Genomic DNA, 128,538 nt, shown 5'->3' with positions numbered 1-128,538 from the left:
AAAGTTTCAGCTTAGAGGACTAAGTTTATATTTTGGTTCTGGGATGGGGTCCAGGAATTCTCAAAGTTCTGTTTTTCTCCTACACTAATTCTAGCTCCTGTAGGCCTCTCCCTCATGGTACTAGTCAATGAATCTTGCCTTCATGGGAAGGCTTAACATGAAATTCTTTTAACTAGGTGAAGAAGGCTGAGTTTCAAACCTGATGGAGACGTATCTTGAGATGATAAATTCTTTATTTGTAAATAATAGGATTTATGATAAAAGAACTGATATTACCAGGACACTATGGAATACAAATAAACAAAGCAAAACCAAATAACAACAACAACATAAAAATAAAGAGCAAAACCTACAAACAAAAAACCCTGCCAAAATAGAAAATAGGAAAAGTGTTCTTATGTATAAGATGTTTCCTTATATTTGTATGGGGTTGATACAGATAACACTTTATAAAACAAAACATTTCAGAAGTGTTTTTTAAAGTCATTATTGTTGAATTATTGACAGATGCACTGTACGCTAGTGTGTGATCAGTGATGCTTCATGATTATGTGCATATTCATCAAAATTTGAAGTCCACTGAAGCCAAGGTTAGGGTTATAAAATGATTTAAAAAAGATAATCTACATATTTGAATGAAACCCTCTTTCTGTGAAAGAATGAAATGTTAACATGAAAGAATTATGGAAATCCATGAATTTAACTGGCAAATAAAAGTGTGATTATGAACTTTGAACTTTATTTGAATTCCAATAACATGGTCTTAGCTCTCACAGAGTTTTTATAAATATTCTGCATCCAGGAAATTCATATCATTATCTTAGAATAAAATAATCTGTTTGTTTTTCAATTACCTTTAATTAGAATGATTTTTTTTTTCTCAATGAAGGAAGGGTATTTTTGTTTCCCATTTTTATTTATTTATTTATTTATTTATGTATTTATTTTTATTGGTTCTTTTTAGTTATAACAGTAGAATCCATTATGATATAATTATTTAAAGATGGATGGAATATAGCTTATTCTAATTAGGACCCCCTTCTTGTGGGTATACGTGATGGTGGATTCACTTAGGTATTTTCATATGTATACTATAGGAAAATTATGTTAGATTGATTGCACTGTCTTTCCTATTCCTGTCCCTCCTCCTTTCCCTTCATTCCTATTTGTCTAATCTATTAAACTTCTCTTCTTCTCCCCGACTTTATTGTGGTTTAGCTTCCACATATCAGCAAAAACATTCGACCTTTGGTTTTTGGGATTGGCTTATTTCACTTACATGATAGTTCCCAGATCTACCCATTTACTGGCAAATGTCATAAAGTCCTTCTCCTTATGGCTGAGTAATTTCTTTATCCATTCATCTGTTGAAGGGTACCTAGATTGGCTCCATATCTTAGCTATTGTGAACTGTGCTGCTGTAAACATCTTTTTTTTTTTTAATCTGAAAAGAGTTGGTTGTATTTTATGTAAAAATGAAGTGTTTGTGGAGTGGTGTACTCCTGTAATCCCAGTGACTTGGAGTCTGAAGCAGGAGAATTGTGAGTTCAAACCCAGCCTCAGCAACTTAGTGAGGCCCTACGCAACTCAGAGAGACCCTCTCTGTAATAAAAATAAAAATAAAAACCCCCAAAACAGCTGGGGATGTGACTCAGCGGTTAAACTTCTCTGGGTTCAATCCCTGGTATCACACACACACACACACACACACACACACACACACACACACACACCAAAAAACCCCCAGGATATGGGATTTATGGTCAAATGTGTATGGTCAAATGTGAGGTCTGTATAAGAGGTATAAGGTCTGTATATTGTATATTGCTTTGTCCAAAATATAGACACAATACTAGATGACATATTTGTTTAATTTTCTCTAACTTTTCATTTTCAAAAGCTGTCCAAACAACATAGAACTACAAAATCTAACACATGTCTCAGAATTTCATCTCATGGGCCTCTCAGATTATCTTGGACTGCAGCCCATTCTCCTTGGACTGTTCCTATCCATGTACTTAGTCACAGTACTTGGGAACCTGCTCATTATCCTGGCCATCAGCTCTGACTCCCACCTCCACACCCCCATGTACTTCTTCCTCTCCAACCTGTCCTTGGCTGACATCAGTTTCGTCTCCACCAGGGTCCCAAAGATGACTGTGAACATCCTAACTCACAGCAGAGCCATCTCTTATGTGGGCTGCCTGACTCTCAGATGTCTTTTGTGAACCTTTTTCGATGTATGGATGTTATGCTGCTGACTGTGATGGCCTATGATAGGTTTGTGGCCATCTGTCACCCCCTGCGCTATTCAGTCATTATGAACCCTCGCCTCTGTGCCCTCTTAGTTTTGGTGTCTTTTTTATTTAGCCTTTTAGTCTCCCAACTGCATAATTGATTGCCTTGTGATCTACCCACTTCAAAGTTGTAGAAATTTCCAATTTCTTCTGTGATCCTTCTCAAGTTCTTAATCTGGCCTGTTCTGACACTTTCACATAGTCATGTATTTTGTTGGTGCCATGTCTGTTTTTTCCTATCTCTGGAATTTTCTTCTCTTACTGTAAAATTATTTCTTCTATTATGAGAATCCCATCAACAGGTGGGAAGTACAGAGCCTTCTCCACCTGTGCATCTCACCTGTCAGTTGTTTGCTTATTTTATGGGACAGGCATTGGAGTGACCTTGGATCAGCTGTGTCACAGTCACCCAAAACAATACAATGGCCTCAATGATGTACACTCTTGTCAGCCCTATGCCGAACCCCTTCATCTGTAGCCTGAGGAACAAGGACATCAAAAGCTCACTGAGGAGGATCTGCAGCAGATCAGTCTAATCTCAGGACCTCTGACATCCATTTGGAATCTTATTTGGAAAATGCAACAAAGCCAAATATCTAGATCTGTAGATTCTACCTCCTTGGATATATAAATTTTTATAGTTTAATCACTAATTATCAAGTAGTTGCTACAATTGGTGGGAAACAGGAAGGGGAGATTTTAAAATGGGTACATTTTCAGTTTGTGAAGATGAAAAATTTCTGGAGATGGATGGTAGTGATGGTTGCATAACCATATGAGTGTAATTCATGCCACTGAACTGGATAGTTAACAGTGACTTAAATGATCATTTTTTTGTTCTGTATATTTGACAGTTTCAAACAATGACAATAAAAGGCATACTGGTATTTGAAAAAAAGAAATGAAAGAAATGAATAAATATTATGCATGAGCTTACTCATTAGTAGAGGAGTCCAAATTCTTTCATGGTCATTGATTCTCCTCCTCCTCCTCCTCCTCCTCCTCCTCCTCCTCCTCCTCTTCTTCTTCTTCTTCTTCTTCTTTTTCCTTCACTAATATTAGCAAGTGCTTAGTTATTAGGATAAATTAGTCCAAACTGGGTAAAGATGAACTCTGTGCATTGAGCCTCTAGGGGTATATAATATTCAATAATGAGTCTATGCTTTGGACTTTTGGTCTGATGGCTCCATTCCCATGAATTCCATGCCTGTGTCTTCTCCTCTCTTAGTTTTCTGCATTATGAAAGTCTTTTGTGACATTGATAATATCAATCCTGAGGATGGAGCCTGAACCTTCATTGGGCATCATACAGCCAAGGGACATGGTACCTGCAGTCCTTGAAACACAGAGTCACTGCTTAACCCAGTAAGTGCTGAGAGAGAGATTGAATAGAGGAGACAGCCAGGGGCAGATTGTTTATTAATCATCATCAGGACAAAAATGGCAGTTTGTGTGGTCAGGTGGCAGGATACAAATACATAAAATTTCAACTGTGAGGACTGCAACATTTATGTTGTGGTTGTCATGGAGTCCCAGAAATCTCATTCAAACTGTTTCTTTCCTTCCATACTGGTTCTTTCATTTCTGATTTTCAAGAACTGACACTTCACTTGCCACAGAGAAGGCATCAAACATAAAAATCTCTGTTAAACATTGAATATACCCTTCCTTGGTTCAAACAGTAGCCATAATCACTGTGGCTTCTGTGCACTGAGCACTTTCCTGACGGTCTATACTTTCCTCCCTTTCAGGAATATCCCATAGAGTTTGAGACACAGTGCCTGTGATCTCACTTAATTGTATTGGTAACATTCAGTTATTCAAGAACCATTGCAGAAATCTACATGGGATATAAAAAAATCAAGCAGAAAGTGAAGGTGTCAGGTACATTTTATTTCTTGAACTGAGAGACATATTAGAGTTTCACATAATTCTGGCTCCAGTTCCTTTTTTGTGTGTGTGCTTTAAGCCTATTTATTTTATATATTTTTAAATTTATTTGTTCTAATTAGTTATACATAACAGTAGAATTTTGATACATCATACTTAAATGGAGTATAACTTCTAATTTGTCTGGTTGTACATGATATAGAGTTACACAGGTCATGTAATCATATATGCAGTGAGGGTAATAATGTCCAATTCATTCAACTATCATTACTACCCCCATGTCTCCTCCCTCCCTTCACTTCCCTTTGTTTAGTGCAAAATACCACTATTGTGCCCCCTGCACCTTATTGTGAATTAGCATTTTCATATCAGAGAAAACATTCAGCCTTTGGTTCTTTGGGATTGGCTTATTTTGCTTATCATGATATTCTCCAGTTCCATCCATTTACCTGCAAATGCCATAATTTCATTCTTCTTTAAGGCTCAGTAATATTCCATTGTATATATATACCACTTTTTCTTTATCAAGTCATCTGTTGAAGGGCATCTAGGTTGATTCATAGTTTAGATACTGTAGATGGAGCTGCTGTAAATGTTGATGTGGCTGCATTACTGTAGTATGCTGATTTTCAGTCCTTTGGGTATAAACTGAGGAGTGGGATAGCTGGGTCAAATGGTGGTTCCATTGCAAGTTTTCTGAGGAATCTCCATACTGCTTTCCAGAGTGGTTGGACCAATTTTCAGTCCCACCAACAATGTGGGAGTGTACATTTTTCCCCACGTTTTTCGCCAACATTTATTGTTTCTTGTATTCCTGATGATTGCCCTTCAGACTGGAGTGAGATGGAATCTCAGTGTAGTTTGATTTGCATTTCTCTAATTGCTAGAGATGTTGAACATTTTTCCATATATTTACTGATTGTATTTATTCTGTGAAGTGTCTGTTTATTTGTTCCAGTCCCTTTTTGACAATTGTATTCATCAATAAATTTGTTCTTTTCATAATGAATGTTTTATTATTTTATTTTATTAGTGTATTAGATATATATGTAATATTGGAGTTCATTTTGACATAATCATATAAACATGGATTATAATGTGCTCTACTTCAGTCCCCATTACTTCCCTTTATCTTTCCTCCTCCCTCCCCCATTCCCCTTCTCTACTCTACTGGTCTTTCTTGTATTTATGTATAGTTTCTTTTTTAAATTAATATTTTATAGATATACATAAAGATGAAATTCACTGTAGAACATTTCTAAATGTACATAGCATAGTTTGATCAATTTTATTCCACCATTCCTCTCTTTTCCCATCCTCCCTCTTTTCCCTGAATCCTAACTATCTGTCTATCTATCTATATATCTATCATCTATCTATTTGCTTTTGAGGTACAGAGAATTGAACCTAGAGGCACTCTCTACTGAGTACCTATCCCTTTTTATTTTATTTTTTTTAATTTTGAGACATAGTCTTTCCAAGTTGCTAAGGCTGGACTTGAACTTGTGATTCTCCTGCCTAGACCTCCCAAGTGACTGAGACTATAGGTGTGCATCCCTGTGCCTAGGTGAATGCTTTATTTAAGAAAAATCTATATTGACCAACATTAACTAAGCTCCAACCTTCCCTTATGTGCCATGCATGTTGTAGAGATGGATGTTTTTCTATTTCCAATAATCAGAGAGGTGGTGAGATTTACACACATTCTGTGTAGTAGCAGGTCAATAATAGAGGACTTTAATATAGATGTCCTAATTCTCATTCCAGGGCATTGTCTCTTCTACTGGAAGCATGTGGTAATATTCCCCACAGAAGATGCAATTTCTTCATGGTTTATCATGAAAGGATTATTAATATACTCTATAAATATTTTTATGGTATACAACAAGGATGTAGTTGAGAACAAGTGATCATTTATTATGACAATATAGGTGATCAGAAATAAAATTGAGCATGCATTAACTGATGTAATTCAAACAACTATCCTTTACCCACACTGTATTTGAAAATTTTCCCTTGTTTGATATGAACAGAGGCACAAGAATTTTGAAATGATTATTGTATTAATAAACTGACAAATATTGTGTATCCCTCAGGTAATGCCATGTACCTGTTAAAGCATTTGAAGTTGATGTATGTGCTTACATCACCACATGTTGATGTAAACTAGTATATTTCAGGGGCAAAAGATTTTGTGTTGTAGACTACTTAGATGAGTTTTAGGTACTTCTTAGGTAAGTTTTTAAGAAACAAATTTTAATTATCGCATAATAATTGTACACATTAATGGGATTCAGTATGATATTTCCTTATAGGCATACAGTGTGCACTAATCAACTAATCAATTCTAATCACCCTTACCCCAACCCTCTCAATTTTCTCAATGTCTAGTAACCACTATTATAATTTCAGGTTGACTTTTTTAAGCTTCCACATAAGATGGAGAACATGTGGTATTTTGTCTTTCTCTGTCTGGCTTCTTTCACTTACCATAATGTCCTCCATTCCATCCACTCTGCTTTAAATGACTGGATTTTTATTCTTTTTTATGGTAGAATAATATTCCACTGTGGATATATGTACCATGTTTTCTTTATCTATTCATCTGTTAATGGACACCTAGGGTAATTCTGTATCTTAGCTATTGAGAGTTGTGTTGCAATAAACATGGGCATGAGGGTATATATTTGGTATGATGATTTCTTCTTTTTTGGGTTTATTTTCTTTCCTTTGAATAAAGATGTGAAACAGCTAGGTCAACTAAATCATATGGTAGACTATTTTTACTGTACCCATTAATACATAAATCAATAGTGACATGGAAACACTGATGGGAAAATCTACCTATCAATGCCATGACAGTGGTTGCCTTTGGGGGACAGGTGTATAGAAGAATGTAATCATGCAGAGATGCCCAGAATTCAAATTTTGCACCCTGTTATCAAAACAGTATAAAATATTAGGTATGAAACAAATGTTGCTAAATTTTTGAACTTTAATAAAGAGGTATGTATTATTCACAGAAATAAGTAATATTTTTCATTTTTTTTGTCTTGAAACTTGTATTGGACCTGGGGAAAGAGAAGGGTGAATTAATAGTAATATTAGGGGCTGGGGATGCGGCTCAAGCGGTAGCACACTCGCCTAGCATGCATGGGGCGCTGGCTTTGATCCTCAGCACCACATGAAAATAAAATAATGATGTTGTGTCCACCAAAAACAAACAAAAATATTTTAAAAATTAAATATTCTCTTTTTTAGGCTTACATTCTTTTCTCTTTTTATTAGTACTTTTAACTATGTAGAATAAATGGCTTCATTGTGGCATATACACATAATCTTTTTTGGTTTATTTATGCAAATAACATACTTTGATCATACCCACCTCCTCATTAACCTCCCTTACACTCCTCCCTCTCCCTTTTCTCTAGTGATCCCTCTGTTACTTTCATATGTCCCCCACCCTTTGTTCCACATAGGAGGGAAAACATGTACCCCTTGCCTTTCTGAGTCTGGCTTATTTCACTTAACATTATGATCTACATTTTTATTCATTTTCCTGAAAATAACATGATTTTATTCATTTTTTATGGCTGAATAATACTTTATTCTGTATATATGTCACATTTTCTTAATCCAGTCATCTGTTGATAGGCCCTAGGCTCATCCCATAAATTGGATATTATGAGTTGTACCATGATATATATGGGTTTGCAGGTGTCTTTATATTATGCTGACTTTAATTTCTTTGGTTATATGCTCCAAATCTTATAGATGGATTACATGGTATTTCTATTTTTAGTTTTTTGAGGATATTACAAACTGATTTCTATAGTAGCTGAACTAATTTACATTCCCAAAACTGTGCATAGTGGTTACTTTTATCCTCATGTGCTAGTCAGCATTTTTTTTGGTATTTTTGGTGATAACTATTCTGACTAGGATGAGATGAAATCTTAGTGTGGTTGTAATTTATATTTCCCTCACGTCTAAAGGTGTTGAACATTTTTTTTTCATGTAATTGTTGGCTATACATATTGTTTTCCATTGAGAAGTATGTGTACATTTCATTTGCCAATTTATTTATTGGGTTGTTTCTGTTTTTGATATTAAGCTTTTTGAGTTCTTTATATACTATATATGTTAATATCTTTTGGAAAAGTAGCCCATAGAATGTTTCTCCCATTCTATAGGCTATCTCTTCACTCTATTGGTTCCTTTGGTATGTAGAAACTTTTAAATTTGAAACAGTCCCATTTGTTGATTTTTCTTATTATTTTCTGAATTATCAGGAACTCATTGCTTATGCCAACATCTTGACATTTACCCTGTGTTTCTTTTTTCTAACATTTGCACTTTGGGTCCATAGTTAGGTCTTTTATTAATTCTAAGTTAATTTTTTTATAGTATGAGAGATAGGGATTCAAGTTTTATCATTCTACATGTGAATATCCAGTTTTCCCAGCATCTTGTTGAAGAGTCTGCCTTTCTTCAAGGTATGTTTTTAGTGCCATTGTCAAGGATCAGATGACTATATTGTTAGGGGTTTGTCTCTGGGTCCACTATTCTATTCCATTGATTTATGTGTCTGTATTTATGTCAGTACCATGCAGTTTTTGTTGCTATGTGTATCTTGAAATTGAGTATTGTGATGCTTTTAGCATTGCTCTTTTTGCTCAGGATTACCCTGGCTATTTGGGATCTTTCTATATTTCCATATGAATTTTAGAATTGTTTTTTCTAGTTCTGAGAAAATGTCATTTGTATTTTTATGGAGATTGTATTGAATCTGTATATCACTTTTGGTTAATATGGCAATTTTAACAATATTAATTTCTACCTATCCATGAACATGGGAGGACTTACCATCATCTAGTGTCTTCTTTAATCTCTTTCTTCAGTGTTATGTAATTTTCACAGTACAGGTCTTTTCACTTCTTTGATTTGATTTATTCTTATGTATTTTATTTTTTTGAAGTCATTGCAAATAGAGTCATTTTGCTGATTTCTTTCTCAGCAGATTTGTTATTGGTGTATAGAAAAACTATAAATTTTTGATGTTAGTTTTGTATCCTGTTATTTTGATGAATTTGTTTATAAGCTCTAAAAGTCTTCTAGTATTGTCTTTAGGATATCGTAAATATAAGATCATATCATCTAAAAAGAGGTATAGTGTGATTTTTCCCTTTCCTACTTGTATCCATTTTATTTCTCTATCTTGCCTATTTGCTCTGGCTAAAGTTCAAGTACTATATTGAATAGTGTTTCAGTTATCTTTTCACTACTGTGACCAAGATCTCACAAGAACATTTTTAGAGGAGGAGAAGTTTATTTGGCACTCATGGGTTCAGAGGTCTTAGTCCATACATGGCCAACTCCATTGCTTTGGGCTTGAGGTGAGGTAGAACATCATGGTGGAAGGGTGTGGCAGAATAAGGCAGTTCTGGGCATGGCCCCAGGAAACAGAGAGAATTCAGCTCACCAGGGACAAAATATGTACCCCAGAGGTACACCCCAATGACCTACCTCCTTCAGCCACACCCTTCCTGTCTACAGTTACTATCCTTAGGTTAAGGCTCTAATAACCCAATAATTTGGCCTCTAAACTTTCTTGTATTTTCTCACACTTGATCTTTTTTTTTGGGGGGGGACACCTCATGTCTTAACCATATCAAATAGGAAGTAGTAAGAGTGGACATCCTTATCTCATTCCTAATTTTAGAGGAAATGTTTTCAGATTTTTTTCCCATTTAGTATGCTGTTGGCTATAGGTTTTTCACATGTTTGTTTTATAATAATATGGTAAAATACTTCTATATAATTTCTTCAGAACTTTTACCATAAAGGGATATTGAATTTTGTCAATAGATTTCCCCATATATATTGAAATTCTGGTGGGAGCTCAGAAGACCAGAATGCTGGTATAACTATGAATAGTAGGGACAGTTTCCAAAGGTTTCAGAGCAAAAAGAGGATTCTTCTGGAAATTGGACTAGAGGCCATTCATGTTGTGTTCTGATTTGCTTGTGTCCTGAGAATTTCTTCGAGGCTGATTTTAAAAGTGATGGACATCTTAATGTGGCAGAAGAAATTTCTAGTCAGCATAGTATTTAGGCAGTAGAATGGGTATTTCTGGCAGATTTTAGCCAAATTTATTATGGTATTCAGGAGCAGAAAGCAGAAAGATTTGAAAACTTTGGACTTGAAAGGTGGGAGTAAAACTAGGGCTAAAGAAACTGCAGTTGTTAAAGACATTACTGCCAGTCAAGGAATGCTAAAGACTTTGCGAAGAGACAATAATAAAGATGTCTTGAGGGCACCCCAGGAATTGGCAATATCACACTCATCTCTGGCTCTAGGGATTAAAAGTAAATATTCCTTTGAGAAGAGACCAGTGGGGCACCCTGTTTGCACAGGGAAGCCTACGAAGTTGTTTCACCATGCTCAGGTGCTCAGGCACTCAGAGGCTGGTGCAGCTTTGGACCCTAGAGGCTTGGCTACTACTCAAGATGACAGCAGATCTTGGCATCAATCACATGGTGCTGGTTCTGTAGAAATGTGGGATCCTGGAGTTTGGGGAATTTTCAAAGGAAAAGGTTTTCAAGGGAAGGCCTTGGAAATCAGGCAAAGTACAGCAGGATTAGAGTCCCTGTGGGCTGCCCCTGAGAGGGCATTGTGTGGAGATGTGAGGAGAAAGCCAGAGTTACAGTGGAGACCCCCAAGATTAAAAAATGCCATTATCATGGCACATCTGCAGAGGAAAGCTACAGGATTTGAGAAGAGACAAGAGAACAGAGAGACTATGTGGGCTGCAACCAGCAAAAACACAGGGGCAGATGTACACACTCCTTCAGAGAGAACCCCAGATGCTGGACGTAGAACTACAGGGCTTGTTTGCCCCATTGATGTTCAGTCTTGTTTTGGTCCCATCCCTTCTTTCTATGCCCCTATTTCTCCATTGTGGAATGCAAGTTCTTACCCTGTGCCTTTATATATTGGATACTTGTAACTTGCTTTTGAGTTTTGCAGGAGTTCATGATGAGAGTTTACCATGAGTCTCAGGGGAGACTTTGGACTGGGACTTATGGGCAATCCTGGAACTGTTGAGACAATGGGGACTCTTGAATGTGGACTAAATGTATTTTGCACCATGAGATAAGCATGAGCTTTCGGGGTCCAGGGGCAGAATATTATGGTTTGAATGTTAGATATCCCTCAAATCTCTTGTGTGACACAATGGTAGAAGATTTAGAAGTGAAATGATTGGGTTATAAGAGCCTTAACCTAACAGTGCATTAATCCTCTTATAGGGATTAACAGATGGTTACTGAAAGCAAGTGGGGTGTGGTAGATCTAAGGTGGGTCACTGGGGGTGTACCTTTGGGGTTTATATTTTGTTGTGGTGAAGACAGTTCTCTCTCTGCCTCCTGGGGCTATTTATTTGTTTATTTATTTAAGGTACCAGGGATTGAATCTAGGGTGCTTAACCACTTAGCTTCATCCCCAGTCCTTTTTATTTTTTTGAGACAGGGTCTCACTAAATTGTTTAGGGCCTTGTTAAGATGCTGAGGCTGACTTTAAATTTGTGATCCTCCTGCCTCAGCCTCCTGAGTCAATGGGATTATAGGCATGTGCCATTGTACCCAGCTACTGCCATGTTTTGAGCTACTTTCCCCCACCGTGATGTTCTGCCTCTTTTAAGTTATGAGGAATGGAGTTGGCCATCTATGGACTAAGATCTCTGAAATTTTGAGCCTCGAATAAACTTTTTCTCCTTAAAACTGTTCTTGTCAGGTTTGTTGGTTACAGCAGTGAGAAAGCTGACTGAACAGCAGTGGTCCTCAAAACCAGTGTAAATAAGGATCACCAAGAATGCCATATGCAGATATTCTGATTACATAGGTTTGGTTTGAGACCAAGGCACCTGAATACTTTAAAATATCCATAGGCAAGTGTGTTGATCAGTGGGACTTAGAGCACTAGTTTATGCAATTTAATAGATTTATAAAGGCTTTTCTTACAACTGATAATCTTGATAATTATCATTCTCATTTTCAGATGAAAATATTGTACATATGCTATAATATTTCCTGTACTATTTGAATTTTTCCCTAGTTAAATCATTAATTAAGGCAGCAGAATAATGAACCCAAGTTGTTCATAGGTAGGTAAAGTAAGAGAATTGCAATCCGTGAATTCGAAAGTTTTGATGTGAACAATTATTTAGGCATAAGAAGTTTGGGACTGACAACTGGGTTTTGGGGGCTTTCCTTGAATCTAAAGGTCTCAACAATTTATTAGAGGGTTTACGATCAGAAAAGAATAAAACTATACTGTTGGGCAGGGGATGTGGCTCAAGCGGTAGCGCGCTCGCCGGGCATGCGTGTGGCCTGGGTTCGATCCCCAGCACCACGTACCAACAAAGATGTTGTGTCCGCCGAGAACTAAAAAAAAATAAATAAATATTAAAAATTCTCTCTCTCTCTCTCTCTCCCCTCTCTCTCACTCTCTCTTAAAAAAAGATAAATGTAGTTAACCAATATATTTTTTAAAAAAACCATACTGTCAGGACACTACATAAAGTAGATTAAAAGAAAGAGTCAAAGAGGTGCTTTCTACCTCACATATTTTACTGAGATTGTATGGGGTTAATACAAATCTGTATAACAGAACTGAGAAGTACTGGTAGTCTCTGGACCTCAAGTGTGAATAAATTACATGTGAATATTTGAATTTTAAATATATGGAGAGTCATATGCAAAAACTAGAGCAAAGTTAGGGAAAAACGTGTGGTTTGCCTATTATAAATTTTTAGTGTTAGCATTTAATTTTGGAAATAATTGGTAGGTGGAATGTACACTACTACTACACTTGTGTTCTATGATGTCATCACTTATGTGCATTTATATAGTACAATGAATTAATTTCTCGTCATGTTTCATAGTTGATAATGGTAATCATTGTTGGGAGTGGGAGGAATGTGGAGTTATTAATTGATATGATGTTTCAATTTGACAAGATAAAAAGTTCCTAGAGGTGAATGTTGGTGATGGATGTACCACAATGTGGGTTTAATGAATGTTGTTGATTTCTGAACTTAACAATGGTGAGAATTGTAATGTATCTTTGGAATTTAAATTTTATCTAACAGAAATAGAAATTATTTTTTTAAAAAGTCAATATTTTTTTTTCATTTGTTTGTAGTTGTAGTTGGAAACAAAATCTTTATTTCACTTATTTACTTTTATGTGGTGCTGAGGACCGAACCCAGGCTCTCACATAGGTGATATGAGCACTCTACCGCTGAGCCACAATCCCAACCCAAAAGTCAATGAATTTTTTAAAAAAGAAGTGACAGCATAGGGCTGTAGCTCAGAGGCAGAGCACTTGCCTAGCATTTGCGAGACACTGAGGTGGATCCTTAGCACCACATAAAAATAAACAAATAAAATAAAGGCATGCTGTCCATATTCAACTACAAAAAAATTTAATAAAAGAACCGACAGAAATGAATAGTACACATGATCTTCCTCCTTTGTCAATATTCATTTCTCTCTTCTTTTTCTTCCTGTATTAATAGTAAGAAGTCCTTGGAGTTTGTGATAACCTGGACCAATGTGGCTAATTATAAGTTCTGTTCATTGAGCCTCAAAGGTCATATAGTAGTAAATTATCAGCTATGCCTTTAGCCCTTCAGTTTGATGTTTCTGGTACAGTTGGCTCCATTTGTGGCTCCTCCTCCCACAATTAACTGCATCAGGAGCCTCCTGTCTGAGACTGCATTGATGCCAGTCCTGTAGACAGAGAAGTACTCAGTGGGCAACAGGCAGGGTAGGGGCCTTAAATCTGCAGTCTTTTGCCATGACCCACAGAAAAGCATCATCGCCCAGTAAGTACTGAAGGAGATGAAGGATGGATTAAGGAGTGTCAGAAGCATTGTTTCCTATTATTTTGATGATGAAGCAATCCATGAGTTACTTAAGGGAGGATGCCTATGTGAAAAATTTTAGCTATGAGGACTGTGACATATACATATGGGATTGTAGTAGGTATCCTAGAAATCTCCTAAATTTTACTTCCCGTATACAATGAATCTATTTCCCAAAGATATCTCATCTACTATGGCAGAAAATTAGTCCCTCTAAACTATTTCTTAAACACCTCCAAAAGATTATGATGGACATAATGAGGATGACAGTGACCACATCACAAACCATTATTGAGATACTCCTGTGGGCCAGGTGTTGAGCTATGTGTTCTATGTAGATTGTTTGAATTCATCTGTGTAGTCTTCCCTAAGCTGTAAGTGCCACATTTTCTTATTTTACAGAAACTAAAGGAGCTCAACATTTTTAAGTAACTTGTGATGGGTGTTTGGGTTGAATGCACTGAAACTGTTAGAATTGAGCTGTGTGACTAGAGACACAGAGCACCTGGGCACAAGAGTCTTGGCAGGTTGTCCCCTGGACCTCTTAACAACTTTTCACTTCCCTGTCACTCCAGGAAGAAACTCCTTGCTCTTAGAACTCTTCTGTCTGCATCATGAGGACAAGCATGTCAGTTTTGGTAATCGGGTGACAGGATATGCAAAGTTTCAGCTATGAGGATTGAGAAGTTTACATTCCTGTTTATGGTGCAAATAGCAGAAATCTTAATAAAAATTTTAGTTTCCAACCACACAGGTCTTGCATCTCACAGAAATATTACTCACAATAGTAAAAAATTGATGTTTCTGAATTGTTTTTTAAGCACTCCAAAATGATTATAAAGGTTATGTAAGGACATTGAGGAGAATGGAAATAACCATCACATCATAGGCTGATGTCAGGTCCTGAGCAACATGCTTGGAGTCACTTGTTTAATTTCATGCGCACAGTCTTTCTCTAGTTACATATGCTCACATTATTATTACCTTACAGAAAATGAAAGAATACCTTATATTTTTGTAACTTATACTAATTTTTTTATGTAGAAAAAAGAGGCCATGGTTGGATAGGGCCATTTGAGTTGAGCCATGTTTGATACAGGGCTTCACACCAGGAAGATCCTGGCAGATTGTCCCTTTGATGACCCACCAGTTATTTCATGTTCTTTCAATCCAGGAAGAGACCTCTTGTTTATTGTTGCCATTATTTTTTGGGGTTTTCTGGTAGATCAGAGAGCAGGGTAGCATCCATTATAAGAAAGGTAACCATAGATCAAAGGCAAAGTTTACAAAAAGTATAGGCAAACCATAATTTATCACAGATCTCTCTCTTTTGCTCCCCCTTGCAGGACTTTTATATAACAGATCACATCCTCCTCCATGTATGTCCTTATCCCACTCAATCTAAAGGAGACACAAAGTCAGGTCTTGATTAATTCCTATGCTGGAAACTTGAGGGAATTAAAAAACATACTTGCAGTTAAGACCACTGGCCCTCTTCTCAGTAGTTTCTGTTGGCTGGGAAAATAAAGACATTTAATGGGTTGGACCCAAAACCTGACAATTTAATTTGAATCCTCTCTGTGTCTTAGTTGGCACAACCTCATCCAGTATTGAATGGACAGAAAATGGGTGCTCCCTGTGGAATTAATTTGTGAAGTGTGTATAAAAAAGGTCAAAAGTAAATTTGTAATTATTATTTATTTATTTAGAAGTCTCTCATCAAAGAGATTATAGATTTATTCAAGGACAAGATTAAATGACCTTCACAGAGAGACTTAAAAATACATGTTAATGTGAACTAGTATATTTCACATGCAATAGGTATTGTGTTTAGATTACTTAGATGAACACTAGGTACTTTTTTCATAAATTTTAAAAATAAATCAATTTATTAATATATAAATCAATATTGACATGAAAACACTGATAAGAAATTATACCCACCCAACTTTTGACTGTAGCTGTGTTTGGGGACATATGTACAAAGAATGAATTCCTGTAGAGATACCAAGAACTTAAATTTCTTAGATAATTATATATGACTATATCAAATGTTAGTCCTGATGTGAATATTATCAAATGTTTGTACTTTTATGTAGACAGTGTGTATTATTCATAAGAATTGTTGATACTCATAGGGAATGTTCTAAGTGCCAGGAAATATTCTAAGGCATTGGTTCTCAATGCTTGTTAAGAAGAAACTGCTCCAAATTTCAAATGCAATTCTGATAAAATTGATTTTAGTGTGAGGCTAGGGTATCTGGATATTCTAAAATATCCACAGGTAAATGAATTAATGAGACTGAGAACCACAAGTTATGTTATTTAAATGATTTTAAAATATTTTTATTTACTCTAATTAGTTATACATGTCAGTAGAGTGCATTTTGACACATCATACATAAATGCAGTATAACTTCTCATTAGTCTGGTTGCACAGGATGTAGAGTTACATGGGTCATGTAATCATATATGCACCTAGGGTGATAATGTCTGATTGATTCTCCCATCCTTCTTACCAACAAGCCCCCTTCCCTCCCTTCATTCCCTAATTTTATCTGGTCCAAAATTAGCATTCACATGTCAGAGTATTTAAAGTTTTTTAACTACTTTCTTACAACACCATATAAAGTAGTTATATATTATACCCACTTTACAGATGTGGAAATTGCCTGTGTGAGTTTTCATTATACCTGTTTTTTTTTCTCTTTTGCATTTCCCCCAAATTCAAGCATAGCAAGACCTGACAAAGTATTGAAGCAGGTTATCTTCATGTAACTAAAGTAAGAGGATTTCAATCCATGTATCAGTGAAGACTGATAATGCTCCTAAATTTCTAACATTGTTCCAGTCAATGCCTCTAAAATGGGTGTGGATAGAAGAGCCTGCAATGGAGAAAGAGACTAAGAAGATTAAAATTTCCACAATTGAGTACTTTTTGTGTATAGACCTCAAGTGTGAATACTTCACTAAAGTTTAAATATATACAGGGTCCTGGGTGCCCATTTATATTTTTGCTTTTTTCCTATCCTTTTTCCTATCTAAAGGTGTTCTAGCACTATGGCAACACAAAATCTAACACACATTTTAGAATTTTATTTTATGGAATTCTCAGGTGATCCAGAATTGCAGCCCTTCCTCTTTGGACTGTTCCTGTCCATGTACCTGGTCACAGTGCTTATGATCCTGCTCATCATCCTGGCCATCAGCTCTGACTCCCACCTCCACACACCCATGTACTTCTTCCTCTCCAGCCTGTCGTTGGCTGACATATTCTTTATCTCCACCACGGTCTCAAAGATGATTGTGAACATCCAAACTCACAACAGAGTCATCTCCTATGTGGGCTGCCTGACACAAATGTCTCTTTTTGCCATTTTTGCATGTATGGATGATATGCTTCTGACTGTGATGGCCTTTGATCATTTTATGGCTATCTGTCACCCCCTGCATTACTCAGTCATTATGAACCCTCCATTCTGTGGCTTATTAGTTTTGACATCTTTTTTGGTTAGCCTTTTGGACTCCCAGCTGCATAATTTGACTATCTTACAATTTACCAACTTCAAGGATGTAGAAGTTTCTAACTGTTTCTGTGACCCTTCTGAACTCCTTAATCTATTATGTTCTGATAACTTCTCTAAAAATATTGTCAAATATTTTGTTGGCACCATGTTTGGTATTTTTTCCATTTCAGGTATTTTTTTCTCTTATTATAAAATTATTTCCTTTATTCTGAAAATTCCTTCCTCAGGTGGGAAATTTAAAGCTTTCTCTACCTGTGGTTCTCACCTGTCAGTTTGCTTATTTTATGGAACAGGCTTTGGAGTGTACCTTGGATCAGCTGTATCACATTCTCCCAGGAAGGGTGCAGTGGCCTCAGTGATGTACACTGTGGTCACCCCCTGCTGAATCCCATCATCTACAGCCTGAGGAACAGGGACATTAAAAGCGCCCTGAAGAGAGTTTATAGCAGAACAGTCTAATGTCAGAAACTACTGCATCTGGCTGGGACCTATTCAAGCATAGAAAGAATTGACAAAATAATGAATCAGGTTATCTTCATGTAACTAAAGTAAGAGGATTTCAATCCATGATAAATTATATTTATCAGTAGACCTATGTTTAAAATACAGCAAAGCTAAACATCTAGTCTGCATCAATATAGGAAGAATGGCTGAGGTCAGAAGAAAAGATAAAACAAAAAGTGGGTGCAAAATAATTCAGCACAGATCTCCCTCTTTCTCCTGTTCTAGGATATCCTAGAGACTGTCCACATCTCCTTCATTCTTGTAATTGGCCCACTTGATTTGATTAATGTGATCAGATCTCGATTTTATTTCTACTTAGGAAACTGAGAAAAGTTTACAATTAAGATCTATGAACCTCTGTTTAAAATATTCTGGTGTCTGGGAAGCAATGAAAAAGATTATTGCATCTTAACTCTGAGACCAACAACTTACTTTTTTTCCCGTTAAGCAGGGTTTGAAACTAGGTGCGTTGATTCTATTGCTTGGTGCTTTAGATATTAAATTTCAATTCAGCAACTTACCTTTGACTGCTGTTGGCTCAACTTATTATTTTGTGGACATAGAGCAGGTTGAGACTCAGCTTTATCATCTGAGTTGGATTCCAGTTGACACAACTACATTGAGTATGGATTAAAAAGATAATGGGTGATGTGTAATAAATATGTGATCAAAGTATAAAATAAGGACAAATGTAAGTGAGATAGTTATTATTAATAATAAGTGATATCATATCATTTAACTAAAATGTCTTGCAATCTGAACTTATTGCATTCCTATTTCTATAATGTTGCTCTTTAATTTGGTCCTTAAATAAGTATATGCTGTGTATTTGCAGAGAAATGATTAATTCTCTTGAATTTCTGATTTCCCAGAGACTATACCATTTGTGGGACCATGGACAACAAAAATTAAAATGTGTGTTGAGCATCAAATAGGCCATTGCATTGTACACAAATCCTGAACATAATTGGCATGGATGCAACATATGTGGTGCATTTCTGAGTGTGCTTTCCTCCTATTCAGGAATGTGCCATAGAATAAGGGGCAAGATTGAACGTGACTGTGCCTGTGTCATAGACACAAATCTCCTGTTCTTTCACTTAACAACATCTACAGCATTCAATTATTCCAACCTTGCCAGAGATTTTTTATAAGCTCTAAAAATATCAAAAGAGATACAAAGAGAATGGATAGGAAAACGTTGTTGCTTGGGATGAGACACATTGTAGACTTTCAATATCATTCTAAGTTTCCAGTGTCCCTTGACAATTATATTTACCAGTAGACTTACTATTTCCTTAGTGATTAAATTCTACATTCTTAAAAAAATAATGTCAAAATATTTATTTGGCTCTAAACATTGCTTATGTGCCACATATTGTGTGTTGATGAGGAAGACACTAAAGAACAGCTGACCAGAGAAGTGGATGATAGAGTACAGACTTCAGAACTCAATATTGGACAGTTGGAGACCAGAGAGACTTGGAGTTTGATTATCAGAGTCAGAAACAAGGACATTATTCCTTGATCCTAAACCTTGACTAATGATGGGGTCAGACGGGAGGAGTAACACAGACAGAAAGAGAGGAAAAGCACATGGCTTACCTCCTTTACAGCAACTGTAAAGAAAAGCAGACCAAGTTAAAATAGGACAAGAACAACAAAGACAGTGCAGGAGATTAAGCAGTTTAACCCACGTGGTGGACTGAAGCTGCACCAGGCATGGCATCCACAACCAGCCAGGTTCCCTAGGAGAAATTAAATTAACACAGCTTCTCCCCACCTGCAGATAGCAACAGATGAGACCAAAGGGCATATCTCTGAATTGGTTGTCTCAGTCATCCATCTAGAGGGATCTTGAGGATGACTGTTAGCTGAAAGTTACTGAACCCCACTCCCTCTCTCTGTAGATAAGAGAGTTGGGATGGAGCTGATTCCCAGGGAGATCCAGCCCTAACCTAGATGCTCCACACAGCCTCCGCAGGAGCTCAGGTAATGATGGGCCAAATGATATGCTATCCCCATTATGGTGACAGCTAAAACCCTAGTGAGTGGCACCATTTATAATGGAGGCCATGGATAGTTCACAAAAAGTCTCAACCTATAGGCACCTGCAAGGTGTTTCAACTGCATCGCCCTGAGTCAGTGCCAATTGAGGGAGCAGGTGTCAATGATTAACAACCATAGGTAGAAAGAGCTCAGTTGCAGGCTGGCTACCCACTGTCTATCCCAGTCACAGGGACAGTACTTCAGTCATCTCTATCAGCCTCATTGGAGGATTCTGTGCTGCAGACAGCCTTCACCCACAGGCCCCACAGGTGCAGGTGGCCACCAAGTGCTTTGATATGACTGCTCCAAAAAGTCCCAACAGAGGGCAGCAGGCACCAGCGATTCACTGCCATGGGCACCAGGAACTCAGATGCAGGTGGGTCAACTAACTCTGCACCTGAATCAGAGATGGTACCCTAGGGATCCACATCAGCCAAGGAGAAGGCTTCTGCACCACAAACCAAGCACAGACAGCCCCAGATAACAGGTCTCACACTTTCAGACAGCCACCTGCCTCTGATTTTTAAAAGAAACCCCTTTGGAGGTGAATAGGTACACAGTGTCCCATAGCAATCAGTGTGACAGCCTTGAGCACTGCACTGGATCCAGTAGAAACAGCCAGCAGATACAGTACAGCCTCCTTCAAGCATGCAGGTTCATGCTTGCTTTCTTGAAGGGCTAATGAACAAGAACTGGTTGGTGATAAATATATAGCAACCAGGGAAGTAGCTCTTGTACCCCAGCACTTCTAGCAGCATTCAAAGCTGAAGAGTGGTGGACATTTTCTTTTCTTTTTTTTTATTACGGTTTTTTTCCTTTTTTTATTGGTTGTTCAAAACATTACAAAGCTCTTGACATATCATATTTCATACATTAGATTCAAGTGGGTTATGAACTCCCATTTTTACCCCAAATACAGATTGCAGCATCATATTGGTTTCATCCACATTTTTACATAATGCTCTATTAGTAACTGTTGTATTCTGCTACCTTTCCTAACCTCTACTATCCTCTCTCCCCTCCCCTCCCATCTTCTCTCTCTACCCCATCTACTGTAATTCATTTCTCTCCTTGTTTTTTTCCCATTCCCCTCACAACCTCTTATATGTAATTTTGTATAACAATGAGGGTCTCCCTCCATTTTCATGCAATTTCCATTTTCCTTCCCACCTCATGTCTCTGTTTAATGTTTATCTTTTCTTCCTGCTCTTCCTCCCTGCTCTGTTCTTAGTTGCTCTGATTGGTGGACATTTTCTAAAGGTCCCAAATCCTGATGAAATCCAAACGAGGAAAACTCAAAAAGAAATTTCTCCACTTTGGCCTGGATTATTATAATTAGCTCTAAAGTCAAATTTGACCTTGCATATGTTATTCTTCATTCTGGATTGATAAATGTACTAGTAGTTGACATTGTGTCCTTAACCCATTTGATTGTATTTCTTCTAATGTTTTATCTGTATTTAAAGTATTAACTGTATTTAAAATATTAACTGGAATCACTTTATCTTCATTTTCTTGGAGTAGTTTATTTACACTTGTTCTTCTTAGATTCTCTTTTCCCTCCTAAATTACTTGTAGCTGCCTCAAATCCATTCTCCATCCATCATTTTCTTCTTTTTACCTCGGTGTGTATTATTCTTCCCTTTCTTTTTTTGCTTATTTTTCTTCTCCCCTTTTCAACCCCTATGTATATATATATATATATATATATATATATATATATATATATATATATATAGTAATTTCACTGTCTTTAATAGCTTATTTATCAATCTATTCCAGAGTGTTACAATAATTGTATACCTGGATTAAGGAAGTATGGAGACTATTTTCAGCAAGTTTTTGTTTTCCCTAAGGTTGATCAGCAGATGACTTTGAACTTAAGTATTTAGTAAATAGGATTTAGTGCCTTCTCTCAAAGTGGTGCTGATACTGGGAAGAGCAGAGAAAACCTGTTGAATAAAGTACCAATACCTGGATATTCAACAAGCCCAGGGCACATTATACAAAGAATCTCATGCTGTGAAAATGGAAGTCATATAGGGATTTATCCAGGCATGCCTCCACCCCCAAAACACATTTTAAAAATTAATGAATTATATATAATATTGGGGTTCATTTTAATGTACATACATGAAATATTTGCTCCATTTCTGTCCTCAGTACCTCCCTTTTGCCTTCCTGTCTCCCTCCCCCATTCCTCTCCTCTCTACTGTACTGATTTTCTGTATATTTATTCCTACTTTTAAAAAAATTAGTACTTTACAGATGTACATTAAGTTGGAATTCACTGTGGTATATTCATATATGTACATAGCATAATTAGTAACTGTTAATTTACATAATTAGTAATTGTTAATTTCATTTCCTCCTCTTTTTTTTTAAATTTTGGTCTAGCTTCTGCATATGAGAGAAAACATTTGATCCTTAATTTTCTGGGTCTGGTTTATTTCACTTAGCATGTTCTCCAGGTCATTCATTTACCAGTAAATACCATAATTTTATTCTTCTTTATGGCTGTGTGAAACTCAATATGTAAATCAATTGCTTTCTTATGTGCCAATAATGAATCTGCTGACAAAAAAACAGCAAAATTTTTCAATTTACAATAATCTCAAGGAAAAATCATTTGGTAATAAGTCCAGGGAGGTAAGAGATCTCCATAATGAAAATTTTAGAATACCAAAGAAAGAAATTGAAAATGTTAGAAGCTGGAAAGAACTCCCATGTTCTTGGAGAGACAGAATTAATATTGTCAAAATGGGCATACTAACAAAAGTGCTATACAGATTCTGTGCAATGCAATCCCCAATATCAATAACATTTTTTTCACAGAACTAAAAAAATACTTTTAAAATTCAATCCTTTAGAATAGGAGACCCAGAACAACCAAAGCAATCTGGAGAAAAAGGTTGATGTTCGGGGCATCATGATACTGGACTTTAAATTATACTACAGAGCTATAGTAACAATGCCACCATGGCATCAACACTAATGCATACATGAAGACCAATGGATTAGAATAGAAGACACAGAGACAAACCCACATAAGTTCCTGATACTTGACAATGGTGCCCCTTATAACTCTGTAACAAATTGTGTAGGGAAAGTTGGATATACACATGCAGAAGAATGGAACTAGATCCCAGTGTTTCACCCTACACAAAGGCAAACTCACAAAAGTTGGTGAAAGACCTAGGAATTAGACCAAAAACTCTGCAATGGCTAGAAGAATACATAGAATTTATATTCCAACATATTTATACAGGCACTGACTGCATTTACAAGACTTCTAAAGTGCAAGAAATAAAATAAAAAATCAATAATTGGATAGTATTAAATTAAAAACTTATTCACAGGGCCTAGGGATGTGGCTCAGCAGTAGAACACTTGCCTAGCACATGCGAGGCCCTGGGTATGATACTCAGCACCACTTAAAAATAAATAAATAAAGTAAAATTATTGTGTCCAACTACAACTAAAAAATAAATATTACACAAACAAACAAAAACTTATTCACAGCAAAGGAAGGAAGAATGTGAAGAAAGAGCCTATAGAATGGGAGAAGATATTTGCCAGCTGCTCCTCTGACAGGGAATTAATATCCAGAATATATTACAAACTCAAAAATCTTAATAGCAAACACTAAATAACCAAATTTATAAATGGGCAAAAGAGCTATATAAGTACTTCTAAAAAGAAGAAATACAAATGACCCAAAAAATATTTTTGAAACAGGTTAAATATCCCTAGCCACAAGGGAAATGTGAATCAAAATTACATTGACATTTCCTCTCACTTGAATCAGAATGACAATTATCAAGAATAAAAATAGTAATAAGTGTCGGTGAGGATTTGTGGCAAAGGGTATACTCATACATTGTTGGTGGGATTGAAAATTAGTATAATCACTCTGTAAAGCAGTATGGAGATTCTTCAAAAAACTAGGAATGGAATTACCAAATGACCTAGTTATCCACTCCTTAGTTTTATCCAAAAGAACTAAAATCAGTATTTTACTGTGATACAGACATATCAATATTTATAGAAGTTCAGTCTATAATGGTGAAGTTATGAAATGAGCACAGGTGCCTGTGTTTAGAGGAAAGGATAAAAACGTGGTTGGTGTATGCATATACATATGTGCATATGTATATATGTATATGCATATATATGACAATAAATGTAGGTGATTAATAGTAAATTGAATATTTATAAATTGTTATTGAAATACTGTTCTCTAGGTACATATTACACAGTTCCCACTTGGGAAAATGAGAGGTATAAAAATTTTGAAAAGATTTTTATTAAACGTACAAGTTAAATGATGCCCCTCTCTCAGGTTTTTGCTGTGTATCAGTTAAATTGCTGGAAAGAATAAATTTATATTGTAAAAACAAAACCAAAAACAACCCCCACACCAAACTACACTGAGGTTTCATCTTACTCTAGTCAGAGTGATGATAATCAGGAATATAAATAATAATAAATGCTGGTGAGGAATTGGGGAAAATGGAATTCATATGCACTGTTGGTGGGACTGTAAATAAGTACACCAATGGTGGAAATGGAGTTTCCTGAAAAGAACCATCTTATGACCCAAGCATACCACCCCTCAGTATTTATCCAAAAGAATTAAGATGAACATACTATAGAGATGCATGCATACTCTTGTTTATAGTAGCAAAATTAATATGTATGTGGAACCATACATATGTACTGAATTTACATGTGTATTGTGAATGATACACAATTTATGTATGTGAAACAAGCCTAAGAATCTGTCAACAGATAGATGGATAAAGAAAATGTGATATATTGTATACAATGAAGTTTTATTTAACTGTAAATAAGAACAAAATTATGCCACTTTTAGGAAAATGGATGGAACTCAAGAACATCAGGTTAAGTGAATCAAGACAGACTCTTAATGTCCAGGGTGGTTTTGTCTTATATGTGAAATCTATAGATAAAAAAGGGAAAAGGAGGGGAAAAGGGGATCTCATGAAAATAGAAGAGATACAAGTGTGGGAGAGGAAGTTGGTCAAGGGGAAGGAGGAGGAGAGGACTAGAGAGGTACGAGGAATTGAAACTGACCAAATCAAAATGTACATGGATGAGCATGCCACTGTGAAACCAACTACTATGTATAATTATGCACCAATGAAATAGTAATTTGAGAATTTATCATAGTAAGAGTGGAACTGAAAAGTGTATGAGATTTTAAAAAAGAGAAATGAAAGAAATGAGGAGTACATATGAACTTTTCATTAGTAAAAGATGAAGAACATTTACTGATATTCATTTTGTCCTCCTCTTCTTCCACCATTAATATTAGCAAGTCCTTAGAGTTTGTAAAAAGTTGTAATAATTTGGCTAATTATGAGCTCTGTGCATTGAGCCTCCAAGACATATAATAGTCAATAATCAGCCAGTGCCTGCAGGTCTTCAGTTTGATGGCTCCAGTACAGTGAGCTCCACAGCTGTGTCTCCTCCTTCCAAGGTTGTTTGCATCAGAAAGCTGCTGTCTGAGGTTGTGTTGATATTAATCCTGAAGGTGAAGCAGGAAGTCATTGCACACCTGGCAGGGTGTGCAACTGCTCTGCTGGGTCATGACCTCCCAGATGCACAGCATGAGTCAGTAAGTGCTGCTGGAGAAGAAGAAGGGAAGAGAGAATGTCCAAAGCATTGCTTCCTCTTTGTCAGAAGAAGCATGCAGTTTGGGTAGCCAGGTGGGAGAATAATAGAATACAAAATTGCAGTTATAAGGACTGTGAGTTTATATAATTGGTTGTAATGAGAACAGCAGAAATCTCATTCAGTTTTGCTTTCCTTCACACTAATTCTAATTCCCCTAGATTCTCTCCAGGAGGGGAGAAAATCCATCCTTTTAAACTGTGTTCTAAGGAATACAGAAGGTTTATGAAGGTGTTGAGGGGGATGAGGATGAGTGTTAGGATAGTATCCCTACATAATGAGCCGTTACTGAGAGATTCCCAAGTTCAACAAGGTGCTTAGCTATGTGTTCTACATAGATTCTTTCATCTGCCAAGTCTTCTACAAAGTTTAAATTCCACATTATCATATTTATAGACTAGAAAGGAGCACAGCTGTTTATGTAACTTGTATTAGGTGTTCCCATTGAACACACTGAACCCATGTTTGATTGAGCTTCTGGTTACTGACTCAGAACATTGGGCAGGAGAAGCTGGACAGGTTGTCTCCTAAATAATCCAGTTATTTTACTTCCCTGTCACCCCAGATGAGACTTCTTTCTCACTAGGCACTACTGACTGGGGGTGTATGGTATATTATAGTATAGATTAGTATGTGGCACCTGGTGCCACAATTTAGGAAGAATGGCTGAGACCATAGGAAAAGTCTACAGAAAGAGAAGACACACAACCATTCAGCACAGATCTCTTTTTTGGTACTTCAGCTGCTTTCATCCTCCTGCATTCATGTAACCAGCCCACTCAGTCTCAAAAGGAGGTATTAGCCAGATGTAGTGGCACACACCTATAATCCCTGAGGCTTGAGAAGTTGAGGCAAGAAGATCACAAGTTCAAAACCAGCCTCAGCCTTAGCAAGACCCTGTTTCAAAATAAAAAATGAAAAAGTTTGGAGATGTGGCTTGGTGGTAGAGTGCCCCTGGGTTCAATCCTCAATTCCAGGGTTGGAGTAGAGCGAAGGAGGCATGAAATCAGGTTGGGATTTCATTATTACTACTCAGGAAACTTATAAGTTAACAGTATACCTGAGATGTGCTTGCAGTTAAAACCTCTAGACCTTTGCTTAAAATATTCAGGTGGTTGGGAAATAATAAAAAAGATTAGCAGATCTTACTGAGATCTTGGCAATTTAATTTACTGCTGTCAGTTCCATTTATTATTTTTTGAACATAGGACAGGTTGTGAGTATCTCTGAGATTCAGCATTGTCATCTGAATTGATTTCAACTTGAACCAGTTGTTGAGTATGGATTAAACAAAATACGGGTACTATATGATTAATATGTGATCATATAGAAAATAAGGCAAGTACAATTAATATTTATTATTGGTTATGGTAAGTATTTATATCATTCAACTAAAATATCTTGTGGTTAAAATACTGTCCCCTAACTACATATTATATAACAGTTCCCACTTGTGTAAGTTGAGAGGTACAAGAATTTTGAAAGGATTGTCATTAACAATAAGCTTACAAGTTAAATGATGTCTCTCAGGTCTTGCTAGGTATCAGCTAAAGTGCCAGAAATGTGTGTACTACAGGGAGAGACTTAAAAGCACATATTGATGTCAAGTAGGCCATTCAGGGGCAGTAGATGTTGCATTATATACTACTTAGATTGAGTCTTAGGGCTTCTTTGGTAAGTTTTTAAGAAAAATATATGGATTTTTAAATCAATATTGTCATGGAAACATTAACAATGACATCTACCTATCAAATGACTGTGACTGCCATTGAGGAAGAGCTGTGAAGGAGAATGAAATCATGCAGAGATAACAAGGACTCAGATTTCATCAGTGGTAATTCAAATCTCAATATGCTTTTAGTTATGAAGCAAAGATTCCTCAGTGTTTATATTTTCAAATTGGTATTTTATTTATGATAATTATAGGTAATATTATTGCACCATTTTTAAGTGCCAGAAATTATTCTTAGGCAGTGATTCTCTATCAAGGTTCAACCCATTTTGTCTCATCATTTCAAGTTGTGGAACATGTAGAAAAGTTGAATATGGTATATGAAGTAAAAGTGTAAGTATATCATATTAATAATATAATTTAGTATAATATCATATTACATTAATAATAATTTATACAATAACCTATAAGTCCTGGATTATTATTTTTAACCTATTTTAATTCACCTGTGTCAATGTCTTTGGAAGATTTGCATAACTGAGAACTTCGGTCTTTCAAAAACTGTATATACATATAAATATATTCTGATGAAGTTGATTTTGGCCTAATCCAAGGGTATCTAAATATTTTAAAATTTGCATGAGTAAATACACAGATATATGAGATGCAAAAAACACTATTTATGCAATTTCAAAAATTTAAAAATTTCTTATAACAACATTATAAGTAATGTATTTATTTTCCCCATTTTTTCATATGGGAAATCCGTTCCCATGTGTTTATAAATTTGTCCCCAGACTTTTCTTGTTTGACTTTTATTCCTATTAAATCCCAATGATGCCTGACAAAGTAATGAGTCTGAGTTTCCCTCACATAGCTAAAGTAAAAGAATTGATGTAACTGCCCGCACCTTGAAGGTAGGCAGACCTGTGACCGACCAGCAGAACAGGCCCAGGGGTCCATGGCCGTGGTAGACACGTCACACCAATTGGATGAGGGGCAGAGCAGAGCCGCTGCCTGCACCTGCAAAGTAGGCAGACCTGCGACTGACCGGCAGAACAGACCCAGCGGCCAGCCAGCATGGTAGACAGATCACCCCAATTGGAGGAGGAGCACAGCCACCGTCTGCCCCTGCAAGGGAGACTTTTCAACTATACAAGAGCAATATAAATATATAGGGGGAAAATTTCAAAAACAACAGTTTCACCAAGCAGAAACAAACGTGAGCAGTATGAAAAGACAAGGAAAGAAAGGACCACAAGCAATGCAGGTCAACTCAACTTTAGAAGAGGTAATAGCTGCAGCAGATGGAATGTCATATAAAGAATTCAGGATATATATGCTTCAGATGATCTGGAGTCTCAAGGAAGACATTAGACAGCAAAATCAGACAATGAAAGATCACTTCGACAATGAATTACATAAACAAATCCAAGAAGCAAAAGGTCAACTAAAGAGGGAGATAGAGGTTATAAAAACAAATAGAAATCCTAGAAATGCAGGAAGCAATAAACCAACATAAAAACTCAATTGAGAATACTACCAGCAGAGTAGAACACTTAGAAGATAGAAGAACATCAGACAATGAAGACAAAGTATTTCAACTTGAAAAGAACATAGACAGCTCAGCAAGACTGTTCAGAAACCATGAGCAGAACATCCAAGAAATATGGGATAACATAAAGAGATCAAACTTAAGACTCATTGGGATATAGGAAGGTATAGAGGTCCAAACCAAAGGAATGAGAAATCTATTCAATGAAATAATACGAGAAAACTTCCCAGACTTGAAGAATGACACAGAATCCCAAATCCTAGAAGCCTACAGGACGCCAAATGTGCAAAATCATAAGAGATCCACACCTAGACACATTATAATGAAGATGCCCAACATACAGAATAAGGAGAGAATTTTAAAAGCTACAAGAGAAAGGAAGCAGATTACATTTAGGGGTAAACCAATCAGGATAACAGCTGGTCTTTCAACACAGACTCTGAAAGCTAGAAGATCCTTGAATAACATATTTCAAACACTCAAAGAAAATGGGTTCCAACCAAGAATCGTGTATCCAGTGAAATTAAGCTTCAGGATGGAAGATGAAATTAAAACCTTCCACGATAAACAAAAGTTAAAAGAATTTGCAGCTAGAAAACCACCTCTTCAAAACATCCTTGGCAAAACATTACAGGAAGAGGAAATGGAAAATAACAATGAAAACCAACAGTGGGAGGTAGGACAGTAAAGGGGGGAAAATAATCAAAGAAGAAAACAAACCATGTTTAGTAACATAAATAACCAAATATGGCTGGAAGAACAACCCATATCTCAATAATAAACCCTAAATGTTAATGGCTTAAACTCACCAATTAAGAGACACAGGCTAGTAGAATGGATCACAAAACAAGACCTAACCATATGCTGCATACAGGAGACGCATTTGATAGGAAAAGATATACATAGACTGAAGGTGAAAGGTTGGGAAAAATCATATCACTCATATGGACTTCGGAAACAAGCAGGAGTGTTCATACTCATTTCAAATAAAATAGATTTCAAGCCAAAGTTAATCAAAAGCGATAAAGAGGGACACTACATACTGCTCAAGGGAACCATATACCAACAAGTCATAACAATCATAAATATATATGCCCCAAACAATGGTGCAGCTATGTTCATCAAGCAAACTCTTCTCAAGTTCAAGAGTCTAATAGACCACCATACAATAATTATGGGAGACTTCAACACACCTCTCTCACCACTGGACAGATCTTCCAAACAAAAGTTGAATAAGGAAACTATAGAACTCAATAACACAATTAATAACCTAGACTTAATTGACATATATAGAATATACCACCCAACATCAAGCAGTTACACTTTTATCTCAGCAGCACATGGATCCTTCTCAAAAATAGATCATATATTATGTCACAGGGCAACTCTTAGACAATATAAAGGAGTAGAGATAATACCATGCATCTTATTTGATCATAATGGAATGAATCTGAAAATCAACGATAAAAGAAGGAAGGAAAAATCATGCATCACTTGGAGAATGAACAATAGGTTACTGAATGATCAATGGGTTATAGAAGACATCAAGGAGGAAATTAAGAATTGACGTGAAAATGTATATGTAAAAAGGTTGGCATTACTATAATGACACAGCCACATCAATGTTTATAACAGCCCAATTCACAATAGCTAGTCTATGGAACCAAACTAGGTGTCCCTTAATAGATGAATGGAAAAAGATAATGTGATATATATATATATATATATATATATATATATATATATATATATACATACACACACACACACACACACACAGACACACACACACACATACACTCACTTATATACATACACGCAGACATACATACACTCAATGTAGTATAACTCAGCTTTATTTATTTATTTATTTATTTTTCTCATAAAAAATCCCAGAACCAAATTACTTTATTGCAAAATTGTACAAAACAAAAGGAAATAGCATCAATTATTTTCAAACTATTCTTTTTTAAATATTTATTATTTTATTTTATTTTATTATTTTATTTATTATTGTTGGTTGTTCAAAACATTACATAGTTCTTGATATATCATATTTCACATTTTGATTCAAGTGGGTTATGAACTCCCATTTTACCCCGTATACAGCTTGCAGAATCACATCAGTTACACTTCCATTGATTTACATATTGATATACTCATGTCCCTCCCCTCCCCTCCCCTCCCCTCTTCTCTCTCTACCTACTCAGCTTTAAATAATAGTGAAATTATGGCATTTTACAGTAAATTGTTGGAGTTGGAAAATATCATGCTAAGTGAAATAAGCCAATCCCACAAAACCAAAGACCAAATGTTTTCTCTAATATGCAGCTGCTAATTCACAATAAGTTGGGGGGCACTAAGGAAGAACAGTGTTACCTTAGATTAGGTAGAGGGAAGCGAAGGGAGGGGAGGAGATATGAGGATAGGAAAGATAGTAGAATTTAGCATAAATTGTTACTGTATGTATATATGTGAGTGCATGACCAATGTGATTCTGCAACATGTAAACTCAGAACAATGAAATTATGTTCCATCTATGTATCATATATCAAAGTGCATAAATGCATTCTACTGTCATGTATAACTAATTAAAATAAATAAAAAGAATTTTTAAAAAAGTTGGGACTGAGTCTTGGCTTTGGGGTATCCCTGGTGCTTAAGTTCTCAACTGTGAGAGGATTTATGATTAGAGAAACAGTGAACCACAGCATCAGGTCATTGTAAATTATAATATGAAAAGTGGGAAGAACTGTTTTCCTCACTAGATGTTTATGGGTTGATTCCAGTGTTATGGTATAAAATAAAAAAAACATCCAAAGTATTATAAATTCTTCATTATTTAATCAGTGTCAGGTGAAGGGTACACTAGTGCCACATATCTGGTCTATGATGGCATTGACTATGTGCAGTTGCCTAAAACATATTTTTAAAAAATTCAAGTTAGTCTAAACCAAAAATAATAGTAATATAATAAATTATTCTTTTTTTCCTTTTACTGAATAATTTCATGTTTTGAAAAATCTATCTTTAACAATATTATTTTTATTTATGTCATTGTGTGTATTTCTTTTTTTAAATTTTTTGGTCCTAATTAGTTATACATGTCAGTAGAATGCATTTTGACAAACCACATTAAATGGAGTATAGCTTCTCATTCTTCTGATTGCACATGATGTGGAATCACACTGGTTTTGTAGTCATATATGCACATAGGGTAATAAAGTCCAATTTATTCTCCTATCTTTCCTACCCCTGTATGCCCTCCCCTCCCTTCACTGCCCTCTGCCTTATCCAAAGTACTTCTATTCTTCCCTAGCACCCCTCCCTATTGTGACTTAGTGTTGCATATCAGAGAAAACATTTGGTCTTTGGTTCTTTGGTACTGGCTTATTTTGCTTAGCATTATATTGTTCAGTTCTATTCATTTACCTTCAAATGCCATAATAGCATTCTTATTTAAGGCTCAGTAATATTCTATTGTGTATGTATACCAAATTTTCTTTATTCACTCATCTGTTGAAGGGCACCTTGGTTGGTTCCATAGTTTAGCTATTGTGAATTGAGCTGCTATAAATATTGAAGGGCTGCATTACTGTAATATGCTGATTTTCATCCTTTGGGTATAAACTGAGGAGTGGGATCCCTGGGTCAAATAATGTTTCCATTGCAAGTTTTCTGAGGAATCTCAATACTGCTTTCCAGATTGATTACATCAATTTGCAGTCCCACCAGCAATGTATTAGTGTACCTTTCCCCCCATATCTTTGCCAACATTTATTATTGCTTGTTCTCTTGATAATTGCTACTGAATGATTCATAAAAGACAAATAGTATTAGACTGAGAACTTAGATCCACAATAAAGGTAATTTAGAATATCTAGAAGGACAGAATCCTGGAAGAATTCTGCATTATATGCATTATATGAATTTGTACCATTGTCTTAGAATGTGATAAGGTATATTAGACTGCTTTTTACTTTACTTTAATTAAAATGAACTTCATTTCTAAAAGGAGAAAAAGTATTTCTCACACTTTTTTTCCCCCAGAGTTAATCTGTATGCTACTGTGACTGTGAACTTGCTATACCTGGAGTTAGGGGCCTTCTAACATTGTTCACTTGAGCATGTTTAGGAGGGTAGGTTAGGTGTTGCCCACTCATTCCTAGATCCTCAGGGGCCTGAGGCAAGTTAGAGACCAACCTCAGTAACTTAGCAGGATCCTGTATCAAAATGAATCAAAAAGGGACCGGGGAGGTAGTTCAGGGGTAGATGGTTTGCTAGTATGGGTGAGGCTGTGAGTGGAATAATAATAAAAAGTAGGTATGTACAAGAGGAAGTGAAGGATAGAAAAACAATAATGAGAGAGTTCCAAGATGTCACAATGTGAAATATTGTTTAATGTGTATTGACCTCAATGTGGATAACTACTTGTGAAGGCTTGAATTAAATGCATATATGGAGTGCTCAACACTTGCTAATTTATTTCCTTTTCCCCATCCTCTTTTCTATGTTAAAGGTGTCCAAACATTATAGAAGCACTAAATGTAACAGACATCTTAGAATTCCGTCTCCTGGGTCTCTCAGCTGATCCAGAATTGCAACCTGTCCTCTTTGGACTGTTCCTGTCCATGTACCTGATCACAGTGTTTGGGAACCTACTCATAGTTCTGGCCGTCAGCTTTGACTCCAACCTCCACACCCCTATGTACTTCTTCCTCTCCAATCTGTCCTTGGCTGACATCTGTTTTACCTCTACTACTGATCTGAAGATGATTGTAAACCTCTAACCTCACAGTAGAACCATCTCCTATGTGGGCTGCCTGACACAGATGTCTCTTTTTCTCATTTTTGGATGCATGGATGATCTGCTTCTGACTGTGATGGCCTATGGCTGTTTTGTGGCCCTCTGTCACCCCCTGCATTATCCAACCATTATGAGCCCTCAACTTTGTGGCTTGTTAGATTTGGTGTCTTTTTTGGTTAGCCTTTTGGAATCCCAGCTTCACAATTTGATTGCATTACAGTTTATTACCTTCAAGGATGTCAAGATTGCTAATTTTTTCTGTGACCCTTCTCAGGTCCTCAGTCTCTCCTGTTCTGGCACCTTCATCAATATCATGGTAATGTATTTTGTTGGTGCTCTATTTGGTGTTTTTCCCATCTCAGGAATCCTTTTTTCTAAGTATAAAATAGTTTCCACTATTCCGAGAATCCCATCCTCAGGTGGGAAATATAAAGCCTTTTCTACCTGTGGGTCTCAGCTATCAATTGTTTGTTTATTTTATGGAACAGGCTTTGGAGTGAACCTTGGTTCAGCTGTGTCACATTCTTTTTTTTTTTTTTAAATTTTAATATTTATTTTTTAGTTTTCGGCAGACACAACATCTTTGTTTGTATGTGGTGCTGAGGATCGAACCCGGGCCGCACGCATGCCAGGCAAGCGCACTACTGCTTGAGCCACATCCCCAGCCCTGTGTCACATTCTTCTAGATAATCTTCAGTGGCCTCGGTGGTGTACACAGTTGTCACCCCCATGCTGAACCCCTTCATCTACAGCCTGTGGAACAGGGACATTAAGAGTGCCCTAAAGAGGTTCCACAGTAGAATCATCTAAGCTCAGGATCTTTGATGTCCATTTGATGGATAGTTTGGAAAAAGTAACAGAAGCTAGCACTTAGACCTGTAAATCCCACCCCTTTGGTTACATTATTTTGTAGTTGATAACTTTAATTTCTCATGTTTCATTGTGGAATGGTAGTTGTTGGGATCTTTGGATGAGATTAAAGGGAATTTGAAAAATGTTTTCATTAGTGCATTATAGTTATACATTTGTTCCATTTCAATCTATGTACTTCTACCTTCCCTCCCATTTTCCCTTCACCTGCTCCCCTTCCTCACTTTGGTACTCTGTTATTTATTTATTTTTAAGTTGGTGGTTTACAAATATACATAAAGATATGTTCATGGCATGGTTTGGTCAATTTTATTCCACTATTTCTTTTTTTTCCCCATCTGTCCTCCCTCTGTCTCAACCCCCTACCTCAATCCACTGATCTGCTTTCTGTTTTCAAGATCTTCCACCCTCATTGTTTTCCATATTTCCTTCTAGCTTTTACACATTAGAGAAAATATTTGGCCTTTGACTTTCTGAGTCTGGCTTATTTCACTTAGCATGATATCTCCAGTTCTATCCACTTAACTAGGAAATGCCACAATTTTATTCTTCTTTATGGCTCAGTAAAACTCCATTTTGAATATATACCACATATTATTTATCAGTTTTTCTGTTACATATGTTTTCTGGTCCCATAACTTAAAAAAGGGAATAAAGTTTCATTTTAGAAAGGTGAAGAATTTCTGTGAATGGATCTTGGTGATAGTTTCCCATCAATACGAATGCAATTAATACCATCAAACTGTGAATTAAACCATGGTTGAAATGGTAAATTTTTATTTATGTGCATTTTGCCACAACAGAAAGTATAAATAATAATCAGATGGCTCATAAATTTTAAAACGTTATTTCTATGGATATGCTAAAGAAAAAGAAGAAAGAGAAGGGTATAGTTAATATGATTCATCCTGAGACACATTTTTGAATTCACATCACTCCAGACTCCAGGGAATTTGAAAATTTTATTCATTATTAAGCTCATTTTTTCCCTTTGTAATGAAATTCTTTCCGTTAGGTGGCCAACATGGCCTGGAGATGAGTGCTATTCTCTCCACTTTGAGTAATGAGTATAAGCAGAGAGGTGGAGAGATTTATATACTTACTGCATATAGAAGCAGGTGATCGATATGGGACTAAAATGTTCATTTTCTCATTTCCATTATAGGTCATTCTCTCTTTTAGTGGTATAAAATAGAATAGTATTATTTAGTGGTATAAAATATAAAATATAAAATACTTCAAAGACAGGATCAAATCCAGCTGTGGATGTAAACAAGACATTTCAGTGCCATATGTATTGTATCATAAACTACTTAGGTGAGCTTACTCTTTTGTGTAAGGGACTATTAGTGACATTCCCATCAAAGCCCTAGGTTGGGTGAATGTCCATGTATTGACACTTCCACTCAGTGTTTGTCCTCTGCAGTCCCAGGATCACACCACTTTGAGAGATGACACCAAACCCTTAAGTACAATCACTTCAGAGAAAAGCCACATACTAGTCAACCTTCAGAAAAACAAAAACTTGTTGATAGTGTTCTCCACAGTTCCTCTAATCCAGGTATAAACTTGTAGTAGTACTCTGGAATAGGTTGAAAAGTTAATTATTAAAGATAATAAAATTGCTATCACATTATATAAAGTGTTAAAGGGGAAGAGGGAAAAATTGGGCAGAAGAAGAGAAAAGACAGAAAAGGATAGTATAAACCAAGGTAAGAAACGAAGAAAAAGATGAATGGGGGGCAAAATTTGAGGTAGTAGCTGGTAATGTAAGAGGAAAAGAGAGGCTAAGAGGAGTGGGTGTATGGAATGATTCCACTCAATGCTTTAAAACATAGAAAAATACAATCAAATAGGTCAGGGACACAATATTGATTATGAAGGTAACAACTATCAAATAAAAATGAATAATATAGGTATGGTCAAAGTTGATGTTAGAGTATAGTAAACTGTGTGAAGGAGAAGATAATTCATATTGAGGTTTATTGTTCTGGACTTCATCAGGATTTGGGCAATTAGAAGATGTCCATTACTCTTCAGCTTTTTATCCCCCAAAGTGCCAGGGCACAGGAGCCACTCTCATGGTTGCTATGGACCCCTCTTTAGGCAGTTCACAGTTTTCCTTTGTCAGTCCAGGGGCCTGAGGCTTGATGCTCAGAGGGTGCTGTGCTGCCACTGCTTGCTCTTTCTACTGGGTGCAGGAGTATAGGATAGAGGAATCAGGGCTGTTGCCCTCCTCAGGGCCCTCTTCAAATTGGTATAGAACCTGGTGATTAATTCACTGATTGGGTTAAGACTCTGGTAACCCAATCATTTGTTCTCTAAACCTTCTTGTATTGTCTCATACTTGAGCTTTTGAGGGACACATTACATCCAAACCAGAATATATGATTTTTGGAATCTAAGTGTATTTATCAAAATTTAACATCTATCAAGATTAATAATCGGAGTCATATATTAAATGATTTTTAAAAGATAAATCATATTTGACTGAACACTTTTATTCACAAAGAAGGGAAAATGGAAAACCCAAGAATGATGAAAAACCCTGGGACAAATGGCACACGACAAGCTACCAACTTTAACCTAGAGTTCAGATAGGGCAGTCCTAGCTCTTACAGAGAGTTCACAAGAATTCTAAATGCAGTTTTGTACCACTGTTGTGGAATAAAGGAGGTATATTTGACTCTTCTTATTTTATCTTAATGAGAATGATTTTCCTTAAAGGGTATGGAGAAGTAGCAGTCCCTATAGTAGGAAATATTGACCAGAAAGTCCATTAAGTAAGTGTATGAAAGTTAGCACCCAAACTCTGGGGCTTAGCACATTCCCGGGTGTCAAAGTCTCCAACTACAAAATGGAGGGTTTATGGGGAGAAAAATAAACTAACAACAACAACAAAAACAACCAAAAAAATAAAGAACAAAGGAAAAGTATTACCAGACTACTGTAAAATGGAGAGTCAATGGGAAAAATGCCAAGAATTGTCTTACACAACAGATATTTTACTAAGATTTAATGGGCTGATAAATAGAAACCTATATTGGATGGCAGCTGTGAAGAATTCAAATAATAGTAAATGTTGGAGAGGATGTGGAGAAAAAGGAACACTTTTACACTGGGTGGGACTGTAAATTAGTACAACTATGGGACACAGTATGGACATTGCTCAAAAGACTAGGCATGGAACAACCATAACACTCAGCTGTACCACTCTTTGGTATTTATCCTAAAGAATTAAAGTCATCATGATACTACAGTGATGCATGCATTCTCATGTGTACAGCAGCACAATTCATAATATCCAAACTATGGAACCAGCCTAGGTGTTTAACAACACATGAATGGATAAAGACAATCTTTCTCTCTCTCTCTCTCTCTCTCTCTCTCTCTCTCTCTCTCTCTCTCTCTCTCACACACACACACACACACACACACACACACATACACAAAACATACACATTTTATTCATCCATAAAGAAAAACAAAATCATGTTATTTGCAGGAAAATGGATGGAATTTGAGATCTTTAGTTAAGTAAAACAAGCCAAATTCAGAAGGTCAAGGGTCACATGTTTTCTCTCATATGTGAAAACTAAAGAGAAAAAAGGAAAAGAAATGTGGGGTAGGGGTTTCATGAAGATCAAAGGGAGATCATTAGAGTGGAGGAAAGGGACCGGGGGAGTGGGGGGAGGGAAAGTGAAAATGCTGAGGAGTGATGTTGGTCAAATTATGTTGTTATATTGTGTGCATATATGAATATGTAATAACAAATCCCACCATTATGTACAACCACAATGCACCAATAAAAATATGGAAAAACCATGTTAAATAAAAATTTCAAAAATGTTACTTCAAACTTCATTATGTTTTAATTATTGAGAGGCATAGTGTATGGTAATACTACATTTGTGGTCAGTGATGTATGATTATGTAGATTTAACTAAACTATATTAAAATTTTTAGTTTACCATGGCAAGTGAGTCATATATTTAATGATTTTTAAAAGATAAATGTTATTTGACTGAGTGCTTCATGTAGAAAGAAGAGAAATGAGAAGTCTCAAAAATGTTGAAAAACTGCTGGAATAACTGGCACACAATGTTTTCTAGTCATTAACTATTGATCATAAATTAAGGTCTGGATAAGGCAGTCCTAGTTCTTATAGAGTGTTCACAAGCATTCTTTGTTTTTTTCCTCTTCTTTGTGCTGGAGATTAAACCCCGGGGTGCTTAACTACTGAGCCACATCCCAAGCCATTTTTCTAATATTTTATCTAGAGATAGGGTCTTGCTGAGTTGCTCAGTGCCTTGCTAAGTTGCTGAGGCTGACTTTGAACTCATGATTCTCCTGCCTCAGCTAACTGAGCCACTAGGATTAAGTTCACAAGCATTGTAAATACAGATGGTAAGTGCCACTTTTATAGAATAAAGTTAGCAATAATATTGAATTGTTTCTTAATTTTCTTTTATAAGTGAATTTTCTTTTTTTGGTGGTAATGAGGATAAAAATCGAGGGCCTTGTGCATGAAAGGCAAACACTTTACCATTGAGCAACATCTCCATTCTAAAAGTGATTTTTATTAAAAGGGGAAGTATATTTATTATTCTCTATATGTTTATTCAAAGAGTTGTATTTATTTTAGTTACCATGAATTTATCTCTAATGGTCTTGGCTTTTTATGATATCATGCTCAACTGAGTGTCTCTAAAGTAGGTGTCAATAGACAATAGCACAGAATACGTAACTTAAGTGTTGTAAAAATTGCTTTGTCACTGAGAAGTATTGCAGAAGGTGTGTGTACCTCAAGAGTGAATATCTTACTTTGAATACCTGAATTCAAAATATATACTGAGTGGTGGGTGTTTTAATTGTTCTTTTATTTCTTTATTTTTTCATTATAATTCTTAATACACTATTGTACCATAATTTATCATATCTCTGATTATATATAAGGTATGTTGACACCAAATTCACAGCTTCATACATATATTTTGTATAATGATGAAGGTCTCCTTTCACTAAGCATAGAATTCCCCTTCTCCCTCCCTTTCCCTCCCACCCCTATTCACTATCTAGAGGTAATCTTCCTCCCTTGCTTATTTGTTCTTTTATCCAACACTCTTTATTTTCCCAGAATGTTTCCAAACAATATATTAGAAAACCTTATATATGTCATGAAATGCTTATTCCTGGGTACCTCCCATGGTCCAGTTTAATCATTCCTCTTTGGACTGTTCCTGTGCATGTACCTGGCCACTGTTCTTGGAAACATGCTCATCATTCTGGCTGTCAGCTCTGACCTCCACTTCCACACTCAAATGTACTCCTCTCCAACCTGTTATTGGCTGACTCTGTTTCACCTCATCAGGGTCCCAAGAATGACTGTGAACATCCAAAATCACAATAGAATCATTTCCCATGTGGACTGCATTACACAGATGGCTCTTTTTTTTTCTTGTTTTTTTTTGAAGTAGAGATGGTATGTTGCTGTCATTGCCTAGGACATGTTGTGGCCATGAATTTCTCCCTGCATTACCCCATCATCAAGAACCCTTGACTCCGGGTTTCTTAGTTTGGTGTCTTTTGGTTAGCCTTGGGACACTTAGGTGCATAATTTGATTGTATCATAATATTTTTAGTATATGGATGTAGAAATTTTCAATTCTTCAGTGATCCTTCTCATCTCTTTAATGTCACCTGTCCTGATACCTTCTCTAATATAATTGTTAAGTATTGTGGAATATTTGTGTTTTTCCCATCAGGAATTCTTTTATCTTTCTAAAATATGGTCTCCACCAATCTGAGAATCCCATCACCATGTGGGATGTATAAATGCTTCTGTAACTCTGGTTCTCTTCTGTCAGTTGTTGGCTTATAATGTGAAATCATCATTGGAATGTGCCTTGGTTCAGTTATGTCAATATCCCAGAAAGTGTTTGGTGACCTTTGTCATTTACACCGTGTTCATCCTTACCCTGAATCCCTTCAACTACAACCTGAAAAGTTTCCTAAGGAGACTCCACAGCAGAATTGTCAAGACCTGAGCAATCAGAGGACAGAGGAGCTAGAAGTCCAGGTGGCAGGACATGCCTGGATAGCAAAGAGAGAGAGAGTCTGCAATGCCCATACAAGGGACAGCAGTCCAAACCCTATCTTGCATAAGCAGATGGAGTCTGACAAAGACTTGCCCTAAACTGTCTCCCCTGTGGGACTGACCTAGTCCTAGTCCTAGTAAGCCCTTTGTGGGCAGCCTGGGAGAGCAGGGGTCAGGGTAGCCCAGTGTTGGATAGATCACCATGGGAGACAGACCCCCATGTGTTTTCTGGCTCATCTCCATCTCTCAAAGCTTTTGGACATGCACACAGCTGGAGGAGATCTCCCTGGAGGAGAACTTTGGAAAGCTCCCTCTAGTGAGACTGGGCAGGAGTGGCAGGGTTGGGATGGGAACTGCCTTGAGAAAGCAGCTGAGGAAAGGTTTCTTGAGCTTATAAACATATTGAGCAATTCTGTAGTATACAACATCAGCACACAAAAACCAGGTGCTTTCTTACATGTCAATAATGAATATGTGGAGAAAGAAATCAGGAAAACAGTTCCATTCACACTAGCCTCAAAAGATCTTCAGACTTAATTTAACCAAAGAGATGAAAGACCTCCTCCAAGAAAAGTATGGAAGGCTGGAAAAAGAGAGAAGACACCAGAAAATGGATGCTGCAGTCTGGCTGGGCACAAAATAACCGAGCCACCACAAAAGCCTTGTAGATTCCAACAGTAACTCTTTTTTCCTGAACTCTCACCGGCACTCTACAGGCATGTTCTGGGGAAATACACTCCCTCCACCGGGCTCTGGGTACCAATACTCTCAGAACCCCGTGAGAACTCCAGGGGAACTCAAGGAGTGGGCGCCTGAGGCAGCAGGATATGCCCTATTCCAAGAAGGATCTACCCTAAACGTGGAGCCACCCTAATCCAGCAGGATCCACCCTAAACCTGGAGCCACCCTAATCCCTGAGCAGGGTCACCTTTTGTGGTGAGCCTCCTCTGCCATTTATGCAGACTATGGTCGCCATTACAAGATGGTGCTGACTCCGCTGTGGTATGTGACAAACAACTCCTTATTTGGGAGAGTTGGCGCATGGTTTTTCAGCACCCTATGAGAAAGCTCCACGTGGCGGCTTCGCATTGGGGCTTGAGATGCTTTATTAAGGCTGGGAGGGGCATCCTAGGGATTAGTAGAAGAAATATCAAGGGCCTGAATAAACCGCTGAAAGAAGATTCCCGAGTTTCGTCTTCCTTGCGGGCAAGGGGTCGCGACAACCTTTCAACCAAAAATGCCATGCATCATTCTTACTTGGCTATGGCTCTCAGCAAATGGAAAGCCCTCCTATGTTCAGAGTTAGAAAAAATCAATATTGTTAAAATGGCCACGTTACCAAGCAATCTACAAGAGTCAATGCAATACTCATCAAAATATAGTTCTGAGAAGAACTGAAAATAACAGTTCTACAATCTGTGTGGAAGTACAAGAGACTCAGAATAGCCAATGCAACTCAGATGCAGAATAACCAAAGCAGAGTAGAGCTGGAGGCATCACAATACTCAATATTGAAATACTGAAATCCTTCAGGATTTAGATAACACGGATCAATTTGTCTAATTATGAGATTTTTGCATTGAACCTCCAAGGTCATATGAATGTCAATTATCAGCCTGTAGCCCTTCAGCTTGATCTATTTGATCCACTGGCCTCCATGATCATGTTTCTTCCTTCCAAGGTTCTGCATCAGGAAGCTCCTGTGTGAGACTGAATTGATAGCAATCTTAGGGACTGAGCAGGCACTCAATGGGCTCCAAGCAGGAGAGGGGCGTTCGATCTGTGTTTTTTTAGTTATAACCCAGCAGAGATGCACCATACACTAGTGAATTCTGAAGTAGACATTGGATGGAGGAAAGTCCAGTAGAAATATTTCCCCTCCTCAGGTCAAACATCACACTTTGACTAGCTAAACTGGACAGTCAGGAAACTAGCTGTGCAGGTTAAAAATCTAAGTCAGAAAAACAGTTGTAAAAGCTTGAAACTCTTTGTTACTGGGATAATAATCCAGAGCCCAGAGCCCATTTGTTTGCCTTCCCCTCCAGGATACTGGGAAAGGAGGAAAGACCAGAGAGGGCACAAGGCACTTTGTTTGCCTTTTCTCTCCCAGGACCCATTGTCCTCTCTCAGTCCTGGGGGTTGTCATTTCCCTTTTCTAAGGAGATGTTGTTTTCCATATTCTTCACTTATACAGAGAATTAACCCTTTAAAGATCCTGTTCCCAAAGCTCATGTCTACCTAGAACCACCACCATGTTCCTTGGCATATAAATTTCCACTTATCTGTGCTGTATTCAGAATTGAGTCCAGTTCTATACTGAAGTCTCTACTCCCCTACTGCAATTGTCCTAAATAAAATTTGTTCTGGGGTAGGGGTGTAGCTTAGTGGTAGAACCCTTGCCTAGCATGTGCAACACACTGGTCCGATCCCTAGCATTGAAAAAAAAATTTCTTTACCACTTTGTAAGGGTGAAGCAGACCAGTTACCCCCATCCAAAAGACCTTGCCACAATTAAGCTTTTTTCCTTGTCAGAGAGAATTTTTCAAAGGGTATCAATAGGATATCAGCAAAAATTTCTGTGGGTTGTAGCTTCCTCTTTCTTATAAATGCCAGGTTTGCAGACAAAATTTGTGAAACCTCTGTCTAGCCTAAAAATGTGGGACAAAGAGTAACTGTTTTGTACCCACCCAGTGACATGTAACCACCCCACTGAGTATAAGTCTAAAAGAATTTTCAGATTCAGGGTCCAAAGCGTTTTAGGCATTAGCATCCTCTGGACTTCTGAAGCTAAAATAAACCTGATTTCTGGTGTCCAGCCACATCTGTCCTATATCAAGGGGACAGACAGATTTAGATGTAAGGTGTAAGGGGACAAATAGATGGAGATGGTGGGAACACTAGGTTAAGAGAATAATTCTATAAATGAGTTCACTGTACTGATTCTCCACATGCTTTCTTTGCTAAAAAGCAATCTGCCTTCAGCCCTACCTGGCCTTGGGGGAAAGGAAAATCATATTTTTTGCTTTTTTTGGCTATACCTTTTGTTTCTTAATCTATTCTTTAGGTTTGGACGGGAGTGTCTGCTTCTTACAGACATGACATCATAAATTAAGTTGGAGTAAACTATTATGAACTTAATAGTTTCATACACATTGGATAATATTTATCAAAACTACTGATAAAATGTCTTCACAAAGCAGATTCAAAACAGGAGTTAATAAAAGCCACAAACTGCAGCTAACATGGGAACCTTGGTGATTATTATTAACCAAGACATGAATACCTTATTTCTTAATCTGACTTATAGTTAGGAGGCCCTTCACAAACAAGAAGAAAAATAAACGACTTATGAATATTATAATAACAAAAATGCACAGGAAATATTATTTATATTTAAGTCCAAAATAAGGAACTTACAGATATTAAAGTTCAGCAAGGTTTCCAGATAGAAGGACCTAATTAAATACTTTTCAATAGCTTTCCTCTAGCAGAGCAATAGTCAATAAAACAATGAAAGGGAAAAGTAAAGACCTAAAGGACTGAATCAATGGAAAAGAGTTTATCGCACAGGTTGGTAGACTCAGAGTTTTAAGCATGATGGCCTGTGGACAGCGCTCTAGCTAGGGTATTAATGCATTTGATGAGCATCCTACTCCTGGGCCTCAGGGAACCTGTGTGACAGGCTCTAACCTTAGCCCCGCCTCTAGGAATTTCCAGGGGTCTCCCTTGGCAACCACATCCCATCTTAGACCCAACCTCTGGAATATTAAAAGCCACGACCCTTGACCTGGTCTCACCTGAGTCCACTCGGCGGGCTAGCCTGGTCCCTCCCCAGCTTCGTCCATGGTTCTGGTTCTTTTCTTACCTACAACCCCAGGGAAAATTAGCACGTTCTGTGTGGCGACGGACTGAGTGGGCCGCCCCGCGCCACGCCCAGCTCCTGAAGCCCCGCCCCTTACGCAGAGCGTTTCTCAGAAAGGGGAGGGGGGTAGCCGGAGGCAGAAGAGCGAGTCTGCGCAGGCGCGAGGTACCTCATTGCGTGCTTGAAGCCGCCATGACACTTTGCGCTGCAGCCCGCGCGTGAGATATATTCTTGCCTCAGTGGGCATCCTATCCGTCTCTGCCCGGCGCCATCCAGGTATGGGCCGTGGGAGGTGGAAGGCTGACTTTCTCTCTTCCGCCGCCGCATCCTATTTGTCCAGGCCCCGCGGGAGGCGGAAGGCTGGCTTCCGCTCGTCCGCCGTCCCCGGGCCCCCTTCACCCGCGCGGCCCAGAGTCCCTTCGGCTCCGCCGGAGCCGCGATCGTCGGGGTGACCGCAGCGGGGACTCCGGGCTGCGCCAGCGGCGGGCGCGTCTCCTGCAGGCCTGAGCTGGGGAGTCCCGAGACCTCTCCCTGCGGAGAGCAGAGGCCTCGCCTGCGTCGGGGTCCGGGTCCGGAGCCTGTGCGGGTCCGCTGGTCTGCACACACCCGGCGTGGGGTGAGCTCGGCCCGCTGCCCCTGGGCCTCGCGCACTGCCCAGCGCGGGTCTGAGAGTTCCCCGGGACCTGGGGCCTGTTTGACGCATTGCATTCAGATACACAAGAGGAAGCTGATTTTAAAATACTGTTAACCCGCCTCCTGGGCAAGTGCATTTCATCCTTAATAAAGTGATGCATTTTAGCCTGGCGCGGTGGTGTACGCCTGTAATCCCAGCTACTCGGGGCTGAGGTAGAACTTGATCCCAAGTTCAAGGGCAGCCTGAGCAATATAGGCAGGCCCTATCTCTACACAAAAAATCAGAAGGACCAGGGGTGTACTTCAGTGGTAGAGTGCCCCTGGCTTCAATCCCTAGTACTGCAAAATGCAGGGAGAGAAAGGAAAAAAAAAAAAAAAAAAGCAAGCTTGGTCACTTATTTATAGATTCTTTTAATTTTGCACAGAAAATGTGCCAGTTTGAATTTTTTTCTCCTCAATCTTTGTGTTTTCCATTTTTTTTGTTTCTAATTACTGCACTTGCCAGGACTCCCAGGTGAATGGAGATTAGCATATAATTTTCATTCTTGCCTTGTTCCTGATTTCAGAGAAAATTAATCAGTATTTCACTATTAAATAGAATGTTTGCATTTTTTAACGTATAAAATCTAATCCTTTCTAATGGCCTTAGCAATGTACACTGAAATAGATTAGTCATTTCTTTGTGTCTAAGGGAATATGTCAAATAACCTTTCTATGAATACTGTGAATTTCATTAATCAGTGATTTAATTTTTGTTTATTTTATTCTTGTGGTGCTGGGATTGAATCCAGCAATCAATCAACGCAAGTAAGACACCGTACCACTGAGTCTCAGTGATTCAGTTTTATTCTTTTTTTTAATGATTCAGTTTTTAAGTATTCGTCATTGTTGGATGAAATGAACTTAAATTGTGATTTATACTTATTGTTCATTTTTCAACTGTTACCAATACTTTTGTATTATTTGTACTTTGTATGTAATCTGGCATATTTTTTAGTTGTACCCTTCTGGTGTTGGAAGTAGATAATTATCTTCCCTCTCTACTCTGGAATTATGAATTTCCTACTTATTTTGTGAAACTTTCTGTAAAACAATTTGCAACTTCTGTTTCCTTGTGCATGTTTTAAATATGATTCTTTTAATGACTAGATAAAATGAAATTTTCTTCTTCCTCCTCCTCTTCTGCCACTACCATCACCACTTACCACCTCCACTACTTCTTCCTTTTCCTCTTTCTCATCTCTTCTAGATTCTACCTCTTGTAGTTCCTGTTACCTCCCAGCAGTCCATTCAAACTCTTAATCCATAAAATGGATTAATCCACTGATGAAGTCAGACCTCTTATAATCCAATCGCTTCCCCCAAGCCCAAACTCTGAACACTGCAGCACTGGAGACCAAGCCTTCCACACACGAGGCTTTGAAAGACATCCCAGATTCAAACCATAACAAATAGGTTGATTCTCTTTCTCAGAAATTAGGTTTTGTGGAGCCCATTGGGTGGATTTGGGATGACAGCAGTGTTCAGGGCTTTGTAGTAATGCCTATTATCCTGTAAAATGGTAAACAAGTAAAAATGTTGGTCAAGGAGCCCCAAGAAGCCTAGTGTTTAAGTAAATTAGTGCTTTCTTAGATATGAGTCAGGGAATATATATTTTTAGGGTTGAAGGCACTACTTGATACATTTTATGCTTTTTGTTATGGGGAAATGGACAGCCAGATGTTCTTAAGACTTGAGTTAATTTACTAATAAAATGTTACTATTAACCTCTTTTGTATCATTGACAAGGGTAAGAGTGTTTTTTGTATCTCTAGGGGAGAAAGGATTGTGCCAGTTTCACACAAGTTCAAGTTTGTATTTACTTGGGAGTCATGGTATGTGTTTTGAGTTGTCACTGGTAATGGATGTGCTACAATATCCAGGCTCATGAGTATGGGAATTCTCTGGAGGGTTGGATTCCCATGTCAGCTTCAGTCTTAACTATAACTTCTCAATGTCTTTTATTTTTCTTTATGAAGGTGACATGGAGGAAGAAAGAATAAGTGTTGGGTTACAGAAAAGTATGATGCAGGTAAGAAAATGGTATAATGCTCTAAAAGAATACTTCTATTTTATTTGATATCCTGCTGCTATTTTAGAGCACAGGTTAGCAATCCGCTTTTTTTTTTTTTTTTTTGGATCACATGGTAAGTATTTTAGGTTTTGAAGGTCATAGAATTTCTATTACATGGAAATTGTCATTTTAATACCAAAAATATTCATAGAGGAACATAAACAAATGTTTTATTGTATTGCAATAAAACTTTACTTACATAAGTAGGTGATAGGCTAGAGTAAGTGCATGTGCTATAGTTTGGTGAGCCCAGGCCACAATACTATGAAACTGAGCCAGCTGTGGGCCTGACTTGAAAGATGTGCAGGCTCTTGGGCCTCTCAGGATTGTGAGGGGTGAAAAAGGAAAAGTTCCCATTTACTCTCTGTTTGTTCATTCATTAAAACCTCATCAAGATTTAAACCTGAGTTTGATGTTGTGCTCAATCCCTAATAGGAATAAAGTAGCAGGTGAAGTTATTCTTGAATAAGGAAGGATTTCTGTATAAGGAATAATATGATATTGTCCAATATGTGGTCTTGGTCCCATATCCTGGCATAGAGTTCCTAAAACCCTTCAAATGTTTCTGGAGTGATAAGAGTAGCTTTGTATGATGACTGGTGACCAGGACAGAGCCTTAGGATGACTGCTGGTCCAGAAGAACTAAGGTATGCTTGACTCCTCAGCCCTATCCACTAACCTTGAAGTTGAGAGGTACTGAAGGTTAAATTGATTATTTAAATTGCTAATTTGAATAGCCATGCTTTTAGTAATTCCTCTGTGAGAACCAAAAAGAATGAATTTAGGGAGCTTCTGTATAGCTGAATATGTAGAGGTTCCTGATACGAGGCACCCCAGTAGGCATGGAAGTTCTGCAGCTTTTCCTACCCTGCTATGCCATATATATTTCTTTATCTGTATAGTTCTCTGTATTTATAACAAAGTATAAGCCCAAGGAAGTGTTTGCTTAGATTCTGTAAGCCATCCCAGCATATTATCCAACTCAAGGAGGGTACAGTGGGGACCCTGAGATGTAGCCATTTGGTCAGAAGTATAAATGACAATGTACTAGTTGTTATGTTGATTGAAGTATAGGCAAGTTTTGTGGGACTGAGCCCTCAACCTGTGGGATGAAGCTGTCCATGTAGATAGTGTAAGAATGTTATTGAATAACAGGAAACCTAGCTCATGTCTGTTGGAGAACTGCTTGATGTGTGTGGAAAATTACCCACATACCTAATATCCAGTGTTCTGTGCAGGTTCGAAGGAAAGTAACTTTGATTTTTTTTTTTTCTTATTTCATTACTATCAACTGCAAAGAGACTAATGTAGTAGTTTAGAAGTATTTTGGCTTTTAGACAGGATTTGTTTAGTCACTAAGTATGTGTGAGTAGAAAGGGAAAGAGATCTGCTGATGGAGTCCTGATATAGACTTGGGGAGACCACAGAATCTTCTGAACCTCCCCTGAATTGATTCTCAGGTCCCCAGTGCTGTCAGCCTCACGCATCATCTCGCACACAGTGGAGGAATTGTACCTTTCTAAACAGAGTTTGTGGCATCTTTTAGGACTCGGTGACCTTTGAGGATGTGGCTGTGGACTTTACCCAGCAGGAGTGGGCTTTGCTGGATCTTGCTCAGAGGAGCCTCTACAGAGATGTGATGCTGGAAACCTTCCAGAACCTGGTCTCACTAGGTAAGATTAGCAATGTTGGTTCATGTAGTGGTTTAGAAAACAATTTTATCTGCTAGTTGACCTTGTTCCAGGATCTGTGCTGAGGAGTGGGAATACTTGGTAAATAAGACAAACGTGGTCACTGACCACAGGGTGCTTACGATCTGGAAGGTTCTTCATGAAAATGAACAGGGGCATATTAAACTTGTTTTTTCTTTTTCTTTTTGTGGCTGAAAGCCTTGAGGCTTATTAAGTGTTGAATGTGTGGGGATTGAGGGGCTTCTCTGGGGCACAGGGAGAGTTTGTGATTTGAGACCTTTGAAGAGTCTACTGCTATGAATGCCCTTTACCCAGAGACCACCAGGAGCACACCTGTAAGTTAAACAAGCGGGGTTTATTTTGCAGTCATGGGAGAACATACCCATGGGGTGTTAAGGGGTGTCTTAGTAAGAGGGTGTTAGAAAGTACCTACTAGAGAATTTGCGCTGCTTTTTGGATGATTTAGAGATGAGTCTATGGGGTAGATTATATTGGTTTCTTAGGCTCTCTATGAACAAGTATCATAAACTGTTGGGTAAAAAGTATAGAAATTTTTCTTTCATGTTTCTGGCATCTGGGAGTGTGAAACCAGGTGTCAGCAGAGCTATATTCTTTCTAAAGGCTCTAAGGAAAAAGTCCCTCCCTGTCTCTTTCTAGCTTCTGGTGGTTGCTGGCAGTCCTTTTTGGTTATAGATGTATCACTCCAGTCTCTGCCTCCACCATTACCTTCCCTGTGTACCTGTTTCTAATCTTTGTCCATATAGGGACATCAGTCATTGGATTTAGGGTCCATCTTAATCCAGAATAACCTCATCTTAACTTTACTATATTGACAAAGACCTTGTTTCCTTATAAGGCAACATTCTGAATATGGGTGAACATTTTCAAAATAGTCTTTAAAAAAATGTATGTGTGTATGTATATTTGTACGTATGCACATATGTATGTATGTATGTATGTGCGTGTTTATGTGGTACTGAGAATTTAACCAAGGGGCTTTCTACCACTGAGCGAAATCCCCAGCTCTTTTATATTTTGTGAAAAGGTCTTGCTAAGTTGCCCAAGTTGGTTTGAAATTTGGGATCTTCCTGCCTCAGCCTCCTGAATAGCTGGTGTTATAGGTGTGCACCACCATGCCCCAGAGTAACAGGCTTTAATTTTTAGAGCAGTTTCAGTTTCTAAGCAAAATTAAGTGCAAGGTAGAGAGATTTCTAACAACTACTGTCCTCACAACACAGACAGCCCCTTTCACTATGATCATCTTACACCAGAATGGTCCATGTTTAATTTACAAATGATGAACGTACATTGACACATCTTCATCATTAACTAGAGTCCATAGCCTATATTAAGGTTCATTTGTGGTGTTGTACATTGTATGGCTTTGGGCAAATGTACAATGATATGTACCATCATAGTAATACATAGAGTAGTTTTATTCCCCTAAAAATTTTCTGTGCTCTCACTTTTTAAACCCTTACTCTGTCTTAACTCTTTGGCAGCCACTGGTCTTTATATTATCTGTATATTTTTTATCTTTTATGGAATGTCATAAAGTTGGAATTTATATAGTATGTAGCTTGTTCACATTGGCCTATTTCACTCGGTAATGTTTTGTTCATGTCTTTTTATGATTTTTCTTTTACTGTTGAATAATATTTTGTAGTATAAATGTGCCACAGTTTATTTATCATCCCGTTTACTAAAGGGCATCTTGGATGCTTTCAGGTTTTGAAAAGTATGAATTATGCTCTCATAAACGTGTAGCCTTTTGTGTGCAGTTTTGACTCCTTGGATGAATGCCAAGGGACACAATTTAATTGCTGGATCATATGGTAAGAAGAGTTTTTTAATATTTATTTTTTAGATGGACACAATATCTTTATTTCTTTATTTTTATGTGGTGCCAAGTATTGAAGCCAGTGTCTCACATGTGCTAGGCGAGCGCTAGCCCCAGCCCCATGGTAAGCGTATTTTTAATTTTATAAGAAACCACCAGATTGTCTTCGAAAGTAGCTGTACCATTTTGCATTCAAATGAATGAGAGTTCCTGTTTCTCTACATTTTTGCCAATATTTGGTATTGTCAATTTTCTGGATTTTGGCTGTTCAATAAGGCATGTAGAGGTGTGTCACTGTTTTGTTTTTCCTGGGTGATTTTTGGATGTGGAGCATACTTTTACTTTTTTACTTGCCATTTGTCTGTATTTGTTTAAGTGTTTGTTTAGGTATTTGGCTATATTTTTATGGTATTTTTTTGTTCTCATTATTGATCTTTAAGATTTCTTTGTATAACGCAGTGAAAGAATGATTATGTGCGAAGAGACAGCCTTGAGGATGAGAGAAAATCTTTTCCACCTACTCCTCTGACAGGGAATTAACATCCAGAATATACAAGGAACAAAAAAATTCAACAGCAGAACAAAACAAACAAACAAACAAACAAAAAACCCAAAGCAAACAAAAACCAAATAATCCAGTCAAGAAATGGGCAAAAGGGACTAAACAGATTTTTCAAAAGAAGAAATGTGGGCTGGGATTGTGGTTCAGCGGTAGAGAGCTTGCCTATCATGTGCGAGGCCCTGGTTTGGATACTCAGCACCACATAAAAATAAATAAATAAAATAAATATATTAAAAAAACGATTATTTTTTTTAAAAAAAGAAGAAATGCAAATTGTTGATTGATTGTATTTCTTCTTCTGTGAAGTGTCTATTTAGTTCCTTAGCCCATTTATTGATTGGGTTATTTGTTTTTTTGCTGTCAAGTTTTTTAGTTCTTTATATATTGTAGAGATTAATGCTTTATTGGAGTTGCATGTGGTTAAGATTTTCTTCCAATTTGTAGGCTCTCTTTCACATTATTGTTTCCTTTGAGAGAAGAAGCTTTTAAATTTGAATCCATCCCATTTATTGACTATTTTGACTTTGCTTCTTGCATTTTAGGAGTCTTGTTAAGGAAGTTAGATCCTAATCCAATGTGGGTGAATATTTGGGCCTATTTTTTTCTTCTATTAGGCATAGGGTTTCTCTTCTAGTGCCTAAGTTTTTTATCTACTTTGAGTTGATTTTTTGCGCAGGGTGAGAGATACAGGTTTAATTTCATTTTGCTACATATGGATTTCCAGTGTTTGCCATACCATTTGTTGAATAGGCTATCTTTTCTCAGTGATTGTTTTTTGGCATTCTTGTCTAGCAGGAGATAACTGTATTTATGTGGGTTTGTCTCTGTGTCCTCTATTCTGTATCATTGGTTGATACAAGTCTATTTTGGTGCCAAAATAGACTTGTATCAATCTGCTGTTTTTTGTTACTATAGCTGTGTAGTATAGTTTAAGATCTGGTATTGTGATGCCACCTGCTTCACTTTTCTTGCTAATGATTGCTTTAGCTATTCTGGGTCTCTTATTTTTCCAAATAAATTTCATGATTGCTTTTTCTATTTCTATGAAGAATGTCATTGGGATTTTAATAGGTATTGCATTGAATCTGAATAATGCTTTTGGATTAATTCTGTCTGTCTAGGAGCATGGGAGATCTTTTCATCTGCTGGAATTTTCTCCAATTTTTTTCTTTAGTGTTCTCTGGTTTTCATGGTAGAGGTCTTTTTGTTAGATTGATCCCCAGTTTTTTTGGGGGGCTATTGTGAATAGGTTAGTTTTCCTAATTTCTCTTTCAGTGGATTCATTGATGATGTATAGGAATGTGTGTGACTTATGGGTGTTGATTTTATATCCTGCTGCTTTGCTGAATTCACATATTCTAGAATTTTTCTGGTAAATTTCTTTGATCTTCTAGATATAGAATCATGTCATCAACAATAGTGATAGTTCTTCTTTATCGATTTTTATTTCTTTAATTTCTTTCTTTTATCCAATTGCTCTGGCTAGAGTTTCAAAGATGATGTTGAATAGAAGTGGTGAAAGAGGACATCCTTGTCTTGCTCCAGTTTTTAGTGGGAATGCTTTCAATTTTTCTGCATTTAGAATGATCCTGGCCTCGGGTTTAGCATATATAGCTTTTACAATGTTGACATATGTTCCTACTACCTCTAGTTTTTCTAGTATTTTGAGCATGAAAGTGTGTGTATTTTGTCTAGTATATTATATTAATATATTAAGTATATTATATTAATATATTAAGTATATTAATATAATGAATTACATTTATTGATTTCTGTATATGGAACAAACCTTTCATCTCTCAGATGAATCTCACTTGATCGTGGTGCACTATCTTTTAAATATATTTTTGTATGTGATTTGCCAGAATTTTATTGAGAACTTTTGCATCTATGTTCATCAGGGATATTGGTCTGAAGTTTTCTTTGCTTGATGTGTCTTTGTCTGGTTTTGGTATCAGGGTGATATTGGCCTCATAGAATGAATTTGGAAGGGTTCCTTCCTTATCTAGTTCATGGAATACTTTGAAGAGTATTAGTATTTATTCTTCCTTGAAAGTCTTATAGAACTCAGCTGAGAGTCCATCTGGTCTGGGCTTTTCTTGGTTAGTAGGCTTTTAATGGTGTTTTCTATTTTATTACTTGAAAATTGATCTATTTAAAGCATGTATGACCTCATCATTCAGTTTGGGTAGGTCACATATCGTTAGAAGTTTGTTGATATCTTTAATATTTTCTATTTTATTAGATTATCAATTCTCAAAATAGTTTGTAATTATCTTCTGTATTTCAGAAGTGTCCATTGTGATATTTCCTTCTTCATCTTGTATTTTAGTAATTGGGAGTTTTCTCTTTGTTAGCATGGCCAGGGGTTTATCTATTTTATTTATTTTTTCAAAGAACCAACTTTATGTTTTGTCAGTTTTTCCAATTGTTTCAATTTCATTAATTTCAGCTCTGATTTTAATTATTTCCTTTCTTCTACTGCTTTTTGTTTTGATTTGTTTTTCTTTTCCTAGGGCTTTGAGATGTAGTGTTACGTGACTTATTTGTTGACTTTTTATTCTTTTAATGAATGTGCTCAATGCAATAAACTTTCCTCTGAGTACTGACTTCATAGTGTTACAGAGATTTTGATATGATTATCAGTGTTCTCATTTACCTCTAAGAATTTTTTTATTTAATTCTTGAAATCATCATTCAATTGTGTATTACTTAGTCTCCATTTGTTACTTCTATTTTTATTTTATTGTTAATTTCTAGTTTCATTCCATGTGGTCTCATAGAATGCAAGACATTATCTCTGTTTTTTTGTATTTACTAAGATTTGTTTTGTGGCATAAGCTATAGTCTGTTTTAGAGAAGGAGCCATATGCTGCTGAGAAGAAAGTATATTTGCTTGTTGATGGATGAAATATTCTATATATGTCTGTTAAGTCTAAATTATTGATTGTATTATTTAGTTCTATAGTTTCCTTATTTAGTTTTTGTTTTGGAAGATCTGTCCCATAGTGAGAGAGGTATGTTAAGGTCACCCAGTATTACTGTATTGTGGTCTATTTGACTCTTGAAATTGAGAAGCATTTGTATGATGTATATAGATGCTCCATTGTTTGGGGCATGAATATTTGTAATTGTTATATCCTTTTTATATATACTTTCCTTAAGAGGTATGAAATGTCCTCTTAAGGGAAGTATATATGGGCTGGGGATGTGGCTCAAGCGGTAGCGCGCTTGCCTGGCATGTGTGCGGCCCGGGTTCGATCCTCAGCACCACATACAAACAAAGATGTTGTGTCCGCCGAGAACTAAAAAATAAATATTAAAAAAAAAAAAGGGAAGTATATATAATCTCTTCTGATTAACTTTGGTTTGAAGTCTACTTATCTGAGATGAGAATGGAAACCTCTGCTTGTTTATACAATCCATTTGAGTGATAAGGTTTTCCCCATCCTTTTACCTTCAGCCTGTGGATGTCTTTGCTCATGAGGTGAGTCTCTTCAAGACAGCATATTGCTGGGTCTTGCTTTTTAATAAAATCTGCCAGGCTATGTCTTTTGATAGATGAGTGTAAGCCATTAACATTCAAGGTTATTATTGTGATCTGATTTTGTATTCCCTATCATTTTGATTTTTTTTTCTGGTTTTTGATTTCTCTTAGATTCTCATTTGGTTGAGTGTTGTTTTAGTGTACATCCTCCCTTTGCTGATTTTCACTTTTTTCCCCCACTTCATCCTCATGGAATATTTTGTTGAGAATGCGCTGTAATATAGACTTTCTAATTGTGAATTCTTTTAATTTTTGTTTATTATGGAATGTGTTAATTTCGTCTTCAAATCTGAAAATTAATTTTGTTGGTTATAAAATTATTGGTTGGCATCCATTTTCTTTCAGAGCTTGAAATATATTATTCCAGGACCTCCTAGCTTTGAGTTTCTGGGCTGAAAAATCAGTTGAGATCTTAATTGGTTTCCCTGTATATGTAATTTGATTTTTTTCTCTCATGCCTTTAAGATTTTCTCTTTATTCTCTGTGTTAGTCATTCTAGTATAATGTGTCTTGGTGTGGGTCTGCTGTAATTTTGTACATTTGGGGGTCCTACAAGCCTCTTGTATTTGACTTTTTCATTCCATTGTTTAGATTGGGCAAGTGTTTACTATTATATCATTTAAAAATTATGCATTCGTTTGGTTTGTATCTCTGCTCCTTCATCTATTCCAATAACTCTTAAATCTGGTCTTTTCATGTTATCCATAATTCTTGGATGTTCTGTTCATGGTTTCTTACCATCTTCTCTTCATGGGCAACTCTACTTTTAAGATTATATATTTTTTCTTCATTGTCTGAGGTTCTGTCTTCCAAGTGATCTACTCTGTTGGTGTTGCTTTTTATTGAATTTGTAATTTGGTTTACTGATTCCTTCATTTTATGGATTTCTGCTTGTTTTTTTTTTCATGATCTCTAACTCTTTATATCAATTTAACTATATGCAATCTGAACTCCTTTTTGGACATTTTTTCCACTGTCTTATCATTGGCTTCTGTTGTTGATGCATCTTGGTTTGTTTGGGGCTCTTTATTTCCTTATTTTTTTCATGTTGTTAGTGTTTTTTCCCATGTAGAAGTATGGATCTAAGGCAGCATAAAATCTACCCTGTAGACTTATAATGTCTAGGTGTCTGAAGGTTTCCAGAACCTCATGTTTAATGGTGAGTCCAATATCAATGTTACTCAGCATATAGTATGTAGCCTTAAATCTAGTAGCTCCCACTAAGGCAACTACTGCTTTCTCGCATTAAACCAAAATGATGAATTTAATAACTATCTATAGTATAAAGAGAAATTTTGTTATAATGGTTTACTATTTCAAAGGGTGGATGAGAGAACAGAATAGTGTAGAATGTAATGTTTGTGAGGGAGGAAGAGAGAAGCTAGAAGTAAAAATTCACAGGAAGAGTGCAGAGGAGCTGACAGAGATTGGGTGTTGATTGGAGAGAAGTTGGAAAGAAAATAGCATAAAAGGCACTTGTTCCAAATATGGTAGAGAGATTAGTGAATCAAAAAATAAAATAAATCTTGCTGGAAAGTTGAACTGTCTCTGTCAGTGTTCAACAGTTTGTCAGCTCTGACTCGGACGTCTCTCGGGATCACCAAACCTAGATCAGCCCTTGCAAACCTAGTCTCTAGCCTACAAACCTGGGTTTCAAATACCTCAGGCTCTGCCATTTGTAGTCCTAAGACCTCAATGCTGCTCCTACTTGCAGAGAGACCACCAGGAATACACTCATGCAAAGGAGCAACAGCAAGAGATGCAGCAGCAATACCCAGGCCACTAGCACTCTCAGCAGGAAGACCCCAGGGTCCTCCACACCCACAGGTAACCCAACACTGGACCTGCAGGTCCTGATTGGAGTCCCCAGACAGAGGGCCTTGTGGTGGTAAACCTGCTGGCACCCAGGTCCCAGTCCCTGGCTGGTATCCTAAAATGGGTGCAGCCTCATGCAACCAAACCTGGAATCTCCCCTGCAGCATTCCTCTAGGCCTTGGTAGCAGCACTAGTGGCGGCTGCATTGGCAGTTACAACTGCAGCTGTGGGGGCAGCATCATCAGGTGATCTCCAGGGGTCAGCAGCAATGTGGGCTTCAGTTGCTTCCATAGTTTTTTCTGTGGCAGCAGCACACAGAAAGAACACCTCCAGGTGGTCTCAGTCTAGCAGCAGGGAAATCAGAGGCAACAGCAATGGCGGTGGTGGTGCAGGTGACGGTTGAGTAAAGGAGACTTCCAGTTCAGTGGCAGTGACCATGGAGGTAGCATCAGAATCGACTCAGGGGTAACCAGGCCATTTCCAGAAAAGAGACCTCAGCATTGGCTTCTGCAGCAGCCCAGAAAGACCTCCAGGCGACCTCAGGCTGGCAGCAGTAGAATCAGAGGCAGCAGCATTTGACACATGGGTTTTTATTCTTCCATAAAGAAAAATGAAATTATGGCATTTGCTGGTAAAGGATGGAAATGGAAAATATCATGTTAAGTGAAATAACCCATATCAGAGAGCCAAGCGTCCAATGTTTTCTCTTGTGTGTTGAAGCTTGAGCAAAGTAAGAGGGAAACAGGCAGAGGGTGCCTATGAAAATCAAAAGGGTAGGATAGGTAGGAGGCAGATGGGAAGGAAGGAGGAAGAGGTAAAGAGGGGACTCCAATGTGCACCTGGCCAAATCGTGCTGTGCACATATAGGAATATACCACAGTGACTTTCACTATTGTGTGTATCTATAAAGCAGGAATTAAAACAGGAGGTAAATAGAAGGAAGACCAGTAGAGGAGAGGAAGGGGACAGGGAAAGGAAAGGAGAAGTACTGGGAATTGAAATGGAGCACATTAATTCCATGCATGTATGGTTGTGTCAAATGAATTGCAATATTATGTATGTGATAAAACACTAACAAAAATATGTAAAGCATTCTGGGCTGGGGTTATTGCTCAGTGGTAGAGCGCTCGCTTCACACGTGCGAGGCCCTTATTCGATCCCCAGAACCACATTAAAAATAAATAAACTAAAAAAGCTATTGTGTGCGACTAAGAAATAAATATATATATTTTTTATTGTTGGTTGTTCAAAACATTACATAGTTCTTGATATATCATATTTCACATTTTGATTCAAGTGGGTTATGAACTCCCATTTTACCCCGTATACAGATTGCAGAATCAATCAGTTACACTTCCATTGATTTACATATTGACATACTCATGTCTGTTGTATTCTGCTGCCTTTCCTATCCTCTACTATCCCCCCTCCCCTCCCCTCCCCTCTTCTCTCTCTACCCCACTACTGTAATTCATTCCTCCCCCTTGTATTATTTTTCCCTTTCCCCTCACTTCCTCTTGTATGTGATTTTGTATAACCCTGACGGTCTCCTTCCATTTCCATGCAATTTCCCTTCTCTCTCCCTTTCCCTCCCACCTCTCATCCTTGTTTAATGTTGGTCTTCTTCTTGTGCTCTTCTTCCCTAGTCTGTTCTTAGTTACTCTCCTTATATCAAAGAAGATATTTGGCATTTGTTTTTTAGGGCTTGGCTAGCTTCGCTTAGCATAATCTGCTCTAATGCCATCCATTTCCCTCCAAATTCTATGATTTTGTCATTTTTTAATGCAGAGTAATACTCCATTGTGTATAAATATTATTCGATCCCCAGAACCACATTAAAAATAAATAAACTAAAAAAGCTATTGTGTGCGACTAAGAAATAAATATTTTTTTTTAAAAAAAGCATTCTTTGTGTAAAGAACAGGAAAACTGTTTCTTATCAGATAAATCTTTGTGAAACATCCTCTTACCAGAGAAATTTCTTGCAAATGTCTTCTTTTAGGCATAGCTTATCTTTCTTTCTCTAGATATTATCTTTCACAGAACAGGAATTTTAATTTTAATGGGGGGTATTGTATCAATCTCTTTCTCATGGATCATACCTTTAATATAGTATCAAAAAAGTCATAGCCAAATCCAAAGTCATCTAGATTTTCTCCTTGTATCTTGTACAATTTTTCTAGTTTTATGTTTTACATTTAGATCTATGATCCATTTTAAATTAATGTTTGTGAAGGGTATTTTATATGGGTATGTCCAGTGTTCTAACAGTATTTGTGGAAAAGGCTACCTTTTCTCTATTGTGCTGCTGTCAATTCTTTGTCAAAGGTCACTTGACTACATAGTTATTGCTTGGTCTGTAGGGATTTGATACTAATATCTTCCCAGAGACCTACATCTGTGGATGGTCAAAATCTCTTAATTAAAATTCCCTGGTATACAGCCTAAGCTCTCATATACTTTACATCATCTCTTGATTATGTTTAGTGCCTGACAAAATGTAAGCGCTATGTAATTGAAACTGGAGTTTGAAATGAAATCAGATTCTCCACTCTGCTAGTCTGTAGGTCTGCATAAGTTACATGTCTCTGCAACTGATAGAGCCCATTTTAGTATTGCAACTAATCACAGCAGGGAAATGCCTGTCTGGTCAGCTCCATGGGTCAGAGCTGGCAGAACCTGACTCTTCTTCAGTATTACTGAGCAGTGTGTTGTAGCTCTCAATGGCAGATCTCAGCAGCTGGCTGCCATTTTTTTTCCAGGTGCTTATTCACAGATTTGAAGACAAATCCACAGACATTAGAATTTGAGAGTGAAGGTGTAGTATTTCTATAACTGAAAAGAAAAGAAGCAGAACTCTCAGGGGCTGAGAGGGGAACTTGAGAGTAGGTTTCCACTTAAGTGTACTAGTCTAGGGACTTAAATAGCTACTGTATGAGGCATTCATCAATATCTGTGCTAATCAGGTCTTGAAAAAGTGCCAAGGCTCTTGCTTTGGCCTGTGACATTCTGATTAGTTAGGCCTTGAGTCTGTAGTCTTCACTCAGGTCGGCCCTACCTCCTTTTTCCTGCCACCCGGGACAAAGAAGTTGGTTGTAATGTTTGGAATGTTTTCTATAGGTTAGTTTTGTGAAATAGCCTCTTCATTTAAAGTCTCTCTCTCTCTCTCTCTCTCTCTCTCTCTCTCTCTCTTTTCGTATGGGGGGAGTGCATTTTCTTAACCTTCTTTCTGTTTTACTATCTATCCTATCTTATTCATTTTTACTTTTGTACTGTATTGATTTGGACGTAAGCACAAAAAAATACATGCTTAATACAGATGTAATTTTTTCCTATTGTATTTTCTATCCATGGTTGCTTGAATTCACAGATATAGAGGGCCAACTTATGTAGATCTGTATCTGTGCTCTCTGTTTCATTGATATATTTGGACATGACTTTTGGTGAAACCGTGTTCAACCTTATAAAATAAAAGTATTGTGTCCAACAACAACTAAAAGAATATTAAAAATAAATATAAAATATTCTGGCTGTGTCAGATCAGCTGATAAAAATATTGAGGTTCCACTGTGAATTTAGGTCAATCCTTTATTTTTTTTTATAATTTTTACACCTTTATTTTATTTATTTTTTATGTGGTGCTGAGGATCAATCTCAGCACCTTGCACATGCTAGGCAAGTGCTCTACCACTGAACTACAATCTCAGCCCAGATCAATCTTTCTTTCTTTGTCTTTCTGTGCTGGGAAGTGAACACCTAGGGGCACTTTACCAAGAGCTACATCCCCAATCCTTTAAAATTTTGTTTTTCTTTGCTTTGAAACAGGATCTTGCTAAGTTGCTGAGGTTTGCCTTGACTTCATGATCCTCCAGCCTCTCAATCCCACCCTGGGATTATAGGCTTGTGTCACCATGTCTGATTAAGATCAGTTTTTCACATTAGAGGCTGCCTTTTCCCTCACATCTGAGCTTTTTCTTTTACCTTCTCTATTTTTCTTTTCTTTCTTCTTTCCTCTCCCTCCTTCCTTTGCCTTTTTTTTTCTTCAATGGATTTGACATTTTATTTTAGTTAAATTCATCCTTCTCTGTCTTTAGAGTATCAGAAGACCAAAGTTTGACCCGATCTTATGGAAAGATATTTGTGATTCTTCGTTGCTTTCCCTCATGATATTCCTTTCCTTGTGTGCAGGATACTCAGTACTCACACCCAATCTGATCTCCCAGTGGAAACAAGAGGAGGAACTGCAGACAGTGAACACAGAACTTATCCAGGGCATCTGTACGGAGCAGCACCAGGAAGGCAAGAATCCCTGGGAGAAACTGGCCTGGGAGGAGACAAAAATAAAATAGAAATAAAGCAAAAGTTTGTTTTGTCTGAGGAGGCTCATTATCCACACATGCCTCAGAGGACTATTTTGACTGTTTATGTGTCCTCTCATACTTTCCTTGTTCTTGTCAACGATCTCCATATTTGCTTTTTTAAAGTTTGTATTTGGTATGTGTATTTTATCCTTTCTTTTTTCCTTGCCTAGTAATTTTTAAAAAATTATTAATGAAAAATTTTAATATATTTTCTATACTAATATGAAATATCAAGTTAACAGAAAAATTTTAACATAAACTTTCTTTTTTAAAAAAATTATTCATTTATTTGTTCTAATTTGTTGTACATGATAGCAGAATTCATTTTGATTCATATGAAGCCCAATTTTTCATGTCTCTTGTCCCAATAATTTCTTCTGGTCATGTTACCATCACTTTCATTCTTCATAGAACTATTTTTTATTTTTCAGCACTGGGGAACCCAGGAGTGCTTTACCACTGAGCTATATCCCATACCCTTTTTAATTTTGAGAATGGGTCTAAGTTGTTGAGGCTGTCCTTGAACTTGTGAGCCTCCTATTTCAGCCTCCGAAATAGCTGAGATTACAAGCATGTGTTACCATACTATGGTAATGTTACTATACTATGGTTTCATGGAAATATTTTTTAGTGAACTGTTTTACTTTTGATCCTTGTATCTATTAATAATGAAGTCCTGAAACAGCTACACTGCTCAAAGTCCTTTGCTCATAGGTAACTTTATTTTCTTTTATTTTTTTGTTTCAGGAATTGAGTCTCTACTTAATACTAAGGAATTAGTTGCTCTTCAAGACAACAATGGAGAAAAACCATATGAATGTAAGGAATGTGTAAAGGCCTTCAGTTGTTCCTCCATGTTCAGAGCACATATGAAAATTCATAGTAAAAAGGCAAACTATGAATGTAAGGAATGTGGGAAAACCTTCAGTTGTCCCTCTTCCTTTAAAGCACACGTGAGAGATCACAATGGTAAGGTGCAATATGAATGTAAGGAGTGTGGGAAGGCCTATAGTCATTCCTCATCCCTCACTGAACACCTAAGAACTCACAGTGGAGAAAAGCCTTATGAGTGTAAGGAATGTGGGAAGGCATTTCGACATTCTTCATCCCTTACAATACATGCAAGACTGCATACTGGAGAAAAACCCTTTGAATGTCTGGAGTGTGGAAGAACTTTCCGTACTCCCTCATCCTTTGGGATACATGTGAGAAGCCATACTGGAGAGAAACCATATGAATGTAAGGAATGCGGGAAAACCTTCAGTAGTTCTTCCCATCTTACAGTACATAGAAGAACTCACACTGGAGAGAAACCTTATGAATGTAAAAAATGTGGGAAAGCCTTTATTCGTTGGTCAGGTCTTAGTAGCCACTTGAGAACTCACACTGAGGAAAAACCCTATGAATGTAAGGAATGTGGGAAGGCATTTCGACATTCTTCATACCTTACTATACATGCAAGAATGCACACTGGAGAAAAACCCTTTGAATGTCTGGAGTGTGGAAGAGCTTTCAGTTCTGCCTCATCCTTTCGGAGACATGTGAGAATCCATACTGGAGATAAACCATATGAATGTAAGGAATGTGGGAAAGCCTTCATTAGTTCTTACTATCTTACAGTGCATAGAAGAACTCACACTGGAGAGAAACCTTATGAATGTAAAAAATGTGGGAAAGCCTTTATTCGTTTCTCAGCTCTTAGTATCCACGTGAGATCCCACACTGAGGAAAAACCCTATAAATGTAAGGAATGTGGGAAGGCATTTCGACATTCTTCATCCCTTACTATACATGCAAGACTGCACACTGGAGAAAAACCCTTTGAATGTCTAGAGTGTGGAAGAGCTTTCAGTTCTCCCTCATCCTTTGGGATTCATGTTAGAAGCCATACTGGAGAGAAACCATATGAATGTAAGGAATGTGGGAAAGCCTTCAGTAGTTCTTCCCATCTTACAGTGCATAGAAGAACTCACACTGGAGAGAAACCTTATGAATGTAAAAAATGTGGGAAAGCCTTTGTTTGTTTCTCAGCTCTTAGTATCCATATGAGAACCCACACTGAAGGAAAACCCTATGAATGTAAGGAATGTGGGAAGGCATTTCGACATTCTTCATCCCTGACTATGCATGCTAGAATGCACACTTGAGAAAAACCCTTTGAATGTCTAGAGTGTGGAAGAGCTTTCAGTTCCCCCTCATCCTTTGGGATACATGTGATTAGCCATACTGGAGGAAAACCATATTAATGTAAGGAATGTGTCAAGCCTTTATTTGTACAGCCTACTCTCGAAGATGAAAATTCACACAAGGGACAACATATAAATGTAAGGAGTAAGGGAATCTCTGCAAGAGTTTTTCTGAACTAATGCAGTTTGTGAAGTCTCATTTTGTGAAGTCTCATACTGTAGAGACATTATAAATGTGAGAAAGTAGGAGATTATCACTAATTCTTTTGAATGGTTCAGGACAACTGAGAGAAACCCTGTGTTTGTAAGGTATATGGTAAAGCCTTTTGATTTTGAACATACCTTGTGCCGCAGTCTGGCTGGGCTGTGCAAAGTAGCCTGTGGTGCGGGGGCGACAAGCAACTTGTGAAGGTGGAAACAGCGGGAGGTATATATACCCAAGTAAATACAGACAGCTTATCTCAATTAACATCATCCAGTTACAGCAATCAGTCATTAAGGAATCTTCACCATCTTAGTAATTAGACACAGCTTAACTCAATTAACATCATCTAGATACAGCAGTCAGTCATTAAGGAATCCTCATCCTCTTAATAGCTCGCTGGTGTTACTTCTCAAACCACTCCTCCTGGCAAAGTGTCAGGTGCCATCTTGACTTGCCTTTGCTCTCAACACTTGTATAAGAAAATTCAAAATTTGAGCTAGAAAAGAAGATCAGTGCCTCATTAAAGTGGACTTCTAGATTGTCATTGATTTCCAATGTTTTCTAATAGGAAGATTTAAGGTTGTATTTTTCCCTTTTCAGCTTTTATGACATACTTTTGAGTATGATGTGAGTTTCTTTAGCTGAGATGTAAATGCTATTTCCATTATGAAGTCTTTTGGACTGTTGGGAGATTGTGTGTGTACGTGTGTGTATGCTTCTCCTCTGAGACAGGGTCCAGACCTGTAACTCCTGGACTTCTGCCTTAGCCCCCTAAGTTTGGGAGTACAAGCATATATCATTGAGTCTGGCTCAAATGCATTTTTTTTTTTTTTTTTTTTTTTTGGCAGGCAGGAAAATGGTGGGTTTTTTTTTTTTTTAATTGTTTAAGTTTGAACTCACAGCATGGGCACCTTCTTCTTCTTCTTCTTCTTCTTCTTCTTCTTCGTCTTCGTCTTTGTCTTCACCTTCTTCTTCTTCGTCTTCGTCTTAGTCTTTTCCTTCGTCTTAGTCTTTTCCTTCGCCTTTGTCTGGATACTGAAAGTTGCATACCCAATAATTCCCCCCTTCCAATTAAACTAAGAGTACCAACTGTTTTTGAGAGTATTAGTATTTACTATCAAAAGCTTTTCATGTGTAATAAAAAAGTTTTAGTAAAATTAATTAGTACAAAGGCCTTGAAAGAGTATTGTCTCATGTATTTGCTGTTTTGTGTTTTATTCTTTATGTTTGTTCATGACTGGAATCTTTTTTAATTTAAATTTTTTAAGTTGTTGATGGATCTTTATTTTATTTACTTATATGTAGTGCTGAGAATCGAACCCAGTGTCTCATATACACTAGGTAAGTACTTAACTACTGAGCTACAACCCCAGCCCTCATGGCTGGAATTTTGATCTAATGTTTTAAGTTAATAATGTGTGTTATATTAATTTGGATATAGCTCAGGACTACATTTCCCTTTATCACTTCTAATCCTAGGTGATAGTTTTCTAAAATAACTTTGCAAGAAGTTTGAAAGGCTTTAGGGAAGGAGCTACAATTGCCTGCTTATTAGGACCACTATATAGGTAGACCAATGAGTAGAGACCTTGTGGGCCCCAGTTTTCAGCTTATTTTTCTGAGTATTGAAGGCCCTGATCCATCCTTGCTCAAAACTGAATGTTAAGTGCTTGACCTCAGTCTCCTCAGGGGCTGCACCTCCACAAACATCTCCATTAACTCCTGTATCCTGGCCAAACACAACTTAGATTTCTCTGGCAAGCTCTGGTGTTGCCATTTTGGCATTTTTGCTTCTCATTGCACTTCCTCTGGCACTTTCACTGCCCTGTTAGAGTTGACCAGTTTGCAGAAGGATTGTCATCATGCTCACAGTCCAGTCCCATCCTTCACTCTGCTTATGGGATTGATGTCTATACAAGCCTACCATGGTCCCAAAAGTGAGTAGACCTATGGCTAATGAAGTTATCCTGACTGTAATATAGGCAAGCCTCGGATAGGTGTCATCCTATTTTGGTAGAGGAGGATTTATATTTGATACCTTCAGACAGGGAAGATTTTACTGCCTTTATGTGAGAAGAGGAATGCTATGGGCTGTTTCAGGTACATTTTGCTACCTCTTCCCCTTTTTAAAAACATTGTATTTTAAGGGGTGGTTCTGTGGCTCAGTGGTAGAGAATTTGCCTAGCATGTGTTTGATTCTCAGCATGGCATATAAACAAATGAATAAAAGGAAGGTCTATTAACAACTAAAAATTTTTTAAAAAATTATATTTTATCTCTTAAAAGCATAACTATAGCATTTCCCTTAATCACTTTTTACTGTTTATCAAGGTATACATACACTAATGTGCAAGCTGTGTACAGCTTGATGTAATTTCCCATAGATGTATAAATCCTGGTGGACACATTTCCAGGATTCCAGGAAATTCATTTATCTCTTTCTCAATAATCTCTCCACAGAGGAAATTGGATTTTGACTCTTATTACGCTTGATTTGGTGTGCTTTTTCTGACTTTTCAAGTAAATGTTAAAACTACAACATGTACTGTGACATGTTTGGCTTCTTTTACTCAACATAATGTCTGGTTTGTCAGTTGGTCTTATTTCTCTTGGTATATGCTATATGTGGGGAATGCAATTACTGAATGATAGGGTAGACTTCAAGTGTAGTTTTGGTAGATACTTTAGATTTTCAAAAATGTTGGTTCCACCAGTAAGTCCCCAACAGTGCATGTGAGTGTTGGCTATTCTGCATACTGTGCCCACACTTTCTAACTTTAGCTTTTCAGCAGAGTGTGTGGTGGTATGTTTTTTTGTTGTTGTTGTTGTTGAAATATGCATTTTCCTGATATGTCATGATTTTGGGTACTTTTTGGTGTGCTTATTGGTTATTTGTATATCTTTATTAGGCTACCTTGTGAAGCATTTCACCTATTTTTCTTTTCTTTTTTTCTTTTGAAGTGTTTCCTTGCTGCTAAAAAGTCCTTGGCTGTAACTAAGCTTCAGTCTAGATCCTGAGGCTAAAAGATGTGCATTTATCTGTCTCCATGTCTTGGCTGTGCATCCTTTTGCATTGTCTTTTCTTCCAGCTGGGATGTTTTCTTCACAGTAGGCTTCAGAAGTTCTGTGCTGCTTTCCTCCCAAGATAATGCTTCAGGGAGAAGAGTGACATCTTTTTTGAACAGTTCCAATATAATCATCAAAATGAATCTGAGGAAGGGAGGGGGGATACTTGAACAACTAATAATAAAAAAATGAAATCTGATTAATGGCTTATTTTGTCCACCATGGCTAGGGGAATGTTAATACTCTGATTTGTTTAGGACCAACTCCCAGTTTCTCATTGAGAAACTGAGGTTAGAATTTGTTCCCCAAATCATAGAACCCTGGTAGTTATGATGCACACGGAGAGGAGAGAGTGGAAGCTGTGAGCAGGTGGGGCTCAAACTAGGGGCAATATTGCATCTTATGCTGACTTCGGGAAATACAAAGTCTGGGAACTTACCCAGTGTTTGTTAGTTCCTAGAAATTGTTTTTGAATGTTAGATGCCATATGACTTTTTAGATTGCTAAAAATTGCTCTCACTCTTTACAGAACATAAAAATAAGTAGAGATCTGAGTATTCTTTATGAGTATTTGCCTAGACCAAGATACTGAATATATTTTATGTTTTCTTTAGGACCTTTCATTGTTTGACTTCTTGCATTCAGGTTCGTCATCCATTTCAAGTATTTTTTTGTTTGATAGGGTGTGAGGTAGGATGCAGATGTATATATATGTACAGATTTATCCACTAGATCATGTTTTCCCTTAGCTTACGTAAGCAATCTATGTCTTTTGGTTTGTTTGTCTTTCCTTGGAAAAGCACCATACTATCTTAATTTGTATTGCTTTGTAGTATTTTTGGAAATCTAGTAATAAATTCTCATTTTAGAGTTTATTAATTTTTATAAAAATATTCAGGGTCCATTTTATAGAATAACCTAAGAAAAATTGAGAACTTAAGACAGAATTGCATCTTTCAATTAATGAACATGATGCAACAATCCATTTACCTAGGTTGTCTTTAACTGTTCTGAAGGTGTTCTGTAGCTTAATTGTAGAGGTCTTGAATGCCTTTGTTTAATTTATTTCTAGGTATGTGGTGTGTTTTGCTTTGTAAATTTTTTTTTTATTTTTAATTTTTGGATTAGTACATACCTTTGCAATATCTTTTTCTTACATCAGCTTTATAGCTTGTGACATAAATTTAACTCACTCAAGTAATTCTCACCGGGTTTCTAAACCTTTTATTTATTTTTCTTGTCTTATTTAATGAATAGAGATCATGAAATTGAATATCTTTTCCTTGTTCCTGTATGAAAGAGTATTCAACATCTCACCATTAAATATAATGCTACTTGTAAATTTTCATAGATAACTTTTATCAAATTAAGTGGATTCTGTTTTGTTCCTGGCTTGTCAAATGTTTTTAAAAATCACAAATTGATATTGGATTTTATCCAGTGCCTTTTCTGCATGTATCAGGGTCTTTAAAAAATACTTAATTCTGTTAACAAAATGAACTATACATTCTTTGATTTTCAGATGGTAGAACAACATGTATTACTGGAATAAATTAAATTTGTACATATTGGTCTATTAGCCTTTTCATTTTGCTAGATTCAACATGCTACTTTAAAAAATTATGTCTGTATTTATATTGGTGTTTGTTTTGTGATCTATCTATCTATCTATCTATCTATGATTTTTTTCTTGGTTTTTGTTCATTTTTTTGATACTGGGGATTGAAGCCAGGGGAAATCTACCACTGAGGCACATATCCAGCCCTTTTTATTTCGAGTCGGGTCTTGCTAAGTTGCTCAGGCTGGCCTTCAACTTACAATTCTTTCTCAGGCTCCCCAGTTGCTGGAATTACAGGTGTGTGCCCCTGTGCTTGGTTGCCCCTCTTTTTTAAAATTTCCTTTTTCTTTATTTTATTCTTCTTCAACCTCCTGTTGGCCCAGTATTCTAGTTTCTTACATGGAAAAAACATCTTTTGGAATCATGCCCCTGGTTATTGGAAATTATTGGACTTTGCCTCACCCCAGAAAACCAATAAAAGTTTCCACATCTTGCCTTGGTGAAACAGCCCAATTCCACAATCAGTGCTGTCCACCTTTGATTAAGCCCTAATTAAAGGCTTGCCTCTGTGTGCCCACAATAATGGACTTGGTGTCATTCCTATTTCCAAGCCTGAAGATTCTGTCTCCAATAACAAAGGCATTCCCTTGTCCCCCCAGACTGATATTTAACTGGATCATGCCCAGTTCTCACTCTTCCAAAATTGAAGCTGGTGGTATTGAAGATGGAAAAATTAGTTCATCCCATAGGTGTCTGGTGCTGAAGAAGTTCTAGAGCCTCATCTGTAAGTACTGGCCTCACAATAGCTGTGCTGCCTGAGACTGGGTGACTGGTGGTAGAAATGGACCCCAAGACAGACACTAAGCTGGGTCACATCTGAGTCTCACATCCAGAGGACAGATACAATTTTGGGGAGGCTGGTGATGATACAGGCTGAATGATGTAGTCTATCCCAGGAGGCATGCAGGTATCTGCCTGATGTTGGTTCATGTCTAGAGGCTCCATCTGTGAGCTTGGGCCTACACAGGGGCCTTGGTCTCTAATCTGCTCAGTCTCACAGTTGCAGGCCTGGCACTGAGCTCCAAGACAAAGACCCGAACTAGCTTTCATGACCTGCTCTCCTGTGGAGGTAGTCCTGCTCCTCCCTCATCTGTCCACTCTTGGGGGAAGGGTGATGGAGAAGTTCTGTGCCCTGGCAAACACAGTTTCAGCAGCAAGCTCACTCAGCTAGTATTGGAGGTTGTGGGACTGTGCATGCCCATAGGTGGTGGTTCTGTGATGGTGATCCAAATCACTCAGCCAATCTCCAGCCTTTTTAAAAATTCTTTTTTTTTTTTTTAGTTGTAGATGGACACAATATCTTTATTTATTTTTATGTGGTGCTGAGATTCCAACCCAGTACCTCATGCATGCTAGGCCACTGATCTACCATTGAGGTACAACCCCAGTCCCCATCTGTTTTTATTTTATTTTATTTATTTTTTTAATTTAGAGACAGAGTTTTGGCTGAGTTGCTGAGGATGCTTTGAACTCTCAAGCCTCCTGCCTCAGCCTTCCGAATTGCTGGGAAGGGTTTACAGGCTGTGCCACCTGCCAGCATGGCAGGAGGTTTCACCCAGGCCTGGTAAAGGGTTTGAAATCTAAGGCCTAGACTTGTTTCTTTCTCCCTTGCCTAGGTGGAAAGTATCTCTCCATGTTGAGCTGCTTAGAGATGGAGGAGGATGCCAACTCTTTTTGTATCCTCTTCAAACATCTTTTCTTTTTGTTCTACTAACAGCAGGCACTATGGTCTCTCAACTGGTTTCCTTAACATCCCCTGCCTTCCTACTTGGGAAGGACCCCAGGCTAGGCAAATACTCCACTACTGAGCTAAATCCCCAGTCCTTTTTGGAAATTATTTATTTATTGAGGTACTGAGGACTTAACTCAGGGGTACTAGACCAATGAGCCACATCCCTAGGCCTATTTTTGAATTTTACTTAGAGACAGTGTCTCATTGAGTTGCTTAGGGCCTGGCCCTTGCTGAGGCTGGCTTTGAACTTGTGATCCTCCTGCCTAAGCCTCCTGCGCTGCTGGGATTACAGGTGTGCGCCAGGTTGGAAGTTTTTATCTTAAGACAAGGTGTTACTAAGTTGCCCAGACTGGTTTTGACCTTCTGGCCTCAGCCTACCAGGGGTGCATTGGTTTCCTCAGCTCTTGCAAAGGTAGCTGAGAGCGCCCATAGCTCTTCAACTTGGTATTACAGCCAGATGATAGTTGCCATTATGTTCTGCTTTTCCAAACGACCTGATTATTCGTTATTTACCCTCAGCCCCTACAAAACCCATCATTTTCCGACAGCACCCAAGCAGGCCTCAATCCTGCTGGGATGTACCACCCCAAATCCCAGCCCCTGGGGCCCGCCGCTTGCTTGGTGTGCCCCGCCTCCCGCATGCAGAAACCGGAAGCGGAAGTAGGCCTCTACCCGTGTGCCTTGGGGCCTCCCGGTCAGGTGGTTCCTCAGGTGCCCTTCTCCTTTACAAGGGGTTTCCTCAGTCGGTTTCCCAGCCATCTTGGGTGCATCCCGGCTTGTAGCCCGGGCTTCCCTCAGCCCGGTGGCCCCAGACCCAGGTGGGCTCCTCCAGCGCCTGGCTCCCTGGTGACCGCATCGGGGACTCGGGGCTGCACCTGTGGCTGGCGCCTTTCCCGTAGGCGGGAGCTGCAGAGCCCTGAGGCATTTCCGGTCTCCACCTGCGGCTTCTCTGCAGAGAGCGGAAGCCGGGCTGGCGTCGGGGTTCGGGACAGGAGCCTGGAGAGGGTCTCCGCGGGGTCCCTTCCTTTCTAGCGGGCTACATTGTAGTCGCCCAGGCTCCTATGTTGACATAGGTTTGTCACTGTGTCGTGAACTGGGGGTTGGACCAGACAATCTTTTTTCTATTAATGCTGTGAATTTTACTAACCAGTGATTAACTGTCCTTGTGTGTTTTGTGGTGCTGGAGACCGAGCCCAGGGCCTCACCCATGCTCAGGGATGTTCTCCCCCTGAGCTAGGTCCCCAGCGTTTTTTTTTTTTTTTTTTTTTTTTACTTATTTTTAAATTTTGAGACTGGGTTCTCGGTGGCCAGGCTGGCCTGCAATTTGTGATCTTCCTGCTTCAGCCTTCCTAGTAGCTGGGTTTAGAGGTGTGCAGCACTGTGCTTGGCACTTCAGGAATTTTCTATTTGGTGCTTTATTTCCCATTGTTAGCACAAAAAGACTAGGCCAGATGCAAACTATGATCATTTCAGTATTTTTTTTTTCAATTTAAAATATGTTTTTAGTTGTAGATGAACACACAGTGTCTTTATTTATTTTTTTGTGGTGCTGAGGATTGAACCCTGTGCCTCACACATGGCGAGGCAAGCACTTGACCACTCAGCGCCGTCCCAGCTCTCATCAGCTTTTTATCAGGAATGGTATTATACCTCCAGTGGACTCACTGTCCTGGTGGAAATGAGCCACTGGCCAAAGGAGTTGGGCTTAAATAGGTTACACTGAGAGGTGATTTAGTGGGCATGTCAGTTTGGGCACTCAGGAATTTTGAGTTTTGGGTTTGAGGGGTCTGTGGCCAGTACCTGGAGAGGATTCATCTTGAAAGAGATTAAAAGCTTCCCAGAGATTATCATTTTAGGTTTGATGAAACACTTTCTCCCCACTTGTGGCCCAAGTCTGAAAAGGATTTATCTTTCAAGAGATGAAGGCTATCGATGTATGGCTTTCTTTTTCACTCCCTCTTCCCAGGCTGCACTATCTTGGGGTTTTTCATTTTCCATAACTAACAGCCATGACTGCTTGTGGTAGGGTGAGCACAAATATTACCTAAGTAAAATGATATTAAAGAGTAGTTGGTGTGGGTATTAAGAAAAATATCCTTGCCCAAGGCCAATGGCTTGGAAGAGGAGCTTAGAGATATCACGTTTGAATAGTCTTTCCTCTGACACTATAGTGCCCAACAGTGTTCTAGGTTAAAATCTGATAATAGGGAAAAGGAATTCTAATAACAACTAAGTTGTAAGTAAGGCATGTGTCCAGAAATGTACTCAGGCATTTAGGCTTTGAAGACAAGTAGACTTGTCATACTCTGGCTTAGCAGTTTTGTAATACTAATCCTCCTGCCTAAGCCTCCCAAGTAACTGGGGTTATAGGTGTGTACCACTCTGTCTGGCTTTCTAGCTGTTTTATGTATTTATTTAAAAGGACTATATGGCATTCAATTGAATGTGAATGTGATTACAAACGTCTTACAGAAAAGAGGTTCTAGATTTACATACTTGGCTTCACAGATTAGATTTCATTCATCCATCCATCCATTAAGAGTTTTCATTCATCAGATATTCAAAGGTTCATATGTCCTAGGCTGTTGAGAGCCACAGCTGAAGGGGCCCCAGCAAACTTCCACCTGCCAGCTGATGATTGGCTCACAGCCGCCCAGCAACTTCTAGCAGCCAACTGATTGGCTCCTCTGCGGTGATGCTCATTGGGCTGTTTCCGTGCCCTTTCAGACCACAGAGCTGCTCATTGGGGGACTATTTTGTCTCTGCCCACACAACCCAGCTAATCTGCCTCAAGAGCAGGAGGAGTGGGGGAGGTGGAGAGGCTTGTGGGAAGCTGGTTGTGGCAGTTGGGCTCTGAAGGTTTTTCCTGAAGAGCTGTTTTGTTTGGCATGTGTGGTTCTAAAAATAAAGTTCGTTTCTTTTGACAAGTGGCTCCTGAATTGTGCCTAGCCAGATTGTGGCACTAGGCAGTGAGGAACAATGAATTCTGGGTCTTGCTATCACAATGTGTCTTGTGATGGGTATTGCCTAGCTGTTTTAGAACACAGGGTGGCCGTCTGTTTCTTTATTGGATCATATAGGAAATATTTTAGGTTTTGAAGACCAGAGAATTTCTATTGCAAGGAAATTCTCATTTTAGTACAAAAGCACTAAGGTAAAGCTTATAAAGAAATGTTTTGTTGTGTTCCAGTCAAACTGATGTACACAAATAGAGGACTGATTAGCTCATGCCTATTTTGCCAAATCCTGGCCTAGAATAAAGAAAATTTGCTACTTGTGGGCCTGCCATAAAGATGTGCTGTGCAGGCTCATAGGCCTCTCAGGTTTGTGAGGGAAAAATTCCTTTCCCTCAGTGTGTTTTCATTCATTAAAACTTCATCATATGCCTGTAATGCCAACTACTTGGAAGACTAAGAAAGGAGGTTCTGAGTTTAAGGGCATAGGCAATTTAGGAAGACCCTGTCTCAAATTAAAATATGAAAAGGGCTGTGGATGTAGCTCAGGAGTAGAGTGCTTCTGTATTGAATCCCCAGCAAGGTGGAGAAGGAACAAATAAAGAAAAACTCATTTAATCTTGGGTTTCATGTTGTGCAGATTTGCTATGATATAACTAAGGTAGCAAGTGAAATTATTTCTGTTACAAGGAACTGATTGTATCATTGTGGAAATTATTTCATTTAGAATATTTCTCTCATTTCTGCCACAAGTTCTGGAGCAATATGGAACTGGAATTGGTCACCAAGTGTGATATTGTGTGGTCTGTATTTGGTCTTAGTCCAGGGTCCTGGTACAGAATTTCTAAGACCTGTGGAATGTCTGGAATGATAAAAATAGCTTTGTATGCCCATAAGATGACTAGTGGCTGGTAGGCTGTAGATAACCTAAGGATCATGGCTGGTCCAGAAAGATGGAGGCATGATTAAAGGATTGAAACTTTCGCACACGTCAAACTCTAGGAAGGCAGATAGACTGAGGGTTAAGTTGATAACCAGTGGCTACAAGTAAAGCCTCTATGAGAACCCCAGAAGAGTGGGTTTGGGGAGCTTCACGATAGCTGAACATATTGAGGTTCTTGGGCATGGAAGCTCTGCACCTTTCCCACCATACTGTGTCCTATCCATCTCTTTTTCTGGCCATCCATCTATGTACTTTGTAATATTCTTTATAAGAAACTAGTAAACACAGGGATGTATTTCTTTGCATTCTTTGAGTGGTCCCAGCAAATTCCCTCCCTCAAGGAGGAGGTAGCCTGTTGGTCAGAGGTGTATGTGACAACCTACTACCTGTGACTGGCTTCAGGACTTGAGAAAGTATTGTGGGACTGAGCCCTCAACCTGTGGAATGGCAGTATCTCCAGCTAGATGGTAAAATAGGTTTATTAAATTATCAGATACCCAGTGGGTGTCTGCTCGACTGCTTGATGTGTGCAGATCCCCCTGACATCTTGTAACAGAAGTATTTTTGCTAAATTAGGTGATTGTATAATAGTAATTGTGTGTGTCCTCATTATAATTATACTGTGAAGAGATAAATTTATTTTTTTGGAATTGATAAGTCTATCAGAATTTGATCAACCAGAAAGTATATGTGGGTAGAAAGGGAAAGAGATCTGCTGACTGAGTCCTGATATAGACTTGGTGAGAACACAGAATCTTCTTAGCCTCCCCTGAATTGATTCTCAGGTCCCCAGTGCTGAGAGCCTCACCCGTCATCTCGCACACACTGGAGGAATTGTACCTTTCTGAACAGAGTTTGTGGCATCTTTTAGGACTCGGTGACCTTTGAGGATGTTGTTGAGAGCCACAGCCAAAGGGGCCCCAGCAAACTTCCAGCTGCCAGCAAGCTTCAGACTGCCCCAGCAACATCTAGCTGATTGGCTCCTCTGCGGTGATGTTCATTGGGCTGTTTCCCTGCCCTTCAGACTGCCAGCTGATGATTGGCTCACAGCTGCCCCAGCAACATCTAGCTGATTGGCTCCTCCACGGAGCTGCTCATTGGGTGACTTCTTTGGCTCTGCCCACGCAACCCAGCCAATCGGCCTCAAGAGGAGGAGGATTGTGGGAGGAAAAGGCTGGTGTGGGGGAGAGAGGTTTGTGGAAGCCGGTGGTGGCAGTTGGGCTCTGAGGGTTTTTCCCTGGAGCTGTTTTGTTTGGCGTTTGTAGTTCTAAAAATAAAGTTAGTTTCTTTTTGACAAGTGGCTCCTGATTTGTGCCAAGCCAGACTTCGGCATTTGGTGGCTCGCACGGGGAGCAACTGAGGGTAAGTAAACTGCTCGCCCCTGAGGGCAGGGCGAGAGGATGGGGAGCCATTCTAAGATTCCTCTTTTGTTTTGCTTCATTTTTGTTTTAACTTGCCTGTCCCTGGAGATGAGTAAGAGGGAAGACAAACCACTCACATCTGAGGAAAAACTATTTGCGTTTGAGGAACAGATAGGGAGAAAGGACGGATGCATATGTCAGGAGGATAGAAAGGCTGTTATAATGATTTTGTGTGGTTCCCTTTTTATTGGATTCTGTCTCGGTTTTGTTTGGCGTCATCTTGTTGGGTTGTATTATAGTAGAAATACGGGATCAGCAATTAGTAAAAAACAAACCGAAAGAGTGTTAAGTAAATTGTTAGAGGAAGGAAGCTTCCCAGTAAAATCAAGAGCAGTCAGGGCATACGTTGATGTAATACAAGAATATAGCCCATGGCTTTTTAAGGAGGAGCTGTTAGATATATCACAATGGAACCATCATGGTGAAGATTTAAAAAGAATAGAAAAGAACAACCCAGGGACTCTGCCAGTTGGCACATTGTCATTGTGGACGTTGGTATCTAGTTTGCTTAGTCCAAAGCCTTCAGTTCAGACAGAGGTAGAGGAAGAAGAAGACATATTGATTCAAGTAGAAGAGGAAGTCTCTCAAGTTAGTCAGACAGAGGAAAAGATTCAAGTAAAAGCTCGAGCTAGTCAGAAAGAGGAAAAGATTCAAGTAAAAGAGAAGGTCTTTCGAGATAGTGAGACAGAGGAAGGAAGTTTAGAGCAGAAAAATCTATCAGGGGAAAAGTTAAAACAGGTGACTGCTAATAAGACCCTTTTGTTAGAGAGCGTAAGTGTCCAACCAACAGCACCGCCTCTACAGGAGACTGCTACTAACAGCATTCTATCACCAGAGGGCGTAAGTGTTCAACCAACAGCGCCACCTCTACAGGAGACTGCTACTAACAGCACTCTATCACTAGAGGGCATAAGTGTCCAATCAACAGCACCACCTCCATATGCTAAGAGACTCCCAACCCCCGCAGTTGATAGTTTGGATCCTGAGACAGGATCTCAAGTATGCCCTGTATTTGAGGTAGGAGGGCAGCGAACTTACCAGGGTTTAAATTTCAAATCAGTGAAGGAGCTAAAAGAGGCTGTAGCAACCTATGGTCCTCAAGCACCCTTCACTGTAAGCTTGGTCGAATCCATTACCAACTTAAGCATGACGCCAGCAGATTGGGCTAGTTTGTGTAAAGCTGTGCTAAATGGAGGACAATACCTGTTATGGAAGGTTGCCAATGAGGAATTTTGCAAGGAGACGGCTAGTCGAAATGCAGCAGCTGGTTATCCTCAGAGAAATCTAGATATGTTGTTAGGAAAGGGACCTTATGAGGATCGGCAGCAACAACTTGCATATGATCCTGGTGTATATTTACAAATTGCTGTAGATGCAGTTAGGGCATGGAAGTCTTTACAAGAACCTGGAGGTTTACAAGGTCAATTATCTAAGATAATACAAGGAGCTAATGAACCTTACGCTGAATTTGTAGATAGGCTTATTCAAACAGCTACCAGAGTTTTTGGGAATACAGAACAAGCAATGCCATTTATAAAACAACTGGCTTATGACCAAGCGAATCGTTGGTGTAGAGATATCATTAGACCATGGAAACAGGAAGATTTAAACACATATATTAAATTATGTAGAGACATTAATGAACAAGGGCAAATTGTGGCAGCTGCAGTAAAACAAGCTTTAGATGCCAGAGACATTAATGAACAAGGGCAAATTGTGGCAGCTGCAGTAAAACAGGCTTTAGATGCCAGAGACATTAATGAACAAGGGCAAATTGTGGCAGCTGCAGTAAAACAGGTTTTGGATGCCAGAGACATTAATGAACAAGGGCAAATTGTGGCAGCTGCAGTAAAACAGGCTTTAGATGCCAGGCCAAGAACATGCTACAATTGTCAACAAACAGGACATTTTAAAAGGAATTGCCCCATAGGAGGAGGGTTTAACAAAACTAGGTATCAAACAAGTAGAATACCGGGTATTTGCCCACGATGCCGTAGAGGGAGACATTGGGCTAATGAATGCCGTTCTCAAACCACCATAGAGGGTACTCCATTATATTGGGCTAATGAATACCGTCCTCAAACCGCCATAGAGGGTACTCCATTATCAAAAAACGAACAAGGACAAGGTGTTTATCCACAATATCGTGGACAAAGGCATCAGGCTCCGTTGCCAAAAAATGGACAGGGGGCCCCAATGCTCCGGGGCCCCAAACCACAAATATACGGAGCACTGGAGGAACCCAGCAACCCCAGCAACCCCATCAGGGTAGTGCCCAGCACATCAGATCCCTCATCAGACAAACCAGAGGGAGCGCAGGGTTGGACATCTGCGCCTCCACCAAATCAGTACTAACTCCAGAGATGGGAGTTCAAATCATTCCCACAGGGGTAAAAGGACCTCTTCCCAAAGGAACAGTAGGCTTATTATTGGGACGCAGCTCTTCTACTCTAAAAGGACTTTTGATAAGTCCTGGGGTAATTGATTCCAATTATGAAGGTGAAATAAAAATTATAGCCAGTTCTCCAAAGGGTATATCAGTAATTTCACCAGGAGATAGAATAGCACAGTTACTAATAATACCAAGCCTACATGATAAATTTTCCAGTCATGTTGTAGAAAGAGGTTCCAAGGGATTAGGCTCCACAGGTGTAGATTGGGCTATGCTTTCTTTAAATTTAGATTCTCGCCCCATGCTAAAACTAAATATTCAAGGACATGAATTTAATGGGCTACTGGATACAGGTGCAGATCTTAGCATCATCTCTCGTCAAGAATGGCCAAAACATTGGCCATTACAACAAGCCACTCAATCGCTTCGAGGCCTAGGAGTGGCGACTAATCCCGATAGAAGTGCAATGCTATTAGATTGGAAGGATCCTGAAGGATGTGAAGGAACTATACAGCCATATGTATTGGATCATCTTCCCGTAAATTTATGGGGACGAGATGTCTTAGATCAATTAGGTTTGACATTAACAAATAATATCAATCAAAATGCACCCACTATTATGGCTAGACAAGGTTTTAGGAAAGGAAAAAGATTAGAAAGACAAGAACAATGTATAGCAGCACCAATACAAATAGATCAAGGAACAGACAGACATGGGTTGGATTTTCACAAAGGGCCACTGAGACAATAAAAATTACATGGAAATCAGAAAGACCAGTATGGGTTCCTCAGTGGCCCTTGACTAAAGAAAAGACACAAGTAGCCCATGATCTGGTCAAACAACAATTAGCGGAAGGACATATACAACCTTCTGTATCTCCCCATAATACTCCCATTTTTGTCATCAAAAAGAAATCTGGTAAATGGAGATTACTGCAAGATTTAAGAGCCATTAACAATGAAATGGTCATTATGGGACCTGCTCAATCGGGGATTCCTCAATTGTCTGCTTTGCCAAAAACTTGGTATGTTTTAGTTATAGATATTAAAGATTGTTTTTTTTCAATTCCAATTCATCCTGAGGATAGTCCACGTTTTGCATTTACTATCCCTGCACTAAATCATGAAGGTCCTGATCAGAGATATGAATGGAAAGTACTCCCTCAAGGGATGGCTAACAGCCCAACTATGTGTCAAATTTATGTTAACAAAGTAATCCAGCCACTTAGAAATCAAAATCCTGAACTACAAATATTTCACTATATGGATGATGTGTTATTGGCACACAAAGCTAAAAACACATTGCTAGAATGTTATGCCACACTTACAAACTTATTAAAAAATTATAATCTAGAGATAGCAATAGATAAAGTGCAATTAAATTTTCCAATTAATTATTTAGGAGTTCTATTATCCTCAACCATGGTCCGTCCACCAAAAATTCAAATACGAGTAGATCAACTCAAATCACTTAATGACTTTCAAAAGTTATTAGGAGACATAAATTGGATAAGGCCTTATCTAGGTATTCCAACAGGAGAATTGGGACCTTTATTTGATATCCTAAAAGGTCCATCAGATCCAAATTCACCCCGAATGTTAACGCCTGAAGCAAGAAAGGCATTAAAAATCATTGAAACATATATGGAAAATATGCATTTGGATAGAATTGATATAAGTTTGCCTTTATTATTTATTGTACTACCAACAAAATATATTCCTACAGGAGTATTTTGGCAAGAAGGTCCATTATTATGGATACATTTATCTTATTCTCCTAACACTATTCTTACTAGGTATCCTGAGGCTGTAGGACAATTAATACTCAAAGGAATAAAAACAGCAAAGGCAGTGTTTGGAATTTCTCCCCATAAAATTATTACTCCATATACTATGAATCAAATTGATGAATTAGCTAATGAGTTAAATACTTGGGCAATAATAATGTGCAAATCTAATGTTTCATTTGATAACCACTTACCATCTAATCCTTTATTGTCTTTTTGGTCATTGCATCCTGTAATTTTTCCAAAAATGACAAGAAAAACACCTATCATGAATGCTCCAAATATATTCACTGATGGGTCAAATAATGGTACAGCAGCAATAGTTACACCTGATCAAGCTTTTACATTTTTAGTACCCAAACAATCAGCTCAAAAGGTAGAGCTTAATGCAGTATTACAAACTTTTGTGATGTTTAAAGATTCTGTATTTAATTTATTTTCTGATAGCCAGTATATAGTTAATGCTATAGTATCCCTTGAAGATGCTGGTAGAATTTCCCCTTCTTCTACTGTTTTCTCTTTGTTTTCCACTATACAAAGTTTAATCTGGGACAGAAAAGATCCATTCTTTATAGGACATATCAGGGCACATACAGGATTGCCTGGAGCCCTTAGTTTGGGCAATGATTTAGCAGATAAAACTACACGTGACATACATATTTTCTCTATACTAGAAGAAGCTATAAATTTTCATGAAAGATTCCATGTCAATGCTAATACTTTACAAAAGCGTTTTAAAATAACTAAGGAACAAGCTAGACAAATAATAAAACAATGTCAAAATTGTGTGACCTTTTTACCACAAGTTAATCTTGGAGTCAATCCTAGAGGATTGATGCCTAACCATATTTGGCAGATGGACGTCACACACTTGCCAGAATTTGGAAAATTAAAATATTTGCATGTTACAGTTGATACTTCTTCTGGATTTTTGATGGGCTCCCTTCATGCCGGTGAAAAAACTAAAGATGTTATAGCTCATTGCTTACAAAATTTTGCCACTGTGGGCATTCCAAAACAGTTAAAAACAGATAATGCCCCTGGTTATACGTCTACTTCTTTTAAACAATTTTGCTCATCATTTGGCATTACTCATATAACAGGAATCCCATACAATCCACAGGGTCAAGGCATAGTTGAAAGAGCTCATCAAACTATTAAAATGTACTTATTAAAGCAAAAAGACGGAATTGGGAAGGGGTATATATTCCCCAAAGATAAACTTAAAATAACTCTTTTTACTCTAAACTTTTTAAATTTGGATTCATCAGGACTTAGTGCTGCAGAAAGGCATATGTGTCCAAAAAATGTACATAAGCCCAAGGTACTTTGGAAAGATATTCTAACAGGACAATGGAAAGGTCCTGACCCAGTAATTGTCTGGAATCGGGGGTCTGTTTGTGTGTTTCCACAGGAAGAACAGCAGCCGATTTGGATTCCAGAGAGATTAACCAAGGTTCTGACCCAGAACAGCAGCCGATTTGGATTCCAGAGAGATTAACCAAGGTTCTGACCCAGTGATTGTCTGGAGTCGGGGGCCTGTTTGTGTGTTTCCACAGGGAGAACAGCAGCTGATTTGGATTCCGGAGAGATTAACTAAAATCCTGACCCAGTGATTGTCTGGAGTCGGGGGTCTGTTTTTGTGTTTCCACAGAGAGAACAGCAGCCGATTTGGATTCCAGAGAGATTAACTAAAGCGATTTCTACAGACCAAAAAGAAGATGATTTAGCTCAAATCCATAATAGCTGATATCCAAAACTCCAATTTGGCTATCCTTACATCTGCGACAGAACCAGGATGCTTTTTTCAATATCTATTTTATTATTGCCCTTTCCCATATCATGAAGTTCTATTTTATTTTTTTGAGCTCATACAGACCTAGGTTAATGTTTTGCTGATCAGTTCTATTTTTTTTTGACTATAGAGTTTTTAAACATTGCAATAGAGATTTTACCTGTAAAAAGTTATAAGGCCTTTACTATTGTGTTATGTGTTGTATGTATTATATTATGTGTGCACACTTGTGTTTTGTGTTATATGTTTGAATGTACGTATGTCCAATGTACATATTTCTATATATCATATATGATGAGCGCTCATGAAAAGATGGATCCAAATATTTTTTTTTTATTCACGTGATTTAAATGGTTTAATTTAAATTGGGTAAATAACTGTTAAGAATTGTTTTAATATGTAAACAAAAAAGGAGGTTAACAGATCTGTTTGTTTACTCTCACCTTTCGTTTTCATTATATTTAATAATTCTCTTCACTATAATGTAAATTGTTAAGAAAATTGTTTTCTTTTAGTGCCTTCTGGAATGTTACCTAATTTTTTCTTTAGCCATTATTGCCAGAATTTCTATCTTCATCCCAGTGCCGATGAAGATAATATAAATTGTTAAGAAAATTGTTTTCTTTTAAGAAAATTGTTTTCTTTTAGTGCCTTCTGGAATGTTACCTAATTTTTTCTTTAGCCATTATTGCCAGAATTTCTATCTTCATCCCAGTGCCGATGAAGATAATATAAATTGTTAAGAAAATTGTTTTCTTTTAGTGTCTTCTGGAATGTTACCTAATTTTTTCTTTAGTCATTATTGCCAGAATTCCTATCTTCATCCCTGTGCCGGTGAAGACAAAGATAAAACTAATCTACAGTTTCTGCAATAGCCATCACTGAACTGCTTACAGAACTTACACTGAACTGCTTACAGAACTATGTGTCACTTGTATGCATTGTGAACTATCTGTTGGTGCAGCGACTTGTGTAGTGTTGGGATATTTTTGCTGATGATATCATCGGTGGTACAATTTTCCCAAAAGGAGCCGTCAATTGACTTGGTATATCTTCCTCCCTTCTGCTTGTTATGATCATTCAGCTAAAATTTGGGGGTCAACAGAGGTGAGGCAAAGAACCTCACACCCCCCCCCCCCCGCTGAGACCTCTCCACAGGTGTGGCTGTACTGGACCGGTAGTCAATGACGGGTAAGATCCAATTACAATGGTACCAACCTAAGACAGGAGGCTGACGCCCTGAGGTCAGCTCATCCGAAGACGGGTAAGGACCATATGTATTGGACGACCTAAGGCAGGCACGGTCCATAAGCCACATGCTTGTTGTTTAAACAGAGAGGGGGAGATGTTGAGAGCCACAGCCAAAGGGGCCCCAGCAAACTTCCAGCTGCCAGCAAGCTTCAGACTGCCCCAGCAACATCTAGCTGATTGGCTCCTCTGCGGTGATGTTCATTGGGCTGTTTCCCTGCCCTTCAGACTGCCAGCTGATGATTGGCTCACAGCTGCCCCAGCAACATCTAGCTGATTGGCTCCTCCACGGAGCTGCTCATTGGGTGACTTCTTTGGCTCTGCCCACGCAACCCAGCCAATCGGCCTCAAGAGGAGGAGGATTGTGGGAGGAAAAGGCTGGTGTGGGGGAGAGAGGTTTGTGGAAGCCGGTGGTGGCAGTTGGGCTCTGAGGGTTTTTCCCTGGAGCTGTTTTGTTTGGCGTTTGTAGTTCTAAAAATAAAGTTAGTTTCTTTTTGACAAGTGGCTCCTGATTTGTGCCAAGCCAGACTTCGGCAGATGTGGCTGTGGACTTTACCCAGCAGGAGTGGGCTTTGCTGGATCTTGAACAGAGATGTGATGCTGGAAACCTTCCAGAACCTGGTCTCACTAGGTAAGATTGGCAGTGTTGTTCATGTAAAGTTTAGAAAACAGTTTTATCTACTAGTTGACATTGTTTTGTGCTGAGGAGTGGGAATACTTTGTAAATAAGACAAACATGGTCACTGATCACAGGGTGCCTACGATCCAGAGGCTTCTTTATGAAACTGAACAGGGGCATATTAAACTTGTTTTTTTCTTTTTCTTTTTGTGGTTGAAAGACTTGAGGCTTATTAAGTGTTGAATGTGTGGGCATTGAGGGGCTTCTCTGGGGCACAGGGAGAGTTTGTGATTTGAGACCTTTGAAGATTCTACTGCAGTGAATGCCCTTTACTCAGAGACCACAAGGAGCACACCTGTAAGTTAAACAAGCAGGGTTTATTTTGCAGTCATGGGAGAACATACCCATGGGGAGTCGAGGGGCATCTAAAAAGAGGGCATTAGAAAGTACCTATTAGAGAATTTGCACTGCTTTTTGGATGATTTAGAGATGAGTCTATGGGGTAGATAATGTTAGTTTCTTAAGCCCCTCTGTGAACCAGTACCACAAACTGGTGGGTAAAAAGTATAGAAATTTATTCTTTCATATTTCTGGCATCTGGGAGTGTGAAACAAAATATCAGTGGAGCTATATTCTTTCTAAAGGCTCTAAGGAAAAAGTCCCTTCCTGTCACTTTCTAGCTTCAGGTGGTTGCTGGCAGACCTTTTTGTTTATAGATGTATCACTCTAGTCTCTGCCTCCACCATTACCTTCCCTGTGTACCTGTTTCTAATCTCTGTCCATATAGGGACATCTGTCATTGGATTTAGGATCCATCTTAATCCAGAATAACCTCATCTTAACTTTAGTATATTGACAAAGACCTTGTTTCCATATAAGGCAACATTCTACGGTTCTAGGTGGATATATTTTTTTGAAAGATTCAAACTATTTTTAGATGAAGTTTTAGTTAATAGCAAAATTGAATGGAAGGTAGAGAGATTTTTCTACTCCCAAACATGGATAGCCTCACCAGAATGGTAATTTTTAAAAATAATTAATGGACCTATGTTGATATATCATCATCACTTAGACTCATTCTTTGTATTTAGATTTTTTGTCTTGGTACCAGGAATTGAACTAAGGGGAACTTAACTGGTGAGCCAAATTCCAGTCCTTTTTGTTTTTAATTTGGGAGAGAGTCTTGCTAAGTTTCTTAGGGCCTCATTAAGTTGTTGAGGCTGACTTTGAACTTGGTGATCCTCCTGCCTTAGTCTGTCAAATGTCTGGGATTTTAGGTATGTGCCATCATATCTGGTCATTTCTTTTTAGTTGGTACTTTTTTTTAAAAAAAGTTATACTTTATTTCTAAAAGTATAACTACACCATTTCCCTTAATTATCTTTTTACTCTTTTTTCAAGATATACATACACTAATGTGCATGAAGTGCCAATCTATGTACAGCTTGATGAAATTTCACGTGGATGTATACATCCTGATGGACACATTTCTAGGATTCCAGGAAGTTCATTCATCCCCTTTCTCAGTAATCACACCAAAGAGGAAACCCAATTTTGACTCTTACTATACTTGATTTGGTTTGATTGTTCTTGCTTTTAGATAAATGTTAAACTATAATATGTACAGTTATTTGTTTGGCTTCTTTTACTCAACATAATGCCTGGTTTGTCCTTTAATTGGTCTTTTGGTAGACTTACATACTTACTTGTCTTGGTATATGCTATATGTGAGGTAATGCAATTACTGAATGATAGGGCAGACTTCATGTATAATTTTGGTAGATGCTTTAGTTTTAAAAAAATGTTGGTTTCAGCTGTAATCCCCCAACACCATGTAAGTTTTAGCAGTTTCACACACCTGGCCCATGCTTAGAACCTTTAGCCATTCAATAGAGTCTGTAGTGATATTATGCATTTTTCTGATATGTAATGGTTTAGCATACATTTTTGTGTGCTTATTGGTTATTTGGACATCTTTATGAAGGCAGTTTTTGAGGCAATTCACCCATTTATTATCCTCTCTCTTTTTTAAAAATTTGAATGCTTTCCTTCTGGTTACTTGTCTAATTGTATGTATATGTTATATGTATCTTTGTATCTTGATACATACACATCCACCTATCTATCTGTATTAACACACACATACACACACATATATATGTATTGTATATATGTTCATAAAAATGCATATATATTATATTAGATAACTTCTTCCAGTCTTTGTGTAGTTTATTCACTCAATTTTTTTCTATAAAGTGTATTTATTTATTTGACTTCAGTGATGTACACCACAGTCATTCCCATGCTCAACCCCTTCATATATAGCCTGAGGAACAGAGACATCAAGAGGGAGGTTCCTCAGAAGTGCAGTGTTCATATTGGATAAGCCAGTGAAACCAAACTTGTGGAACCCCCATCTGCCCATCTGGTTCTGTAGTTTGTGTAGCTCTCATGTCTTTCAATTTTCTCAATATCTCCTATATGAACACTGCTTCTTTTGGTACATCTATAATGGGATTGATGGAGTATTATGAGATGTTGTCTACATTAGCATCACTGTATAACTGAAATTCTGCACCATCTATATAACCTTCTTTATTTTTCATCTATGGCCCGAGCATCTTGGAGAAATGCACAAATGTTTTGGAAAAGTAATTTCAATCTTTATCCCTTTCAAAAATTCATACTTCTTTTCTATACTACTTTTGTGTCTTTTAGATATATTTAGGTATGTTATGTGTAAGGATGAATGTAACTGGTCCTCAGTGTGGGTGCTCTGGTTTGGTTACAGTGACTCAAAACTCCATGTGTTGGTATCTTGGTCCTCAGAGTGGTGATATAGGAGGTGGTGGAACCTTTGAATGGTGGGGTAGCAGAAATTAAATATGTTATTGGGGAGTGTCCTTGAAAGTGATTGATGATGGTCTCAAGGAATAAGTTAGTTCTCATGAGAGTGGTTTGTTATAAAGGAGCAAGGCTGGCCCCTCCCTGCTTTCTGGGGTCCTGCTTACCATGTGATCTTTCCCTTTCTGTGTGCTTTCTGCATGATGCCATGTGCTATGATGTGATATAGTCAAGGGAAGCTTTCAACAGAGCTGATGTCATGCTATTTGGACTTTCTGCCTTCATACTAAACTACATAAATCTCTACTTTATAAAGTACCTAGCTTAAGGTATTAATTTTTTTTATGCTGGGGATTAAACCCATCGGTTCTTTACTACTGAGCTACATCCCCAGTTATTTTTCATTTTTTGTTTTGATACAAGGTGTCATTAAGTTGCTGAGGTCGGCCTTAAATTTGTGATTCTCTTGCCTCAGCCTCTGGAGTCACTGGGATTACAGGTGGGTGCCACTGTTCCTGTATCAGGTGTTTTTTTATGGCCACAGAAAATGCAAGAATACATTTGTCTTCATGTTGGAGTCACTTGGGGAGACTTAGAAATATCGATCATTGTATCTCACTGCAAATTCTGATTAATTGGACTGTAGTGTGGCTTAGCATGAAGATTTTTATGTGATCCAGGTTGTTTTAATGTGCCACCAAGGTTGAGAACTATTATTCTAACCCCATGACTAGTTCAAAGATCATTATTGTGTTTGATTCTATTACTAGTCAGCATAACTAAAGATCTTTTTTTTTGGTACTGGGAATTTTTTTTTCTGTTTGTACTCAGGGGTGCGTAGCCATGAGCTACATCCCTGGCACTTTTTAATTTTTTTTTATTATTTTTCTGTTTTAATTAATTTTTATATTTATATATGACAGCAGAATGTATTATAATTCATATTACACATATATAGCAAAAAATTTTCATATCTCTGGTTGTATACAAAGTATATGCACACCAATTCATGTCTTCATACATGTACTTTGGTTAATGATGTCCATCACATTCCCCTATCAGTTCTAGCCCCATACCCCCTCTAATTTTTATTTTTTATTTTGGTACTGGGGATTGAACTTGGGGCCCTCAACCACTGAGTCACATCTCCAGCCCTATTTTCTATTTTATTTAGAGACAGGGTCTCACTGAGTTGTTTAGTGTTTCACCATTGCTGAAACTGGCTTTGAACTTGTGATCCTCCTGCTTCAGGTTCCTGAGCTTCTGGGATTACAGGTGTATGGTACTGCACCTGGCTCCCAGCCCTTTTTTATATTTTATTTAGAGACAGACTCTCATTGAGTTACTGAGGCTGGCTTTGAACTCATAATCCTTCTACCTCAGCCTCCTAAACTGCTAGGATTACAGAAATACTGAAGACTTTAAAGTGATGTGAGCCCACAAGAGGAGAGGTTGTTAAAAAAGCTCACTTAGCGGCTGGGGGTTGTGGCTCAGTCGTAGAGTGCTTGCCTAGCATGCATGAGGCACTGGGTTCGATCCTCAGAACCACATAAATGTAAAATAAAGATTTTGTGTCCACCTAAAACCAAAAATAAATATTAAAAAAGCTTACCTTAGCAACATAAAATGTGATTTTACCCAATATTTCTAATGTAAGCAAATAATGTTTATTTACCTATAACTATTTATATTAGTTAATTACCTATACTGTCCTCCAACAACATAGCTGGTCTTCTCTGCTGATTAATAAAATATTATCTTGCCCCACATTGACCATTTTATACTTACCTCAGCAAATGGAACCTTTTTCCTTTCATTAATAACAGTATCTTTAGAACTTCACTTTTAAACATTGCTTTTTTATCTCTTCTGTTGGCAAGAAGTGTCTTTGATGTTTGGTCTGCATCCACTATAGGGGAATTCATCTTGCTTATAGAGTTGTTGTGTATAGTTTCTGAGGTAGTTATTTGATATCTTTTTTTAAAAATATTTTTTTTAGTTGTGGATGGACACAATGTCTTTATTTTTAATAATTTATTTTTATGTTGTACTGAGGATTAAACCCAGGGCCTCATTCATGAAAGGCAAGCGCCCTACCAATTGAGCTACAACCCCAGCCAAGTTATTTGATCTTAACCAATGAATACTTTATTTTTATTTGTCTTTTTGTTATTAAGCTAATTTGTCTACCAACTTCACTCCTTCACTTATCAGAGAAGGGAATGCTGTTTACAGAGAAGAAGTCATACCAGCCAGTGATAAGTGATACTCTCATAAAAAATGGCTAAATTAGAGTTCTGATTTACTGTCTCTAACAAACTGCAATAAGACACTTTGGTGTCTGATCTACTCTGAAACAAAAGTAAGTGATTGCCAAAAGTCTTGGAATTTGCAAAGGTAATGTTGCCTTATTATTTTATAATTATGGTCTACAACATAAGAAATAACTATTTTAGCCATTTTAAGTACATAATTTAGTGGAATTGAATTCCTTCACAATGTTTTGCAGCCATCTCCACTATCTCCAGAACCTTTTCCATCTTCCCCATATGAAATTCTGTACATATTCAACAATAACTACCCATTTCCACCTACCTCAGACCGTAACAATGACCACTCTATTTCTTGTCTCTGTGAATTTCACTGCTCTAGGGGTATCACATGAGTGGAGTCATACAGTGTTTGTCCTTTTGTGACTGAATAATTTCACTCATCATAATGTCTTCAAGGTTCATCCATGTTGTAGTATGTGTCAGAATTTCCATAATTTCAAGGAAGTTAAAATTATATAAATAATATTCCCTTGTTGTATACATTATATTTTTTTTATGGATTCATCTTTGAAGAATGCTTGAGTTGTTTCCACACCTTGGGTACTGTGTGTGTGTGTATATCTCATTTTCATTAACCATTCATGTGTCAATAGACACGTTGCTTTATATTTTGGCTTTTTTGAATAATGCTGAAATTATTGTAAAAGTGCAAATATTTTATTCCTTGGGATATACACTCAAAAGGAATTTCTGAATCACATTATTGTGTATGTGTGTGTGTGTGTGTGTGTTTATTTTTAGGAACTTCCATATAGCATTCTATAATGGATATAACACCAGTTTACATTCCCACAAACAAAGTACATAGGTTTCCTTTTCTCCATACCCTACCAACATTTGTTATATTTTGACTTTTTGTTAATAACCATTATAAATGATGTGACTTACATGGTTTTGATTTGCATTTAGTTGACAATTAGAGATGTTGAATATTTTTCATATACCTGTTTGCCATTTCATGTCTTCTTTGAGAAATGTCTTTTTAGGCTTTTTGTCTATTTTTAATTGACTTATGTATTTATTTTTGCTATTGAGTTGTTTGTGTTCCTTATGCATTTTGTATCTTAACTTCTTGTTAGATAAATGGTTTGCAAATTATTTTCCTATTCTGTAGGTTATGTCTTCACTGATTGTTTTCTTTGCTGTGCAAATTGTTTTTAATTAGATGTAATCTCATTTGCCTGTATACTCGAAAAACAGTTTCTACAGGGTACCGTGCACACAGCTGTAATCCCAGCAGTTTGGGAGATGGAGGTAGGTGAATTGTGATTTCAAAGCCAGACTCAGCAACTTAGCAAGACCCTATCTTGAAATTAAAAAAAGGGCTGGAATGTAGCTTAGGAGTTAAATGCCCCTGGTTCAATCCCTAATAAAAAAATCAAGCAAAATCATTTTCCTAAACCAGTGCCAAGAGTTTTTTCTTCGCTGGTTTTTTTCTAGTAGCTTTACAGTTTCAAGTCTTAGGATTAAATGTTTAATTCATTTTTGAGGAGGTTTTTATATATGGTGTGAGATAAGGGTCCAGTTTCATTTTTCTGCATGTAGTTAGAAGAATCTATCTAGTTTCTCTTCCACTACCTATAGAGTCCCCCATCATTCAGTCTCAGTCATAGTTATTCTGTGCCTGAACTCAATAAATGTCCCAGTGAATTCTCACTTCTGCTTAGTTACAACGACTCATGTAACTCTAGAATATACTTGCATTATATTTATTCATATTTGCAGTTCATGATGTCTATGATAAATGTGCTCTTTACTTCTGAGTATTTTATATAGTTGATCAAGTGGAATATATGAGAATTATGGTGTATTGCTTTTGATTTGCATTTCTCTGATAATTAGAGTTGATATGCAGCCCTCTTGACTGGGAGATTTCTGTGCTGAGGAGAGAGAGATTAGTTTGTCATTAACTGACACGAGGAAAACTCAAATCCATACCCAATCACAATGGATATACAAGAAAGGATGGTGTGTGTATGTGTGGGTAAATGGCAGAGAGTAATTGTGGGAGAACAAGTGACCAAGTGGCATATGTTTTAGAGGTTGGCTGGAAAGGGAGAGATTGAATAATGAGAAAATTTAGAATGCTGGATGTTCAGTAGCAAAAAGTATAATATCAAATTGAAATAATTATGAGTAGATCCCTCAAAATGTAATATCAAATTGAAATTATGATAGGTGGATCCAAGGAGCCAAACTGATCAAGGAAGGAACATACCATTGATTTGATATTGCTTCCAATACTGAGGTTAGATAATATTGTGTATGAAAACTAAAATATTACACTCTACTGTAAAATAAAGATTCAATTCTTCCTTTTAAAATTTGTTCTTTTCCTGATTATGTGCCACATGATGAACATCATTAGGCAATATAAAGGCTACCTCCATGTATTCACCTTTTAGATGGAGAAACCTAGAAGAGGGAATTCATAATTATAGAAAGAGCTATAGTGGTTGCCAGGGGCTGGAGGTGGAGGAGTATGGTGAGTTACTGTTTAATGGAAATTAAAGTTATGTTTGGGATGATCAAAAGCCTGGGAAATGGACAGCGGTGCTGCCGCATAACATTGTGAATACACATGGTGCTACTTAACCATGCACTGAAAAATCGTGACAATGGCATGTTTTGTTATTTATATTTTACCACAGTAAAAATTAATAAAAAGTTTAAAAACCACATGAAATATTTAAAAAGTAGATTCTGAGATCTTTCCCTGAAGATATTGACAAGGTAAGTCTTGGATAGAGTAGGAGGCTGTATATTAGCAAAGCCCAAGTTGATGCTTTTGAGAAACCTCAATTCTAGGAGAGTGTTTCTCAAAGACTGTCTTGGGAGCTAGGGATGTGGCTCAAGCATTAGCGTGCTCCCCTGGCATGTGCAGGGTGCTAGGTTCAATCCTCAGCACCACATAAAAATAAAATAAAGATGTTGTGTCCAACGAAAACTGAAAAATAAATATTAAAAAATTCTCTCTCTGTCTTTAATAAAAAAAGACTGTCTTGGGGATATAAAAATTGAAATTTTCCCAAAATGCAAATTATCAGACTCAAAGTTAGATCTACTGAGACAGAAAGTGGGGTGAGTGGGTCTCAGTACTCTGAATTTAAACAAGTCCTCATGGTCATCCTGGTGTAGGTCATCCTGGTGTAGGTCATCCTGGTGTAGGATTTTGAGAATACCTACCCTAGTGAATCCTGAGACCCTTTGCTACTCAGTCATCTGCCTGATTAGGAAACTGTAAGTGGAAAATGGTGACATTTGTCTCCAAGAGGGAATCTAGCAAGACTAGTGACTCTTCCCAGAGGAGAGGAACACAGGAGAGAGGAATCCTGATGGACCTACAGTTAACTCCGTGGAATAAGGAATTGAAGAGTTAGAGACTTCTTCCTGTGTATTCCTGCCCTTATGGAGCCAAACTGATCAAGGAAGGAACATACCATTGATCAATTTGTTTAATAAACTTCAGTGGGGATACAGCCTCCGGGGTGCAACTTGAAACTCATCAGCTTATAGTCACCAAGGTCTTTAAGTGCCAGGCTAAGACACTCATGCCTTCTCCAGAAGAAGTCAGCAAGACCCTATACCATATGCCTGGCTCTGTCTCCCTGCTCTTTCAGTGGAAAGATCTTCTGTCTTCATCAAAGAACATAATTCGAGGAAGTTGGCCCTGCAGTGGGTCCATGCTACAAAGCCTACATAGCCCAGTAAGTGTTGAGGGAAAAGAGATGATATTCATGGAGAGGGAACACTCAAGAATATTTGCTTGGAAAGTAGAATGCCTAGATCAGTTGCTTAACATTGCCTTTGTATAGTGAAGTTTTACTTTGATTGTATAGTATTTGGGTGGATAGCTGAGGAGGTTATGGGGAGGGTTACTCTGTTTTGGTCTTCAGGGCACCCTGACAGCCCAAAATTACTGTGGATAACACCGTCCAGTGTTAGAATTACCAGTATGGGTTTTACAAATGGATTCTTTGTATTAAAGTCTTGTTCTTTTCTAGTCATTTTTGTTGTCTGACCCAAGAACTCCAAATTCTTCATTCTTCCTTAGCCTAGAACAAGCCTTTCTGAATTCTGCTGTCACTGTCATGTGCTTATAACAACCCTGTTCCTCCCGACAGTCCTGGCCTTCTTCCCCAGTTCACCTGTATTCATGGTTCTCAGCAGAAACATTTAAGGGAGAAGTGCTTTCATAAAAGCACTTCCCTTCAAAAACCTGAATGTTTGTGTAGACTATATATCTTTTTCTTAGAGGACCTAATATAGAGCTGAGAAAAGATTCCAGCTTCAGAGGCCAATCCTTTCATTAACCATTCCCCAAATCAGCAGAGGTCATAAGAATACTTTGGAGTACTCTCCTCTCTGGTGCTCATTAATTACTTGTGGAAGACTGATATCCCACTGTTCTCATAGGCACCTGAATGGATGGGGGGATGCTTGGCATAGCACTGGGAAGGAGAGCAGGGGATTTTCCCGGCATGGCTCTTTTTTTTATGTTCTGAGGCTCCTGCAATCAGACACAGTGGAGGGAATGTTCTCATCCATTTGCCTTCTATTGTTCTCTTTGGGAAATTGGTGTTTGGGGAGAGAACACAGAGAGAGGACTTCCTCAATCAGAGATGGAAAGTATTCAGCTGTTCTACATGCAAGTTAAAGGACAAATATAAACACTGAGGAACTTCCAAGACAGGAATGGAAATGATGACTCTCCTTATTTATAATCCCACCAGAACTACTGTTATAACAGTTCTTTGTGAATTTCATGTAAATGTGTGATTCCTCTATTTATTCTTCCTTTTGTTTTCATTGTAAAAGAGGACAGAAACCCAGGGACATGTATTTAAGTGATTCAGATAAAGCTTGTGGAGAGGAAGTTGCAGATGTTTCCATAGGAAAGGATTCCTGGTGAGAGAGTAAGTAGAAGGGCAAGAGGAGATGGTCTGGCTATACTGTTGCATCTTGGATGTGCTAACTTGGGGATATATCCTGCCTAGGCTTGAGAGAAGGGCCTGGTTATTTAATGAGTAAAAACATATTCCCTCTTCTCTCTTCCTTTTCTCTTTCAAAAACTTTTGATTCCTTTTATCACATCTCTGTATATTAACTCCCTTGGGGGCAAGGGTTGCTGAAGATTTTGGAGAGACAGACACCCAGGGTATACTAGATGAGTCACAGCAATGGAATAAATTGTGGGCTCATCCATTCATTAATTTAGCCCCAAACAATATGAGTTATCCTGTATGCCAAGAAATCAAAAGGTCTTGGTGTATACCTCAGTTCTGAAGCATCATCAACTTCCTGGAAGGGCATGATGGCCTCTGTGATGTATACTGTGGTCACCCCCATGCTGAACCCTTTCATCTACAGCTTGAGGAGCACAGACATTAAGAGGGCCCTGAAGAAACTTCTTGGCAGAACATTTTATGTTCAGTGACAAGAATACTGGTCCTGGGCTCTTGAGCTGGCAATTGTACCAGGAAAATAAGTTCTGCATCAAGAAATTCTGCCTCTAAATTATATAGGCTTTCACCCCTCAGCCACTCTGTTTCTCTGTCTTTAATCAAAATATCCCTGTGAGTACTTTGTCTGAAACTTTTATGGTGATCTCTCTGTTACCCTCAGTTGTATTCCCCACCTCTCCTCCTTTTACATTTTACATCACTACATCTCAACTTGATGTTTGCATTCCTATAGGTCTATACAACCATTCAAGTATCAACTCAGAGACTCTTGGATAAAACATTAAATAGTTTATTTTTACCAACACTCATGGTTAGTTCTTGTTAAATTTATTCATTTGGCAATATTTATTAGATATCTACACTGAACCAGGGTGTTCTAGGTGCTAAGAATATAGCAGTGAAAAAAATCCTTGCCCTCATAAAGCTAAAATCCATGTTCAGGCATATAATATCTGGGTAGACAAAAAGAGATTACTACTTTGGGCATGATGATGCATATCTGTAATCCCATCTACCAAGGAGGCTAAGGCAGGAGGGTTACAAGCTTGAGGAAAACTTAGTGAGACCCTGTCTCAATAAAAAATAAAAAAGGGATTGGGATGTAGCTTAGTGGTATAATATGCCCAGGTTCAATACCCAGTACTGCAAAATTAAAAAAAAAGTGTCATTTAAGAAATTGGGACTCTGGTATGCACAAATCTATATGAAAGTGCTGTGTGGAGCAGAGAGTATAAATTAAATCAAACACTTGTGATCACTACCCTGTAGTGATCACAGGAATTTTAGTCCTGAAAACTTCCATTTGAGAGATAATTACTCTCTTGATTGTAGTTATTAATTGAAATAGTCTGCTATAATCCTCCTACAAATTAATATGATGAAACCTTATCACCAATGTGATGGGATTAGAAAGGGTATCATTGGGTAGTGATTAGAGTATGAGGGTGTTGCCCTCATGATGCTCTTATAAAAGAGGCTCCAAAGGAGTTGCTTTGCCTTTTCTCCCATGTAAGGGCACAGTAAGAAGGCACTATCTGTGAAAGCGACCTTCATCAGATTCTTTGATATTAGATCTCCTGGTCTTCAGAGCTGTGAAAAATAAGTTTCTGTTGGTTATAAGCTACCTGGTTTATGGTATTATTTATAACACCCTGAAAAGATTAACACACTACCCCTAAGGCTAAAGTGCTTACAATAATATTGAAACTTGAAATATCTATAATGTCTTAGGTAATGTCAGAGAGATGCAAAAATGAGGAGGTGGGTACCTAGATAAGTTCCATAATGCAATGGAAATGATTTATACAGGAATGTATTACTGGACAAATGCAAGCAAGTACTTACGAGCAGGTAGCCTTCACAAGTGTCCAAGGAAATGTCCACTTCCATTGTCATTTGGGCAGTGCTCTATGTATAGCTCTAAACTGATTAACTACTTGGATTATGGATGGCAGTTACAAGCTGAACAGATGGTAGGGTGCCACTCTGAGAGGAAGATAGAGACAAATCATCTCAGTGAGCTGAATTGCATGGTGTTTGCCTATCTACTTCTATTTTTACTACCTCATGGGTATTGGCCAATGACCTAGATATGTGGGGCAAACTGACCAATTAAAGGTATGTTTATGTGGGGCATGTCCCAAGGAAATTAATCACTATGGAGATTTAAGGGAGGTAGTAATAGAGGACATGTTGGGGCTGACAAGATGTCCTTTTCTAGGAGTGTAAGATGATTGGAACGAATGAGTGGATATTCTGGTGTGCTCCCTTGAGGTGTCCATCTGCATCATGAGATGTGTAGCATTGGCTCATGTGAGAAAATGCAAGAAGGTTTAGAGGAGAAATGATTGAATCAAAGACTTAACCTTATCAATGAATCCATATTGATGGGATTAAATGAGTGGTAACTGGAGGCAGGTGGGGTGTGGCTGGAGGAAGTGGTTCACTAGGCATGTGGCTTTGGGGTATATATTTTGCATCTGGAGAGTGAAGTCTTTCTCTCTGTTTTCTGATTACCATGTGAGCTACTTCCCTCTGCCACACTCTTCCTCTATGATGTCCTGCCTCATCTTGAGCCCTGAGAAATGGTGTCTTCTCTCTATGAATTGAGACCTCTGAAACTGTGGGCCATCAAATAAACTTTTCCTCCTTTAGAATTTTTCTGGTTGGGTCTTTTAGTCACAGCAGTAAAACAGCTGACTAAAACAGAAATTGGCACCTAGAAGTGGGGTCTTTGCAGTGACTAATCTGACCGTGTGGTTGATAAGTTTTTTGAACATTTTGAATAGGTGGGAGGAATTTTGAAATATTTAGCAGTGTAAGCTGGAAATGCTTTAGGTTGTTATAAGCAAAGCTTAATGGATGTTTCTGGTGGGAGCTCAGAAGACCAGAATGCCAATAGGACAGTGAAGAAAGGGCTCAAGAGGGCTTAGAGGAAAAGGAGGATTCTATTGATATTTAGACTAGATGCCATTATTGTTATGTTCTGGCTAAGAAGTTACCTGCATTTTGTCTGTGTCCTGAGACTCTCTGTGATGCTGATTTTAAAGGGATGGATTTATTAATCTGGCAGAAGAAATGTCTAGGCAAGATAGCATACAGGAAGTGCCATGGGCATTGCTGGTGGCTTTTAGCCAAGTTTATTGTGATATTCAGGGGCATAAAACGGAACAGAAATATTTAAAAAACTTGGACTTGAAAGGAGGAGTAAAACTGGGGCTAAGGAAGTTGTAGTTTTTAAAGACATCACTGACACTAAAGAAATGCTAGATTTTCCCAGAGCCAATAAGAAAGATGGCTTGAGGGCATCTCAGGACCTGGCAAAACCACACCCATCTCAGGCTCAAAGGAGCAAAAGTGAAAATTCTCTTGAGAAGGTACCAGTGGGGAATCCTTGCATAAGAGGGCCTAGGAAGTTTTTTCAATGCGTTCAGCCACTCAGACACTCAGAGGCTGGTGGAATAATAAACCAGGTCCCTAGAGGCTTGGCTACTGCTCAAGATGGTGGCAGACCTTGGTGTCAACCCCATGATGCTAGTTCCTCAGGAATGCAGGATGCTAGATTTAGGGGGTCATGGAGGCTTCTGCCAAGATTTCAGAGGAAGGCCTTGGAAGGCAGGCAAAGTGTAGCAGGGTCAGATTCCCTGAAAGTGCTCCCTGAGAAGGCAAGGTGTGGAGATTTGAGGAGAAAGCTGAAGCTGCAGTGGAGAACCCTGAGATTAAGAAATGTCAAAAATGTAGGAAAGCTGTAGGAATTGAGCAGAGGCAAGAAAACAGAAAGGCTACTTGTACTGCAGCCATCAAGGCCACAGAGGTGGAGCTATACAAGCCCTTTGGAGAGGATATCATGACATGTACTCCAGAGGATGAACACAGAACCACAGGACTTGTTTGTCCAGCTGGATTTTTGTCTTTCTTTGGTCCCTTCCTTCTTTCTATACCCCTAATTTTTATGTTTACTGTATACCTTTATATATTGGATACTTGTAAATTGCTTTTAATTTTACAGGAGCTTACAATGCAAGATTGCCTTGAGCTTCAGAATACTTTGGACTTGAACTTTGAGCAATCTTGGAACAGTTGAGACTATGGGGACTCTTGGGAATGGACTAAATGTGTTTTGCATTGTCAGATGCGAGTGAGCTTTTGCGGACCAGGAGCAGAAAGTTATGATTTATACGTGGTGTCCCCCAAAACTCATGTGTGGGACAATGCAAGAAGATTTGGAGGAGAAATGTTTAGGTCAAAGCTTTAACCTAATCAGTGAATTGATTCCTGATGGGTTAAAGTGAGTAGTGAAGAGAGGCAGGTGAGGTGTGGCTGGAGGAAGTGGTTCCCTGGGGGCATGGCTATGGCATATATATTTTGGATCTGAAGAGTGGACTGTCTCTCTTTCCTGATCACCCTGTGAGCTGTTTCCCTCTGTCACACTCTTCCTCCATGATGTCCTGCCACACCTTGAGCCCTGTGAAGGTGAGCTTTCTATTTATGGAGTGAGCCCTCTGAAACTGTGAGCCCTAAAAGTTTTCCTCTTTACAGTTGTTCTGATAGGATCTTTTATTCACAGTAGTGAAAAAGCTGACCCAAACGGGGCAATAGCAGTGTATAGATGACCTGAAGGTAGACATATTTTTCTTGCACCTCTGAGATACAGAGTGCCCATATGAACATTCTGTGTGCCTTGGTTAGGGGACAGAATCCTTAAGAGGAAGGCCCTGCACATGGCTGGTGGGTTGGATTTATGTCCAACTCTAGAACATAAGTGGTCCTGACAGCAATCGAAACTTAACTCTAGACTGAGCTTTGCTTACTAGATGGTAAAAGTGAATGTTCAGAGTACCATAAAAGAACTAGAACAGAAGTCAAGGCACCAATTTTTACCCCTGTATCTCATTCCTCATACCAAGAAACCCACTTTCGTCCTTAGACTAACAGTTTCGTGCTAGTTTTCCATTACTATAACAAATGACAAGCTACTTATAAAGAGCAAAAGTTGGTTTTGGCTCACAGTGTTGGAGGTTTCAGTCTATTATCAGTTGGTTCTGTTGCTTTTGGGACTATCGGAAGTAGCATGTTATGGCAGGAATATGTGGTCAAGGAAAGCCATTCACCTCATGATTAGGAAACAGAAGAAGAAGGGTCTGGGGTCAAACTATCCCCTGTGAGCATGTTCCCCATGTTCTGAAGACCTCCCATTAGACCCCACTGCTTAAAGATTCCACCGCCTCCCAATGGTGCTGCTCTGGGGACTAAGCCTTTATGGGCCTTTGGTGGACACTTACCTAAACTACAGAAGGTCTAATAGAAAAGTAGGATGGGCAATTGAAATAACTTGAGTTGTCTAAATTAGGCAGAGATAAAGGCATGAAGGGCCTTTGCAAGTGTGAGCTCACATTCAACACTGAGGTTTGTTCCTAACTAGATAGATTCACCTGCTTTTCTTGTGGATCTGGGGAAGAGGAGAAGGGAAGGAGAGAATGCTGGCACAAACCTATAATTCTTCTCCATATTATTTCAACTTTCTTTTTCTTACTCAATGCAGTAGCCCAGGCAGGACCAGAGTTGAAACCTTGGGCACCAGAAGAAGTAGTGATTCCAAGGCAAAAACTTTTAGGCATAGCTTTAGGCCTCTGTGTCAGAATTCCTAGGGCTTGAGTAGGCGAACCCTGTGTTCACCCATCTGACAAAATTGGGGTTCTTGGTGATGGTTCCTTATTGCCTAGTAGTCATGATAGCTCTCAAAATTTGTACCTGTGTAACTTTCCCCCATATAAATGGGAGTGGACTTAAGGGTAGGAACTTGCTAGACTAGTATTATGCTGGCAATCTGGACCAGAATATTGGGAATAATGTCCCTTACAAAGGTGAAAATGTATGAACAAAAATAAAAGTGGGCCAGGGCAGGGAGTGAGGGTACGGGGAAAGACAGAAAGAGATGAGGGAATATCAATGAATAAATGGATTATTTTGTGAAAGAAATCCATTAGTACTTTAGTTTCAGTATTTAGAATGCTTAGAACTGAATTTAGTTAACTTTCAGCTAAGTTAGTTTTGCACAAGTTCATTGTAGGTACAAATCACATTAAATTAAGTGGGAGGGATAAGTACATTAGCACAAATAAATGAAATGTATATAAAGTATTTACTAGACAGATTAGTTTTTTTTGTTACTAGGGCTTGAACTCAGTGTACTTTACCATTAAGCTACATCACTAGCCGTTTTTAATTTTATTTTGAGTCTGGGTCTCATTAAATTGCTGAGGGCCCTCACAAACTTGCAATGTTTGCTTTAGCCTCCTGAGTCACTGGGATTATAGGTGTATGCCACCACACCCAGCACAGATTAGTTATTTTTTAAAACAATCTATCTCAACCCAATACTGGCTTCTCCAAATGATAGGCACACTCAGACTGATAGGGATAATTTGTTACATAAAAGGTATGCTGAAGGTAGATGTTCCAACAACTATTCTCATTTTGCTCTAAGAGAGTCTTGTTTTAAGCCCAGGTCGTGATGTGTGTAGTGAAAATTTAGCCTTATCCAAGAGAGTCTGGTCTTTGTCCTCAGCTACTAGGAGTAGTCCCATGGAATGTCTTGCTTTATGGGGTGTGTTTGCAAGGGGGATTTGGACACTTGAAGTCTAATAATGTGATTATTGTTGGAGATTTGAGACACCTCTGTCAGTTCATTCTAGAGTGCTGAGAGCCATTAGCCAAGTAGGTATGACGCATGGCAATTTCCTTGCCAGCATACCCCATGTTGCTTAGAGGAAGGACTCTCCCTTGTGGACTTTGCATGAAAGGTGACCTTGCTCAAGGACCATGGCGGATCCAGGTTTAGGGAGTATCCTGCTGGGAATAGGGAGTATTCCGCTCCTTGAGTTTAGGGCGGTTCCAGGTTTAAGGTGTACCCTGCTGGCAATAGGGCATATCCTGCTGCCTCAGGAGCACCGATCCTTGAGTTCCTCGAGTTCCCGTTGATTTCTCGTGGGATTCAGAGAGTATTTTGGAATACAGAGCCCAGTGGTGGCCAGTGGATTTTTCCCAGAACGTGTGTGTAGAGGGCCGGTGAGAGTTCGAGAATAAAGAGTTGCTGTTTGAATCTACAAGGTGTGAGTGGCTCGTGATTTTGTGCCCAGCCAGACTGTGGCAGTTGGTGGCCTGTACGTGGAATGTCTGAAGCTTTGGGGTAAATGAAATTGATCGCTCCTGAGGGAAGGCGAGAGAATGGGTGACCATTTCAAAAAACAATGTGTTCTTGTTTTGATTTATTTTGTTTTTGTTTCAAGATGCCTATCCCTAGAAATTTCTCAGGCAAACTGGGAAAAATGGTTGGCTCAAGGTTTGAAGTTTGTCGGCCCTGAGGAAGAGAAAATTAATACAACGATTTTTTATTCCGTTTTTGTTTCATTCAGTTTTGTTTTTTTTTGTGTTATCTTATTGGGTTGGGTTATCTTTATAGTAGATTAGAAATTAGTAAAAAACAAACCAAAAAGGTGTTAAGTAAATTGTTAGAGGTTCAGTCCATGGAGAAAGACATTTTAGATCAAGCAAAAGAGAAGGTCTCTCGAGCTAGTCAGACAGAGGAAGAAAATTTAAAGGAAAAGGGGCTATTAGGAAAAAGGCTACAACAGGAGGCTGCTACTAACTCTGTTTTATCACCAGAGTGCATAATTAAACCAACATCCCCACCTATGGAGACAGCTGAGTGGCCCTCAAACCCCGTAGTTGATAAATGGGATCCTGAGACAGGACCTCAAAGATTAGCATGCCCTGTACTTGAACAGGTAGGAGGGCAGCGAATTCACCATGCTTTAGATTTTAAAACAGTGAAGCAATTAAAGGAGGCTGTAACAACCTATGGTCCCCAAGCACCCTTCATGGTAAGCATGGTTGAGTCCATTACTAACTTGGACAGGACACCAGTAGATTGGGCTAGCATGTGTAAATCTGTGCTAAATGGAGGACAATATTTGTTATGGAAGGTTGCCAATGAGGAATTTTGCATGGAGACAGCTAGGCGAAATGCAGCAGCTCGTTACCCTCAAAGAAATGTAGACGTGTTGTTAGGAAAAGGACCTTATGAGGGTCAATGGCAACAAATTGAATATGATCCTGCTATACATGCACAAATTGCTGCAGATGCAGTTAGGGCATGGAAGACTTTACAGGGATATGGAGATTTACAAGGACAATTATCTAAGGTAATACAAGGAACTAATGAATCTTACGCTGAATTTGTAGACAGGATTATTCAAACGGCTTCCAGAATTTTGGGGGGTACAGAACAAGCAATGCCATTTATAAAACAACTGGCTTATGACCAAGCAAATCGTTGCTGCAGAGAGGTCATTAGACCATGGAGACATGAAGATTTAAACACATATATTAAATTATGTAGAGACATTAATGAACAAGGGCAAGTCTTGGCAGCAGTACAATAGGCTTTAGATGCCAGGCCAAAAACATGCTACAATTGTGAACAAACAGGACATTTTAAAAGGAGTTGCCCCATAGGAGGAGTGTTTAACAAAGCTAGGTATCAAAGGAGTAGAATACTGGGTATTTGCCCACGATGCTGTAGAGGGAGACATTGGGCTAATGAATGCCGTTCTCAAACCATCATAGAGGGTACTCCATTATCAAAAAACGAACAAGGACCAAGTGTTTACCCACGATATTGTGGGGGAAAGGCATCAGGCTCCATTGCCAAAAAACGGACTGGGGGGGCCAATGCTTTGGGGCCCACAACCACAAATATGCGGGGCAATGGAGGAACCCAGCAACATCATCAGGGTAGTGCCCAGGACACATTGTTCATTAAATTCCTCATCAGACAAACCCGAGGGAGCACAGGGTTGGACATCTGCACCTCTGCCAGAGCAGTACTAACTCCAGAGATGGGAGTTCAAATCATTCCCACAGGAGTAAAAGGACCTCTTCCCCAAGGAACAGTAGACTTATTATTGGGACATTGTCCATCTACACTAAGAGGACTTATGATACATCCTGGGGTAATTGATCCTGATTATGAAGGTGAAATAAAAATTATAGCTAGTTCTCCAAGAGGTATATCAGTAATTTTACCAGGAGATAGAATAGCACAGTTATTAATAATACCCAGCCTACATAATAAATTTTCTAGTCATAGTGTAGAAAAAGGTTCCAGGGGATTAGGCTCCACAGGTGTAGATTGGGCTATGCTGTCTTTAAATTTAGATTCTCGCCCAATACTAAAACTAAATATACAAGGATATGAATTTAATGGGCTACTGGACACAGGTGCTGACCTTAGCATCATATCTCGTCAAGAATGGCCAAAACATTGGCCATTACAACAAGCCACTCAGATGCTTTGAGGCCTAGGAGTGGCGAATAATCCCCATAGAAGTGCAATAATAGATTGGAAGGATCCTGAAGGATGTGAAGGAACTATACAGCCATATGTATTGGATCATCTTCCAATAAACTTATGGGGACGAGATGTCCTACATCAATTAGGTTTGACATTAACAGATAACATCAATCCTAATGCGCCCACTACTAGGACTAGACAAGGTTTTAGGAAAGAAAAAAGATTAGGAGAACTAGAACAAGGTATAGCAGCACCAATACAAATAGATCAAGGAACATACAGACATGGGTTGGATTTTCAGAAAGGGCCACTGAGACAATCAAAATTACTTGGAAATCAGAAAGACCAGTGTGGGTTCCTCAGTGACCCCTGACTAAAGAAAAGATACAAGTAGCCCATGATTTGTTCAAACAATTAGCGGAGGGACATATACAACCTTCCGTATCTCCCCATAATACTCCCATTTTTGTCATCAAAAAGAAATCTGGTAAATGGAGATTATTGCAAGATTTAAGAGCCATTAATAATGAGATGGTTATTATGGGACCTGCTCAATCAGGGATTCCTCAATTGTCTGCTTTGCCAAAAACCTGGCATGTTTTAGCTATAGATATTCAAGATTGTTTTTTTTTTCAATTCCAATTCATCCTGAGGATAGTCCACGTTTTGCATTTACTATCCCTGCACTAAATCATGAAGGTCCTGATCAGAGATATGAATGGAAAGTACTCCCTCAAGGGATTGCTAACAGTCTAACTATGTGTCAAATCTATGTTAACAAAGCAATCCAGCCCCTGAATCAAAACCCTGAACTACAAGTATTTCACTATATGGATGATGTATTATTAGCATATAAAGATAAAAACACATTGCTGGAATATTATGCCACACTTACAAACTTATTAAAAAATTATAATTTAGAGATAGCAATAGATAAATTACAATTAAAATTTCCAATTAATTATTTAGGAGTTCTATTATCCTCAACCATGGTCTGTCCACCAAAAATTCAAATACGAGTAGATCAACTCAAATTACTTAATAACTTTCAAAAGTTATTGGGAGACATAAATTGGATAAGGCCTTATCTAGGCATACCAATAGGAGAGTTAGGACCTTTATTTGATATTCTAAAAGGTCCATCAGATCCAAATTCACCCCGCATGTTAACTCCTAAAGCAAGAAAGGCATTAAAAATTATTGAAACATATATGGAAAATATGCATTTGGATAGAATTGATACAAGTTTGCCTTTATTATTTATTGTACTACCAACAAAAAAATATTCCTACAGGAGTATTTTGGCAAGAAGGTCCATTATTATGGATACATTTATCTTATTCTCCTAACACTATTCTTACTAGGTATCCTGAGGCTGTAGGACAATTAATACTCACTCAAAGGAATAAGAGCAGCAAAGGGAGTGTTTGGGATTTCTCCCAATAAAATTATTACTCTATATACTACGGATCAAATTGATGAGTTAGCTAATGAGTTAAATACTTGAGCAATAATCATGTGCAAATCTAATGTTTCATTTGATAATCACTTACCATCTAATCCTTTATTGTCTTTTTGGTCTAAGCATCCTGTAGTTTTTTCCAAAAATGACAAGAAAAACACCTATCATGAATGCTCCAACTATATTCACTGATGGGTCAAATAATGGTACAGCAGCAATAGTTACCCCTGATCAAACTTTTACATTTTTAGTACCCAAACAATCAGCTCAAAAGGTAGAGCTTAATGCAGTATTACAAGCTTTTGTGATGTTTAAAGATTCTGTATTTAATTTATTTTCTGATAGTCAGTATATAGTTAATGCTATAGTATCCCTTGAAGATGCTGGTAGGATTTCTCCTTCCTCTACTGTTTTCTCTTTGTTTTCCACTATACAAAGTCTAATCTTGGACAGAAAAGATCCATTCTTTATAGGACATATCAGGGCACATACAGGATTGCCTGGAGCCCTTAGTTTGGGCAATGATTTAGCAGATAAAACTACACATGACGTACATATTTTCTCTACATTAGAAGAGGCTACAAATTTTCATAAAAGATTCTATGTTAATGCTAATACTTTACAAAAGCATTTTAAAATAACTAAGGAACAAGCCAGACATATAATAAAACAATGTCAAAATTGTGTGACCTTTTTACCACAAGTTAATCTTGGAGTCAATCCTAGAGGACTGATACCTAACCATATTTGGCAAATGGACGTCACACACTTGCCAGAATTTGGAAAATTAAAATATTTACATGTTACAGTTGATACTTCTTCTGGATTTTTGATGGGCTCCCTTCATGCCAGAGAAAAAACTAAAGATGTTATAGCTCATTTCTTACAAAATTTTGCCACTGTGGGCATTCCTAAATAGTTAAAAATGGATAATGGTCCTGGTTATATTTCTACCTCTTTTAAACAATTTTGCTCATCATTTGGTATTACTCATATAACAGGAATCCCATACAATACACAGGGAGAAGCCATAGTTGAAAGAGCTCATCACACTATTAAAACGTACTTATTAAAGCAAAAAGAGGGAATTGGGAAGGGGTATATATCCCCCAAAGATAAACTTAAAATAACGCTTTTTACTCTAAACTTTTAAAATTTGGATTCACCAGGGCTTAGCGCTGTGGAAAGACATTTATATCCAAAAAATGTACATAAGCCTAAGGTACTTTGGAAAGATATTATAACAGGACAATGGAAAGGTCCTGACCCAGTGATTGTCTGGAGTCGGGTTCTGTTTGTGTATTTCCACAGGGAGAACAGCAGCCGATTTGGATTTCAGAGAGATTAACCAAAGCAATTTCTACAGATCAAAAAGAAGATGATTTGAGTCAAATCCATAACAGCTGGTATTCAGAGCTCCAGCTTGGCTATTCTTACATCTGCAACAGCGATTAACCAGGATGCTTTTTTCAATATCTATTTTATTATTGCCTTTTCCCACTTTATAAAGTTCTATTTTATTTTTTGAGCTCATACAGACCTAAGTTAATGTTTTTCTGATCAGTTTTATTTTTTGACTATGGAATTTTAAAACATTGCAATGGAGATTTCACCTAGATAAAGCTACAAGGCCTTTATTATTGTCTTATGTGTTGTACGTTTGTGTGCACATTTGTGTTTTGTGTTATATGTCTGTGTGTGCATATGTCCATATATCATATATGAGGAGTGCTCATGAAAAAATGGATCTGAATTATTTTTTTTATTTTATTCATGTGATTTAAATGGTTTAATTTAAATTAGGTAAACAGCTGTTAAGGATTGTTTTTAAAGGAGGTTAACAGATCTGTTTGTTTACTTTCACCTTTCCTTTTCATTATATTTAATAATTCTGATCAGGATAATGTCTCTTTAGCATCATTGCCAGACTTCCCATCTCCATCTCAGTGCCGGTGAAGACTAAGATAAAACCAAACTACAGCTTCTATGATAGCTATCACAGTAAACTGTGTAAACTGATGCATCAATGAATAAAACTCAACAAGTAATGCTCAATCAAGGACTCGAGGCATTCTAGATTAGTTAGATTGAGTGGGAGCATGGTATAAAGATAAGGAAAAAATAAAGATAAAGGAAGAGGTGACAATTTGGGTCACAAAAGTACCTGGAGATATTGAAGGAAAGAGACGTTAAATTAATTAAAATGGGAAATTCAACTTCTATGGATAAGGAAATGTATCTGACTATTTTAGACAGTATAATTAATCAGAAAGGAAAACAGATAAAGAAAACTCAGTTGTTACAATTTTTAAAGATTGTAGGTGAATATTGTCCTTGGTTTTGCGAACAAGTGTCTCCAAATTTACTTACTTGGGACAAATTAGGAAAAAAGTTACAAAGAGTCTGTCTTTCTAATGAACTACCTGGAGGCATAGAAAATATTCAGAAAACTTGGAGGGCTCTAGAAGTTTGTCTTTTTGAATATATGGGCCAGAGTTCGTAGCCCCCTGAAGACCTCTTAAAAGGCATTCAACGAGCTGTTAGGTCTATTCAAATGGAAAATCAGCCTGAAGCTAAGTTAATTCCCTTTCCCTTAAGCCATTTAAAAACAAAGGCACTAGGGGCCAAGCCAAAGGTTAAAAATGTGAACTTAAACTCGCAAGATCAGGCTAGCCCGCAGGGGGATTGTAGAGAGCAGCATCATACAGGAGAAACATCCGAAATCCTAGAAAGCCCTCCGGAAGAGGTAGACGATCTTCCTGGAGAGGAAAATACGGAAGAGATTCCTAGAGGGGCTCAGAGTTCTTCTCAACCACGTGGTTTAGAAACCCAAATTCAAAATGGCGATAGTGCAGAGTCTGACCATGTCTCGCAGTCTGAGGAAGAAGAATCAGATGTTGAAATTCAGGATTTACAGAGAAATTTCAATAGGCTGCGTTTAACACTGCCTGCCCAGGCTATTCGAATTTGGCCAGTACCTGCTAAAAAGACAAAATTTAACAGGTGTGTTGGATTAAAAATGACTTTTCTTACCCCAGTCCATCGAGGTATTAAGAAGGCTCAAGAATTGGGGGAAGATACTAACGATTTTCACCTTTTCTCAGTTTTTGAGCAAGTTAATGAACAAGATCAGAGAGTTAGAGTTCATGCTGTAATCCCATTTAAAATCATTAAGGAACTAAAAAGTGCATGTGAGACGTATGGTCCAAATTCGCCTTTTGTACAGAGCCTGATAGAAAATATTTGCTCACAACCCCTTCCTCCTAGCGATTAGATTTCTTTAGCCAGATCTTGTCTGAGCAGGGGAGATTTCTTACTTTGGAGGACTTACTGGACTGATTTTTGTACTGAACAGGCAGAAAGAAACAAAAGACAGGGTATTGAAATGCCAGTAGAGATGTTTCTAGGGACCGGAGGTTTTGCTGATTTAGAAAGACAGTTAAATTATGATTTTGTAGTATACAATCAAATAACTGATTGTGCAAAACGTGCTTAGAGACAGATCGTCTCCAAGGACCAATCCAATTTAGTTCTTACCAAAATCAGACAGGGTGCCAGTGAAACTTATTCAGATTTCGTAGCCCGATTGTATCAAGCTGCAAACAGGTCCATCGGGGACCCAGGAGCGAGCGAATTCATTGTTAGACAATTGGCTTTTGAAAACGCGAATAGATACTGTCAGGATATTCTCTGGCCACACCGTAAAAAAGGAACAATTTCTGAGTATATCTGCCTGTGTTCTGACATAAACTCAACTCAATTGCAGATAGTAGCCTTAGCCACGGCATTAAAAGAAACTTTGAGGCCACAGAATTTAATACAAAAGTCCCGCGGGAGATGTTACATTTGTGGGAAAAGTAATCATTTTGCTTGCGAGTGTTGCATGCGCAATTTTAAGGTCAGGGCTCCATCTACTGGCGATAATAGATATTGCAGGACTCAGACCTATGTGGTGGATCCATATGGCGCCGATGAGCCCGCCTTCTTGTCATCATTTCTGCCTGGTCGAAACACAAACTTCCGAAAATGAGAAAGTAGGTGGTTGTCATGGTGCTGACCATGGGAGCCGCCATCTTTAATTTTACCGGATCAGAACAAACAGTTTCCGTACAAACCCCTAATGATTTTCATGGCTTTTAAGAGAGATTGATTGGCTAAAGCCATTCTTAAAACTAACTACTTCTAAATTAAGTCCTTTATTTCAGATATTACAAGGAAATCCTTCTCCAATCTCTCCACATTAGCTAACCTTAGAAACTACAAGGACTTTAAGGAGAGTCGAAAATTCAATTAAAAATGCACAGCTTACTAGAATTGATCCTAAAGAAATAGTGTATTTATTAATATTTCCAACTGAGCATACCCCAACAGGAGCCATATGGCAAAGATTAGGAGTTATTGAGTGGATTTATTTATCCCACTCCCCTCAAAAAACATTAATTCCTTTTCATGATTCTATAGCTCAATTAGTAATTAAAGGTAGAACTAGGATATTACAATTAATTGGATCTGAGCCTGATATCATAATTATTCCATTTTCTGTTCAACAGACTAATTGGCTTTTTCAAACTTCTAGCTCATGGCAGATAGATTTTGCTGATTTTCCTGGCCAGATATATAGCCATTATCCTCATGATAAGATTATACAATTTGCATCATTAATGTCTCTTATTTTTCCAAAGATTGTATGTGCTCATCCAATAGATGAAGCTTTATCGGTGTTCATGAATGGTTCTAACTCATCCAATAGATGAAGCTTTATTGGTGTTCATGAATGGTTCTAACTCATGTAAAGCAGGTTTTTATAGCTGTGTTCACACAGAGGTAATAAAAACTTCTTATACTTCTGCCCAAAGAGCAGAGCTTCAAGCTCAGATTTGTGCCTTAGATTACTTTTCAAATGAGCCTATTAATATCTATTCTGACAGCTTATATGCAGTTGGAGTTACCAAAAATATTGAAACCTCAGTTATTGGGTATACTTCATCACAGGAGTTATTTGAATTATTTCATAATTTACAAAAGACAGTACTAATGTGAAAGTACCCATGTTTCATAGGACACATATGTGCCCATACTAATCTTCCTGGACCTCTAGTTTCAGGTAATGACAAAATTGATAAGTTAGTAGCCTTTTGTCAACAGATGTCTTCATATGACTGTGCATTAGCTTCCCATTCCTTGAATCATCAAAATGCTTCTAGTTTACGTAAAAAATTTAATATTACCAGAGAACAAGCTCGTCAGATTGTAAGCCAATGCCCTAAGTATGTTATTCACACTCCATCTCTGCCATCAGGGGTAAATCCCCATGGACTAAAACCAAATCAAATATGGCAAATGGATGTAACTCATATTCCTCAATTTGGTAAGCAATGTTATGTGCATGACATAGTGGACACTTATTCTAGATTTATTTTTGCCACAGCACATATTAAGGAAAATACTCAACATGTAATTTCTCATTGCTTAGCAGCTTTTTCTGTTTTAGGGTGCCCTATGTGGATTAAAACAGATAATGCTCCAGCTTACGTAAGCTCTTCTTTTCAACAATTTTGCCAAGAGTTTAAAATTAATCATAAAACAGGAATTTCTTATAACCCCCAATGTCAAGCCATTGTGGAATGAGCTCATTTATCTATTAAGCTTCAATTACAAAAATTAAAAGGGGGGAATAGGATTGTGACTCCCCAAAATAGCCTTAATCATGCCTTGTTTGTTTTAAATTTTTTAAACTGTGATGCAGAAGGTCACACTGCTGCTGAGAGACAAATGTCTCCCTCAGTAACAGGCCTTTTAGGCAGAGTTTTGTGGAAATATTTACAGACTGGTCAGTGGAAGGGTCCAGATCTGGTGATAATGTGGCATTATTATTATTTCTTTCCCAGAAAGCTCTTTCCATCCTATTTGGGTGCCTGAATGTGCTATCAGACATGGAAGAGATAAAATACTGAAATCCTTCGGGATTTAGATAACATGGATCAATTTGTCTAATTATGAGCTTTTTGCATTGAACCTCCAAGGTCATACGAATGTCAATTATCAGCCTGTAGCCCTTCAGCTTGATCTATTTGATCCACTGGCCTCCATGATCATGTTTCTTCCTTCCATGGTTCTGCATCAGGAAGCTCCTATTTGAGACTGAATTTGATAGCAATCTTAGGGACTGAGCAGGCACTCAATGGGCTCCAAGCCAGAGAGGGGCATTAGATCTGTTTTCTTTGGTTATAACCCAGCAGAGATGCACCATACACTGGTGAATCCTGAGGTAGACATTGGATGGTGGAAGGTCCATTAGAAATGTTGTTTCCTCCTCCTCAGGTCAAACATCACACTTTGACTAGACAAACTGGAGGACACCAACATGCTAAATTTCATAATCCATTCTCCAAATGCCACAGCAAAAATGCCACAATTAAAATCGCATGACTGAAGACTTGTGTTTCAAAACAAGAACCCCACAATGCCATCCAAAACCAAACAACAGAGGTCATTCCTTGGGCTTCTACTATTTAATGTGTGGTTTGTGGATGACTTGCTTAAGAGAACTGAAAGGCAAGAAAGAAGCAGGGAGGCCCATGTTGGGGTTGAGGGAAAGAAAAATGGGCTTCTAGAAAAAACAATGATTTCAGATTGGAGAATATTGCTCCAGAAAATAGAAAGGACTAATGAAAAAATAGAAAAAATGAGATTAGAGAGGATATAGGAGTATAAAAGACAGGGTGCTGTCCATGCTTTGGATGCTTTGGACACAGGCATCGGGCATTCTCTTCCTCTAATTATCCTCTACATCATTTTCTTCTTCAAAGATTGTGGTTACTGGGCTGGGGATGTGGCTCAAGCGGTAGCGCACTCGCCTGGCATGCGTGCGGCCCGGGTTCGATCCTCAGCACCACATACCAACAAAGATGTTTTGTCTGCCGAGAACTAAAAATAAATATTAAAAATTCTCTCTCTCTCTCTCTCCTGTCTCACTCTCTCTTTAAAAAAAAAATTGTGGTTACTTCAATGATGTACTCCTCTGCTGAATCCCTTCATCTATGGTCTAAGAATCAGGGACATTAAAAGTGTAGGTGTGTGTAAGGAGGTGAATGATACATCAAATAATAATGAAATAATCCCAAGATCATTGGGTTGCTTACAACTTTGAAATATTACTGAGGGTGTATGGACCTCAGCCTGAATACTTTAATCATAAATATTTTTATTAAAAATATACACAGATATCTGGGGTTGTAGCTCAGTGGCAGAGCACTTGCCTAGCTTGTGTGAGGCACTGGGTTCCATTCTTGGCACCACATAAAAATAAACAAACAAAATAAAGACAAGCTGTCCATCAGCCAATACAAAAAAAATAAATAAAAATAATAAAATAAAATACAGTGTTTGGGCCTGCATGCTTTCTTCTTCTTGTCCTCTTTTCTATTTAGAAGGTATTTAAGCAATATAGAAGCATAGGATCTAACATGTGTCTCAAAGTTACATCTCCTGGGACTCTCAAAGGATCCAGAACTACAGCCCACCCTCTCTGGGCTGTTCCTGTCCATATTCCTGGTTGGGTTGTTTGGGAACCTGCTCATCCTCCTGGCCATCAAATCTGATTCCCCCTGCCCTCCTTCATATATTTATTCCTCTCCAAAGTGTCATTAGCATGCATTTTAAATCTCCACCATCCAAAATAAGACTCATTGCCTATGTGCACTTCTTGACATAGATCTCTTTTTATCATTATTGGGTACATAGTTGATCTGCTTCTGTGTTGGCCTATGACAGCTTTTTGGCTTTCTGTCATCCTGCATTACCCAGTCATAATAAGCTTTGGCCTCTGTGGTTTATTAATTTTTATGTCTTTTTGGTTAGCCTTTTGGATTATTAGCTGAAAATTTGGTTGTCTTACAATTTACTGACTTCAAGGGCATGAAATTTTCTAGTTTCAGCTGCTTTATCTTACCTGTTCTAACACCTTTTCTAAGAATATTGTAACGTATCTTATTGTTCATGTTTATGGCTCCCCCCATCTCAGGAATCCTGTTTCTTAATGTAAAATTATTTCTGCTATTCTGAGAATCCACCCACAGGTGGAAAGTATAAAGCCTTGTCTACCTGTGAATCTTATCTGTCAGTTGTCTGCTTATTTTCAAAACGTGCATAGAAGTGAATCTCAGACCAGCTATATAATTTTCTTCTTAAAAGTTTGTGATTACTTCAATGATGTACTCCTCTGCTGAATCCCTTCATCTGTGGTATAAGGATCAGGGACATTAAAAGTGTCCTAGGGAGCTCCACAGGACCTGTGGCATCCAACTGGAATATATATTGTAAAATGTTGCAAAGCTAAACACCTAGTCCTCTCCCTTTAGCCTCCTTGGTGACATTATTTTTGTAGTTCCATGGCTTTAATTTCTTGTCAGGAATCATAGGACACTGGGGTAGCCACTGCTGAGGAGGGTGTTTTGGGGAGTTTTTAAAATGGAAACAAATCCTCCATTTGCAAATGTGAAAATTTTCTGGAGATGGATGGTGATGATATGATAGTTTACTACAATTTCAGTGTAATCAATGCCTATAAATGTGCACTTGGTAGTGAAGAATTTGCATTTTTCCCCAAATATTGATTTTACTGTAATAAAATGTAAATAAAAGCAAAACTCACTCCTAAACAGAAATTAAAGAAATTAATTATACCCAGGAGATTGTTTTTCAGTAGTGGAAGGACTACAAACACTTTTTGACATTTTCTCTTCCTCTTCCTCCACCATTAATATGAGGAAGTCCTTAGAGTGGGCCAATTTAAGTAATTATGAGCTTTGAGCATTGAGTCTCCAAGGTCATATAAAAGTCAATGTCAGCCTGTGTCTCTAGTCCCTCAGCTCAATGGCTCCAGTCTAATGTATGCTGTACCTATGTCTCTTCCTTCCATGGTTTGGATCAGGAGGCTGTGCTGATATCAATCCTGAAGCCTGAGCAGGTCATTTACTACCAAGGAGGGAGGAGTGTTGGAACCACAGTCCTTCATCATGACCCACCAGAGACACAGGGAAAATCATTAATGTAGGAACTGAAGGATGGAGGAGGGACTACCCAAAGCATTGTTTTTTCTTCATCAGGAAAGTAAAACTATCTAGGTAGTTGTATTGGAGAAGAATAATGTGGAAAATTTTACTTATGAGTACTCTGAGTTTGCATATGTGATTTTTGCAAGAGAAAATTTTCCTCCCACACTCTGCTTTCCATAGCCTGTTATCCACCATAGCAAAAAAAATGCACCCTTTTCAACTGTATCCTAAGCACTGTGATAGTATCCATAGCCTCATGAATCTTTATTGGAGTATTTTGAGTGCCAAGTGCTGAGCTATGTGATCCATGTAGATTGTTTTAATTTATCTGCAAAGTTCTTCCCAAGGTATAAGTACTACATTATTTTTACAAAGACCAAAGGAGCACAGCTGTTTATGTAAATTTGTGCTAGGTGTTTAGGTTGGGTAGAATAACTGAAGCCATGTTTGACTTGAGCTGTGGATTTGAGACACAGTGTGTCTGGGCTCAACAATGCTGACAGGTTGTCTCCTCTCAAGCCAAGCATGCATTTCTCTTTCTTGGACTTCAGGATGGGACTTTACTATTGCTCCCATTTTGGAATTTCTGTTAGTTCTAGGGATACAATAATGTATGACATCTGCTTCACAAATTCAGGTAGAACGGATGAGATGACTGAGATCTAAGACAAAGAGGGCACACAATAATTCTACACAGACCTCCCTCCTTCCCCCACTCTGGGATGTCCTTGCAGCTGTCCATATCCTCCTGTTCTTATAAATAGAGCATTCAATTTGAAAAGTGAACATAGTGTCACATCTTATTACTATGCAGGAAACTGGAAAGAGTTATTAATGTATTTGTTATGTGCCTGCAGTTCAGCCTCTGGATTATGTTCAAATATTCTTAAGGTTGTAAAATAATGAAAAAAAATTATCACATAAGACTCAGAGTTTAACAGTTTCATTTTGACTGCCACTGTTGGCTCCTACTTAGTATTTCTTGAACGTACTGCAGGTTGTTAGTATCTCTGAAAATCAACATTGTCATTCAAATAGATTTCTAGTTGATACAGATGTATTAAGTAGAGATTAAAAAGAAAATGGGTATTCCCCACGTGATTAATATGGGATGAATGTATAAAACAGGGGAAAATACAAGTTGGCTGGTTATTATTAATATGGCAATATAGCAAAGTTAATCTACATACTCCTTCAAATAAGATGTCTTATGACCTGAAGTTAGTCAGCCTTTTCCTGTAATGTGGTATTTTAACTGTGTCCTTATTTGCTGTATGTTTGGAGAGGATTATCTTATTTCTGATTCCCCAGAGCCTTTAACATATTTGGTATAAAGGACATAAAAAATAAAAAAATGTTAAACACTGGATAGAACGTCCTTTGTTCACAGATCCTGGCCTTAATCTGGGTGTCTTCAACACACTTGAGGCTTTCCTGTCTGTGCTTTCACCTTCTTAGGAATGTGCCATAGATCAAGAGATATGAGTAACAACTCTTGTTTTTGCCTTTGTCATGGGCCCGTGGGCCCTATACTCATGCTTCACAGCATCTAAAGCATTCAGTTATTTTTAAACAACAACAGAGATTTTCATAGGCATAAAAAAGCAAACTAGGTACTAATGGGAATGACAGGAAACCTCCTTTCTTGGGCTGAGACACATGTTAGACTTCCCCATCATTCCATCGTTCCAGTGTCCTTTGACAATAGTGTTCACCAGCAGATAGTGAGTAGGTAAACAGAGAACAGACTGTTTTCTTAGTGATTTCTTAAGAAAAACCCCACAATGGTCAAGTATTTATTAAGATGCAAACATGCATATTGCAAGCTATACATGGTGTGACCATGAGTGTTATTCTTCCTATTTCCATTAAGTAGTACGAGCACAGAGAGGTACTGCTTATGTAGCAGGTCAATATACATGCCAAGAATATGTATTAGTAACTCCTAGTGCAGGCTATTTTCTCTTTTACTAGAGTCAAAAGTAGATAATACTCCCAATACAATATAAATTTTCTGGAGTAGATACTTCAGATGAATTGTTCTTAGCTGGGTCTCAGGGGTAATTTTGATAGTGCATATTAGGAAAACAGTGGGTACACATGATGATGAAGTTTTTTCCTGGGACAATAGATATAGGTGGTTAATAATAATATTAACATTCATCCATAGTGGATGTCAAAAAACTATTCACCACACACACATTATAATTTTCACTTGTGTGAAATAGACATAACAAAAATTTTGGGGGGTGGGTACTGGGTATTGAATTCAGGGGCACTCAACCACTGAGCCACATCCCTAGCCCTATTTTTTATTTTATTTAGAGACAGGGTCTCACTGAGTTGCTTAGCACCTCACTTTTGCTGAGGCTGGCTCTGAACTCTTCATCCTCCTACTTTAGCCTCCCAACTTGTTGGGATTACAGGCATGTGCTACTGCACCCAGCTAGACATAACAATTTTGAAAGTAGTATTATAATAATAAACTTAAAAGTTACATGATTTCTCTCTCTTAGGTCATGCTGTACATCACTTAAAGCTTTGGAGACAGGTATTTGTACTTCACAGGGAGACTTAAAAGCACATGTTGATGTCCAGTAGTACATTTCAGGGACAAGAGAAGTTGTGCTGTGCACTCCTTAGATGAACTTATTTACCTTTTGGATGTTTCTGAGAAAACTGTTTATGAATAAATAAATCAATTGTTATGGAATCATTGACAGCAGCATCTGTCCACCAAATTCATGATAGTAGCTGTGTTTGGAAGAGAGCTATGCAGAAGAAAGGAATCATGTAGAGGTACCAAGAGCTCAAATTTCAAAGATAATAATTCAAATCTTGATATAATTTTAGTTGTGAAACAATTATTACCAAATATTTATATTTTCAAATTGATATTCTGTTTTATTCATTGTAATAACAGGTAATGAGACTGCACCGTATCTTAAATCTTAATGCCAGTTATAATTTAAGACAGTCAGATATTCTCATGAAATTGAGTTTGGGGTGACACCAGGCTATCTGAATGTTTTAACATTTACATAGGTAAATATGTTGATACACAAGATTGAAAGCCACTAGTTAGGCAATATATTTTATTTAAAATTTTCTTACAACAGTGATGCAAATTTTTTATTGCTTTGTCCATATGAAGAATCTGTTCCTGTGTGTTCACAATGGTTCATGTGCTTTTCTCTTTTGCCTCTGATCTCAATTAAATCTTAGTGAGACCTGACAAAAATCATAATCCTGAGTTTTCTTCACAGAGCAGAACTAATTATAATTCATATACCATAGAGATTGATGTGAAAGTTTTGAAAGTTTTTTTTTAGATTTTTTAGTTGTCAATGGACTTTATTTATTTACTTATATATGGTGCTGAGGATCTAACTCAGTAGCTCACACATGCTAGGCAAGCACTCTACCACTGAGCCACAACCCCAGCCCCTGATGTTAATACTTATATGATAATCAAAAAAGGTTGGAACTGAAACTGGATTTGGGGGGCATATAACTGGTGTAATGAGAGTGATTATGATGAGAAAAATAGTGCTGGATGGGAGCATGTTATCGTAGATTATTCTATGAAAAACCAAAGAGGAAATTAAATTCTGTGCATGCATGATGATGTCATAGTGAACTTAATTGCCAGGCATGGTGGAACATGCCTGTAATCCAGAGGCTTGGGAGGCCAAGGCAGGAGTATTGTGAGTTCAAAGCCAGCCTCAGCAAGGGCTAGGTGCTAGGCAACTCAGTGAGACCCTGTCTCTAGATTAAATACAAAACAGGGCTGGGGGTATGGCTCAGTAGTTGAGTGCCCCTGAGTTCAATCCCCAGTATATAAAATGAAACAAACTCAGCTGTTATGTATAACAATTAGACACTAATAAAATCATTTAAAAAATCCTGCAAGGGATGGTTTTTCCTCACTGGATAGGTATGGGGCTAATATAAATAAACTTGTATAAAATTTAAAAAATTCCAAATTGTTTTCTAATATTTCATTATTTTTAAATCACCGACAGGCACCATGTGCACTAATGCTATGATTTTGGTCTGTGACATCAATGATTATGTACAGATATCAAACCGTATTTCTTAACATTCGAGTCTATCTAGACCAAGGATAAGAGAAACATATTGATTGCTTTTCAAAAGATAAACAGTGTATGACCAAGGTCATAAATCCATGGAGGCAAATAAGAAAACCTAGAAGTGATAAAATCCCGGAAGAAAACTGGTCCCTAGGAATGTGTTCTGATTATGAATTTTCATCTTTAATTTAATGTTCAGATCATGCAGTTCTAGCTCTTATGGGGTGTTTATAAATATTCTTCATAAAAGGGATTTGTACCATTGTCTTAGTATATGGTAATGTATAATAGACTGCCTCTTAATTGCCTTTAATAAAGTGTGTTTTTTTTTCTCAAAGAGGAAGCAATGTTTCTTATACTATTTTTGTTTTCTGGAGAGTAGACTGCATTTTACTGTAGTCATTATCTTGCTATGTGGTGTGTTCTTGGTTTTCTAACATTGTTCATTTGATTGACTCTAAATCAGGTATGTAGGTTGGGTGCAGAGATTCATGACTGTAATACCCACTACTAGGCTTGCTGAGGAAAGAGATCTATTTCAAGGCCAGTCTGGGCAACTTTAGGGAGACCTTGTCTGTCTCAAAGTAAAATAAAAGTGGATGGATATACAGTTTAGTAGAGTGTTTGCCTAGTGTGAGACCCTGGGTTTACTTTCTAGTATGGCAAAAAATGTGTATGCACAGAAGGGATAAATGATACATAGAACAGTACTGAGAAAGTTCCAAGAGGATTTGGTCAGACTGTGAAAGGCTGGTGAAGGTGTACAGATCTCAGTCTGAATGCTCTAATGATAAAGAATTTAGTTAAATGTACCTATGGAGTGATGAATGCTGCTCATTTGTTTCCTTTTTCCCACCCTGTTTTCTGTCAAAGGTGTCCCAGCATTATAGATGCACTAAATGTAACAGCCATCTTAGAATTCCAACTCTTGGGATTCTCAGAGGATCCAGACCAGCAACCAATCCTCTTTGGCCTGTTCCTGTTCATGTACCTAGTTACTATTCTTGGGAATCTGCTCATCATCCTGGCGGTCAGCTCTGACTCCCACTTCCACACCCCCATGTACTTCTTCCTCTCCAACCTGTCCTTGATTGACATATTTTTCATTTCCACCACAGTCCCAAGAATGATTGTGAACATTATAACTCACAGTAGAGCCATCTCCTATGTGAGTGGCCTGTCACAGATGTCCTTTTTTATCATTTATGGATGTATGGATGGTATGCTTCTGACTGTGATGGCCTATGACCGTTTTGTGGCCATCTGTCACCCCGTGCACTACTTAGTCATCATGAATCCTTGCCTCTGTGGCTTCTTAGTTTTTATGTCTTTGTTGTTTAGCATTTTTGTATCCCAGATTCACATTCTGATTGCATTAGAGTTTACCAGCTTCACAGAGGTGGAGATTTCTAATTTCTTCTGTGACCCTGCTTAAGTTCTGAGTCTTTCCTGTTCCGACAGTTTCTTTGGTCTCATTATCAAGTATTTTATTGGTGCCATCTATGGTTTTTTTCCCAGTCTCAGGAATCCTTTTCTCTTACTATAAAATATTTTCCTCCATTCTGAGGATCCCATCCTTGGATGGGAAGTACAAGGCCTTCTCCATTTGTGGGTCTCACCTGTCAGTTGTTTGCTTATTTTATGGAACAGGAATTGGAGTGTACCTTGGTTCAGCTGAATCATCCTCCCCCAAGAAAGATGTGGTGTCTTCAGTGATGTACAGTGTGGTCACCCCCATGCTGAACCCCTTCACCTACAGCCTGAGGAATGAGTACATTAAAAGTACCCTAAGGCAGCTCCACAGTAGAACAGTCTAATCTCAGGACTTTTGGCTTCCATTTGATAAGTAATTAGGAGAATGCAATAAGATGAAGCAAATAAATCTGTAAATACTGCATTATTAGTAACACTATTTTTGTATCTTATTGTATTTTATATATCAAGATGTTTAACGGCAGATTGATGGTAGTCATTATTTGTGGGAGGGATAAATGGGGAATTTCAAGTGAGATTTTGAAAACTGAGAAACAGTGTATAGTTGTGTGGACCTTAGATGTGAACGCATGTGGGTTGACCTTGCATGTGAACGTCTGCTGGTGAACCTTGGGTGTGAACACATGCTGGGAGTTGGTGTAGTTTGGACCTGGAATGTCCCCCAAAGACTCACACATTGAGGGCTTGGTGCCAGCACAGGAGTGCTCAGATGCTGGGTGAGAAATGCTGGGTGGGAAATGGTTGGTCCCCGAGAGCTCTAACCTCCTCTGTGGAGTGATTCATGGATGGATACATAGGTGAGAGGGCTTCAGGGAGGTGGTGGAAACTGTAAGAGGGGAAACATAACAACTAAAATATCCTCTGACCCCAAGTCAGCATTTTTTTTATAATGGGCCCTTTTATTTCTACCTTCTGGAAGTAAATGCTGTGTATTTGAAGAGGAATGATTAATCCTCTTTCATTTTTGATTCCACAAAACGTACACAAAGGCACAGAGGCATAAAAAGTAAAAATCTGTTTTAAACATTGAAGAGATCATTCCCTGGGTCATAAAAATGTCCATAATCACTGAGTCTTCAACACACTCTGCTTTTTCTGCCTGCCATTTCATACCTCTTAGGAATGTCTTGTAGAACCAGAGGCAAGTTATGTTGGCACATTTTTGTCTATGTCATGGTAATACTGGCCTGTATTCCATTGGACAACACCTGCAGCATTTTTTAAAAATTCCAAGATCCTGCCTGAAATTATCATGATTGAAAAACAAAAAACAAATAGAGGGGCATAAACAAACACTGTGAACAGGGCTAAAGCACATTTAAGATTCACAGCACTCCAGATTGCAATGCCATTTGAAATTTTATTACCCATTAGACTAACTTTTTCTATAGTGATAGGATTCTTAATTTGAAAATGCCAGGGCGACCCAACATTTACTAAGTTTCAATGTTCCTTTAGGTATCACACCTGGCATGGAGATGGGTGTTGTCTCCATTTCTATTAAGCAGATGAGCATAGAGATGTGGAGAATTTTCCACATATTATGCACATGGTTAAATAAATAATATGGGAGAAAAATGTTATTTTCCTCACCCCATTTCAGGCCATTCTCCCTCCAATTGGATCTGAGTAGAAATATTATTCATAATACTGGATGAAATGTCTTGGTGATTTATTATGGGAGCATTATTTCTAAACAGATTGCTGAGATATTTCAATAATAGAACTTCAGAATAAGAGGATGTAGTTGATGATGACCCATATTTTTATTTAGACAAGAGATATAGGTTTTTAATAATAAAATGAATATACATCAATTGTTTAAAATCAAACAAATATCTTCCATCTACATATTATATGGAAATTACACAGAGAGAGGATCAAGAATTTTTAAAGGCTTGTTGTGATAATAAACTAACATATCAAATGATGTTCCTCCCTTACAATAAATACTGTGCATCAGTTAAGGCATTTCAAGTAGCCTTATGTCTTAAGCCAGTCCTTCAGCTTAACAACATCTGTTCTGTGAGCTGCACTGATGGGCCTCCTCCTATGGTCATCTGCTTCAGGAAGCTTCTATCTGACATGATCTTCATATGAATCCTGCAGATGGGGCCTGGGCCTTTATCGGGCATCTGGTATGGTTGAATCTTGGGATCTGAAATTCTTTGTTATGGCCCATCAGAGAAATAATGTAATCTAGTAGTGCAGAGGAAACTTTGGGATCTTGGAAGGACTGTTCAAAGTATTATTTTCTTATCACAAATACAAACATCACAGTTTAGTAGCTAGCTGGAAGGACACAAATATGTAAAGTTTCAATGATGTGGATTGTGAAGTTTACATGATAGTGAATATCACCATTGTGTACATCCACAAGAAATTAATTAAAATAGTAATAACTATGGGCAAATGGCAGAAAGATCAATAGAGGGAAGGGAGCATGAGGTGGGAAAAATGTAGGGGAAGAATAGGTCCTATGGTCTGAATATGAAGAAGATATATTCCATGCTTGTATAAAATATCTCTTTCATTTCTTATTTGTCACAGCTGGTGTTTTCTTGATATAGGAGGTACAGTTTCTTAAGTTTTATAATTCTAAGGGATTTGTCCCAAGTTCTTAGTACAAATCAAGGTATAGTGGACTGTTTCTAATTTCCTTTTATTAAAATTACTTTTCTTTATAAGGAAGGCTGTTTTTCCCCTTTTCTTCCTTAAAGCATAGGCTGCATTGTACAGTGATCATGAATGTATTCTCTCCATGGTCCTGGACTTCAACACTGTTCAGTTCAATCTCTCTAAAGTGAGTGTAAAGTGAGTGTATAAAAGAGTGAATAACACAGAGAACAATAATGAAAGAATGTATGAAGATTGGGCTTTGGCTACTAAGAAATGTTGTTGAAAATGTCTGAAAATGTCTGGGAATCAGGTGTAAACACTTTCCTTAGGAATACTTGAATTCAAATGTGGACAGAGTGCTTGGGGCCTTCTGTATTTCTTTCTCTCATCCCATTTTCTTTTGCAAAAGCTGTCCAATCAATTCATAACCACAGATCTCACAAGTGTCTCCGAATTCCATCTCCTGGGACTCTCAGAGGACTCAGACTGGCAGCCCTTTCTCTTTGGACTGTTCCTGTCCATGTACCTGGTCACAGTGCTTGGGAACCCTCTCATCATCCTGGCCGTCACCTCTGACTCCCACCTCCACACCCCCATGTACTTCTTCCTCTCCAACCAGTCCTTGGCTGATACTGGTTTCATCTCTACCACAGTCCCAAAGATACTCAAGAATATTCAAACTCACAGCAGAGCCATCTCCTATGTGGGCTGTCTGACTCAGATGTCTCTTTTTATCATATTTGTATGTATGGATGATCTGCTTCTGACCATGATGGCCATCTGTTACTCCCTGCATTATCCAGTCATTATGAACATTTGCCTCTGTGACTTATTAGTTTCGGTGACTTTTTTTTTTTTTTTTTTTTTTTGCTTTTTGGAATCCCAGCTGCACAATTTGATTGCATTACAGGTTACCACCTTCAAGGATGTGGAAATTTACAATTTCTTTTGTGTTCCTTCTGAAGTACTCAGACTTTCCTGTTTTGACCCCTTGACCAATAACCTAGTTGTGTACTTTGGCAGTGCCATCTTTGGCCTTTTCCCATCTTAGGGATCTTTTACTATAAAATAATTTCCTCCATTCTGATAATACCATCCTCAGGTGGGATGTACAAAGCCTTCTCCACCTGTGGGTCTCACCTGACAGTTGTTTGCTTATTTTATGGGACAAGCATTGGAGTGTACCTTGGTCCAGCTGTGTCACATTCATCTAGAAAGGTTTCAGAGGCCTCAGTGTTGTACACAGGTGTCACCCCCATGCTGAACCCCTTCACTACAGCCTGAGGAACAGAGACATTTGAAACACTGAGGAGGCTTCTTTGTAGAATTATCTGTTCTTATTACCTGGGACATCAACTTAGTGTTTAGTTTGGAATAACAATAAAATTTGACATCAATACCTATAAATCTTGCCTCTTTGGTCACCTTATTTTTTGTAGTTTATTAACTTTAATTTCTAACATTCATGGTAAGATTGCTGTTGTCAGCATTGGAGAGAGGCAGTAATGTGGTATAAAGGTTCAATTAGGAAAGATAAAAATTTGTTAGAAATGTGTGTTGGTGATAGTTTTCTAACAACATGAATATAATTAATGCCAATGAACAGTGAAGTTAACAAGGCTTAAAATGGTACATTTAAATTGCGCATGATAGAAAATATAAATAAATATGTGGTTCTCAAATGTACAAAAAGGTGATTTATAGAAAATAAAACTAGAAAATGTAGCACAAATAGATGGGGCTAGGCAAAAATTGTGATTTTATTTGAGGCACATTTTAGAAATCACATCACTCCAGGACGAAGTGTCATTTGAAAACTGTTCATCATTAAACTCACATTTTACATAGTGATGGGATTCTTTATTTGAATAATTCACTGAAGAACAAAATTATGTGATTTCTATGTATGAGTATACTCCAATGAAACCCATTTTTATGTGTTTATAATTTGGTAATTGGAAAAAAATAGAAAGGAGACCAGTACAATAGAGGAAGGGGATAAGGTGGAAGAGGAGGGTAAGGAAAGAGAGAGAAGGTACTAGGGAATGAGGTTGAGCAAGTTTTACTCTGTGGTGATAGTTTTCCAACAGTCATGTCACAATAAATCTGATTATTATGTACAATTATAATGCACCATTAAGACCATAAAATTAACAAAATTTCATTTTTTTTTCTTTTTGGTACCAGGGATTGAACTCAGGGGTACTTGACCACTGAGCCACATCCCCAGGCCTATTGTGTATTTCATTTAGAGACAGTGTCTCACTTTTTGTTGAGGCTGGCTTTGAATTTGTGATCCTTTTGCCTCAGCCCCCTGAGCCTCTGGGATTACAGGCATATGCCACTGTGCCCCACAATAAAATTTCTTAAAACAATCATATAATATAAATCATTGTTATACACATTTTACACATGAGGAAATTGCCCAGGTCTGTTCATAGTATTTCCTGTAATTTTCTCTTTTTTATCTGTTTTCTATCAAATCAGAGTGGCCTGACAAAATAATAAACGGGGTTTGTCTTCAGGGAGCTGAGGCAAGAGAGTTCTAGTCCATGTATCAGGAAAAACTGACAAAAAATCTATTAAGTAGGTATACAGTTGGCACCAAAACTTGGGGTTTGGCATGTTCCCTGTTGCCAAAATCTTCAACCATAAAAAAGAGGCTTTATGACCAGAAAAAAATAAAAGTATTGCCAGGCTACTACAAAAGGGAGAACCAAAATGGAGAAAAATACTAGAAGACATTAACAAATATTTTACTGATATTTAATGGATTGATCAAAAGGAAGGCTGTATTAAATAAAAATTTTCAAAAATATTCTTCAAATTTCATGATGACTTAATTATTGACAGGCAAAGTGTACGATAATTCCACATTTATGGTCAGTGATGTCTGATTATGTGGGTTGACCAAATTATATTATCAAAATTTTACATCTACTTTGACCAACAATTCTAATCATATATTAAGTGATTTTTAAGATAAATCTTATTTGTCTGAGCACTTGCATCCAGAAAGGAGGGAAATTAGAAAACCCGAGATTAATAAAAATATCTCTTGGTTTAACACAATGCTTTCCGGTCATAACTATGAGTCTTAACTTAAAATTTAGATAAGGCAGTCCTAAATAAAGAGGGTTTGTATCACTAGCACAGAATGAAATGAATTATATTGGGCAGCTTCTTAATTTCCCTTTATAAAAGTGATTTTTCTTGAAAGGGAAAGCATATTTATTATTTTCTATGTTTTTCTTCAAAGAGAACATGAACATTATCTCTAATGCTCTTGGCCTTCTATGCATGCTCAGCTGAGTGTCTCTAAAGTAGGGGTTTATGGAAGATAACACAGATTATAATAATGCAAGGGTTTTAAAAAGATTTTTTAAGTCACAACTGAGAAGTATTGTGAGGTGTATGTACCACGGTATGTGAATACCTTCCTTTGAATACCTGAATTCAAAATGTATACTGAGTGGTGGGTTTTGTTTATTTGTTCTTTTATCCAACACTCTCTATTTCCCCAGAATATGGTCAAACAATGCATTAACAGAGAATCTTACACATGTCAGAAAATTCTTACTCCTGGGCACCTGTGGTGGTTGAGATGTTCAGTCATCTCTTCTTGGATTGTCCATGTTCCTGCTCCTTATCCTATGACTGCCTCTGCAACCTGTCCTGGGTCTGCCAAGGTCTTAAAGATGACAGTGAACATCCAAATCCACAATAGAATAATCTCTTTTGTGGGTTGTATTATACAGATGGCTTTTTTTTGTTTTTGAAAGCATATGAGATATGCTTCTGAGTAACATGGCCTATGGACTGTAGCCATCTGTCTCCCCTGCATTCCCAGTCATCAGGAACCCTCACTTCTGTGATTTCTTAGTTTGGTGTCTTACATGGTTAACCTTTTGGTTTCCCAGATGCACAGTTTGATTATAATTTCCCTACTTTATGGATGTGGAAATTTCCAGGTTTTTTAGTGATCCTTCTCAACTCCTTAATCACACCTGACCTGATACCTTCTCTAATAACATTGTCAGGTATTCTTTTTTTGTACATGTTTTTTTGCATCTTAGGAAGTCTTCTATCTTTCTAAAAAAGTTGTTTTCCTTGATTCTGAGACTCTCATATCAGCTGCTAAATATACATGCTTCTGTCCTGTAAGACTCTTCCATCAGTTTTTGGCTTATAATGTGGAACCATCATTGGAGTGTTCCTTGGTTCAGTTTTGTCAAAATCTCTGAGATATTGCCTTAGTCATTTACATTTTGCTCATCCATGTCCTGAATCCCTTCATCTTCTGCCTGAGGAGCAGGTACATAAAAAGTGTCTCAAGGAGGCTCCACAGAAGAACTGTCTGGACCTAAGCAATCAGTTTAAATGTAGGGTGGAAAAAGCAACAGACCTATAAAAATAAACCTGGAAATCTAGCCTGCCTTTCCGTCACATTATTGTATAATGACTTCAATTTGTCATCCTTTTTGATGGGAGAATGTTGGGAGCCAATTTTGTGGCTGGGAGGACTTGCAAGTTTTTTACATCATGTAGAAATTTTCAGTTTGGCTACGGATGCTGGTGATGGATGCACCACAGTGTGAGTGTGATTAATGCTGCTGATCTGTGCCCTTGGCAATGGGGAAAATTGCCATCTTTAGAGGGAGTGAAATTTCACCATCATAAAAATGGAACAAGGCAAAGGAAAAAATTAATGAAAGAAATGATAAACCCAGGAGCTTCCTCTGGAAGAGCCCAAGAGCTTTTGTGGACACTGATTTTTCTCTTCCTCAGCTGGCATTGATATGAGGAGACTTTTAGAGTTTGTGGTAACCTGGACCAATTGAGCTAATTAGGAGCTCTGTGCATTGGGCTTCCAAGGTCATATAACAGTCAACAACCAGTCTGTGCCTGCAGCCATTCAGTTTGATGGCTCCAAGTCCAGTGGGCTCCATCCCTGTGCCTCCTCCTTCCACGGTTGGTCTGCGTCAGGAAGCTCCTATCTGAGACTGCATGGATAGAAATCCTGGGGCAGAGCCTGAGGCTTCATTGAGTACCAGGCATCAGATGAGCTCTGGATCTTCACTCCTTGGCCATGACCCACCAGAGTCCCAGTGCAAACCAGTAAGTGCTGAGGGAGGCCAATGACGGAGTGTGAACTGTGTGAAGCATTGTTTCCTCATCACCAGGACAGACATGCATTTTGGGAGGGCAGATGGGGGAAAAAGAATGGGTCAAATTTCAGTTACCAGGATTGTGAAGTTTATGATCTTGGTTGTTGTGGGGTCCTAGAAATCTCATTCAGAGCCTTGCTTTCCTCCCACCCTGGTTCTACTTCCCATGGACAGCTCTCAGACCATAACCGAAAGTAGGTCCCACTGAACTCTTTCCTAAGCTCTCCAAGACATTTATGAAGGCGATGATGAGGATGAGGATAGTGTCCATCACATCATGAGCCAATATTAATTGACCTTTACAGATTTTTAGCTTAATTAAATTTACTACTGAAATTCACCTTTTTGTGTTTAATAATAATTAAGCACTGTTGTGTGCCAGTCATGGGTGTGGGCATTTTATACATGCTGAGTCTTTTTAAATGATAAAATCTTCTTAACTAATTAACCCCTGTGGCAGAATTGGAAAAAATTAATATCCAGGATTCAAATACATGTCTATCTGATCAAAATTTATTCTTTTAAATATTTTTATTGGCATATATTAATGACACAGAGTAGTGGGTTTCATTGTGGCATATTCATATATGCATATAGCATGATTTGATCAATGTCAATCCTCCCTTCCTCCATTCAGTCCCCCCTCCTCCCTTCTCCTGACTTCTGCCTCTACTCTGTCTCTCTTATTATTGGTATATTTCTGAGCTCCAGACTCTGACTTTGCATTCTATATAGATTGTATCAATTTATGATGGAGTATGAACTGTATAAAGCATTTTTTCCCATCATTTACCCAATGTCAAAAATGCCACATTACTTTTATTTTTCAGGAAAGAAAGAAGCACAATATTTTTATGTAATTTGTGGTAGGACTTTAGGTTGAAAATCTGAAGTCCTGTTTGAATTGAGGTTTGATTAGAGACAGAACATTTGAGCAGGTTGGGCAGGATCCTGCCAGGTGGCCTTGTCCCCTGTGAACTTAGTCATTCCCCTTCCCTGTCACTCCAGGATGAGACCCTCCTTCACTGTGCACTTCAGTTTGGAGGGTTTTGGTGGAGCACAGGACAGATCAGTGGGTAGCATCTGGTGCTACAATTATAAGAAGAATGTCTGAAATCACAGGGTGAATTCAGAGAAAAAGAAGACAGACACTCATTCAATATAGATCCCCTCTCTCGCCACCCCAGGATATCCCTGCAGCTGTACACACATTCCTCATTCTTGACATCAACCTGATCTCAAAGCAGTCTGAAGTTCAGGTCTTGATTTCATTACTACTCAGTAGTCTAGAAAGAATTTGAAAGTGCACCTGGGGTAGACCTGTAGCTAAGACCTCTGTACCTCTGCTCTCTTTTGGATTGTTGGGAACAATGAGCAGAAGGGGTGCATGTCACCCAGAGGTGGAGAATTCAGTTTTAAGCCCTGAGGGCTAAATTTCCATTGCTGTGATAAAGAACAGGGTATGGATTCTCTTAGCTTAGGCCTTGTCTTCTGAGTTGAGTTGTAATTGAGGCAACTGCATCAAGAAAGGATTAAACAGATAAAGGATGCCCTGTACGTTGTTAATATTTGGTAAATATACTAAAAAATTCAGAGATTAAAAGCCACAGCTTACATGGCAGACAAGTTATCTACAATTGAGTGATACTCCTAGACCCAGGGATTTACAAAGGTTTGTTAAAAAGATTATAAAGTATATAAAATGGGAAAATATTGTCACCATGTTATAAATGAGAAAATTGTCAGATGTGCTTACATTGTTTTGGGCATTTTTCTCCTTTGCTTATTTTCCAAACTATATCCTAGTGAAAGGTGATGAAATAATGAATGTGAGTTTCCTTCAGGTTGTTGAAGTAAATGAACTGC

General features: G+C 38.1%; 2 protein-coding genes across 3 annotated transcripts; both read left to right on the top strand.

Moving 5' to 3' along the window:
• Positions 1–16,078: 16,078 nt before the first annotated feature.
• LOC101971402 (olfactory receptor 7E178-like) lies at positions 16,079–18,191 on the top strand. The gene has a single exon (XM_078029044.1). It carries the CDS (start codon positions 17,176–17,178, stop codon positions 18,025–18,027), a length of 852 nt encoding a protein of 283 aa, XP_077885170.1. The 5' UTR covers positions 16,079–17,175; the 3' UTR covers positions 18,028–18,191.
• A 26,688-nt stretch (positions 18,192–44,879) lies between these two features.
• On the top strand, positions 44,880–82,472 carry LOC101973136 (uncharacterized). 2 transcript variants are annotated; one of them, XM_078028759.1, is made up of 5 exons: positions 44,880–45,031; positions 47,407–47,459; positions 49,048–49,174; positions 61,145–61,255; positions 62,065–68,340. In XM_078028759.1, exons 2-5 carry the CDS (start codon positions 47,412–47,414, stop codon positions 63,462–63,464), a joined length of 1,686 nt encoding a protein of 561 aa, XP_077884885.1. In that variant the 5' UTR covers positions 44,880–45,031; positions 47,407–47,411; the 3' UTR covers positions 63,465–68,340. The 2 variants fall into 2 exon arrangements, with proteins under 2 accessions (XP_077884885.1, XP_077884878.1); XM_078028752.1 differs by lacking the exons at positions 44,880–45,031; positions 61,145–61,255; positions 62,065–68,340 and adding exons at positions 45,038–45,371; positions 74,923–82,472.
• Positions 82,473–128,538: the final 46,066 nt, after the last annotated feature.

The sequence above is a fragment of the Ictidomys tridecemlineatus genome, chromosome 2, assembly GCF_052094955.1.
Source record: "Ictidomys tridecemlineatus isolate mIctTri1 chromosome 2, mIctTri1.hap1, whole genome shotgun sequence".
NCBI lineage: Eukaryota > Metazoa > Chordata > Mammalia > Rodentia > Sciuridae > Ictidomys > Ictidomys tridecemlineatus.
Note: the sequence above shows the minus strand (reverse complement) of the source record. Positions and strands in the feature narration are given on the sequence as shown.

What these genes read in the sequence shown, in the direction of transcription:
- LOC101971402 (XM_078029044.1), top strand. Translation starts at nt 17,176, where the DNA reads ATGGCAACACAAAATCTAACACACATTTTAGAATTTTATTTTATGGAA.
- LOC101973136 (XM_078028752.1), top strand. Translation starts at nt 75,422, where the DNA reads ATGGGGAGCCATTCTAAGATTCCTCTTTTGTTTTGCTTCATTTTTGTT.